The sequence below is a fragment of the Oncorhynchus mykiss genome, chromosome 3 (assembly GCF_057628025.1).
Source record: "Oncorhynchus mykiss isolate SJ-2025 chromosome 3, ASM5762802v1, whole genome shotgun sequence".
Classification (NCBI taxonomy): Eukaryota; Metazoa; Chordata; class Actinopteri; order Salmoniformes; family Salmonidae; genus Oncorhynchus; species Oncorhynchus mykiss.
This window is the reverse complement of record NC_143024.1, coordinates 56,898,398-57,035,872: the sequence shown is the minus strand read 5'-3', so window position 1 is coordinate 57,035,872 and position 137,475 is coordinate 56,898,398. Positions and strand designations below refer to the sequence as shown.

Here is a 137,475-nt window from a genome sequence, read left to right as displayed (position 1 = left end):
CACAAATTCCTTGTTAACAAACTATAGTTTTGGCAAGTTGGTTAGGACATCTACTTTGTGCATGACACAAGTCATTTTCCCAACAATTGTTTAGACACATTGAATTATAAGTGAAATAATATCACAATTCCAGTGGGTTACACTAAGTTGACTGTGCCTTTAAACATCTAGGAAAATGTCATGTCATGGCTTTAGAAGCTTCTGATAGGCTAATTGACATAATTTGAGTCAATTAGAGGTGTACCTGTGGATGTATTTCAAGGCCTACCTTCCAACTCAGTGCCTCTTTGCTTGACATGGGAAAATCAAAAGAAATCAGCCAAGACCTCAAACAAATTGTAGACCTCCAAGTCTGGTTCATCCTTGGTAGCAATTTCCAAACGCCTGAAGGTACCACATTCATCTGTACAAACAATAGTCCGCAAGTATAAACACCATGGGACCATGCAGCTGTCATAACGCTCAGGAAGTTCTGTCTCCTAGAGATGAACGTACTTTGGTGCAAAAAGTGCAAATCAATCCCAGAACAACAGCAAAGGACCTTGTGAAGATGCTGGAGGAAATGGGGTCAAAATATCTATCCACAGTAAAACGAGTCCTATATCGACATAACCTGAAAGGCCGCTCAGCAAGAAAGAAGCCACTGTTCCAAAACTGCCAGACTACAGTTTGCAACTGCACATGGGGACAAATTTCGTACTTTTTGGAGAAATGTCCTCTGGTCTGATGAAACAGAAATAGAACTGTTTGGCCATAATGACCATTATGTTTGAAGGAAAAAGGGGGAGGCTTGCAAGCCGAAGAACAGCATCCCAACCGTGAAGCACAGGGGTGGCAGCATCATGTTGTGGGGGGTGCTTTGCTGCAGGAGGGACTGGTGCGCTTAACAAAATAGATGGCATCATGAGTGAGGAAAATTATGTGGATATATTGAAGGAACATCTCAAAACATCAGTCAGGAAGTTAAAGCTTGGTCCCAAATGGGTCTTCCAAATGGACAATGACCCAAAGCATACTTCCAAAGTTGTGGCAAAATGGCTTAAGGACAACAAAGTAAATGTATTGGAGTGGCCATCACAAAGCCCTGACCTTAATCCTATAGAAAACATGTGGGCAGAACTGGAAAAAAATGTGCGAGCAAGGAGGCCTACAAACCTGACTCAGTTACACCAGCTCTGTCAGGAGGAATGGGCCAAAATTCACTTATTGTGGGACGCTTGTGAAAGGCTACCCGAAACGTTTGACCCAAGTTAAACAACTTAAAGGCAATGCTACCAAATACTAATTGAGTGTATGTAAACTTCTGATCCACTGGGAATGTGATGAAATAAATCATTCTCTCTACTATTATTCTGACATTTCACATTCTTAAAATAAGGTGGTGATCCTACCTGACCTAAGACAGGGAATTTTTACTTGGATTAAATGTCAGGAATTGTGAAACACTGAGTTTTAAATGTATTTGGCTAAGGTGTATGTGAACTTCCGACTTCAACTGAAACATTCATGGATGTACCCGTCATGGGTGGCTGTACATCGATGTAAATGTTATTGGGGGTTTGGTAGCCTAGCAGTGAAGAGCAGAAAGGTCGCTAGTTCCAATCCCCGAGCCGACTGTGAAAAATCTGTGCCCTAGAGCATGGCACTTAACCTAAATTGCTCCTATAAGTTGCTATGCATAAGTGTCTGCTAAATGACTGTAAATGTATGGTGACTTCAGAAAGTATTCATACCCCTTGACTTATTCTACATTTACAGCCTGAATTCAAAATGGATTAAATAGATATTTTTTCTCACCCATCTACACACAATACCCCATAATGACAGTGACAACTTTTATTTTTTGCAAATGTATTAAAATAAATCCAGAAATATCTAATTTACATATTGCATTCGGAAAGTATTCAAACCCCTTGATTTTTCCCCCCACATTTTGTCACATTACAGCCTTATTCTAAAATGTATATAAACATTTATTATGCAAAATCGGCAGTGTATCAAATACTTGTTCTCCCCACTGTGTGTGTGTGTGTGTGTGTGTGTGTGTGTGTGTGTGTGTGTGTGTGTGTGTGTGTGTGTGTGTGTGTGTGTGTGTGTGTATATATATATATATACACACACACACACACACACATATATGGTTTTCCTACTCACAAAGCATGTAGAGGTCTGTAATTTTTATCATAGGTACACTTCAACCGTGAGAGACGGAATCTAAAACAAAAATCCAGAAAATCACATTGTATGATTTTTAAGTAATTAATTTGCATTTTATTGCATGACATAAGTATTTGATCACCTACCAATCAGTAAGAATTCCAGCTCTCACAGACCTGTTCGTTTTTCTTTAAGAAGCCCTCCTGTTCTCCACTCGTTACCTGTATAAAAGACACCTGTCCACACACTCAATCAAACAGACTCCAACCTCTCCACAATGGCCAAGACCAGACAGGGTGTAAGGACATCAGGGATAAAATTGTAGACCTGCACCAGGCTGGGATGGGATACAGGACAATAGGCAAGCAGCTTGGTGAGAAGGCAAAAACTGTTGGTGCAATTATTTGAAAATGGAAGAAGTTCAAGATGACGGTCAATCATCCTCGGTCTGGGGCTCCATGCAAGATCTCACCTCGTGGGGCATCAATGATCATGAGGAAGGTGAGGGATCAGCCCAGAACTACACGGCAGGACCTGGTCAATGACCTGAAGAGAGCTGGGACCACAGCCTCAAAGAAACCATTAGTAACACACTACGCCGTCATGGATTGAAATCCTGCAGTGCACGCAAGGTCCCCATTCTCAAGCCAGCGCTTGTCCAGGCCCGTCGGAAGTTTGCCAATGACCATCTGGATGATCCAGAGGAGGAATTGGAAAAGGTCATGTGGTCTGATGATACAAAAATAGAGCCTTTTGGTCTAAACTCCACTCTCTGTGTTTGGAGGAAGAAGAAGAATGAGTACAACACCAAGAACCTCATCCCAACCGTGAAGCATGGAGGTGGAAACATCATTCTTTGGGGATGCTTTTCTGCAAAGGGGACAGGACGACTGCACTGTATTGAGGGGAGGATGGATGGGGATGGAGGATGGATGGGGCCATGTATTGCGAGATCTTGGCCAACATCCTCCTTCCCTCAGTAAGAGCATTGAAGATGGGTCCCTCGATTCGAGGGAAAGATGAACCGAGCAAAGTACAAAGAGATCCTTGATGAAAACCTACTCCGCACTTCCGACTGGGGTGAAGCTTCACCTTCTAACAGGACAAAGACCCTAGCACACAGCCAAGACAACGCAGGAGTTGCTTCGGGACAAGTCTCTGAATGTCCTTGAGTGGCCCAGCCAGAATCCGACCGTACATCTCTGGAGAGACCTGAAAATAGCTGTGCAGCGACGCTCCCCATCCACCCTGACAGAGCTTGAGAGGATCTGCAGAGAAGAATGGGAGAAATTCCCCCAAATACAGGTGTGCCAAGCTTCTAGCATCCTACCCAAAAAGACTCAAGGCTGTAATCGCTGCTAAAGGTGCTTCAACAAAGTACTGGTTAATGGGTCCAATTATGTATGTAAATGTGATATTTCCGTTTTTTTTAAACATTTGCAACAAAAAAAATAATCCAAAAAGCAGTTTTTGTTTTGTCATTATGTGTTATTTTGTGTAGACTGATGAGGAAAAAAACAATTGTAATACATTTTAGAATAAGGCTGTAACGTAATAAAACGTGGAAAAAGTCAAGAGGTCTGAATACTTTCCAAATGCACTAAGTATTCACACTCTGAGTGTTAGAATAACCTTTGGCAGCATTTACAGATGTGAGTCTTTCTGGGTAAGTCTCTGAGAGTTTTGCACACATGGGTAGTACAATATTTGCCCATTATTGTTTTCGACATTCTTCAAGCTCTGTCAAATTGGTTGTTGATCGTCGCTTGACAACCTTTTTCAAATCTTGCTTCAAGCCTGCAGTAACTCGGCCACTCAGGAACATTCTCTGTCATCTTGGTAAGCAACTCCGGTGTATATTTGGCCTAGGTTATTGTTCTGCTGAAAGGTACATTTGTCTGATAGAAAACAGACTAAACCAGGTTTTTCTCTATAATTTTGACTGTGCTTAGCTCCATTTAGTTTAGTTTATTTTTTTATCTTGAAAAACACCCCAGTCCTTAACGATTAAACACCCCAGTCCAATAACGTGATTCCATCACTATGCTTGAAAATATGTAGAGTGGTACTCAATGTGTTTTATTGGATTTGCCCCAAACATAATTTGTATGAAGCACAAAAAGTGTAATTGCTTTGCCAAATGATTTGCAGTATTTCTATAGAGCCCTGTTGCAAACAAAATGCATGTTTAGAAATATATTTTTTATTCTGTACAGGTTTCCTTCTCACTCTGTCAATTAGTTTAGTAGTGTGGAGTAACTACAATGTTGTTGATCCATCCTCAGTTTCCCAACACAGCCATGTAACTGTTTTAAAGTCACCATTGGCCTCATGGTGAAATCCCTGAGCGGTTTCCTTCCTCTCCGGCAACTGAGTTAGGAAGGACGCCTGTATCTTTGTTGTGACTGGGTGTGTTGATACGCCATCCAAAGTGTAATTAATAACTTCACCATACTCAAAGGGACATTTCATGTATTATTTATTTATTACCCATCTACCAATAGGTTCACTTCTTTGCAAGGTTTTGAAAAACCTCTGGTCTTTGAGGTTGAATCTGTGTTTGAAGTTCACTGCTCGACAGATGGGACCTTTATAGAAAATTGTATGTGTGGGGTAGAGAGATGAGGTTGTCATTTAAAAATAAGCACATTTTTACTCCTGAACTTATTTTTGGCACAACGAAGGGGTTGAATACTTATCGACTCAAGACATTTCAAGATGTTCATTTTTCATTAATTAGTCAATCATTCTAAAAACATAAACCCAGTTTGACATTATGGTGTGTTGTGTGTAGGCCAGTGACCAACAATCCCAATTTAATCCATTTTAAATTCAGGCTGTAACACAACAAAATGTGGAAAAAGTCAAGAGGGTGTGAATACTTTCTCAAAAGCACTGCGGTTCCTAGGTCAGTTCTTCAAGAGGAAGAATGCTCTAAAAGCCTTGACTAGGCACCGAAAGATGTCACATTTTTTCCTGTTCCTCCAGTTCAATTAGGCAAAGTGTGTCAATATTAGGCAAGTGTTCTTAATGGTTGGTATACTTGGTGTATAACAGGTCACAAAAATGACAAGTGTTCAGTTAGCAGGAAATATAAAGAAAATAAGAGGAGCTTTTGTATCTGTTGGGGGAGAGAGTGTCACTACAATGAACCAGGCTTCTTGGAGAGCTTGTGAGCATTTTTGGGGAAAGGCAGCGCTGACACAACTCCATGAAAGCCTGGCCACAGTCTATCACTCATGTTGTGTGAAACCAGGTCACTCTTTGTCTTTTGCCCCCGAGCACACAGGTCCAGATCATACAACTCAGTCAGTCTTCTGGGGCAAAACAATTGTGACTAACCCCTCTATGGAATGTGACCCTTAACAGTGGTGGCCTGGCTAGAGAAGGGGGGGGGGGGGGGTCTCCAAATCACTGCCATCTTCTTGTACAGTACAATGACTTGGGTTCCTGTGATTACATAAAAAAAACACTAATGAGACAGAATGTATAAACATTTTCTTTTTAATTCAGAGCTCATGCAAAACAAGCTGTATAAACGTCCTCCACTATAATGGAGTGTGAAGTGATTCTTGCATATTACATTTAAACAAAGATTATATCAAACAATGGTTTTAATGTATTTTTACAATGATGGGAGATTATGGACAGTATAGACCATTAGCATGTTGTATGATTTTCTTGGTTTATGCATGAGAGCATTGATTTCTACACACGAGGCAGAGAACAATTTCACAAGCAAATTGTTCAGAAAACTTCTCCATTAGCAACAACTGTTAACACTAGTATATAAAAACATTTTTAAAAGTTGTAAAAAAAAAAAAGACTTCCAACATTTAAAGACGACAACATAATCTGATGTCATAAACAAATTATTTTACATACAGTACAGTGTGAATATTGATTGACGGCCATTGTTACTTGTATGAAAAAGATATGGTATGAAATATTCCTGAATAAATGTTCTGAGAAAAAGGCTCTGTTCTGAAGAATGTGCTTAATTTACATTTTGGGGGGTAATCCATGCCAAACATTAACATTGAGCTCAGTTCCTGGCATTTCTCTATAGAACACCAGCTGCAGTTCCAAAAACCTGCAGACCTGTCTGACTCCACATCAGCCTTTAGTACAACCGCCCAGGGCTAAAGAAAGGCCTCACTGTTCTCTTCAAGTGCCGTGTCTATTCTCTCCAACCATAATATTTTCCTCACCAAATCACCTCCGTGGCGTGGCGTAGGTCAGCAATGGTTTTTCATGGGCAGAGGTAATAACCATGAAGTCTGTGCATATGACATCGAGTCGAAGCATGTTTTAAAAATAAAGCTTCTGCAAACCTTCACAGTGGTGTTGGAGAGCTCCAAGAGCTACAAACCGACAGTTTTGCCTGGCTACAGCACAGTTGGTGTAATTGCAGTTAGTGGCCAGCTAAGACAACCTGAACATGATGACTTTCTACTGTGGCAGAGGAACACTGGCGGGGAGGTCTGCTGGACTTAGGGGGGGAAGGAAATCTGAGGTAAGCTTGGCAGGATTTTGAAAGCCGCCCACAGGAAAAAGGGTGGTATGGTTTTCCATGCTCACACCTGGTGTCTGGGTTTAGGATTGTGCTGTGTGTGCATTTGTGTCAAAGATTAGCGTAATGATGGCCCTTTATCATGGGCCTGCCAGTAAATGCAAAGTCCTTCAGCTCGGCCTTGTGCAAAATGCAGTAGCAATGCCTGAAGGTGTTTTCGTTATTATGGACATAGTAGAATCAGTTAAAGTGCCTGTGTAACAATCACGATTAAAAATCACCTTTGAAGACAGATAAATCAATGATGACAAACAACTACAGGTATAACAATTGCAAGGGGGGTTAGACATCTGTACACGAGGTGTCTACAAAAGCGTTAATGAGCCTATGCGAGATTCATTTTCACTTCACACCAAAAAAATAATTGGAATGCTCATAGGGAAAACAACAGGTTTTCCCTCACTTCCTTTTAAGCTGTATAAGAATATCCACTTTGGTCATTGGGAGCATTGTTAATGGGAATGCATAGTTTCCTAGTTGTTCGCTATAACTAGCATATCAGCACCACCATGGCTGAGAGACAATACTGATGATACATTGAGAATAGTATATATATACAGTACCAGTCATAAGTTTTGACACACCTACTCGTTCCAGGGTTTCTTTATTTTTTACTATTTTCTACATTGTAGAATAATAGTGAAGACATCAAAACTATGAAATAACACATATGGAATCATGTCGTAACCAAAAAAGTGTCAAACAAATCTAAATATATTTTATATTTGAGATTCTTCAAAGTAGCCACCCTAACAGCTTTGCACACTTGGCATTCTGTCAACCAGCTTCATGAGGAATGCTTTTCCAACATTCTTGAAGGAGTTTGCACATATACTGAGCAATTGTTGTCTGCTTTTGGTTCACTCTGCGGTCCAACTCATCTCAAACTATCTAAATTGGGTTGAGTTTGGGTGATTGTGGAGACCATGTCATCAATTAACAGGTGTACCTTGTTAAAAGTTAATTTGTGTAATTTCTTTCCTTCTTAATGCATTATAGCCAATCAGCTGTGTTGTGACAAGGTAGGGGTGGTATTACAGAAGATAGCCCTTTTTGTTAAAGAACCAAGTCCATATTATGACAAGAACAGCTCAAATAGGCAAAAAGAAATGACTGTCCATCATTACTTTGAGCCATGAAGGTCAGTCAATCTGGAAAATGTCAAGAACTTTGAAAGTTTCTTCAAGAGCAGTCGCAAACACCATCAAGCGCTATGATGAAACTGGCTCTCATGAGGACCACCACAGGAAAGGAAGACCCAGAGTTACCTCTGCTGCAGAGGGTAAGTTCATTAGAGTTAATTGCACCTCATATTGGAGCCCAAATAAATGCTTCACAGAGTTCAAGTAACAAGCAATGGACATGATACCAGTTGAAATCTGTCCTTTGGTCTGATGAGTCCAAATTTGAGATTTTTGGTTCCAACCGCCATGTCTTTGTGAGACACAGAGTAGGTGAATGGATGATCTCTGTATGTGTGGTTCCCACTGTGAACCATGGAGGAGGTGTGATGGTGCTTAGCTGGTGACACTGTCTGTGATTTATTTAGAATTCAAGGCACACTTAACCTGCATGGCTACCACAGCACTCTGTAGCAATATGCCATGCCACCTGGTTTGCACTTAGTGGGACTATCATTGACCCAGAGCACACCTCCAGGCTGTGTAAGGGCTATTTGACCAAGAAGGAGAGTGATGGAGTGCTGCATCAGATGACTTGGCCCCCACAATCACCTGACCTCAACCCAATTGAGATGGTTTTGGATGAGTGAAGGAAGTGCTCATCATATGTGGGAACTCCTTCAAGACTGTTGGAAAAGCATTCCAGGTGAAGCTGGTTGAGAGAATGCCAAGAGTGTGCGAAGCTGTCATCAAGGCAAAGGGTGGCTACTTGAAGAGTCTCAAATATAAAATATATTTTGATTTGTTTGTCACTTTTTTGGTTACTACATGATTCCATATGTGTTATTTCATAGCTTTGATGTCTTCACTAATATTCTACAATGTAGAAAATAGTCAAAACCAAGAAAAACCCTTAAATGAGTAGCTGTGTCGAAACTTTTGACTGGTACTCTGTGTGTGTGTGTATACAGAACAAAAATAGAAATGCCACATGCAACAATTTCAAAGACTTTGCTGAGTTACAGTTCATATTAGGAAATCAGTCAATAAAAAAAATGATTAGGCCCTAATCTATTTATGTCACATAACTGAGCAGGGGCACAGCCATGAGTGGGCCTGGGAGGGCATAGGCCTGCATAGGCCCACCCACTTGGGAGCCAGGCCAACCTACTGGGGAGCCAGCCAATCAGAATTTGTTTTTCTACAAAAGGGCTTTATTACAGAGACATACTCATCCGCACCCCACCTGCCCCCTCGGACGATCCCACAAGTGAAGAAGTCGGATGTGGGGGCCCTGGGCTGGCGTGGTTACACGTGGTCTGTGGTTGTGGCGTACTGCCATAATCTCTAAAACAACGTTGGAGGTGCCTTATGGTAGAGAAATTAACATTAACACAGCTCTGGTGGACATTCCTGCAGTCAGCATGGCAATTGCACACTCCCTCCAAACTTGAGACATCTTTGGCATTGTGTTGTGACAAAACTGCACATTTTAGAGTGGACTTTTATTTTCCCAAGCACAAGGTGCACCTGTGTAATGATCATACTGTTAAATCAGCTTCTTGATATGCCACAACTGTCAGGTGGATGGATTATCTTAGCAAAAGAGAAAGGCTCACAAACAGGGATGAAAACAAATTTGTGCATTTTTGTGCATATGGAAAATGTCTGGGATATTTTTTTCAGGTCATGAAACATGGGACCAACACTTTACATGTTGCGTTTATATTTTTGTTCAGTCTATTTATCTATCTATCTATCAGTATCTGCACTCCTTGAATAAATAATTTGCATAGCCCTTATAACCATGTATTAAAGAGGCTCACCCCAGGCTCATTAAGCAAAATAAGTAAGAACCTGTTTCTCACTGGTAAAACTGGTCATTTAAATCATTGTCAATTACTAAAGCTTAAGTAACTGAGACGTTTGAAATGCTAACGTGAATGGCTATAGTAACAATGAACTACTGAGAAACAAAAGTGGAAATGAAAATCCCGCGAGGCTGATGCAGAGCTGTAATGAGATGCAAACACCACTAGAACCACAGAACATACTTAAGTAGTATGTGGCTGTAACCGTAGTAACTGCAAGCAATACCTGCATTTTTCCTCCCTCATTTTCTGTAGCTCTAGCTGCAGCCCCTTGAATAACAAGACAGCTAGATTGAAATATTGGAAGTAGGGAGAAGTGATGTTTATTTTTTGACACCTCTCTATAAGGCCTCTTTCAAGCTGAGCTTTTTGTCTGTGAGGGGCTGCTTCTCTGTGTCTGAGGCTGCACTACTCTTCCCCCTTCCGCAAAACAGCTAATGCTATATCACAATGGCAAAGGACAGCACATGCTAGGGTTAGGCGCTGTGGGGGCTAGACGCAAGCATGTTTAGGTTGATAGCTAGCGGGCAGGAGGAGGAGTGGACAATAGTGTGCACTGCAGGCTGCAGGTAGAGCTATTAGCAGGGACAGCGTCTCTTTAATGGGCTACACGGTGGTGGGAAGCGAGGAGGGAGAGTCCGGGAGGGCCTGGGCCTTCTGCTCTGGCGAGCAGCAGAGGAAGAGGCGCCGCCCGAGGCTCTTGAAGGCAAACCTGAAGTACATGATGTGGCCCATGGCCACGAAGGAGACGGAGAGGATGACGAGAAGGCCAAAGGCCTCAGGGTTGGGCGCCAGAATCACCATGATAAAGTGCAACAGGTCCAGGAGGTAGTTCATGGAGTTCTGGACACCATTAATCACCCCCCTCTCTGACTCGATCACATTCTCTTGGATGAGCTGGGTCACGGTTAAGTCAAAGGACCATAGACCTGCAGAGGGGAAAACAGCAGCACAGCAGTCATTTAGAATGGCATTTTTACGACCACATAAAAATGATATAGGAACAGGAAATCACCGCTACGACTGTAATTATCAGCTGATAGTGGAATCAAAGGTTGACAATATTGCTCTGTGGAGACATTAACACCGGATCTGGAGCCGACTTCCCTCCAAGTGGTGCCTGCCTTTTATACAACAAAGTTCATACGCCAACTGTTAACACATGACATAGCAGCACTCATCAAGCACTTTTCCCAGTGTGGACTTTTGAGTTACTCACCAATTCTAGCAGCAATAACCCCTGCAAACAGCAGGCTGACTGACAGGTAGGACTGCAGAGGCGGCAGTTCTTCAGCGGGCAGTGCAGTCGAACCGTTGACCAGCAGACCATCGATGTTCAGCATGCTAGCCGGATGGTCGGCCTCTGGTAAGTTGCCACTGTCTCCGATCAGGTGGCTGTAGATGTCCTGGAAGGGCGAAATGCTGAGGTCGAAGGGGCTGCCCGGTGCGAAGACGGACGCCACGCACAGAACTAGGCAGGAGAGTTGCACCACACCCGAGATGAAGCCTGTGCGGATTAGGCCACACTTCTTGCGAACCCAGGTGAAGGCCACCGTGCCACAGATGCCTGACACGGCTGAGGCACCCATCAGCAGGCTAAGCACAGAGCCGTTGAGGCCCTGGGTGTAGGCGTAGCCCGTGGTGATGCAGTCAAATCCCAGCACCGTCATGTAGAGGAAGGACAGCGACATGCCTGCGAAGAAGATGGACTGGTTGTAGTAGGCCACCCAGCCGTCGCGGATGGTGCGCAGGGGCTCTGTTATCTGGTAGCAGCAGCTCGTCTTCTTGGGAGAGTCGGCCTTGACGACAGCCATCTCGTTCATGAGCTGGGAGCCCTCTACTGTGCCCTTGCCGTTTTCTAGCTCTACAGACCACAGGAGGAAGAACAGACATACATGAGTGACTGTTTTGGGGCCACAAGACCGTACACAGATAGATCTCATAATTTAGTATTTCTCTAAGGGAGGGCCAGCCCAACTAACCACCTCAACAACAGATGTATATTTGACAAAAATGGTCTTACAACACTTATGTTCATTGACATTAAGACATGTCTGTTAGTGATGTTCATTGAGGGCCAGAACATACCTTTCGGGAAGTTAAGTTGTTTCAGTTCCTGGTCATCCTCTTTTTTGCCAGCCTTCAAGGCCAGTGCCGGGGTTTTCTGGTAGACCTTCCATAGCAGACCGTACTCAAGGCACATAGAGCACAGGTTCCAGCCCGCAATAAAGCCGCAACCAATGAAGTTTGAGCCAAAAGACATGATCTGACCCACCAGCATGGGCGCTAGGATGTTGGTCAGCTGGTCGATGATCCGCACTGTGGCGTTCATGTCTATTAAAGAAGAGCATAATTACATTATTGTCCACAGGAAACATAAATTAATATTTGACTTTACCCTGTCTAAGCTTGGGTGGTATACCGTATACCAGGGTATTTTTAAATATAGACGGTATGATTTTCAATACTGTGAAAAGTAATCATAACATTTTGGGGGGTTTGGGGCATCCCAAAGGTATGGTGCAGGAACAGTATCTGGATACCGCCCAACCCTAACCCTGTCTTAAGTTACACGTTCCCTTGAATTACAATATTTGCTGACAGGAGAAGTTCAAGGAGTCAAACATGGCTTCTAATTTGTATCGGCTTTCCTTACAACCTTTTCTGAAAGGACTTGATTGGCAGATTTAAGTAGAGAAGCTGCTTTAAGTGACTGTGACATGATAGGACACAGTCTTATTTGATGGTTTTTCCACTAATTCATGTCAGGGATTTTTATAGGTTTCCTGAAGGTTATATACTTCAGGTTAATTGACTTCATTGGTGCAGACAAGCAACATGTAGCACACAGCTCTGGTCATTCATGAACTGTTAGTCTTTATGGCGTGTATGGCCACATTCCTTTGAGATTATCTGTGCGGAAGTGTTGCATTTTTACTGTAAAAAAAATCTGATTCATAGCTTTAGTGAACCAAGGTGAAATGGACAGTTCTAAAAGAAAAATGAGTGATTTAGCTGTGATTGGAATCAAAGGTCACGCCACTGCAAGACGATAAAGGTCCGTTCACATGAGCTCTATTGATTTGGGCCAGTTTCCCATGGAGACTCACCTGCCAGCTTGCTGCTGTCCTGTCCAGCCACAACCACCACCCAGTCTCTCTGGATGGTAATTGCCATGGCAGTACTGGCCAAATTAGCAATGTTGGCTATGGAGATGACCAGGATATAGCAGCATGTCTGAAAACCAAGAAAACTATACATTTTTGTTTGCTTTGGTAAAAACAAAACATAAAAACATTTTTAACGTGTACAAATTTACTTTATACAATGAAAATGTTGGCCTCGACATATCATTTAATCTAGAAACCGCATACAACCATAATCCAGCGTGAGACTAAAATAAACAGGCCTGCTGTTTGTTTTGTTTTTTTGTTGTGTACATTATAATTGCAGCTGTTCTGACCAGGGGAATAGAGATGGACTGGCTCAACTGGCCAGGCAGCATTTCTCTCCCTCACATGACGGCCCTAGAATAACCTGCTGACTACACAGTCGTGAACAAGACACTCAATCTCCTGTTTCACCACCACCTCCAGAAAACTCACAGCCCCCACTCCCCCTTAAAATCCAAAGGCCCCTTCACAAATGCACGATTTGTCCCACAATACACTGACTACACCACGTGATAGACACTTTGTTCATGATCCTGATAGTGTAGCAGCCAGCAGATTGTAACATTCGCTATTGCAACAGTCTTCTTCTATCGACCATAAAAACAAGGCACAGTTTTTCTTCCGTGGGACAAAGTCTTGCTGTAGAATGTAAATGAAATCCGCTCATTTGGGTCTACATATTTCACCAAAAGAAAGAGCCTCTACAAGAAGCCAAACATGTTTCCGGGCAAATCCTTCCGTAATCTTAATAATCAAAAGATTTTTCCTTGATTTGATTTAGCAACTCGTGCAGGACACTAGCCTGCCTGTGTGGGTGGGGGGGGGGGACTATGGATCTGTCTCTATAGTTATCAACGGATATTCCTAACTTTGAACAAGCATATCTCCTGTCCCGTTTGAGCTACAGTCATGACATTCTGTGCACATATGCATCTCCTAATGAGCAACACATTTCCCATAAGGACCTATAAGCTGAGCCCATTACATTTCCCGCAAATGGAGTCTTTTTTGTCCCCCACCAAACTTTGAACAACTTCTGAAAAGTCTGCGTGCGTATTTTTTTTTAAATTGAGATTTACAAATTTGGCGCATGACATACGTACGGATGTTTCCCGTTATAAATCAGACAGGTCGTAAAACGGTGTGCGAATGAATGCTACAGCCCACACATCTATGCAAAAGACAAATTGTTGTTACATTTTTTATTTATCAATAGATTAGTGGGTTTCTTTGCTCTGCCTTGGTGTAGGCTCTGAGATTAAACAGTACAATGATGTCGCGCTCCTAATGCTCACCAACACTGTAGCCTACCTAAACTGTCAAATATTTTATATAAGCTACTGGTCTATTTACTCTGTTGGCAGAAAGTACCATTTTTTTTTATTTTTATAAAATGACTGTCAGTTTCTATAGAAGAAAACAATTTGTACATACATGCATCTCCTCATGAGAAACAAGTCTCCCATAAGGTTCTTTAAGCTCTGCCCATTCACAAAAAGGTGAACATTTTTAAAGGGTGTGTAGACTATATATATAGGCACTGTAATTCCATACAGATACAGTTGACAATTAAAAGAAAACTATTTTGGTATTTATTTCATTAGTCCATTGTTGATAGAGTCCCAAAATGCTTTGCATGTCAGCAATCAAGTTTTCAAGAGATATAACTTATACAGAAATACCAGAAATGCCAGTCTGATGTTGACCATGTTTTTTTTTCCCTCTTTCGCATTAATCCACGTAACGTAAATTTGAATAATATGACTAATTGGCCCAAGGAGGGGGCGCTGCATTATTCATGGGGGACGACATGTTTACTGTTACCTTGTTCAATGTGTAGGCTAGGCTACTGTCCAGAAGCTAAAATGATATGTAAAGGTTGTTGAAATGACACACTGGATTTCACATCATAGTAGACTTAGGATAGAACGTTGTACTTGTCAAACGGGTAAATGCTTTCGCTGCAAATGACCACTTAATGATCATGACCGTATGAAAAGTCTAGGAAATGCAATCTTACCAAAATCCATCCATTGTATAACTCTGCAATCTGTTCTTTGAACTGGAAAACCACCATCAAGAGGATCCCACATAGTATGACAGAAAAATTCTGGACAACCAGCGAAGTCTGGGCCACTATAAATGAGAGGATAAGCATTAGAGACATAGGGTTGGTGGTCACAAACTGTTTATTTATGTCTGAGTAAATCACTCAATTGGAGATTTCCCTCAAGACACAATGGGTTCTTCGAATGGTCTCGAATAGAGAATTATGCCAATTGCCATCTAAATGAACACATTCCCCCAAAATTCTAATCCCAAACATTGAAAATGAATGATCAAGTAATGTTTTGACTATGTATATTGTTCATTCCTGTTCAATGTATTCAGTTCTGTTCAGAAACACTCACTTTAGACTTGGTCTAATTATGGCTGCATACCTTTGAGTCTTGGGTTTTTGTCAACCCAGTCACCGATAATGGCTCCAAGGAGCAGCACTGACCCTGCCACCACCAGTCCGTACACAGCCGTGAGCAGGAGGCTGTTGCCATACAGCCCCACCAGAAATACGGCTACAGCGAAGTTCCACATACGATCGCCCTACAAAGACATGCATGTTAACTTTTGTTGTTTCAGCCAGCTGTTAAAATGCACTGCACACTAGGCTATAGCCGATGAATGATGCTTGCAGAAACATGATCCTTGTCTACTACTAAGCAGGGCCGACCCCAGAATGAATCAGTTGGATGGACATTTGATTTCAGTAGGGGGCGCATTTAAAACATTTATTTGTATTTTTATAGTAAATACATGTAATTTAATTGTAAAACGATATTACATTTTAAATGTGGCAAGAACACTTTTTTTTAAATGACTTCATAATTTCACAATCAGAGTTTGTATTGACAGGTGTAGCCTATTGAATATCATTGTAGAATAGGCCTATGCATAAAATGAATCCTCCAATTGCAACGTCTGCCTATGCCCACACATATTATCTCAAGAAAATGTTTATATTTTTAATACCCTCAAACACCAAGTTAGGCATAGCCTACCTAACTTTAAAATAGGCCGTCATCAGTCATCACTGTCAATTGCGAAGGGTAATTCTTCACGTTTTACCGGTGAAATGTCCAAACTGCATGCCAATCACTTGATCTCAATCAGTTTCATGGGAATATGCATTTAGATCTTCTTGAATGACTGTTTTGTGAGCGAATGAAAGCAGATGGTGTTAACAAAATGTTAGCCTCTCTTGTAGGCCTTCCTCTGTATCTGCTAAAGCCACTTTCTGTCACTCTAAATGTCAAGATTCTACCGCTAACCCTAGGAAACTCTTTTCCAACTTCTCCTCCCTCCTTAATCCTCCACCCCTCCCCCTCATTCCTTCCTCTCTGCGGACAACTTTATCAACCACTTTGAAAAGTAGGTTGACGACATCCAGTCCTCATTCACTCAGCCTATTGTTTCCACTGGTCCTACTGGCACAGAACTATCCCTTCTTTATTTTCTTTCCAAAACACTTGAGTGTGCTGTCTCTGATCAACTCTCTCGCTATCTCTCTCTCTCAGAACAATCTTCTTGACCCTAACCAGTTAGGCTTCGAGGCGGGTCACTCAGCCGAGACTGCTCTTCTCTGTGTCGCAGAGGCTCTCCGCACTGCCAAAGCTGACTCTCACTCCTCTGTTCTCATCCTCCTAGATCTAGCCGCTGCCTTCGACACTGTGAACCATTAGTTCCTCCTCTCCACTCTCTCAGGGCTGGGCGTCCTAGGCTCTGCACACTCTTGGATTGCATCCTACTTGGCAGGCCAGTCCTACCAGGTGACGTGTAGAGGATCTGTTTCTGTACTAGGCTTGGGCAGTATGCTGTACACTGGAGTATTTGTAAATAGCCACGGGATGGTTTTTCAATACCTGCAGATCGCATTCTTCATTTCACCTGTCACATTATTTTACATTATGAAGCTTACTGTAGTTCCCCAGAACAGTTGAGCCAGTCACGTGTTTGCACAGCGGGAGAAAGAAGGCAGCAGGTGAGTCCAGCGGTGTATTGACAGGGGTTGCGTTTTATAAGGAAAGTCAACAGTGTTATTTATCCTTCAATGGAGTGACGTGCAAGGACGTGCAACTATAGATTTCCTTTCACCGAAAATACATTGGTGCAACGCATTCGTCAGAAAATAGCTTCATTTTCAGAAGTGCAACGCTATTTGGATGGCAGCCACAGGTAAATTAGTTTACAAAGAATAAGCAAGGTTTTTTTGTGGCCATCATATTTCTAATGTTCATCATAGAAAGAATGTAGCCAGCTACATTTCCTAATGTTTTGCAGAAGGTTAATCTTGCATTTTATTGGAGAAAAGTTGTCTGGCTACACTGAGAAAAGAATGCTTGTTCATTAATTCTCATCCAAGTGGAGAAGTGCAACTGAAGCACAAAATGAGTCAGATGCCAAAATTACAATAGGAAGCATTTTACATCTGCATTTACAAAACGCAGCAAGCTATTTCTTATGTGTTTTCTATTTTTTCCTCCTTGAAAAACGTAGAATTCTTCGTTAACCCGATTCGTAAATTTAACTTCCTAGTTAATCTAAGTAAGTATCTGAATTAATAAGTTGACAGGGCATCATGTTGTGTTATCTTTCTGCCGTGTTTAAAAAGTCAAAGCCCTTTGAATTAGTTATTTGTACAGCTGCCACTCTCTTGATTTCCTTGGGTTTTTTCTCTGTTCTCGGCCTGTCTTCTCCTCCTCCCTGTTCTCCAAGCAGAGCAGGCAGGCCATTGCCCTAGTGACTCCAGCTCCACACAGACACAGCGTGTAACCTACACATGCTGCTCCCGAGCCAGGCCTGTTCTTCCTTCAGACAAGCATGTGTCAATACTTTGATCATTTACACAATGTCTATCATTCGCATTTGCTTGGAAATGTCCAAACTCACCAAAAATGACATTTGGCTGTATAAATGTAAAACTTTATGAGTTGGATTGCCTGTCTCTGCAATTTGTTAATTTTTGTTTGCGCTTGTTAGCATACTTCGCTAGCAGCCTCCATGGAAATGTGTCTTACTTGTGCTAATTTTGTAAGCATTTTGGCAATAGACGCCCAATGGGCTTTTTTTGGCGCCCCATTGTCTACTAAGCCGGTAATACCCTATATCCCGGTATGAGAGAAGGAAGGTATGACGATATGAACATCTAGATACCGCCCAACCCTAGCCTGCATCACGTGGTCTCACTACTGGTGTCCCCCTGGGCTCGGTTCTAGGCCCTCTCCTCTTCCCCTATACACCAAGTCACTCGGCTCCATCATATCCTCACATTGTCTCTGCTATCATTGCTATGCGGATGGCATTCAATTACTTTTCTCCTTCGACCCCTTCCGACACCCAGGTAGCGACACGCATCTCTGCGTGCCTGGCAGATATCTCAGCTTGGATGTCGGCCCACCACCTCAAGCTCAACCTCGACAAGGGAAAGGCCTGCCCGCTCCAAGAACAATCCATCAACTCGACAGTGTCCCCTCCCAGAGCGCAAAGAACCTTGGCGTGACACTGGACAACACCCTGTCATTCTCTGCAAACATCAAAGCAGTGACTCACTCCTGCAGGTCCATGCTCTACAACATCAGTAGAGTACGACCCTACCTCACACAGAAAGAGGCACAGATCCTAATCCAGACACTTGTCATCTCCCGTCTGGACTAGTGCACCTTGCCTGTGGCTGGGCTCCCTCTGCTTGTGCCATCAAACACCTGCAATTTATCAGAACGCTGCAGCCCGCCTGGTGTTCAACCTTCCCAAGTTCTCCCATGTCACCCCGCTCCTCCGCACACTCCAATGGCTTCCAGTCGAAGCTCGCATCCACTACAAGACCATGGTACTTGTCTACCGAGCAGCAAGAGCAACTGCTATGCTCAAACCCTACACCCCAACCTGAGTACTCAGTTCTGCCACTTCAGGTCTCTTGGCCCTCTCATCCCTACAGGAGGGAAGCTCCTGCTCAGCCCAGTCAAAGCTCTTCTCTGTCCTGGCACCCCAATGGTGGAACCAGCTTCCCCCTAAAGCTAGGCAAATCTTCTGAACCCATCTGAAACCCTACCTCTTCAATGAGTACATTAAATAATCCCACAGCACCCCCACCTCGCACCTCCCACCCCCTTTTGTGAACTATCACGTGCACTTGACTCTTTTCCCCCCTACTAGCACTGAATTTGTTGATAGCTACTTTATTGAGGAAAAATGTACTTCCTTTGACTGAGATATATGGTAGTCCCACGTAGCTATCTTAAGATAAATGCACTAACTCTAAGTCATTCTGGATAAGAGGGTCTGCTAAATGACTAAAATGTCAAATGTAGGATTATTTTGTTTCTATCAAAGCATATATTTAATGCCTAGAGAGGCGCGCTGATGAGTTTTGGTCGAATGAGGGGGAAAAAATGTACTATTCAGCTTCGGATAAGAAATGACGAGGGATGTGTCTTTGGTTGTAACATATTGGCCTACTAGGTTACAGTATATGCTATTATATTTAGTTCTGTTATGTAAAATACTAATTCATCATGTGATCTTGCGAGACATTGACTCAGCTTTGATCTAGCTTTACTAAGCACACACCAATGTGAGAAGTAAAAGTCTTCCATTTGTAATAATAATAATAATAATAATAATAATATGTGATGAGTTGGACTACTACTTATTTTAAGCAATTTGAGTGTGCGTCAAATCATGGTGCTGAAAGGACAGCACCATAACCAAGTGGTCCCATATCCTTTTGGGTCCCACTGCGCAAGAGTGGGTCCGTGGAGTTTTATGAACATCAAGGCAGGCGCTGTGAATTTGGATCCTAGATTTCGTCGGTGGATCAGTTTGTCTGCATATGCATTAGAGGTGGTACGTTTCTGTAAATTCTGCACACAGACAGCAGGGCGAGTTCAAGTGTGTCATACACGAGCCCAAACTGTTTTGAGGGCAGACGGTTTAGCAACCCCTGGTAGTTTTTTTTTGTCTGTGGCTGTTTTTGTTACAGCTCGAAGTGGTCAAGTTTTCGTGGAATTATTTTGGTAATTATACTGAACAGAACATGTAAAGTGTTGGTGCCATGTTTCATGAGCTGAAATAAAAGATCCCATAATTTTCCATACACAAAAATGTTTTATTTCTCTCAAATGTTGAGCACAAATTTGTTTACATCCCTGTTAGTGAACATTTCTCATTTGCCAAGATAATCCATCCACCTGACAGGTGTGGCATATCAAGAAACTGATTAAACAGCATGATCATTACACTGGTGCACCTTAAAAGGACACTAAAATGTGCAGTTTTGTTACACAACACAATGCCACAGATGTCCCAAGTTGAGGGAGCGTGCAATTGGCATGCTGACTGCAGGAATGTCCACCAGAGCTACTGCCAGAGAAATGTACGTTCATTTGCCGCCTCCAATATAATTTTAGAGAATTTAGTAGTACGTCCAACCGGCCTTGACCACAAACCACATGTAACCACGCCAGCTTAGGACCTCCACATCTGGCTTCTTCACCTGCGGGATCGTTTGAGATCAACCACCTAGACACCCAATGAAACTGAGGAGTATTTCTGTCTGTAATAAAGCCCTTTTGTGGGGGAAAAACACATTCTGAATGTCTGGGCCTGGCTCCCGAGTCATAAGAAATCCATAGAATATGGCCTAATGAATTTATTTCAATTGACTGATTTCATTATATGAACTATAACTCAGTAACACAATTTTAATTGTTGCGTTTATATTTTTGTTCAGTGTAAATGTAATTTATTTAGAATGTATCTGAATTAATTCTCCAGAAATATTTTTACCAGCTCCGTGTATTCTTTTTTTTAAATAAAAATTGAGGGAACACCGGCTGCCCTGCTCCCTGCGCAAAGGCAGCATTACATCCCTGTTCAATTCGCAAGTGGCTGAAACTGTCACCGAAGAAAGCATCCGAGCGAGTGAAACAGCTCCCCTCTGTGTAACCTATGTGTAGCCAATGTATCTGATGCTGTCTGGACAAAAATAAGTATGACATGCTGTTCTCAGAGCATTTCGTATGATTTTGTACGTAAATCCAAGACACTCCATTTAGTAAGATATGTTACGTTTCATATGGGATGTATTTACATGTACTATGTTGTGTCTAGTCTATCAGACCAGGCTGGGGTTACACATACTGAGACAGATGAGCCCTGTTTCGCTACGCTCAGATGCGTCTTTGTGTCGGCGCGCATCTTCTCAAATAAATTATGAATATTTCATTTTTTATCTAGATGGACAAGGAGGTACGGTAGGGCCCCCTAAGCGCATGCCGACCTTGCTACTGAGCATAAAGTGATCATACCCTTTATAAATTAATAACGGTCTACTGCCAAGGACTGTTACACAAAATAAGCATTACCTAAACAAACGCATGCACCTTATTTACAAATACCATAACAGAATAACTATTGTATACATAGAATATTACACACTATATCGAACCATCCATGGGTCCACCGATCAACCATTTTTTTATCAACAATGTTTGGCAAACCAGACTAAGCGCGCGCAAGATGCGCTCCACTGGATGGGAAATAGCCTATAGCGCCTTCAATTGTGTACCTATTCTTGAACATAAATAGGCTAAAACATTTTGTCAAATGGCCCTCCACCATGAGCAATAAGGTGATGGCCTACCTACTCATTATTTTACTTTAAATGGTTTCTCTTGGCTTCGTTTCACTTACCCATGTCGAGAGGCCATGTCCCAGGTAAATAAGGAACTTTGGTGATGTGAAGAACTCTTGGACCGATTCTGCAAGGAAAAGGATGTTTACGATTCGTTGTTATTGATATCATATGGCCACCTGTGTGGTCAATAGATCGGCAGCCATAATTTATTGATCAAATATGCAATTTAAATGAGTCCTTGTAAAATAACTGAAAACGTAAAATTGACCTACCACAGCAACGTTTCTTAGATCCAGCGTTATCCATTGTAATACTTTCCGGAAATAACTAACGTTTGCCCAATATTTATTTAACTTCGTAAAGCAAGGCTATCGATGGGAGACACTGTGCATTAAAATGTCGGTAAACGCACGCCAAAGCTCCCCTTTCTCCTTTCCAAACTTAGCTATCGCTGTAGCTGAAGTTGGAAACAAATATCTTAGCCGAAAATCCTTTTTTAGTTCAAATGCAAAACAATAAAATCTCCCGAACAGCTCCAGCAACCTTCTCTCGTCTTTTCTGCACTGCCAACAGCGTTTATGTCACTGGTCAATATACAGTAGCCCGAAGGAATACGTCACAGTCACATGACTCGAGCCTCACAGCCTATACAGATGCATTCAAAACAAACAAAACAAAGTTCTTGTGGCGAACTATTATTTACGATGCATTGTTGCAATAGATCTGACATTATCCATGGTTTTGGTGGTTGTTAGAATGTTATTCATTCTATAATAACTGCTTATATCGGGAGGGAGGGGGGGATAGGGGGGTAGTTAGTAACTATGTTCAGTACCAGTCAAAAGTATGGACACACCTACTCATATATATATATATATATATATATATATATATATATATATATATATATATATATATATATATATATATATATATGTGTGTGTGTGTGTGTATATATCACAGGAGGTTGGTGGCACGTTTATTGGGGAGGACTGGCTGTTGGTAATGAGTGGATACGTGGAAGTTTGGCAAATACATGAAACACATGGTGTCCATGAGTTTGATGCCATTCCATTTACTCAATTCCAGCCATAATTATGAGACGTCCTCCCCACAGCAGCCTCCACTGATAAATATATACATACACAGTACCAGTCAAAGGTTTGGACACAGCTACTCATTTAATTAGGTTTTTTTCTTTATTTGTACCATTTTCTACATTGTAGAATAATAGTGAAGACATTAAAACTCTGAAATAATACATATGGACTCATGTAGTAACCAAAAACGTGATAAACAAATCAAAATACATTTCAAAGTAGCCCCCCATTGTCTTGATGACAGCTTTGCAATCTCTCAACCAGCTTCAGGATAAATGTTTTCCCAACAGTCTTGAAGGAGCTCCCACATATGCTGAGCAATTGTTGGCTGCTTTTCCTTCCCTCTGCGGTCCAACTCATCCTAAACCATCTCAATTGGGTTGAGGTCGGGGGATTGTGGATGCCAGGTCATCTGATGCAGCACCATCACTCTCCTTCTTGGGTCATTGTCCTGTTTAAAAACAATTAATAGTCCCACTAAATGCAAACCAGATGGGATGGCGTATTGCTGCAGGATACTGTGGTAGCCATGCTGGTTAAGTGTGCCGTGAATTCTAAATAAATCACTGACAGTGTCACCAGCAAAGCACCACCACTACATCACACCTCCTCCTCCATGCTTCACGGTGGGAACCACACATGCGGAGATCATCTGTTCACCTACTCTGCATCTCACAAAGACACAGCAGTTGGAACCAAACATCTAAAATTTGGACTCGTCACACGAAAGGACAGATTTCCACTGGTCTAATGTCTAATTGCTTGTGTTTCTTGGCCCAAGCAAGTATTTTATTCTTATTGATGTCATTTAGTAGTGGTTTCTTTGTAGCAATTCGATCATGAAGGCCTGATTCATGCAGTCTCCTCTAAACAGTTGATGTTGAGATGTGTCTGTTACTTGAACTCTGTTAAGCATTTATTTAGGCTACAATCTGAGGTGCAGTTAACTCTAATGAACTTGTCTTCTGCAGCAGAGGTAACTCTGGGTCTTTCTTTCCTGTGGCAGTCCTCGTGAGAGCCAGTTTCATCATAGAGCTTTATGATTGTTGCGACTGCACTTAACATTTTCCAAATTGACTGCATACTACCCCTACCTTGTCCCAATACAACTGATTGGCTCAAACGCATTAAGAAGGACATAAATTCCACAAATTAACTTTTAACAAGGCACACCTGTTAATTGAAATGCATTCCAGGTTGGAAAAGCATTCCTCATGAAGCTGGTTGAGAGAAAGTGTGCAAAGCTGTCATCAAGGCAAAGGGTGCTTACTTTGAAGAATTCTCAAATATGATTATTATTAGTTTATTTGTTTAAAACTTTTTTGGTTACTACATGATTCCATGTGTGTTATTTCATAGTTTTGATTTTTTTCCCCCTTTTGCAGTGGCAAGTGTTACTGATGTGGACTACCCCTATCAGACAGTTCAAAATAACAAAAGTTTATTACATAAACAGGGGGCAGGCAAGGCAAATGACAGGTCAAGGGCAGGCAGAGGACAGTAATCCAGGGCAGAGTCCGTAAAGTAGAGAACGGCAAGCAGGCTCAGGATCAGGGCAGTAAAGAGGAGACCGAGGTTTAATTATTGATACATGAAATGTGGGATGTATATGGAGGGTGCAGGGCACAGAAGACGGACAGCAGAGGGGCTAAAGATCATGGAGATGGGGAAAGGGCCGATAAAACAGGGGGAAAGTTTGCGGGACTCTACCCAGAGGAGCAGATCCAGAGTGGACAGCCATACCCTCTGCCCAAGACGAAAGCGGGGAGCCGGGGTTCGGTGGCGGTCTGCTTGTCGAGGATACCTGGAGGTGGTCTTGAGAAGAGTGGACCGAGCTCTCTTTCAGGTACGCTGACAGTGGCGGATGAAAATCTGGGCCGAGGGTTTGTTGACCTCTTCCTCTTGCTCCAGGAAGAGCGGGGGCAGATAACTCACGGAGCACTCGAAGGGCAAGAGCCCAGTGGCCAAGCAGGGAAGGGTGTTCCGGACATACTCCACCCATACGAGTTGCTGGCTCCAGGTGGTGGGGTTGGCTGACACAAAGCACCAAAGCGTCGTCTCCAGGTCCTGATTGGCATGCTCCGACTGGCCATTGGATTGAGGATGAAACCCAGAGGACAGGCTGGCCAATGACCCAATGAGTGTGCAGAACGCCTTCCAGAACTGGGACGAGAACTGAGGACCACGATCAGAGACCATGTCCACCAGATGTCCATGGATCCAGAAGACGTGCTGCACCATCAGTTAGGCAGTCTCCTTGGCAGAAGGTAGTTTGGGGAGGGGATTGAAATGGGCGGTTTGGAAAACCTGTCCACCACCTTGAGGATAGTGGTGTTGCCATCAGACGAAGGGAGACCAGTGATGAAGTCCAGGGATATATGTGACCAGGGATGGTGAGGGACAGGAAGAGGTTGAATGAGGCCAGCCAGAGCTTGAAGAGGATTCTTGTTCTGAGTACTGACAGTTGTTGCAGCGATGAACGCATCAGGGACCACCGTGGGGCACCAAAAGTGTTGTAGCACAATGGCCAGGGTCCGATGGGAGCCAGGGTGGCAGGTAAGCCTGGAGGAATGAGCCCATTCCAGGACCGGGGAGCGGGCAGCCAGGCACGAGGTAGGATGGATGGTCTCAGGGTACAAGGGTGTAGAGGCGGGGCTAAAACGACGTGAAAGCGCATCCGGCTTAACATTCTTAGACCCCGGGCGGTAGGAGATGGGGAAGTTGAACCAGGTGAACAACAGGGCCCATTGAACTTGTCTGGAGTTGAGACGCTTGGCGGTGTGAAGATATTCCAGGTTCTTGTGGTCCGTCCACACTATGAATGGAAGTTCCATCCCCTCTAACCATTGTCTCCACTCCTCCAATGGTATCTTCACTGCGAGTAGTTCTCGATTCCCCACATCATAATTCCTCTCCGTGGCGTTAAGACGATGGGAGAAGAAGGCGCAAGGATGCCGCTTAAGGTCCAGGACAGAACGCTGGGACAGCATGGCCCCCATTCCGACATCCACCATGTCTACCTCCACAACGAACTGACGGGATGGATCCGGATGGATCAAAATGGGAGCTGTGGTGAAGCGGTGCTTAAGGTCCAGGAATGCTCAGTCAGCAGCTGGGGACCACGTGAACGGGAGCTTGGGAGAGGTGAGTGCTGACTGGGGGGGAAGCCAAGGTGCTGTAACCCCGGATAAAAGGGCAATAGAAATGGGCAAATCCTAAGAAGCGTTGCAGCTGCACTCTGGACGTGGGTTGAGGCCAATCCACCACCGCTCTCACCTTTCCGGGATCCATCGGCACATTCCCAGCAGCGATGATGTATCCAAGGAAGGAGATGGTGGAGCGATGGAATTCGCATTTTTCGGCTTTGACAAAAAGCTGGTTCTCCAGGAGATGCTGGAGGACCTGTCGGACGTGGAGAACGTGTTCTTGAGCCGAACGGGAAAAGACAATGATGTCGTGAAGGTAGACGAACATGAGCCAGTTCAACATGTTGCAGAGAATGTCAACCAAGGTCTGGAACACAGCAGGAGCATTGGTCAGACTGAATGGCATCACCAGGTACTCATAGTGTCCACTAGCAGTGTGGAAGGCTGTCTTCCACTCACCACCTTCCCGTATCCGAACCAGATGGTAGGCGTTCCTCAGGTCCAACTTAGAGAAGATAGTGGCCCCCTGGAGCGGCTCGAAAGCCGAGGCGATGAGTGGTAGCGGGTAGCGGTTCTTAACCGTGATGTCATTGAGGCCTCCGGTAATCGATGCAGGGTTTTGTCCTTTTTCCTCCACAAAGAAGGACCCTGCGCCGGCGGGGGAGGCAGAAGGACGGATACCCCCTGCAGCCAGAGAGTCCTCGATGTACGTCTCCATAGCCTTGGTCTCCGGACCCGACAGTGAATACAGAAGGTTGATCCCGCAGTCATAGGGTCAATGCGGAGGAAGCGAAGTGGTCTGGTTCATGCTGAAAACCACCCGGAGGTCCAGATACTCAGCGGGAATGACGGAGAGGTCCGAGGCTTCTTCTGAGCCCACAGGAAGACGTCCCGGGGCAGGACGCGCCAACTTCAGGCAATGGGCGTGGCAGAACGGGCTCCAGCCCATGATAGTCCAGTTGTTAAGGGGATTGTGGCGCTGGAGCCAAGAAAACCCCAATACCACAAGAACCTGAAGAGACTTGATGAACATAAACTGTATAGACTCACTGTGGTTCCAGGACACACACAGGTGGATAGGAGTAGTATTGTGGGTGATCCTGTATATAGAGTGTCCATCCAGTGCTCGAATGTCCATGGTAATGGAGAGGGGCTAAGTGAGGATGCCCCGCTCAGACACCAGGGTGGCATCCATGAAACTCGCGTCAGCCCCAGAGTCAATGAGAACCAGGAGAGATTTGGCCCACCTGAGTACATGTACCTACTGATGAGCCTGGTCTTTTAATGGACAGGTAGACACATAATGACCGGCAGTTCTGCAATACAGACAACTCTGAGTGTTACGTCTGCGTAAGCGTTCAGCTAGAGACAGCCTAGCTCTGCCGAGTTGTATCGGCTCCGGAAAAGGTGAGCCGATACAACTCGGCAGACCTTGGAGACTCTTGGGGGAACTCGGGTGAGCTCGGATTGTCTTGGGACGTAGACACCGGGGACTTCAGGGGTTCCTCGGAGGCAAGGTGGAATCCTTTGCTGAGAGATTAGGACCGGAATCAGATCTCCTCTCCCTCCTACGTTCCCATAGCCGCCCATCGATCCGGATGGTCAAGGTGATGAGCGAGTCGAGATCTGCGAGTCGAGATCCGTAGGTAGCTCCCGGGCTGTGAGTTTGTCCTTTACCTCCTTCTTTAACCCATTAAGGAGCAGGGATTCTCGGCAGCCAACGTGCGGAAATCAACCGCATAGTCCGCACACTGCAGGATCTTGGTGACGATGGAGTAACTTCCGGGCAGCCTTTCTCCCGAACAATGGAGAATCTAGAACCTTTTTTACCTCAGCCACGAGCTCCTCCAAGCTGAAACACACGGCAGATTGTTGTTCCCACACTGCCGTAACCCAGGCGGGAGCCCTCCCGGACGTTAGCGTTATGACATATGCTATCGTCGAGCGGTCCGAGGGGAAGGACGAGGGTTTCAGCTCGAAGATAAGGGAACACTGGGAGAGAAACGCCCGACAGGTTCCTGACCCTCCAGCGAAGCGTTCTGGAGGTAAACGGGGTTCTCGGGAAGCCGGGTGGCTTGGAGAGACGCACTGCTGACAGCGGTGTTACTGAGGGGCTTGGAGGTTACTGTTGTGGCCGGCTTCCTCACAGATAATCTGTGGAATTGCTCCAGCAATGCATTCAGGGCACAGTCATGGCATTTTGCCAAGGTCTAGAATCCTTCCTTAAGACCTCAAAGTAACTCAAAGTAACTCCTCGTGTCTCCCAATGGTGGCTCCTTGGGAGGAGACGGCATTGTGGAACTGGTCCGAGTCTGCTGGGTCAGTCATGGCCCGTTCGTACTGTCAGACCTCAGGATAAGACCCAGATGCAGACAGTTCGAAAACAGGGGGCAGGCAAACGACAAGTCAAGGGCAGGCAGAAGTCAGTAATCCAGAGCAGAGTCCGTAAGGTACAGAACGGCAGGCAGGCTCAGGGTCAGCACAGGTAGGGGTCAGTAATCCAGGGCAGTGTCAAGAGGTTCAGAATGGGTCAGGGCAGGCAGAATGGTTAAAAACTGGGAGAACTAGAAAACAAGAACTAACGAGAACCAGGAGTACGGAAAAAATGCTGGTACACTTGATGAGACAAGGAGAACTGGCAACAGACAAACAGAAAACACAGGTATAAATGCACATGGGATAATGGGGAAAATGGGTGACACCTGGAGGGGGGTGGAGACAAGCACAAGACAGGTGAAACAGATCAGGGTGTGACAACCCCAGATAAATTAATCAAGTTAAATGTGTTTACCTGTCAGGAAGTAAACAGACAAAAATACGATGAAAAATCAGTTGCTTGTGGTATGATTGCATCCTCATGACATTAGCCTACAGTGACAGTTGTCATGTTGTGTAGCATGTGTAAGTAGTCTATATGGAGTGTTAAAAACAGCCCTGCATGTTTCTGTTCTATGATCAGTATGTAAAAGCAGCAATAGTGGCCTAGACAGAACCCACATTCTTTCCAAGAACACTATCACATTTTGTCCAGGCAATCTCATTGTCATAAACTGATGATTTTAGTCAAGATGCCATATTCTGTGGGGTTATTCTGCAGGCTATGGTCATAAACTGATTATATTGTCAAGATTTCATGGAAACCACACTGCTGATAAGCACTAGAAAATCACAGGGATAGAGGGTGATCAATCCAGACCCTGTCATCTTTGAGAAGAGTTTAGAAATCCTCTGAGTGGCAGATCTGGCATCCCACAGTCTTCTGTTTTATGATTGATTTCCTACTTGGAAAGAAGTGGAGGGCTCTCAACCAACGTGTTGAGGTACAACCCAAAACATTTTTATTTCAATGATTTGATTGGGTGGGTCAGTGATTAGATGAATTGAAAAAAAATAAACATGTATGTAACAGTACATTGTATGTACTGTAAATTATTGATGAACTATTGTATGTGAAAATACTTCAAGAAGTTGAGTTTTGAGTTTTGGAAAATGTTGGGCTGGTCAGTATATACATACTCAGTATGCATAAATGTATACCTACTCAGGCTTTTTCTGTGACAATAGTTTATTGTACTGTATCTCTTTTTTTTTAACCTTTTTTAAAGTCTTTTACCTCGACCTGGGCAGGAGCTCACCGGAGCTGAGTAATATAGAATATTAGCTCAAATGTATTTTGGGGCTCCTGCACTCAAATACAAACAGTACTTGCATTCAAAATGAGTACCGGCACCTATTTCAGTCCAAGTCAAGCACTGTGTATTTGTGACAACCATAAAAAACAACGTGTGGCTGTCACCCAATACTCTGTACCTTTTGCAACACTGGCTATAAGTACGATGTGAACTTCATTCTATACGGTCCAAAAGTCCATATGCTTTGTTCATAAAGTTCCACAAAATATTTTTGGATTACCCTACATCATTTGAATTTATGGGTTTTATGTCGCTGTGCCTGCATAGGAATACATAGTAATTTGTGACACATTTCTGGGTGGACTGTTTCGGCATTCAACAACGCTTCACTCTTACTTTCCCAAACTCTTGGCAAGACAGCAACAACGGAGTTGGCAAAAGCTATATTGTAATATCACCGACATACAATCTCCAAAAGTTCTGAATAATCCTATAGTTTGGTCAAGACGTCACAGACACCGATGTCTTGCTTCTGGACAAGCTAAACACCTTCACCCATTTTGGGGATAAATCAGTGCCACCGACGTGGCCCACTACCAAAGACTGTGAGCTCTCCTTCTCCGTGGCCGACGTGAGTGAGACGTTTAAGCAGGTTAACCCTCGCAAGGCTGCCGGCCCAGACAGCATCCCTAGCCAAGTCCTCAAAGCTTGCGCAGACCAGCTGGCTGGAGTGTTTACAGACATATTCAATCTTTCCCTATCCCAGTCTGCTGCCCCTACTTGCTTCAAGATATCCACCATTGTTCCTGTACCCAAGAAGCATTCAACACCATAGTACCCTCCAAGCACATCATTCATCTTGGGGCCCTGGGTCTGAACCCCGCCCTGTGCAACTGGGTCCTGGACTTCCTGACAGGCCACCCCCAGGTGGTGAAGGTAGGAAACAACTCCTTCACTTTGCTGATCCTCAACACTGGGGCCCCACAAGGGTGCGTGCTCAGCACCCTCCTGTACTCCCTGTTCACCCATGACTGTGTGGCCACGCACGCCTCCATCGACAAGACCACAGTGGAGCAGGTGGAAAGCTAAGTTCCTCGGCATACACATCACTGACGATCTGAAATGGTCCACCCACACAGACCGTATGGTAAAGAAGGTGCAACAGCACCTCTTCAACCTCAGGAGGCCGAAGAAATTTGGCTTGGCACCTAAAACCCTCACAAACTTTAACAGATGCACAATTGAGAGCATCCTGTCGGGCTGTATCACCACCTGGTACGGCAACTGTACCGCCTGCAACCGCAGGGCTCTTCAGAGGGTGGTGCTGTCTGCCCAACGCATCACCGGGTACAAACCACCTGCCCTCCAGGACACCTACAGCACCCGATGTCACAGGAAGGCCAAAAAGATCATCAAGGACAACAACCACCCGAGCCACCACCTGTTCACCCCACTATCATCCAGAAGGCGAGGTCAGTACAGGTGCATCAAAGCTGGGACAAAGAAACTGGAAAACTATTTCTATCTCAAGGCCATCAGACTGTTCAATAGCCATCACTAGGCGGCTTCCACCCGGTTACGTAACCCTGCACCTTAGAGGATGCTGCCCTATGTACATAAACTTTAAATCACTCGCTACTTTAATAATGGAACACAAGTCACTTTAATAATGTTTACATATTTTTGCTGTACTCATCTAATATGTATATACTGTATTCTAGTATACTGTATTTTAGTCTATGCCACTTCGACATTGCTCATTGTAATATTTATATATTCCTTAATTACGTTATTTTACTTTTAGGTTTGTGTGTATTGTTGTGAATTGTTATATTTTACTGCACTGATGGAGCTATAAACACAAGCGTTTCGCTACACCCGCATAACATCTACTAAACATTTGTATGTGATCAATACAATTTGATTTGATTTGTATTGTTGTTTTTGTGTGACAATGTATTGCCACAAAGTTATTTGGAAAAATAGCTGCTATTTTATTGTCCCTAATAAGATCCCGATATATTGTCAATGATAAAGACCTGAGTGGAAAATTTGCTGTGTGAGTTTTTATAGGAGGAGTTGAAGTGGTCGAAGGAATAAAGGACTATGCTATTGTTTGCGCTTCACATTGTTTATCCTCTTAGTGTTCCTGCCATAAATCAGCATATTTCTCTGTGCAAATGTTTCTAATCAGCGACCTACTTTCTGAAAACAGCCCATTTCTCCATGATGTTTTATTGTGTAACTCTAATAGTATTCTTTGTAATGAATAACATCATGATGTTGAAACTCAGCCTGTCATTGCTCCAATGGGAGACATTTTGATTGAGGGCCAAGACCTAGATTCTATGCAAATGCTGATCCGATGAAACTATTAAGGCAGTTCAGTCCTCTTATTTTCTTCAGTAGTTACAGTATACAACGAATCAAAACATTAGAGTCAGTTTATCAGTGATATCTTCCTTTCAACTTTCCTTAAAATGATGGCCTCCCTATCTCTTTTGCCATACTATGTACAATAACATACTTGGTTTTATCAAAATTAGTAGCATGAGTAACATAACATTGTTTTTTCAGAAAGCTTCAAGTTTTCAATAGAAGGTATTTATGGTCAAACACTTGGTTACATCTTCGACCACCAGTAACAAGTACGCTGCTTAGTCTCATTGTGTGGGGTATATAGGACTCCAACCTCACACTGTGTTTACAAGCAATTACTTTTGTGCTGTGCGGTCACAGAAGGAATCCCTCACATAGATTGATCTATTCATGGTTAAGTCAGAGGGGGGAGAGATTTTACCTGGCCCTATTGAAGCGGTAAAAACATCTGACCTATCCTTATTAGTGGCCTGTTATTGTCAGCTGGCTGAGGTGTATATGATCAGTGGTCAGGCTTTTGCTGTGTCATTTTGTGGTCACATGACTTGGAGGTACGCCTCACTGAGATCTTCTCCCAGGCTAACAGTGGAACAACATCTCTGTTTACATCTAAATTCACACCCCTGGTAGGAACACAAAGAAACTATGACTTGCGAGTGTCTTCAATCGTTCTGCTTCACACTTCACAATCGACTCAGAGCAGGTTATTGTGACAAGTAAGAGTGTCCCTTATATTTGAAACATGTTTGCACAGTTTATTCAATTTTCCCTCCCTCTCTTCATGCCTGAATGTTTGTAGTTGGTGACCTGGGTACTGCATGTCTTACTCATTACAGCTCTCTCTGTATAATTCTATCCTTCCCTCTTTTTTGAGTTGCTGAAGTTACATCTTTACACACCTATTCCACCATTTATGTTGGTTGGGTGATCAGACAGGACTTGGAGTTAAACAGACAAGTCATCCTAACCTCTAACAAAGGATATATCCAAGGAAATACAAAAACGAACAAAAATATCAGAGTTCAGCAGACACGTGAAGCCAAACTGTTTGCCTGTCACATTACTGGCAGCTGAGAGTGTGGGTTGTGTGCAGGGGCGGATTGGCAAATGCCAGATGTGCTGTTACATTTTTAGCCCAGTGGGCCTATCTAAATTGTATTTGTTTTTATGCACCAAATTATCTGGCTAATAATGGGGGCTTCGAGGGGGAAAAAAATGCCAGTGTGGGGGCATCGAGGACCAAAATGGGCCGGTATAGGGGCCTCAAAGAAAATAATGGGCTGGTGTATTAGAAATGCAAGGGACGATTTTTGGTCCCAGTCCACCCCTGGTTGCTTGCCTGGCCTCTCATGCTTTTACATGTGGATCAAAATTAACATTTGTCTGTAACTAATGACAGAGCAAACAATCACAATCAGACATTTTTGAGTAAGCAGCACAGCAAAAGCAGACCACCTATTGCTGTTTGCACATGATTTGACTTTGAACTAAGGGGTGATTTACATTAGTAATATATGTCTAGTGAGATCTACAACTGTGAAAATAAAGGAAACACTTGAGTAAATGAGGGATACAAAGTATATCGAAAGCAGGTGCTTCAACACAGGTGTAGTTCCTGAGTTAATTAATATCCCATCATGCTTAGGGTCATTTATTAAAAATGCCCAGTTGCTCATTATTTTGGCTACCATGACTAAAATAGGAGATCTCAGTGATTTTGAAAGAGGGGTCTCAAGGAGCCTAGGGGATTTAAAGGGTGTGTGTGCATTAGTGGTGCACGGGTCAACTGCTTGTTCACCCGCACCTGCCCGCAATTGCTAATAACACCTAATGACCTATCCACAACAGCCTGACTATATGTGATTAAATGAAAATCTAAGGCCCGTACCTAACCAACTAATATAGAAAATGGCTTAAGGCTACAGTCAGTGATGACGGAACAATTTTTTTGTTGACAAGGGGTGCAGGATTTTCCCCCACGATTTAGATGTCTCTGCTTATAATTTCCTACATTTTGGTATTCTATTTGTTAGTCAACTTGTCTAATTAGATACATGCAGCTTCTCTTCTGTCATCATATGTTGCCCTAGAAGACTAAATAAACCCTTGATAACCAGGATGTGCTTTATCTTGGCCAGGTTGCAGTTGTAAATGAGAACTTGTTCTCAACTAGCCTACCTGGTTAAATAAAGATTAAATAAAAAAATACACAAAAATAAAATAAAAGGATAATGCTATTAATCGATAGAATGGAGGCTTGAATCTAGTTGATGCTGGTAAAGTTTTTTTCTGTCATCTCTGTTTTTTTCGCAGAGGAAAGACGTTTAGGGACCAGGGAGAAAATGCAATAACAAAAAAAAAAAAAACGGGAACTAATTTCTGTGCAAAATGTAAAAATTGTAAGGAAATAGAATGCTGTGAAAGTGACCCAACATGCTTTTGGATTTCAGTCCGGCTTAATACTTTCTGAAGGCACTGTATTTCAACCACATAAAATTTTCAATTTTTTGTGGTTGAAATACAGTGCCTTCAGAAAGTATTTACATCCCTTTACTTTTTCCACATTTTGTTATAGCCTGAATATAAAATGTATTACATTTATATTTTTTTGTCACTGGCCTACACACAATACTCCATATTGTCAAAGTGGAATTACGTTTTTCAATTTCTTTTAAAAATGTATAAAAAAAATCAAAAGCTCAACTGTCTTCAGTCAATAAGTACTCAACCCCTTTGTTATGGCAAGCCTAATAAGTTTAGGAGTAAAAATTAGCTTAACAAGCCACATAATAAGTTACTCAATAAGGACTCACTCTGCGTCCAATAATAGTGTTTAAAATAATTTTTTAATGACTACCTAATCTCTTTACCACATACATACAATTATCTGTATGCTACTAATGTAATACTGCAAAAATGTGGCAAAGCAATTCACTTTTTGTCCTGAATACAAAGTGTTATGTTTAGGGCAAATACAATACAATACATTACGGAGTACCACTCTCCATATTTTCAAGCATAGTGGTGGCTGCATCATGTTATGGGTATGCATGTCATTGTTAAGGACTGGGGAGTTTTTCAGTATAAAAAATAAACGGAATGAAGCTAAGCACAGGCAAAATCCTAGAGGAAAACCTGGTTCAGTCTGCTATCCACCAGACACTGGAAGATGAATTCACCTTTCAGCAGGACAATAACCTAAAACACAAGGCCAAATCTACGCTGGAGTTACTTACCAAGATGACAGGGAATATTCCTGGCAGAGTTACAGTTTTAACTTAATTCTTATTGAAAATCGATGGCAAGACCTGAAAATGGTTGTCTAGCAATGATCAACAACCAATTTTACAGAGCTTGAAGAATTTTGAAAAGGTGAAATGTTGGTCAATAATGATGGTCAAATAATGGTCAAATGTTGCACAATCCAGGTGTGCAAAGCTCTTAGAGACTTACCCATAAAGACTCACAGCTGTAATCACTGCGAAAGGTGCTTCTACAAAGTATTGACTCACGGGTGTGAATATTTATGTAAATGAGATATTTCTGTACTTCATTTTCAATACATTTGCAAAAATGTTTCATTTTCAATCATTTAAAAAACATGTTTTCACTTTATCATTATGGGGTATTGTGTGTAGATTTAAAAACAGTGAGAAAGAAAATCAATATATTTTGAATTCAGGCTGTAACACAAAACACAATGTGGAATAAGTCAAGGGGTATGAATACTTTCTGAAGGCACTGTGTACTTTCAGCTTTTATGATGCTAAAAAAGATTGCACCTCTACAGGCAGTATCTAACTGCACATTTGCATTCTCTCAAGATGCTGAAGGAAAGTGTAGTAGATTGGCAGATTATCTGGTTAATTGACACCACCTTGTGGTACCACTGTGTAGTGTCATCTGTGACCAGATATTCCTTGTTTGCAGTGGATGGAATTTGCTCTTGACATTTGATCTCTGTGCGATGGGAGGCATTGGTGTGTCTGGACTGGACGTGCTAGAGATAAGGAAAATGGCGTCCCTTCAGAGGGCAAGAATAAGATGTATGTTAGGAGAAGTGCAGTATTATCATAAGGAGACGTATACTTGGAATACGGAGGAGGAATGGAGGTAAAAAGAGAGGCAGAGGATGTTGAAGAAAGAGGGGGAGGAAGAGGGTGAGCTTGAATCCGTTAAAAACGGTGGAAAAAAGGGAGATGGTTTGTTAAAGAAGAATGGTAGAAAGTCTAATCAGAGGGAGCTGTACTCCGGATTGAAGACAGGAGGAGAAATGGAAATGAGTCAGAGGGAAGTATTGGAGGGGGTAGGTATGGTGAAGTTCTCAGAGCCCGAGGCTTGCACTGAGGGTCAGGATAAAGATGACTCGTTGACGGCATGAGTGACATTTTTGGAAAAGGTGGACCCTTGCCTGTTGGCTGATTCATTTGTGGTTTCAAGGTGGGTGAAAACAGAGTTGGTTGCTGTGGAATCTGTGAAGGTAACGAGAAGTGGTCTGGTGATAACTATTTGTGTTTCTGCTGGTCAGAGGGAGCAGGTGCTCCACGTTAAATTAATGGGGACAAGAGATGTGAATTGTTTTGGACTCAAGAAAAGGGCACAATTGAAAGGAGTGATTACTGTGGTAGCAGTAAATGTGAAAGTTGACCAACTGAAGGGGAAGATTCCCAGTGTTTGTGAGGCGTTTGGTGGCATGAGTGGTAAAACAGAAGAGTAGTTGTCTGTTTTGAGTTTTGATGTGGAGTCTTTGCCCGACAACGTGATGGGCTCTGGCAATGGAGGACTAAGTACCCCGTATGTAACAAAATGTGGGGGCACTGTCTTCCCAGCAATGTTTTTTGTGGAGTCGCGAAGCTACACAAGGGGCTACTTCCTCATCGCAGAAGCATGCAAGTCCCGCTCTCTCTACTCCCTCCAACTTCATCAATTTAAAATAGAAATTGGGGTTGTCATAGCCCTGGGGGCACGCTAGTAAGCTTCATTCATCAGAAGTTATGCGTGTCATCCGTCGTTAGCCAGGAGGCTCCTTAGTCTAAACTAGGCTAGCTAGCCTCTGACCACAGCACCGTGGGGAGGCAGGAATAGATTGTCTCGACGATTTGGCTAACCTGGTCAGAAACACCAAGTGACCTAAAGAATGTTACACAAATGTCAAGAGAACCTGCGCCGCGGACTAGTAGGGGAATAGTGCTAGCCATCCCCTAGTCTCGCACACAAACTAATTTGAGCAAGGGCAGCCTGAGCATGCACCGTGAGTATCTTTTCATTAATTGGGCATGGTCGCGAACCCGAACCTGGCTTGTTAGGTCATGCTAGAAGGTATCAATCTTTTGTCAAATTAATGTAAAAAGTTTAAATGATTTGCATTTTAGCTAACCCTAACCCTTTTCCTAACCTTGACCTAATTTGCCTAACCTGCTACGTTAATAAACTAAGCTGCTGTGGAAATTCTCCTAACCTGCTATGAAATGTCAAATCTGACGTTAATTTGACAAAATCTGTATCCCTTCTAACCATGAACGGCTTGTTACCCTTCGTCGTTTTGATGGCATAAGCCATCTTACTTATTGTTATAACTAGCCCAAGCAATTTGAGGAATATCTCATGATTTGCGATTAGGAAATGTATGTGAACCATACAAACTTCAGCATACAACGTCCAAGAGGAGAGTACGCTCTACTACTAAGAGAGAGTTTAGTTGGCTCAAATAAGTCTCATGTTTCTGTTGTTTGTTTTAGTAGCGTGAATTGTTCTGGTTCACACTTAGATGAAAAGCGGAACAATTGAAGGAATCTTCTTCAATGGCGTTTAACGGCGGTTTTATTCATTTCATTCACCTTCCCAAGTTACCCTTAGGCAAGGAGACGGCCCAGTTCATGATGCAGCACGTCTTCCGGATCCATAGACTTCCGGTGGACATGGTCTCCGATTGCGGTCCTCAGTTCTCGTCCCAGTTCTGGAAGGCGTTCTGCACCCTCATTGGGTCGTCTGCCAGCCTGTCCTCCAGTTTCCCCCCCAGTCCAACCGCCAGTCAGAGCGAGCCAATCAGCACCTGCAGGCGGATCTTCGTTGCCTCGTCTCAACCACCAAACCAACCACCTGGAGCCAGCAACTCGTATGGGTGGAATACACCTGCAATACCCTTCCCTGCTCGGCCACTGGTCTCTCGCCTTTCAAGTGTTCCATGGGATATCAGCCCCCACTCTTCCCTGTACAAGAGGAAGACGTCAGCATATCCTCGGCCCAGATGTTCGTCCGAATCTGTCACCATTCCTGGAAGAGAGCCCTCAAGACCACCTCCAGGTATCGGCGACAGGTGGACCGCCACCGGACTCCTGCTTCCCGCTATCGTCTCAGGCAGAAGGTGGAGTCCCGTAAACCTTCCCCCCGTTTTATGGGCTCTTTCCCCATCTCTAAGATTCTCAGCTCCTCTGCTGTTCGTCTTCTGTTGCCCCGCACCCTCCGTATACACTCTTAATCCTCTCAAAAATGTTTTTTTTTGCCTGACATTATTATTTGGAAACGGTACATTGATTCTATTTTTGTTCTATGGAGAGGGGATGCAAAACGTTCCATGCTTTTCTTAACTCTTGTTCTGAGCATCTGAGATTTACTATGTAATCTGACACACGTCAAATCAGTTTCCTTGATCTTTTGATTTTGTGTGAGGATAATGATCTATACACTGATCTTTATAGGAAACCTACTGATCATAACAGTTTGTAGAGCGCTGATAGCTGTCACCCGTTTCCCTTGACAAACAGTTTGCCCTACAGCCAATTCTGTTGAATCAAAAGAATTAGCAAAAAACAATCAGATTGTGACAGAAACATGGCTGAGATGCAAAGTAAATTCAATGAGAGGGGTTACAAAAATGATCAGATTGATATTGCCATTGAGAAAATCCAAAACAAATTGAGACATGATCTCTTTCAAGGACAGTCTCGCAAAAAGAAGCGGTTCTTACTACACGCTATTCAAGGTGCCCAGAACTTGCAGTGCTAGCTGTGCCACTAGAGATCCTGGTTCGAGTCCAGGCTGTCACAGCCGGCTGCGACCGGGAGATCCTTGGGGCAGCGCACAATTGGCCCAGCGTCGTCCGGGTTAGGGGAGGGTTTGGCCGGCAGGTATATCCTTGTCCCATCACGCTCATGCGACTCCTGTGGCAGGCCAGGTGCATGCACGCTGATACGGACGCCAGGTGTACGGTGTTTCCTCCGACACATTGGTGTGGCTGGCTTCCGGGTTAAGCGGGCATTGTGTCAAGAAGCAGTGCGGCTTGGTTGGGTTGTGTTTCGGAGGATGCACAGCTCTTGACCTTCGCCTCTCCCGAGTCTGTACGGTAGTTGCAGCGATGAGACAAGACTGTAACTACCAATTGGATACCACGAAATTGGGGAGAAAAAGGGCTAAAAAAATATATAATTAAGGGAATCTTTCACAAATATTGGCACATTTTAAGACCCGATGACAGTATCAGTAATATGCTTTCAGACCCTCCCTTGGTTGTATTCTCTGCCAGAGGTCGTCACACTGGATGGAGATGGTGATGGAGGCTTTGGTGGTCCACACAACGAAGAAGCAGGTGTCCCTTCCAGTGATGTGGAGCTGACCTTGGACCTGGTGCCAGTAAGGATGGTATTTACGGAGGCTGTAAGACTCTCTCTCCTTGATATAGAAATCTTCGACTTCACTGCCTCTTGAATGGTCAGGTCCCTTGCACCATAATGACACTTGACCTCCACCACTGCTGTGGTGCCCACCAGACCATCCGGTGAGGCTCCCAGGATCCAAGACCCTGTGACCCAAAGCCCTGACTCCTGCACATTCATCCCTGTAGCCATTTTGAATGACTTCATGTCCTCCTCTTCGTTGTCTGTGCCCTACTTACACACACCCAACGACACTGAACACCTTGAAATGCATTCATCGTAAGCTATGTGCTATATAAATGAAGTTTGATTTGATTGATGACATTAAAGCTGTACAATATTTAATGATCTGTAATTTTTACATGAGGACAAGTTCAGTTTTTCCATGAACATTTAATTTATAACTTGGGATTTTATCAGTTGACAAATCAATCATATAGTGGGAAGGATCCTTTAAGTCTCTGTGAATGCATGTACCACTCCAAATAAATACATATTGTGCCTTTGAAGATTTGTCTCTGCTCATGAAACTACAATACAGGCTGGATGTCTAAACAAAGTCAATTTTGAATGTCAATGGACCTTTTGATTAATTCTCATCAATGACAACATTCTAGAACTGAGTTATCACTCATCGAAGTATGGTATCCGGGGTGATCTTGTACTCTGAAGTATCCATTCTAACCACATACAACCACAAAAGACATTCTGTTAAAAGGTCCCCAAAGCACACATATCTCTGGGTTGCTCCTCTTTTCTGTTCGCTGCAGCTGGCGAATAGAACGAAAAACACTCAAACTGGACTGTTTTATCTCCATCTCTACATTCAAAGACTCAATCATGGTCACTCTTACTGACACGTGGCTGCTTTGCTTGATGTGTTGTCTCTACCTTCTTGCTGTTGTCTGTGCCCAATAATGTTTGTATCATGTTGTGTCGCTGCCATGTCATGTTGTGTTGCTGCCATGCTGTGTTGTCTTAGGTCTCTCTTTATGTAGTGTTGTGGTGTCTCTTGTCGTCATGTGCATTTTGTCCTACATTTGTATTTTTCATCCCAGCCTCCGTCCACAGAGGAGGCCTTTTGGTATGCAATAAATAAGAGTTTGTTCTAAACTGACTTGCCTAGTTAAATAAAGGTTAAATTACAATGTCTTAATAAAACCAGCTCAAGCATGCCCTTGGTGGAGCCGCCACACCTTCAGCAGGCTTGAAAAAATGGGAATTTTCTGTTTGTCTTTGTTGGATCCATGTTTGTTTCTGTCGTTAAATCTTTTGACGTGTTGATTTAAAAAACATCAACAAAAATGCACTGGATTGTTTGAAATGTGGTAAACTTACTGAGTCTACAAAACATTAAGAACACCTTCCTAATATTGAGTTGCACTACCTTTTGCCCTCAGAACAGCCTCAATTCATCAGAGCATGGACTCGACAAGGTGTCAAACGCATTCCACAGGGCTGCACATGTTGACTCCAATGCTTTCCACAGTTGTGTCAAATTGGCTGGATGTCCTTTGGGTGATGGACCATTTTTGATACTGTGGCAAACCAAGGGGTTTGGTCAAGACGTTTACACAGATCAAACATGGACTAAGTAGGATTAGCTCGGTTTCAAGGGTGTTTATTTAAATAATAAATAAAAAAGAAGGATAGGTCTCCCCATGAGACCCTCCCCGGGATACTTGCTGTATCCTGTCGGGGTCAAAACTGCACTCACTCCTGTTACCTCTGTAACCGTCCCAATGAACCGTCCCAACTATACAGGAGTCCTTTCCCCACTCACACTCACTCTGTGTGTGCTGCCCTTCTGGCAGCTTTATGGGCCTTGCACAGCTGGTGAGCAATCAGCCCTTGATTACTCACCAACTCCCAATCAGCCCTAATTAGTCCTGGCCGGAGAGCCCGTCGAGACCTGGCACATCCAGCTGATGGAGCCATCGCTTCGTGATGTATACACCGTCTGTCACCAGGCCTCGAAGAGTCTCCCCCTGGTGGCTGACCTGCTGACCCCCCCCCACCCCCCCCTCCCTCCCTTAGCTCTGTTGGGGCGGGGACTGTCATCAGTATGTCTCCCTTCTCGATAGGGCATCCGCGTTTCCATGCTTCGCCCCTGACCTGTGCACAACAGAAAAAGAGAACCGTTTAAGGGACAAGAACCACCTGGTGACCCGATCGTTTGTGTCCTTTCCCCTGGCCATCCAGACCAGGGGAGCATGGTCCATGACCAGGGTGAACTGGATACCTAGCAGGTAATACTTGAGAGTGTCTAGCACCCACTTCACCGCTAGACACTCTTTCTCAACAATAGAATACTTTTTTCTCTATGTATCAGCTTTCGGCTGATGTACATGATGGGGTGCTCCTCCCCATTGTGTATCTGGGACTGAACGGCCCCTAGTCCCGTATCGCATGCATCCGTCTGGACCACCATCGGTACCTGGAAATTGGGTGTTACGAGAATCGGATGGGAGCACAGCGCTTCCGTCAGACGGCTGAACGCCGCTTCTGTCTCTGGGGCGTGACGTTCCCCTGTTCGATCAAATAACCCAGGTACTCCAACTCCTCGAAACCTAGTTTGCATTTCTTGGGGTTCGCGGTCAACCCGACATGTACAAATTACCTCAACTAACCTGTACCCACGCACATTGACTCGGTACTGGTACCCCCTGTATATAGCCTCGTTATTGTTATTTTATTGGGTTTACTTTTTATATATTTTTTTACATTTTGTTTATTTGGTAAATATTTTCTGAACTCTTACTTAAACTGCATTGTTGATTAAGGGCTTGTAAGTATGCATTTCACTGTAAGGTTTTGAATATTCAATGAGGGTTGTTGACGTCAACCGCCTGCATTCAATGGAGAGAGATGCTATGCTACTAGATCATGCCACGAATATGCATAGCGATCTCGAGACAACTCCAATATAAAGTGTTTTTTCTCAAAGTTGCCGGGATGTCAGTACACGTAAAACCTGCTTATGTCAGTACACGTAAAACCTTTAGCGTTACAAAACTATTCGATAAAATAAACCTCACCTAGCAAAAATGGCATAACAATTTTTGTTGACAAAATTCTGCATTCTCTAATTAATCTCCATACAAAAACTCCTTTCTTGGTGGGCGAGAAAACGCCACCTGCTGGAGGGAGACAGTTTTTATGCCGAGTTGGGCCTCTCTTCTTCTCCAATTATATTCACCAGATACTCTAGTGGCTGCTCTAACAATGAAAATAAATGTCTTCAAACATGGAAGGCAGTCGGTAAGAGGTAGGAACAGTCTCTGTTCATATTTTTTTTAAATGTTTTTTGTTGTTGAATTTTTCACTCCTTTTTTCTCCCCAATTTCGTGGTGTCCAATTGGTAGTAGTTACAGTCTTGTCTCATCGCTGCAACTCAGATACGCGTGTGAACAATAGGAACAACGGTTTCCACTAGTTACCACAACCACAAAGTCAAAATGGCCTGTATCAAATCAAATTTTATTGGCCACATACACATGGTTAGCAGATATTAATGCGAGTGTAGTGAAATGCTTGTGCTTCTAGTTCCGACAGTACAGTAATATCTAACAAGTAATCTAACAATTCCCCAACAACTACCTAATACACACAAATCTAAAGGGGTGAATGGGAATATGTACATATAAATATATGGATGAGTGATGGCCGAGAGGGGTAGGCAAGGTGCAATAGATGGTATAAAATACAGTATATCCATGTGATATGAGTAATGTAAGATATGTCAACATTAAAGTGACATGATTTACTCCTGGGGTTCTGACCTGTTGCACCCTCGACAATCACTGATTATTATTATTTGACCCTGCTGGTCATCTATGAACATTTGAACATCTTGGCCATGTTCTGTTATAATCTCCACCCGGCACAGCCAGAAGAGGACTGGCACCCCTCATAGCCTGATTCCTCTCTAGGTTTCTTCCTAGGTTCTGGCCTTTCTAGGGAGTTTTTCCTAGTCACTGTGCTTCTACACCTGCATTGCTTGCTGTTTGGAGTTTTAGGCGGGTTTTCTGTACAGCACTTTGTAACATCAGCTGATGTAAGAAGGGCTTTATAAATACATTTGATTGATTGATTATTTAAAATGGCATTGTTTTAAAGTGACTAGTGATCCATTTATTAAAGTGGCCAGTGATTGGGTCTCATTGTAGGCAGCAGCCTCTCTGAGTTAGTGATTGCTGTTTAGCAGTCTAATGGCCTTGAGATAGAAGCTGTTTTTCAGTCTCTCGGTCCCAGCGTTGATGCACCTGTACTTACATCACCTTCTGGATGCTAGCGGTGTGAACAGACAGTGGCTCGGGGGGTTGTTATCCTTGATGATCTTTTTGGCCTTCCTGTGACATCGGATGCTGTAGGTGTCATGGAGGGCAGGTAGTTTGCCCCCCGGTGTTGCGTTGTGCAGACTGAACCACCCTCTGGAGAGCCTTGCGGTTGAGGGTGGTGCAGTTCTCATACCCAACAGGATGCTCTTGATTGTGCATCTGTAAAGGTTTGTCAGGGTTTTGAGTGACAAGCCAAATTTCTTCAGCTTCCGAGGTTGAAGAGGGGCTGTTGCGCATTCTTCACCACACTATCTTTGTGGGTGGACCATTTCAGTTTGTCTGTGATGTGTACGCCGAGGAACTTAAAACTTTCCACCTTCTCCACTGCTGTCCCTTCGATGTGGATAGGGGGGGTACTCCCTCTGCTGTGTTCTGAAGTCCACAATCATCTTCTTTGTTTTGTTGACGTTGAGTGAGAGGTTGTTTTCCTGACACCACACTCCGAGTGCCCTCACCTCCTCCCTGTAGGTTGTCTTGTTGTTGTTGGTAATCAAGCCCACTACTGTTGTGTCGTCTGCAAACTTGATGATTTGAGTTGGAGGCGTGCATGGCCACACAGTCGTGGGTGAATAGGGAGTACTGGAGGGGGATGAGCATGCACCCTTGTGGGGCCCCAGTGTTGAGGGTCAGCGAAGTGGAGATGTTGTTTCCTAACTTCACCACCTGGGGGCGGCCCGTCAGAAAGTTCAGGACCCAATTGCACAGGGCGGGGTTGAGACCCAGGGCCTCCAGCTTGATGATGAGCTTGGAGGGTACTATGGTGTTGAATGCTGAGCTGTAGTCATTGAACAGCATTCTTACATACAGTTGAAGTCAAAAGTTTACATACACTTAGGTTGGAGTCATTAAAACTCATTTTTCAACCACTCCACAAATGTATTGTTAACAAACTATAGTTTTGGCAAGTCGGTTAGGACATGTACTTTGTGCATGAGACAAGTATTTTTTTCCAACAATTGATAACATATTATTTCACTTATAATTCACTGTGTCACAATTCCAGTGGGTCAGAAGTTTACATACACTAAGTTGACTGTGCCTTTTAAACAGAAAATTATGTAATGGCTTTAGAAGCTTCTGATAGGCTAATTGACATAATTTGAGTCAATTGGAGGTGTACCTGTGGATGTATTTCAAGGCCTACCTTCAAACTCAGTGCCTCTCATCATTGGAAAATCAAAAGGAATCAGCCAAGACCTCAGAAAATAATCGTAGACCTCCACAAGTCTGGTTCATCATTGAGAGAAATTTTCAAACCCCCGAAGGTACCATGTTCATCTGTACAAACAATAGTACTCAAGTATAAACACCATGGGGCTATTACAAGCTGCACACCCAGGGCCCACTGTACAGTCATGGCCAAAAGTTTTGAGAATGACACAAATATACATTTCTACAAAGTTTGCTGCTTTTAGTGTCAGATGTTACTATGGAATACTGAAGTATAATTACAAGCATTTCATAAGTGTCAAAGGCTTTTATTGACAATTACATGAAGTTGATGCAAAGAGTCAATATTTGCAGTGTTGACCCTTCTTTTTCAAGACCTCTGCAATCCACCCTGGCATCCTGTCAATTAACTTCTGGGCCACATCCTGACTGATGGCAGCCCATTCTTGCATAATCAATGCTTGGAGTTTGTCAGAATTTGTGGGTTTTTGTTGGTGCACCTGCCTCTTGAGGATTGACCACAAGTTCTCAGTGGGATTAAGGTCTGGGGAGTTTCCTGGCCATGGACCCAAAATATTGATGTTTTGTTCCCCGAGCCACTTAGTTGTCCATCATGCTGAAAAAGGCATTGTTCGTCACCAAACTGTTCCTGGATGGTTGGGAAAAGTTGCTCTCGGAGGATGTGTTTGTACCATTCTTTATTCGTGACTGTGTTCTTAGGCAAAATTGTGAGTGAGCCCACTCCCTTGGCTGAGAAGCAACCCCACACATGAATGGTCTCAGGATGCTTTACTGTTGGCATGACACAGGACTGATGGGAGTGCTCACCTTGTCTTCTCCGGACAAGCTTTTTTCCGGATGCCCCAAACAATCGGAAAGGGGATTCATCAGAGAAAATGAATTTACACCAGTCCTCAGCAGTCCAATCCCTGTACCTTTTGCAGAATATCAGTCTGTCCCTGATGTTTTTCCTGAAGAGAAGGGCCTTCTTTGCTGCCCTTCTTGACACCAGGCCATCCTCCAAAAGTCTTCGCCTCACTGTGCGTGCAGATGCACTCACACCTGCCTGCTGCCATTCCTGAGCAAGCTCTGTATTGCTGGTGCCCCGATCCCACAGCTGAATCAACTTTAGGAGACGGTCCTGGCGCTTGCTGGACTTTCTTGGGCGCCCTGAAGCCTTATTCACAACAATTGAACCGCTCTCCTTGAAGTTCTTGATGATCCGATAAATGGTTGATTTAGGTGGATTCTTACTGGCAGTAATATCCGTTCCTGTGAAGCCCTTTTAGTGCAAGGCAATGATGACGGCACGTGTTTCCTTGCAGGTAACCATGGTTGACAGAGGAAGAACAATGATTCCAAGCACCACCCTCCATTTGAAGATTCCAGTCTGTTATTCGAACTCAATCAGCATGACAGAGTGATCTCCAGCCTTGTCCTCGTCAACACTCACACCTGTGTTAACGAGAGAATCACTGACATGATGTCAGCTGGTCCTTTTGTGGCAGGGTAGAAATGCAGTGGAAATGTTTTTTGGGGATTCAGTTCATTTGCATGGCAAAGAGGGACTTTTCAATTAATTGCAATTCATCTGATCACGCTTCATAACATTCTGGAGTACATGCAAATTGCCATCATACAAACTGAGGCAGCAGACTTTATGAAAATTAATATTTGTCATTCTCAAAACTTTTGGCCACGACTGTACTTGACAGGGGACGGCAGCAAGCAGACTGCTGTCCTCGCACTCCATCTCCCAGATCTCCATCCACAAGGGGGCGGTGTTCATGTGCCAGGTTTCCTATGTGGGGAAAGACAAGGTGGTGATGGAGAGGATGTCAGACAAGTTCACTATATTAGGTAAGGGACAGCTCTCGCACCTGGAATGGGGTCAATTTCAATTTAATTTTGGATGTTTAATTTAAATGAAATTGAAAACAACCATGTCTTTCTTACAGAAACCCTCTCTTTCTTTGTGCTTTTCCTCTTCCTTTTGACTCAGTGTATTTGTAATAATTGTATTCAAATTACTTGTCCTGTCCTCCCTTACTTTTCTTCAGCTCCCCCTTAGGTCTCAGAGATTCAGCTCACATAGGTAGGTGATGACTCCGGTAATATTAACTCAAGTTTAAGTTCTTGTTTTTCTTAAATGCAATACACATGGCAGTACATTGCATATCAGGATTGCAGTCCATCCCATTTCAACTCCACAAATTGCCCTTTTAACAGTCATGACAATACAGCAGCCATTTATATACAAAGCAACTTAAAACGGTGAGTGGTAAAACATGTTTTGTGTGTGTATGATCCCTGCGGAAATTGAACACACAACCTCGTCGTTGCCAGCGACACACTGCTACAAACTGCCCAATGGGCACATAACGTCATTATGACATCTGATAATTGTCTTTTTTGAGACGTCTTTATTTATGACCAAAATATGACCAGAAATCAGCAGGGATGGAAATTAAGCTAGCCCGAGGCTAGTACTTTTCAGACTGGGCTAGGAGACAACGTGCCAAACTAGCCTGACACAGCAGTGAAATGTTGACTTTACAAACATTGCATGACGCATATTTAAGAGCTGAATGTAGAAATCGTGGTCTGCTAACCAGTGCCCAAAATCCTGATGTTACCTCCCTGCATATCATTCCCTTTAAGATCATCCACCTATCACTGTTGGTCCTCCTCAGTGACCTTACGGCTAAGGGTTTTAACTTTCCTCTTGAGATTTAGAATCAGAAGTACAGCCATATAGCTCATCGCAATACTATACCTCTTCTGGGCAAATAGTACTCTTGACTGTCCCGATCACCTGGTTGAGCGTTCCAGATATTTCCTCCATCCCAGCAGAAATGTCCCATCTACCAATTAGGATTTTAGATGTGCAGATAGACCAAAGCCCAGTCTATTTTACCGTTACTAGAGTCAAGTCTGTGGGTTATTGTATTTTAATATAGATGTTACCATTTTAGTAATCAACTTAGCTAGCTAGTAAAAGTAACTTTATCTGTGTGTCTTTCAGATGGGCGGACCAGAAACCCGGTGACAACACTGGGGCTGCAGCTGCCATTTTCCGGTGGGAAAGAGAAATAGCCCTGCATTTACCAGAAAAGGTAGCTCATCCATCATGGCAGAAGAGGAAGATCCAGACGGTTGATTGGGAAACAAGAACAAACAATGAGGCATGAGGATTGGGTGTTAAGTATGATAAACAATGCGTTTTCTGTCCAGATAAAGATGGTGTTACACCAAGACCTCCCACTGACCAACCAACCAGATGTCTTATCCATATTTTTTTTAAACTGCACTGTTGGTTAGGGGCTCGTCAGTAAGCATTTCACTGTAAGGTCTACTATACCTGTTGTACTCGGCGCATGTGACTAATAACATTTGATTTGAAATGTCTCTTTGTTTCCCAGTCCATCCGGTGCATGGACACCCTGTGCCAGTGTGTTCCGGTTGTGGAGACTACAGCAAATCAAGCCTGTGGACAAACAGGTCAGTAACTCATCAAATATGATACAATATAGAGTAAAACATTGAATTTGTAGAGGCATTAAAATAGACTTTGAGTCGTGACATGCAGAATATCAGGCTCACCCCATGAGAAGCAGCTCATGATCAACGCCAACCTCAGCAAGGAGATCTCCTAGAATGTGATGTACTCTCTCACTCTGGGGGTAAGACATCATTTCAACATCACAGATATAAATTCCACTGTGCCCATGATAAAATGCAATGTGAATTGTGTTATACTACTGAATGAAACTGAGGAGATGCACTCAGACCAGCCTTTGTGATTGAATTGACTTTTAACTACATTATTTTAGTTGGCAAAACTGGAATGTAATACACTATAGCCTATTGTTTGTGTATGATCTTTATTCATTGTTCACTTGTTTTTCAACAATGGCAAGTACAGGCAGGGATGACTGGGGTCTCCAGCAAGGAAGACACAGGGACTAGGAAAGAATTTGAAGATCACAGATTTAAATTCCCACTGTGCCCATGATAAAGTTAACTACATTTCTTTAGTTGGCTGCTTTGAGCAAAACTTGTCTGTAATATAACCAGTGGTGATTTTAGCATGTAAATCTTGGTGGGGCAAACCCCAAAAAATGTGGGATGCATGCCAGCAAAGCAACAACACAACACTAAAAAACACATGAATTGCACTATAACGGTAACAAACTGTGCCCACAAACTGTTAGGGCCTACATAAAGCTGTCCCAACAGCAGAGTCCCAACAGCAGTCCCAACACCTTACTACCGCTACAGTTCATTCAACCTCATTTACTGCCTTTCAAAAAAACATAGCAGATATGACTGCCTTGCTTAAACTGTGGTTTCTACGGACAATTGAGATGTAACACAAACTATGGCATAAGGGGACGACAAGCGGACAAGAGGCCATCTATAATTTCGATCAAGACATCAATGAGCGAGAGACGACGGAGGTAGTCAATATAACTCTTTGTTCAGCACTTTTGAAATGTACAGCGACAGAATTCAGAACATGGTCCGTTCTTACATATAAACAGACAATGAAAGCTCTAACAATATACGATGATTACATTTCTCTAAAACAGGTTATAGGCAAACGAGTACACACCGGCCACTAACGATGTGTTCACAATACCACCTTGGTGAAAATAGACCAAATTATTAGGGTGAGGCACATGGACTACTAATAGCTTACTACACAATAGAGGTCGACCGATTATGATTTTTCAACACCGATACCGATCATCGGAGGACCATGTGTCATTAATCGGCCGATGTGTATATGTATGTATATATGTGTGTATAATGTGTATATGTATGTGTATATATATGTGTGTATATATATATATATATATATATGTAATGACAATTACAACAATACTGAATGGACAATGAACACTTATTTTAACTTACTATAATATATAAATTCTATTTAGTCTCAAAAAAATTATGAAACATGCTCAATTTGGTTTAAACAATGCAAAAACACAGTATTGGAGAAGAAAGTAAAAGTGCAATATGTGCCATGTAAAAAAGCTAACGTTTAAGTTCCTTGCTCAGAACATATGAAAGCTGGTGGTTCAATATTCCCAGTTCTTCAATATTCCTACTTAAGAAGTTTTAGGTTGTAGTTCTTATATGAATTATGACGCGTCAACTATTTCTCTCTATACCATTTGTATTTCAATAAACCTTTGACTACTGGATGTTCTAATAGGCATTTCAGTATTGCCAGCCTAATCTCAGGAGTTGATAGGCTTGAAGTCATAAACAGAGCTGTGCCTCAAGCATTGCGAAGAGCTGCTGGAAACGCAGTTAAGTTTGAATGAATGCTTACGAGCCTGCTGCTGCCTACTACCGCTCAGTCAGACTGCTCTATCAAATATCAAATCATAGACTTAATTATAATATAATAAACACAGAACTACAAGTCTTTGGTCATTAATATGGTCAAATACGGAAACTATCATTTCAAAAACAAAATGTTTATTCTTTCAGTGAAATACGGAACCGTTCCGTAATCGGCATCCAAAAATGCTGATTACCGATTGGTATGAAAACTTGAAATCGGCCCTAATTAAATCGGCCATGACGATTAAATCGGTCAACCTCTACTACACAACATACACTTAGATATGTATACTGTAGCTAAAGTAATACTATCTGGCATCCTATATAATGTATGAAGCAGCATAAGACATTTTTGGACTCACGTTGTGATGTGCTTGAACAGAAAAGTGGTGCGGCGGTTCTTCGTGGGCAAATTTTGTCATCAAAGAGAAAGATGCCGGATTTACAATACAGGTTTGAATGACCATTCAAAACGTATTTTCCCAGTAGTAGCTTGTTTTTCTCAGAGTTCCCTGTTCTCTTGAACTCGCAGTTAGCCACTGATTCCTTCCCAAACCACTCATTGTTGAATTTGCGATTTCCAACTTGTTGTGTAATGTTTATGTGCAATGGCCAATGAGAATCAAGACATGTTATCTCTAATTTCTCTTCATATGACAAGGATTGAAAAGGATTTGATTGTCGACTTGATTCATGGCGACAACTGCTAGCTTGCTAGCTAAGATTTTAAAAGTATGATGTTGACATGGTGGTTTCTTTGCAACACTTGCAGTTAGCCACTGATTCCTTCCAAACGACTCATCGTTGAATTTGCGATTTCCAACTTGTTGTGTAATCTTTATGTACAATGGACGATGTCCACCGATACGTTTCATCTATAATTTCTCTTCATTATTTATCTTCATATGACAAGGATTAAAAATGATTGTGGACTTGATGACAACTGATGATGACTGCTAACTAAGACTTTGAAAGTAAGATGTTGACATGAGTCCAATCAAAGCTACTGTAGATAGAATGACATCAAATCACGTTATATCTGTGGCCAATGATCTTGATCCTTCTTGGATGGGCACTTCTAATATAATTCTATGGCAGCACACAAGGGGCTACATTTTTTTTTTAGCTCTAACCTTATAATTGGGGATGATGTACTGTCCCATGAGTGACAGAAAATTGATTCAATCATGACAGAAAACTGAGCCAATCAGGCACAACATTCTGTATTTTCTGCTGGCTAGCCCCACCACCACAGAAAGCACTGAGCTAGGCTGAAACACCTGCATTTTAGACCTGCTTACTCAAGAAAGCAAAAAAGCTTGTTTGTATGGGGCTTTATTAACTGAATGACACATATTAATGCCAAAATAACAAGCAAAACAGGCAATATTTAAAAAAAAATACTTGAAAGTGTGGGACTTAAAATAGGTGGGTAGTGTTAGGGTTGCGTCAATCAAATCTGGTATCAGGATAAGTATGACACTGAGTCACCGATTTTATGCTATGTATTTTTTATTAGCTAAGCAATAAGTGGTAAATGCAATTTTCGTATATACGGGCTCTCTGTCCCACCTCGCAGGGCAAACAGAGAACTGACTTGTTCCTGACAAAGATATTATAATATACTCTTGACAGAAGTAGTTCCTGCTTCCGAGCCGTCCTGTCAGAGTAGAGACTGGGCGTGGTTTAAACTCACTCAGCCTATCGTTGATTGTTGCCGCCCGAGCTGGTCCCAGCCCCCTAAGCGCTTCAGGGGTCAGACGTTGAAGTTGTGTAGAATATCTATACGTTCGCACACTCAATACAGTTATCTCACACCTTGCTCCTGTTATCTAACAAAATACTGTTTGTTCTCGCAACACTACGTTCTGAATGTGCCCCCACAACTCATTGCACAGTTCCTGTCTTCATGTTATTCTGTATTTTTCCATCACGAGAAAGGCCCATGGCCCTGAAACTGTTAACAATGTCTCAAGTCAGCTATGTTGCATAACACATATACCCACACAAGCCAACAGCAAATAATATTCCATCACATATGACATGGTAAGGGCTATAGTGCATAACACAGAATCCTCACAGTAGCGACCCTGAATGACGGGTCGCCACTGAATATAACATATATTCTGGGAGCCTATTGTGTGTGTGTGTGTGTGTGTATGAACAATGTGTAATATTGTTGTACCATTGGCTTCCTTGAAAATAGGCACTGACAGGAGGAGCAATATGAGTCTAAGAGGTCGTCATGCTAATGGTGATGGTGATGGAGGCTTTGGTGGTCCACACAACAAAGAAGCATGTATTTCCTTCCAGTGATGTGGAGCTGTCCTTGGACCTGGTGCCAGTAAGGATGGTCTTCACGGAAGTGGTAAGACCCTCCCTCCTTGATATAGAAATCCTTCGACTTCACTGCCTCTTCAATGATAAGTGTTACGGAGTCTAGTTGATAGGTAATCGACTAGCTGGACTGTTCCCCGGACTCCGCGTGTAGGGATTTGTACAATGCATGAACAAGGCTATTGAACTTGACATTGGTGTCGGTCTTTATTCCTTTATCCAACATATTATACTGAAACATGGTATCAGAGGTGGCTCGAAAACCACACGTTTGTTATTTTTGTAGTTAAGTACAGTATAGGCTCAGTTACGCGAACACACGCCATTTCCTACTCCTAGTCACAACACTGATCAACACGTTGTTAGCTGGCTAGCTAGAATCACTACCTACCTAGATGGTTGAAGGCAAAGAAATCTCCTATTCCATCGCTATGGCAGCGAACATTCCGCCACCAAATCCCATGGTTCTCACAGGGGACTGGAATACTAATTGGGACAACTTCAGGGATGAATTCAAGGACTAGGCGCTGGCGACCTGTCTACATGAGAAACCCAACGAGGTCCAAGCCGCAACTCTGAGGAGTGTAATGGGCAGCGATTGCAGGCATATCTACCGGCACAATCTCACCCTCACAGCACGGCAACAATGTGATGCAAAGGCTATATTGGTGAATTACTTCAAACCCGCCAGGAACGTAATTTCGAGTGGTTCGTTTTTGGAAGCTGCAAACAGGAAGAGGGTGAGTCCGTACACAACTTTGTAAGCAGAGATTGAGATTTTTTTTAAACATCCCCTACTTGTGAATACGGGAGATTGAAAGATTAATTGATTTGTGACAAAATAGTACTGGGAATTGCAAATGAGGATACACGCCGGCGTCTACTAAGAGAGAGGCTTAACATTAGTAATTTCCAATGAAATGTGCCGCACTGCTGAAGTCACTGACATGAGAATGAAAGCAATGGAAATCAAAACCCCACGCACTGACGTTGATACTGTTCACGCTGTTGCCAGGCAGGCATTCACACAAAACTAACCGAGGCAGAGTAATTCACCACGAACGGTGAACACAGAGAGCCCCATAGAATGTAAATACACACGCACGAGGCAAAGAGCACTGCCCTGCCTACGGAAAACCATGCAGAGCTTGTGGAACTAATAATCACTTTGCAAAAGTGTGTCTCAAAGGCAAAAGAAGAGTGAGTGAGGGCAAGATTCACTGTGTTGATGATGTCACTCAATGTTCAGAGCAGATCAGTGAACGTGACATTTACATGCATGAATCCATTGGGGCTGTACACTCGAGGGAAGAAATGGTTTGTGAAACTACGATTACACAACAATGTCAACTGGATTCCGGTGCTACATGCAACGTAATGAGCTACGAAGACAAAATCAATATGGCACCTGACGCACATCTATTGCCCAGCGATACTAGACTAAAGCTGTACTCAGGAGAGCTAATGAGCTCTATGGGCATCTTTGAGACCAAATGTGTAATTCGGGGATGCAAACACAAGCTGTAGTTTGAGATTGTGGAAACAAGTCAACATCCTCTCCTCTCAGGCTCTACATGCGAACACCTGGGACTGATGCAGTTCACCGTACCAAATGACCTGCACATTATGGAGCATGTCCAGCATGGACCCCTGTCCAAAGAACAACTACTCAGCAGATATGACAATGTTTTCAACAGGCCTGTTGAATCAGTGCCTGGGGAGATACACGTTGAATTGGATGAGAGCGTCATTCCAGTCCCGTGTGCTCCTCGCAATGTGCCCATTGCAATGAAAGTGGCTGTGAAGGCCCAGCTGGACAAGTATGAGGCCGATGGCCACATGACATCTGTGACTGAACCAACTGACTGAACCAACGGCCATATGGTCATTGTGAATAAAACAGAGAAGCTGAGGGTCTTCATCGACCCAAAGCATCTGAACCAAGCACTGAAACGATCCCACTACATCATGCCGACACTAGAGGATGTCCTCTACAAGCTTCCCAAGGCCAGGATTTTCACCTTGGTGGATGCCCGAGATGCATTCTTTCAATGCAAGCTGGACGAAGAAAGCTACTTCATGACTACCTTCTGGACCCCCTGGGGTCGGAAACGCTCGCTCAAGCTCCCGTTTGGTGTCTCAGTGGCGCCTGAGGTATACCAACGTAAGCAGTACGGGTTACTGGCTGGGCTCAAGGGCATTGAACCCATCGCCGATGATGTCCTGATCATAGGCTGTGGTGACACAGACGAAGAAGCGGAACGCGACCATGATGTGAAGCTCCTGGCACTGATGGAGCACTGCCGATCAGTTAAGCTTCATCTTGGCCTGATGAGGCTACAGTTCAAGGTGAAAGACGTCCACTTCCATGGCCACATTCTCTCGGCAAAAGGCCTGAAGCCAGACCCAGACAAAGTCAGAGCGATCCACGACATGCCAAACCCGTCTGATGCAAAAGAAGTACAGTGTCTCATCAGATTTGCAAACTATCTTGCAAAGTTCATGCCACACTTCTCAGCAGTCTGTGAGCCTCTACGCCGGTTGCTGGACAAAGACACATCATGGCACTGGCTACCCAAACATGAGGCCGCAGTAAATGAGATGAAATCTCTGGCTTCATCTATGCCAGTGTTGCGCTACTACGAAGTCACAAATCCTGTCACAACCCAGAGTGACTCCAGCCAAAGGGGACTTGGGTGCTGCCTTATGCAGGCCAGCCTGTTGCGTTTGCCTCGAGAGCGCTCACCCCCACCGAACAAAACTATGCACATATTGAGAAAGAGTGCCTCAGCATCGTCTTCTCCTGCCAGCGCTTCCATCACTACTTGTATGGTCGAGAGCTGGTCACTGCTGAAACTGACCATAGACCACTCATTGCCATATTCAGTAAACCTCTCCTCAACGCGCCCAAGAGGCTTCAAAGCATGCTCCTGACTCTGCAAAACTACAGCCTGAAGGTCATCTACAAGCCAGGACCAGAGATGTACATCAGCGACACACTGAGCAGGGCAACAGCACAATGTACAGGCAGAGGCACTGCCTATCAGCAGCATGCCATCTGTTCGCTACAGCAGGAACAAGAAGATGTTCAACAGATCAATAAAGGCAAACTACTTAAACGTCACAGATCACCGCCTAGCCCAGATCAGGCAGCACACTGACAAGAACGAACACCTTTTTAAAAATGTTTTAACCTTTTTAACTGCTCCCTGACTTGTCTGCAGAGACGGTCATAAAGCGCTGCAAGGCATAGTTTGCAAGGCAAGGTCAGCCTGACAAGGTCATCACGGACAATGGCCCACAAGTCACTGCACAGTTCAAGAGTTTCGCCTCAGAATGGGAGTTTGACCACGTGACCTCCTCTCCAAGACACCCAAAAGCAAATGGCAAGGCAGAGTCAGCTGCCAAGATTGCAAAAAAACTGTTAAGCAGGGCCTTGCATGACAGCAACGACCCATGGAAAGTGATCTTACGGTGGAGGAACACACCCACCGAAAACATGAACAGCAGCCCAGCACAACACCTTCTGTCCAGATGTCTGAAGACTACTATCCCCGCAGCTAACAAGCTACTTGAGCCCTGCGTCATGGTTGGCGTCACGGACAACTGCGTCACAGAAAGCAGCCCGCTAAGTGCTTCTACGACCGGACTGTGCGAGACCTACAAGAGCTGGAGGTGGGTGAAACGATAAGGATGAAACCACTGACGGGAGACCACACAGGACTTTGGAGGCTGGGCACGTGCCTACAGAGTTGCACCACGTTCTTACCTGGTGGATGTTGGTGGCTCCCTCTATTGTCGCAATCGGGTGGATCTGCGCGTAGCAGAGCAGACAAACCAGAACACACCATACACTCACCTAGATGAGCTGGATCAGAGTCCAGGCCTAAGGGCAATGGGCACAGAATTGAAACATGAGCCAACTGAAGGTGAGGGATCTACCCCACCATGCTCTCCAGCTCGTGGCCCTAATCTTACCCCTGTCAGAGCAAATACTTACTCATGGGAGGGTTGGCTGTGCAAGCCATAGGACAGGCTTACTCTGTAAGCAAGAGACTGTGTTAACTTGTCCTCTGTTTTATAAAAATAAATAAAAATAAACTTAAATTAAAAAAGAGATGATAACTGAAGTAAAAAGAAAATGTCATGCTTTTTCAATTGTTATGACTTGACTGTTAATAACTGAATGTTATGCCGTTATGTTTGCACTTTCTATTGAAAAGGATGATTTTACGGAGTCTAGTTGATAGGTAATCGACTAGCCGGACTATTCCCCGGACTCCGCGTGTAGGAATTTGTACAATGCTTGAACAAGGCTATTGAACATGACATTGGTGTCTGTCTTTATTCATTTATCCAACATATCATACTGAAACAGTAAGGTCCCTTGCTTGCACCATAGGGGCACTTGACCTTCACCACTGCTGTGACCATCCGGTGAGGCTCCCAGGATCCCAGACTCCGTGACCCAAAGCCATGACTCCAGCACATCCATCCCTGTAGACATTTTGAATGCCTTTATAGACAACACCGCATCCAACGACTGAACACCTTGAAATGCATTTATTGTAAGAAATGTGCTATATAAATATGTTTGATTTGATTGATGACATTACAGCTGTAGATTATGAGGACAAGTACAGTTTTTCCATAAACTTTTAAGTAAGAACTTGGGATTTTATGACATATCAATCATATATTGGGAAGGATCCCATAAATCAAGACTGTGTGAATGCATGTACCACTCCGAATAAATAAATACTGTGCCGATGAAGATTTGTCTCTGGTTATAAAACTATAATACAGGCTGAATGTCTAAACAAAGTCTATTTTGAATGTCAATAGGTTTTTAGATTAATTCTAAAACTGAGTTATCACTCATCAAATTCTGGTATCCGGGGTAATCTGGTTAATGATTATACCAATGATTAATTGGCTCTTTCCTTGTAGAACGTTGACAGCTGTATAGAAGACATTGTATTGCTAAGATGCTCAAACTTAACTTAATAGCTACACTCACTGACACAGGATAAACTGTATCTCTCATGCTGGCCCACACCAAACCAGTAAATTGCCTTTCACTATAGCTGCACTTCTCAACATGGCAGACTTACCCTTTTAATGCTCTTATGCCATAAGGTATGAAATAGACACCAAAGTCAACAAACAATTATTGAGGCTAAGTAAAACAAAAATATTTTTTAAATATTCTGCTAACTAGAGTGTAGTCAGTGGCTAGCTAGACAGAAAAAGGGGACAAATTCATGGCTTGGGCACAGATCGCGCTGGTGAAGTGTAGCTGACAGTGTGCTAGAGATGAGGTTCAGGAGCTTCCTGCAGGAATGTGTTGTCTTGCTGAGGTCTTCTCTGTTGCTAATTTCCAGTTAGAATATGGAGAGTAAATTGAGGCGAATATATTGCGAACTCACCTTGTCTGAGCGAGAATTACATGGTCAAAACAATCGGAACCATTATCAGGTTTTACCGCTAACGTTAGGTTGTATGTGTATTATGAGGAAACCACAGTGCCTGACTATTGCGCTTCCTGCAATGATGAGGGTGCGACGTGACTAAACCAGAGAGGAGAGGAGAGAGGGTTTACTCCATATACAAATTCTTATTTTTGGGCGGAGGTCAATGACAGCGGCAAATTTGGTTAAGAATAAATGTAATTGCTAATATTCTACATGATGCTTATTTGATCAAATATAAGGTTCGTAATGGTTAGGTTGTTTAAAATGCACTGATATAAATGGACGCACGTGGCATTTCGACAACTTTGAAAAAAACTACCTTGTATCGGAGTTGTGCCAGTCTTCACACGCCTATCTGCCCTCTCATTGGCTATAATGGTCCCACCTGATCGCGCCTGTCTTCCATATTTGAATACATATATTTCCATTGTTAGAGAAGTCACTCGACCATCTTGTCAATATAATAGATCATCTTTGCTTAAATTTGTCATACGAGTTTCCAAGTTTAGAGTAGCATTTGAACGCGACGTTATCATCTTCCTGCTGTATACCCGTATCACATTAGTTGAAACCAAGAATTGTTCTCATGGCAGTTTAGGATAATTCTAACGTGACAGGTTAGGATAATTAAGTTAAGGATAGGAAAAGGTGTAGGGTTAGCTAAAATTGTCCCTGGTGTGACTGGAACATATCTAACTGCAACCAGGCCTGCCCTGAGAACAGTCTTGGTTTCCACTAACGCAATGACGCGTAACCGGACATCTCAGCGTCAGGAACTACATAAGAGCTGTTACCAAAATTCTCATTTACATTTGCTCGCGTTTAGACCTCTGGAAAAGTTAATAGGTCTATTTGACAATTTACTAATGGGATTTTTTTTTTTTGTCCTCGTTTGACAAAATAATTAATAGGCCTATCAAGAAGAAGTAGGCTACCTCAGGTTGCAGTTACTTTGTTGTAGTCTACTCTGAAGAGAAGTGTATTATCTTATCGAAAAAAGCCACTGAAACACCAAAAGATGGACTCACCAGCAAGCCCCCTCACTCGTGCTGGGAGGACTTTCTGGACAGTTTGGGTGAGTTTCTGCGCTGAAATAATTTACTACAGGACACTATTTTTATAGCCTACCGTGATTGGTTCATTATTTCCTATTGTTACAATTACAATATATATATTTTAGACTACTTAATAATTTGTTGATGAACAATTAGTTTGAATTGAGAACTTCCCTAAGGAGGAGAAAAACATAATGATTGCATTAACTCTATTTCACTGTATCTGGATTGATGTAATGTTATGTTATATGTTATCATATATGGACAAGGAAGTAAATGACATTAACATAGAGTAATTCTCTCTCTCTCTCTCTCTCTCTCTCTCTCTCTCTCTTTCACACACACACACACACACACACACACACACACACACACACACACACATGCGCGCACGCACACACACACTCACACTCACACTCACACATACAAACAGAACTACTTTACGGAAGTTGTGGGGAGGTATCTAAGCCCAGAGTCCATTAACAATGACACAAGCTCAAGACAGGAAGCCACTGCTGCACAACAAACAGACGACCATGGAGATGGTGCGAAAAATGAGATAAAGGAAACTGAGGTCACTTTTGAAACAGGCTCTGAGGTTAAGAAACCAAGATCTGTTGTTGCCTGGGAACAGTGCAATGTCATCATTGGTCCAGGCCTCGGCAGAGACAATGTGCAATACACTGGACAATCCAACAGAGGGAGTGATAGCAAATCATCCCCGGAGGGGCATGATATAAAACAAGAGCAGGTGGACCGAACAGAAAATAAAGGCACAATCCAGCATGTTACTAAAGAAGAATTACATATGGGGAAAGGGGTCCAATCAGTGGTAGTCACTGGGATCCCTATATTATTTAGAGAGCCGACATCTGAAAGGTCAGAGGGCCAGGGAGCACAAGGACACACTGACAGTTACAACTGTGTTGAAGCAAATAGATTAAGAGGTGCAGTGGCAGAAAGAAAAGCGGAGGAAGAAGAAATCCCTGAAGAAGTTACTGAAGAATTCCCCTGTGGTGAAGAAGGAACCAAAACAGAAGAACATGAAAACAATAGAGATGGAGAAATACATTTTGATATAGAGTCCCCAAACCTTACATCAGCCTGTGCTGAACCTGCCACACTTTTGGATAAGAATGGAGACAAGGAAAATAAGGACAGATTAATGAAACACGATGTGCAAAGTACAGAGGATGAAACCATGGTAAAATTAAATGAAAAATATGGAGAGAAAGAAACGGAAGTACTCTTCATGGAGACAGGCAAAGAAGGGTGGAAAGTAGCAGAAATAGTAGAATTCTCAGCGGGAGGTGAGAATAGCGATGATCTGTGTGTAATCAAAGACAAACTGAGTCGAGATGGTAATGAAGTGAAGAATGGCATGGACATGGAAGAACTTGGGAGGAAGGAGGAGAGAGAGGAAGAGAATAGAGCAATAGAAGAGATGGGCAGAAGAGAACAGGAAGAGATATTGGACAGGGGCTTTGGACCATACAATGATTTCCAAGTCTCAGAAAACAATAACAAACATGAATATGGTGACAATCGTTTGAAGTTTGATGAAGGAACTATAGAGAGGTTTGATCAAGAAAATGACCCCAACCCACGACCACTTTGTGGAGGATTATCAGACGAAGACAGAACATTGGGAAGAGGCCAGGACATCTTTGTTTCAGAGGCAGAGTTGGAATTGCCAATGGCCTATGACAAAAGAGTCTTTGTGTCAAATGATGAGATAACTATTGTTAGAGACGAGCAGAGAATGGAGGGCAACACTGAAAGAATTGACAGCACAGTGTTAGAGGAAAGAAAAGAAGAGGTATCAGAGGATGGATCCAAAGTGTTTGAGGACGGGGGCAGTAACAAGATAGAAGACGTTGCAATCGGTATTGGGACGAAGACGGATACAGAGGCAGAGGATGTGAAAGATAAAGTGACTGGGCTGGACACTTTCTCTTATCAGGAGAGAAATGTTGTAGTGGAGAAAAATAAACTACAGGAAGACAAGATTTCAAAGGAAGACGAAGACCCCCTTAATGAAGTGGAGGGAAAACGTATTTCAGTGGTTGACAATAGAGTGGAAATCAGAGGCGTGGCAAAATACATTTCCCCTGGGCTATGTGAGGACCTTGTTGTGGCTCAGGAGCCAAAATGTGTAGCGTGTGAAGAAACTCGAGAGGAAATTCCTGAAATCAACAATGGCAAAGAGTTAGACGAGAATACGGCACCGAAGATCCTGGAAGTTGGCGGCGATGAAGTCAACACCACCCGTTTACAAGAAGCACACACCGAAAGTGATACCAAAGGGTTAGAAGGTGTAGAGAACACTGGAACTAGTTTTAAATCGGACAATTCACCAGTGAGTGAACTCATGGAAGGGAAAGAAGACCCGAAAACTGTTGAAGGATTATTTGAAAGTGAGGATATTGAGAAAGCCTCTGATACAGTGGTAGACGAGCACACAGTCGCGAAAGCAGCGAAATCACTGGGGGAAACGGAGAGAACAGATTCTGTATCACTGAATGAAACAGATACTCAAATACTAGAGGACCTAGCGAAAACAAAGGCTGAATCACACGAACCAATGAAGATTGAGTTAGGACTGTCAGAGGAAGCCGCAGAGACATATGTTTGTTTATCAGATGAGACACTGAGAACAGAGGCTGGATTATACAAAGAGACAGAGGAGATAAAGGCAGAGTTTAGAGAGGGATGGATGGAGTCAAAGGCAGGGGAGACAGTGGGGGCAGAATTTGAATCAGTGAAGGAGACACAGGCAGAAATACCAGAAGTGAGGAGTGGGGTTGTGCCATCAGAGGACAAAGATGAGACAGAGTCTGGATCAATGCAGGAATCAGCCGATACCAATTTTGGATTACTAAGGGAAACTGTGGCGGAAGGGTTACAAAAGGGGGCAGAGGTAGACACACCAGAGGTGAGGACAGTGACTGTGCTGTCAATGGAGACAAACACAGAGGAATTAGTGGAATCTGAGGCTCGGGACATGTTGGAAACAGAATCTGGATTAGTGAAAAAACAGGAGGCAGAAATACCAGATGTGAGAACTGAAACTGCATCATCAGAAAGAACTGTGACGACAGAGGCAGGATTATCAATGAACACGACATTGTACCCATCATCAATTCACACAGGGGCTGTGTTTCTCACAGAGACAAAGGCTGTGTCATCTAATGAGTCACTGGAAACAGACAATGGATTATCAGACAAATCATCTGAGGCTGGGACTAAATCACAGGGAATGGTAGAGGCTGGATTACCAGATTCGACAGAAATAGAGGCCGAATTATTTGAGGAAATGGTTTGTGGAGAAGTTGTACTATCACAGGACACAGAAGATGAATTATCAGAGGAAAAATATAATATAAAAGCTACATTAATGAAAGAATTAGTGGAGCCTGTGGCTGGGGAAACATTGGAGCCCGAAAAGGGAATCATGAATGAGACAGAAGCAGCAATACTTGATATGAAGATTGAGGAATCGCCATCAGAGGAAACAGAGTCTGGAATAGTTGACAGAGAAGCCATCATTTTTCTGGAAACGACAGCGATTGAGTCTGAATTATTGGAGGAATTATCTGAGACTGAGTCTGGATCACAGAAGGACAAACAGACAAAAAGACAGAGTATTGAGACAGAGCCATCGGTGGAGACAGACGTAGAGGAATTAGTGGAATCTGAGGCTGGGGATACGGTGGAGACAGAAATTGGATTAGTGAGGACCGAAGCCGAATTACCAGAGGAAGTTAGGCCAAAGATAGAGCTATTGGAAAAAATGAATAGAACAGGTGCTGATTCATCAGAGGACACAGATGTGACAGAGGTCAGATTTTCAGAGGAGATAGAGACTGATTTAGTAGAGACCAAGTATGGGTTACAGAAGAACATAGAAGAAGACATAGTACATGTGAGAACAGAGACTGTGCTGTCGGTGGAAATAGTAGAGATGGATACGGACTCATCAGACAAGTCTCTGGAGTCCAGATCACTTGAAATATCAGAGGCTGGATTATCTGAAGAATCAGTGGACAGTGAGGCTGGATTAAAGGATATTTACACAGAAATACCAGATGTGGAGAAAGAGTCTGGATTATCAGAGGAGACCGTAGATGCTGGATTATCAGAGGAAACAGATGTGTCAGACACAGAATTAGTGAAAAATACAACGGCTCTGATAATGCTAGAGGCTGAACTTTCAGAGGCGACAGAGGCTGTGTTAAAAGAGAAGGCAGGAGATAACACGGCAAACAAATCACTGGAAATTGAGGTAGGATTATTTTGGGGAAACGATGAGATTGAGGCTTTGGTAACAGAGGAAGTTGTGAAGACAGGGCCTGTTTTATCAAAGCAGACAGATTTTGGATCACAGGGTCAACTACCGGAGATCGACGATGGAATAATAGAGAAATCCCAGGTTGGGCAGTCTGGGGAAACTGTGGAAACAGATGCAGGATTACCAGAGGAAAACAGAGGGGAGGGTGCAAAAGCAGGATTCAGTTCCCCGTCCGGAACAAAAAATGTAGACCAAAGTCTTGAGCTTCAGGTAATGATAATACTTTCCCTATTAAAGGGATACTTCAGGATTTTTGGCAATGAGGCCAAAATCCACAACTTCCTCATTTTAAAAAATGGTATCCACAAGTTCATCTGACTCTGGGGAAGTAGATGAAGGGCCTCATTGCCAAAATCCTGAAGTATCCCTTTAAAAGAATGCAATCAAATACATCATGATTGTGTTATCTAATCGTAAGAGATAAAGCAAACGTTAGTCTATTTCATATATTTTATTGGATTTGTTTCGCTTATTTTTATGTTATCGAAATTAAGCTTGAACTTGTTAGTAAATCAGTTGTTTATCATACCATTGCAGTTTGACGCCTCCGCTTTGGACTTCACTGCTCAAAAGTCTCGCATTGCCCTCAAGAATCCACATGCCCGTCCAACCAGGGATCCCCGTACTCTTCTACAGATGCCATCTTTGACCCCCTCCCCTTCAAAACCCACCGTACACATTCCAGTCAGAGGCCCAACAGGGATACCAATGAGGGGCATGGGCGGCATCGGAATCAAACTACCTGGTAAGTTTAACAGAGAAAAGAGGAATTTAATGTATATGTGTTCTTTCATTCTGTTATCGTTGGTGACACAATGTGCTATGACAGATAATGGATGATGCCCAGATTTAAGTGTGAATGGATATCTTTCTTTGTTGTTTGTGTTGCTATGATGTTGTTCAGGACTCGGTGCAGGGCCCCCCATCTTAAGAAAGACCGGAAAGGGGGTGATAGGTGAAAATAACACCGAAAATATCCCTCAGGTACCAATCAGATACTTGCACTTTTTGAGCTCAACCTTTGAATAGGTCTAGTAGTATGTTTATTATTCTGACTCTTAATTTGATTTGGCAATGTCATCTATTCAACAGAAATCTGAGCTCGAGCCAGATGTAAGGGATGAATCTCCCAAGAAAGAAGAGACGCAAGAGGAGCGCAAAACTAAATGGACACCGCCTAGGCACCCAGGGTAGGGAATCAATTGAACTATTTTCTACAAGATTCTCTTAATTTCTTGTTTGAAATCACTTTTATATGGAGATATCTCCTACATGAATGTCGCTCTCTTTTTATTATAACACCTTTTGTTTAATATATTTATCCACCAGATTTGGAAATCCCCTGATGATGAATGAGCTGAAGAACAAGCTGAAGAAGACTCCAAAAGAGAGCGGAGATGATTGACAGGACCTTTTTTCTCATTGGCGAACCATGGTCCATGAACAATGGGTTTTAATTTATCATAAGTATCTCTCCATTTTATTTCAAACTTTTATTTGTCTATTTCTTTTGAATATCTTTGTATGAACATTTTCAAAAAAAATTAATATATTTTTGTTTTGGACAGTGTTTACTTGTTCCAGAGGGTTTTTAAAAACTGGTGTGATAAAAAAAAAGTTGACTGCTCAAGGCATTAAATTGGTTCAAGAAGGCTATTTGTGACATTTGTTTATTTCTTCATCAGTGGGTTTGTTCCAGCAAAAATACATCTCTTATGCATTATTTCCGTGCTAATTATTGCTGTTGCTACTGTAGTTACCTGCAGGGAAACCAGCTATAGCGTCTTGATATTTGGGCTAGACTATAATTGTCTATACTGATTGGTCTTATGAAGCTGTTATATAAACCTTAAGATTCATTATATTTAAAAAAAAACAGTTTATTTTTGGGGGGCTTGCCTGTTCGCTTGTTATTTTGGCATTAATATGTCACATATAAGTTTGGAAACAATGTAAAATAAAAATAAAAAATGTAATTTAGTTAATAAAACTGCATACAAACATGGTATTGTTTTTGCTTTCTTCAGTAAGGCAGCTCCAGCTCCCTCCTGTCATCAAATCGACAATCATTTTTAATTCATGTCATATGAAGAGAAATAATGAAGAGAAATTATATATAAAAACGTATCGGTGCTCATCGGCCGTTATACATAAAGATTACACAAGTTGGAAATCGCAAATTCAGCAATGAGTTGTTTGGAAGGAATCAGTGGCTAACTGCAAGCATTGCAAAGAAACCACCAACGTTAGCCTGCTATTCAATGGAGTGGCTGTTTTTTTTCTCTTCCAAGTTCCCGCCATTAATCCAGAGAATGCCAGACTTTGATGACAAAATTTGCCTACAAAGGCCCGTTGCGCCACCTGCACAAGGTGAGTCCAAAAATGTATTGAATGCTTCTGCATAAATGTCATATGCAAGGGAGAAATGTGTACTGTAGCTAAGAAAGTAATACTAAGTGTATGTTGTGTAGTAAACTGTTAGTAGCTCATGTACCTCACCCTAATAATTTGGTCTATTTTCACCAACGCGGTATTGTAAACATAACGTTAGTAGTTGTGGTGCTTGGTTTGCACGTGCAAATTCAGCACACACAACATTCTTGAATAGAATGTTGTTATTTCACGTGTCAAATTAAAGGCATAATTTAATGCGAGAAATAGTGTTATATGACGTATATTTTTTGGCACGCGAAGACCCAAACGGCATTCAATGTGCTTTACCCTAATAATGTAGTCTATTTTCACCTCTAAATTTCACCGACTGTTCTAACTTGGTGGTGCACAAATAGCCTATAACCTGTTTTAGAGAAATGTAATAATTGAATATTGTAAGAGCTTTCATTGTCTGTTTATATGCCCCCTTTATTTATCCTACGGTTCTGACTGGTACAGTGCGTACACTTTAAGAACGGCCCATGTTCTGAATTATGATGCTGTACATTTCAAAAGTGCTTAACAAACAGTTATATTGACCACGTCCGTCGTCGCTCGCTCAAAGTCTTAATCGAAATTACGGATTGCATTTTATCCGCTTGTCGGACGTATTTGTACATCTCAATTGTCAGTAGATACCACATTTGTTTAAGCAAGTCTGAATGAACTGTAAATTAGTCTGAATGAACTGTAGCAGTGGTAAGGTGTTGGGACTCTGCTGTTGGGACAGCTTTATGTAGGCCCTAACAGTTTGTGGGCACTGTTTGTCACCGTTATAATGCAATTCATATATTGTTTAGTGTTGTGTAGTGGCTTTGCTGGCATGCATCCCACATGTTTGTAAAAAATGTTTTTGCCCCACAAAGATGTACATGATAAAATCGCCATTGGTAACAACCAACTCATTAAGAAAATTATATTAGTTCAAATAAGACATTACATGTTTTGTTAACCAAATTCGACACTCTCATTGACCTTGATACAAAAACAACTCGCATGGTGAGCGAAAAGAAAATTACACCTGCTGGCAAAGACAGATTGTGGCACCAGTTATCCCTCTCACTTCGCCTCTTCCTCTCTGGTGCTATCCAGAATCGTCGGGACGTCCCAAGCAAAGGGTCCCGAAAGGCAGCAACTCGCACCTCTCTAGTTTCAGAGGGGCTGTTTTCATGAATTTTTATGAAATAGACTATTTTGACTTTGTGGCTGTAACTAGTAACTAGTGACAACCATTTTTTTTGTCTCTGCTAGCTAGCTAATAAATAATAAATTTAGCTACTATATTCGCTACTATCTTCGTATGTTAGCTACCTCATCAAAATGTCTGCAATGAACCGGAAAGAGAACGAAAACTTTGCTGAGGGAGAGTCTACGCTGAAGAAGGAAATAAACTACAAGGTAGGGTAAAACAGGATTAGCTAATTTAATTAGTTTAAAACCTACTGATTGCTCTAACGAATATGGTATTGTCAGACCATAATTTACGGACATCTGCTAATCTTCATCCATATTTATTTCCGAGCGTCTATGTCCAACAGCCCAACAGTAACCTATTCTTCTTGGCAGACAGAGTGCAGACTCTTGGTTCATGCAAAAGTAGGCCAAAGTGCATACAAGTTTCATATTATTATACAAGTTTAGTTTTCTCTTAGCCATAGATAGACTAACCTGTGAACTTTTCTTCCCTCAGAAGAACTGGTCAACATGAAGAAGGTCCAGGATATGTCGAAATCTATACAATCTGGGAGGGAAATACAAATGAAGCCTTACTAGCTATAAATATGTGTGATATCTGTTGTATGCTGGAGAAGAGTATGCAGGAACACCTAAGGAATAGAGGGCCTAACTCCAGTCGTATCACCAAAAAAGCTTCAAATCCCCACTACCAGTGTCTGTTCTCTGCTCGTGTACTTCACGAGATTGACTTTCACCTCAGCCAGCACAAGACAGTAACAGGAATGTATTGATGTGGAACGAAGAGGTTTTTGGTGGACTGTCATTGAGACCAGAAGAGAAAGACACTGATGTTATTGGCCACCATCTCTCAGCATGTGACAGCCCTACAGAGATCCTGTCTGTCCTGGCCAAACTTTGTGGACCCTGGGCTTTTAACATTTTTTTTAATTTTAATTTTTTACATATTACCAACAGTCCGGACACTATCTCTGGTTTAGGAGAGACGTCTTTGGCCGGCGAAGCTTGCTTTGGCAATATGCCGCTGAGGAGAAGTCTTTCATTCTGACGTCTGTGGCTGCCCATCTCCCTGGCTCTGACAGACCACCATAGTGGCAAGAGGTTCCAGCAGTAGTTGTTTACAGAATTATTGCACAACTATTATTGCACAACCTTCAATGTTATGTCATAATTACGTTAAATTCTGGCAAATTAGTTCGCAACGAGCCAGGCGGCCCAAACTGTTGCATATACCCTGACTCTGCGTGCAATGAACGCAAGAGAAGTGACACAATTTCCCAAGTTTAATATTGCCTGCTAACCTGAATTTCTTTTAACTAAATATGCAGGTTTAAAAAAAACACACTTCTGTGTATTGATTTTAAGAAAGGCATTGATGTTTATAGTTAGTTACATTCGTGCAACGATTGTGCTTTTTTCGCAAATGCGCTTTTGTTAAATCCTCCCCCGTTTGGCGAAGTTTTCGGTCTTTGTTAGGAAGAAATAGTCTTCACACAGTTCGCAACGAGCCAGGCGGCCCAAACTGCTGCATATACCCTGACTCTGTTGCACAGAACGCAAGAGAAGTGACACAATTTCCCTAGTTAAAAGAAATTCATGTTAGCAGGCAATATTAACTAAACATGCAGGTTTAAAAATATATACTTGTGTATTGATTTTAAAGAAAGGCGTTGATGTTTATGGTTAGGTACACATTGGTGCAACAACAGTGCTTTTTTTGCGAATGCGCTTGTTAAATCACCCGTTTGGCGATGATAAATGAACAGGCACCGCATCGATTATATGCAACGCAGGACAAGCTAGATAAACTTGTAATATCATCAACCATGTGTAGTTTACTAGTGATTATGTTAAGATTGATTGTTTTTTATAAGATACGTTTAATGCTAGCTAGCACCTTACCGTGACTCCTTGCTGTACGCACATAACAGGTAGTCAGTGTGCCACGCAGTCTCCTCGTGGAGTGCAATGTAATCGGCCATGATCGGTGTCCAAAAATGCCGATTACCGATTGTTATGAAAACTTGAAATCGGTCGACCTCTAGTACGGAGGCATGTGCAGTGTCTTCTCTTTGATACACTGGTGACATCACCACCGACCAATGACGAAGCGGCAATTGCCATCATTTCCTTGATTCCATGATTCTGGCTGCTCTGGCTGACCGCCACATCCCAACCCACCAACCAATTGACCTTCTGAATGTGGCATTCAAACTGCAAGAACCAAAGGTGCTGAAGGAGTCTACCAAGAAAAGCAAAAAGCACAAATCAAAGCCCATGGATTCTAAAACTGACGTTGCTGATTCCCATGTGTATAGCCCCTTTGACATTCCAGACAGGATCACTGGCAGAGCAGGCCTGCAAGAGCTTCAGCACTTGAGAGGTTGGATACTGTGCTTGATGACAGCATTGGATGTGCTGTGTGGTTTGCAGCGAAAGGAACCGGCTTCCTCACAGAAGGCAACAAACCGAGGGGGGTTCACTTCATCTGCCAAGGTACAGTATCACCGATGTGTTTGTCTTGTCCTTTTTATTTATTTTTTATTCTACCTTTATTTAACTAGGCAAGTCAGTTAAGAACAAATTCTTATGACGACCTAGGAACAGTGGGTTAACTGCCTTGTTCAGGGGCAGAACGACAGATTTTTACCTTGTCAGCTCGGGGATTCTTGCAACCTTCCGGTTACTAGTCCAACACTCTAACCACTAGGCTACCTGCCGCCCCTTTGTAGATCACATGGGTAAAGTAATAAGGAACATGCCATTTAGATGTGAATAAAGTCTTTTCCTTTTTTGAGGAAAATTATGCTAGCTTGGGCGTGGTGTAAATTCGATCAACAGTATGTAGGCCTAATCGAACCACTGCTCTGTCTGCAAGTGGTTTTGACAGGTTTTGGAGCCAATGAGCAGAAGGCAGGGTACTCCAGACACAGAGTCCGCTTCAAGACCTCTGGGCATGAGGGTCTGGTCCAAGAGCTGGTCATGGAGCTGGGCAGAATTTCTACAAGGAATCTCATTTCGAGATGACAGAATCATAGCGGACCATGGGAAGGAGGCTAGGCAAGTACTGAATAGGACACGTAAGCAATAACATTTGTTTTCGTTTTAGTGAATAATGCCCATTTATTACCACCAATTTAAATGTTGATTTGAGTCACACCAGTCTGTCGTCACAGTTTCTGTCCTTCTTCAGTGACAAGCAGATCTTCCATTATTAAAAAAATAGGAACACAGAGAGGCCATGAGTAACTTGATCAAAAAGAAAGGCACAGATTCACCTATAGGGTTAGGGTTAAAAAAAGGTTTTGTTTAACCCTTTACACTTGTGGAAATTGGCCTATATGGATGGGGCTGCATTTAAATGTTTCTTACAGAAGAAATATGAAAAACATATGCATAACCATCGTAGCAATTGAAAGGGAACAGTTTAGAGATAATGGGAAAATTATTAGACCAAAGGTGAGTACACAACCGTTCACCTGACAAGTCTGAATCCAAACACTACACTGTTGATTTTATGTGCATTTTTAATTTACTGTGCTTTTCGCGGCATTTGTTGATGACGAAATCGGAAATTACTCTGGCTACATTCAGTAACTTTAAGACTATTACTGGAAAATGTGGGATAGCTGCAACACAAGACAAAACATTTACAAGGGTTTGAGTGAGAGGACTAACTCGTGTCTCCAAGTGGCCACACACCTCTCCAAAGTGGGCACAGTTCCTAAGTCATTTCAATGCACTTGATTTACTCAAGGAAAGAGTTCAACTAAAAGGTACTTTTTTGTTGTTGCTCTATTAGCATTGCCATTGAGGAACTGAAGCAATCGCACATGCTATATTTATTTGTTGGTTTTGTATAGGCTTCCCTATTTGGACGAGGATGTGGTGTGTTTCCTGAATGCCCTGCCAGTGTCCGAGAAGGCAGATTTGTCGGGAGGAACTACTACTGAGGCTGGCTGCCAAGGAGCTGGGCCTTGGGACCTTTGCTCTACTCCCTAAGAGAGCCATGCAGTTTGGTTCCCGCATCGCAAAGAGGAAAAACAGCCATGGGAAGGCGTCAGACAAGTGCAAGAGACTCCTCACAACTTAGGTCAGCAGAACATTTAATTTATTTATTTTATTTATTTATTTTACCTTTATTTAACCAGGCAAGTCAGTTAAGAACAAATTCTTATTTTCAATGACGGCCTGGGAACAGTGGGTTAACTGCCTGTTCAGGGGCAGAACGACAGATTTGTACCTCGTCAGCTCGGGGGTTTGAACTCGCAACCTTCCGGTTACTAGTCCAACGCTCTAACCACTAGGCTACCCTAGTGGTTATCTTTGTTCACTGTATTGACATAAGCCAACTAAGTCATGCTTGTAATTCGGGTCACAGTGAGCCACAGTATCAACAGACATGTTTTAATTCATTTGAATACATTTACTCTTGATATGTTTTTGTAATAGTCAAAGTTGCTGTTTTCTTCACATTGTCAATCTCACACATGCACCTGAGTAAGCTATATTGTGTAAGACTTCACATCTGGAAGGTCTTCTCTGAAGTACCAGTCACATTAAACATAGGAAGGAAGGTTTCCCACACCTTGAAGATCTTCTCTGAAGTACCAGTCACGTTAAAGATAGGAAGCAAGGTTTCCCACATCAAAACGGCCAGAAATCTGATGAATATACACAGGCTTTCTGTAGAGGGAAAAGGAAATGTGTGCTTAGAGAATGCATTGTTTTTACAGCCATGAATGTTGACCATCAATCTTAAATAGTACCTTGAAATGAGCCTTGACAAAAAAGTTTCAAATCCATCAAGTTATGGATTGATTACCAGCACAAATTAAGGAAATTACAAACTGTTTACCTTCTTTCCATCAAGAAAAACATCCTCCAATAAAGGCTTTTCTTGGAAAACATGTAGAAACAAGGACACTGCAAAAAAGAAAGAAAAGGCCTAACTTAATAATGAGGGCGGCCACATTCCATACAGATGAATATGTACACACTGTAGAAAATTAGGAGGGTTATTTATCAAGTAGAATGCGGTTTGCTCTTATCAGCAAAAAGATTACTCGATCCCAGTTTGATCCCTTATAACATTAGCCAAAGTGTCACGCCCTGACCTGAGTATTCTTTGTTTTCTTTATATATTTTGGTTAGGTCAGGGTGTGACATGGATGATGTATGTGTTTGGTACTGTCTAGGGGTTTTGTAGGTTTATGGGGTTGTTTACCATCTAGGTGTTTATGTATGTCTATGGCTGCCTAGATTGGTTCTCAATTAGAGGCAGCTGTTTATCGTTCTCTCTGATTGGGAACCATATTTAGGCAGGCATCTTCTTTGGGTATTTCGTGGGTTATTGTCTATGTGATGTTGCATGTTTGCACTCAGTTTTGATAGCGTTCACGGTCGTCTTGTTATTTTGCTTGTTTAGTGTACTTCGTGGTTTTTCGTCTTTCATTAAAAATATGTTTTCACATCACCCTGTGCTTTGGTCTCCTCACTACGACGATCGTGACACAACATGTACTTTTAATAATGGCTTAATTCGGGCTGAAACAACCACATTTGGAAAAAGTCAAGCGGTGTGAATACTTTCTGAAGGCACTGTATTCGTACCTTAACCATGGGGTGTTTTAGCCACAATGGAGCACGTAATGAGTGTTAAAGGTAAACTTATTCTGCAATAGAATCTAAATATCGACAGACCCTAAAGTAGCTTTCCTATACTTCAGGAGTAGAGTTGCAAGGGTATAATATTGGAAATTCCAAGTAAACTACCAGAATATATCACAAGACATCTAGTGGCCCTTTTAGGTACTTCAGATTATCACAGGTGTCTGTAATTATCTCTGGCCCTCTGTCAGGTGTAACGTCAAATAATGAAATGATAAAATGACAAAGCTGTAAAACATTATCCTAAATATAAACGTATGTTTGTTCCTTGTATAATGACATACTGGGGCGTAGGTTTAACTACATGTACTTCAGCTAGAAAACTCCATGTTTAGCCATGCAAGGCATTCTTTAACCATCCGCCTCCCGCATAGCCTGCTGGGTAAAGTATTCTAAATGTTATTAACACATAACAACACATAAACCATCTACGTTGTGAATACCATTGGTGTTTAATATGATTATCCTTTTTTCTTCAACATTTTTCTATGTCAATATGTTATTGTTCATGTTTTGGCGTCAAACTGGTGGCAGTTGTGAAAAAAGTCAATAGTTGGACGAGTTGCAGAGGTAATTGAAAATAGTGCCATTGTTGCTTTTTTTCATTAATTAGGCTATTTCTCTTGAACCATATGGTTTATCTACTAGAAACTCATGGACAATATGGACACAGATATATAAAAAAGTAAAGTTATTCAAGTATATATTACCAAAATTACTATAGATTCCGGTGACTTTGGTAAATTATTGGTAGCTTTGCAACCCTATTCAGGAGGAATCCTGGCCCTGCTGGAGCTGATGCGTAGCGCAAGGCCAGCACTGCAGTGTATGGTTGCTACCTTGGTGGTGTCACATTTGAAAAGACGCTTGTGTTTGAGGCCCTGGGACCTCGTTTATCAAAGGTGCATGTGCACAAAAAATACTCTAAACCTTGATAAATGAGGCCCCTGATACGCTACAGTGCCATGCCGGTGCTGGTCAATCTCCTTGGCAGCCAGCAGGCCATGCTCCACTTCCGCTGTGCCTGGTCAGGAACAGTGACCAGGACCAGTCCCTCATAGCCCAGCAGGTTAGTACTGTTTAACCAATGTCTTGTGTGTGCGTGTGTGTGTTTGCATGTTTGACCATTCCTGTGTGCTTGTTTGTGTGTGTGACGGTCCATGTGTGCATCTAGGGTGGGTGAACTCCATTGGTGAGGCTCCTGGCAGCGAAACAGTTAATTCAGCCTCATTTACTTCCTTTAAAAAAAAACATAGCTGATATGGCTGACTTGCTTAAACAAATGTGGTTTCTATTGACAATTGAGATGTACAAACTATTGCATAAGGGGACGACGAGCGGCTAAGAGGCAATCTGTAATTTTGATGAAGACATTAATGAGCGAGTTAGGACGGATGTAGCTAATATAACTATTTGTTCAGCATTTTTTAAATGTACAGCGACAGAATTCAGAGCATTCAGAGTATGAATTCAGAGCATTCTGTGACAGAAAAATGATGTATTCACCTTATTTGTTGAATATGTAACAATTATTCACCTACACAGTGAGATATTTCTGTCCTGCTAGTGCTGACTTTTATGTTGTCCACTCTAGTTTCCTGGTGATAAAACCTACAGCTATCATTCCAGTGACAGGATGTGGGGTGGTTGTAACTCTGATAGAGAGGAGTAGAACAAAGGCCTCAATGGTTCTTAGACATCCTGGCCTGGGAAAATAGGCCAGGGTCGGGATTAAGATAACGCCAGGGGCAGATAAAGACAGGATGAGGCCAAAGTTGCTTATGGTGCCCCCCAATCTATATGGGAGGGGGTGGAACCAAGCATTCTGGATATTAGCTATATGAACTGTGCATTGTCTGTATGACTCAGCCTAACAGTCAGTCAAGACTGGTGGACTGACGGTCTCATTATTGCAATAATTAGTTGATATTTAATAAAGATGATTGTTTGACGAAATGACCAAGTCTCTCAGTACTTAATTTCCACAACAGTTCTTACACTATTCTCCCTGTACACCAAGTCAGAACCATAGGATAAATAAAAGGGGCATATGAGCAGAGAAGGAAAGCTCTTACAATATTCAATGATTACATTTCTCTAAAACAGCCTATAGGCTGCATGTGCACCACCAAGTCAGAACGGTAGTTGAAATTAAGAGGGAGGGAAAAGGGACCAAATTACTAGGGTGAGGCACATGGGCTACAATCAGCTTACTACACAACATACACTTAGTATTAGCTACTGTATACATATCTCCCTGGTATATTACATAATTCATGAAGCATCATACAATACAGTTTTGGACTCACCTTGCTGTGTTCACTTGAACAGGTCCTTCGTGAGCAAATTTTGTCATCAAAGTCTGGCATTCTATGGATTGATGGTGCATCCAAGATGACTGGGAACTCTGGGGGAAAAAACAAGGTCAAATTACGATGACGTTGGAGCTCTAGAAAGAGGCCTGAGTTCCCGACTTGCAATAGCAAGTTGGATGACCGTTCAATTCCGAGTTCCCAGCTGTCTTGAACTCACTGAAGTCAGATTTCAAGGTTCTGAGTTTCCAGTTGTTTTGATGGCAGAAGTCATGCTGAATTGACAGCATGGCCAACATTGAATGTTTATCCTTTTAAGTTTGGAAAAGAGACCCTTAAACCCAGACTTGGAACTACAAACCCACTCCACTGAATAGCAGGCTAGGGATTGCTTTGCAATGCTGCCAGTTAGCCACTAGTTCCTTCCAAACCACTCATTGTTGAATTTGCGATTTCCTACTTGTTGTGTAATGTTTATGTCCAATGGCCCATGAGTACCGATACGTTTGATCTATAATTTCTCTTTATATGACACGGATTAAAAAGCATTTGCCTGTAGATTGTAAACTTGATTCATGATGATGACTGCTAGCTAAGATTTTGAAAGTATGATGTTGACATGATCAGTCCAATCAAAGCTAGTGTAGAAATAACGTGATTTTACAATTTTATCTGTGGCCAATGACCTTGAGGCTTCTTGGATGGGCACTTCTAATGTAACTCTAATGCAGCACCCAAGGGGCTTGAATTTTCGAGCTCTACCCTTAGATTTAGCGGTGATGTAGTGTCCCCATGAGTGACAGAACACTGAGCCAATCCCGGCACAACTAGAAAACATTACCCAATCACGGCGCAACTAGAGAACATTACCAATGCTCTGTATTTTCCACTGGCTGCTCAACCACCACAGAAAGCACTGAACTGGGCTGAAACAGCTGCATTTTGGAGCTGCCTTACTCAAGAAAGCAAAAAAAGAGACCATGGCTTTATTAACTCAATGATTATTATTATTTTTTTAAATATTGTTTAGAAACTGATATGTGACACATATTAATGTCAAAATAACATGCAAAACACCTGCCCTGAATGATGGGTAATGGGATGTTTCTCAATATGCATACTACTGTGCTTCACACTCTCTCTAGGGATCGATGAAACGAAACACAGAGCGTCGTAAAACAATGCTACTTCCATGTGCCATTGACAGGCAATGCAGATTAATGATTGACTGTACTGTGGACATGCACCCTGAGATTTGTGCTGGAGCGAGGCCTGCCTCTGTCACCGCAAGTCAAGCCACCTCCTGCCCCCAGACGGCTTTCCTCTGCTAGACTCATCACCCCCAGCCAGAGCACAGGAAGGCATGTAGCCAGGAATGTCTACCTTGAAAAGAAGAGGAACACAATCCTAAACATTACTGACTGTTCCAAATGTTTCAATATCCTAAAGTTGATTAGGAAGAACTGGGGTATCAATTGAAATGGGATGGGTGTTCACTGTTTTGTTGTGTTTCCGAATGCTTACTTCTGACTCCCTGAATAGATGTGTTCCTGTTTTCTTTTTCCTGTAACATGGCAACAGCCTCTAGTCTTCCCTCAGGTCCCCTGTCTGTCACACACGTCTACAGAGAATCTGTACAGCAGCATCTGAAATAGTAACTGTCCAGACAAGACAACAGATGGTTCTTTCATTCCAGCCTTCTTTTTCACAATAAATGTCTGTTGTTCTCTTAATTAGAGAGACAAAATGAGGTTAACGAAGTGGAAATGGTAACTTACATTTCTACGTGAATTTAGTCAGGTTGTCCAAAAAGTGACATATTACACTTTTTAATGTACAGCTTGAATTATATGTAACACTTTACTTGAACCCTCTTACACAAGTTCTACATAACGCCATCCTAGTAATGACAGAACAGTCACGGCAGGTGATGTCATCTTATTGGCCTATTGACTAACTTTACACTATGCTAACCCATTGTTATTAGGGTCAGGTAATTGGCAAGGCATTACACTAGTGAACTAGCTTACCCTGGTCATATTTTCCTTGACAGTTTCATGAGGTGACAGCTGGCATCAACTTATGCCCTCATCCTGTCATCTTCTCACGGATGGTCACCACTGCTGGCCGATATGCAATAAAGGCATCACTCACATCCCGCAACTGCCAATTGTCAAATGTTGTGTGGTGGTGTTAGATATAGTCAGGCCAGAGATGGCCCTTATGTAGCCCTTGTGAAATAATTCAAGTCAAGATTTACCTACGATTCATGTTGGTAAAGTGTAACCAAATAGTATTGTGTTTCAAGCTGCCAGGCAGTTATAGCGCAATCTGAGCCACCTGGACGGGATGTGTAAAGAGAACAGAGTTCCACCACGGGTTCATCTACTACGGGTGTCCCAGACAACTAAGAGAACCCTCCTCAGTGTTATACGAGCCCTGGGCATCCTGTGTGTTGGTATGTACAGTTGAAGTCGGAAGTTTACACTTAGGTTGGAGTCATTAAAACTCGTTTTTCAACTACTCCACAAATTTCTTGTAAACAAACTATAGTTTTGGCAAGTCATTTAGGACATCTACTTGTGCATGACAAGTCATTTTTGCAACAATTATTTACAGACTCACAAATAATTCACTATCACAATTCCAGTGGGTCAGAAGTTTACATGCACTAAGTTGACTGTGCCTTTAAACAGCTTAGAGAATTCCAGAAAATTATGTCATGGCTTTAGAAGCTTCTGTTAGGCTAATTGACATCATTTGAGTCAATTGGAGGTGTACCTGTGGATGTATTTCAAGGCCTACCTTCAAACTCAGTGCCTCTTTGCTTGACATCATGGGAAAATCTAAAGAAATCAGCCAAGACCTCAGAAAATAAAATTGTAGACCTCCACAATCTGGTTCATCCTTGGGAGAAATTTCCAAACGCCTGAAGGTACCACAGTCATCTGTACAAACAATAGTACGCAAGTATAAACACCATGGGACCACGTAGCCATCATACTGCTCAGGAAGGAGACGCTTTCTGTCTCCTAGAGATGAACGTACTTTAGTGCGAAAAGTGCAAATCAATCCCAGAACAACAGCAAAGGACCTTGTGGATACAAAAGTATCTATATCCACAGTAAAACGAGTCCTATATCGACAGCAAGGAAGAAGCCACTGCTCCAAAACCGCCGTAAAAAGCAGGACTACAATTTGCAACTGCACATGGGGACAAAGATCGTACTTTTTGAAGAAATGTCCTCTGGTCTGATGAAACAAAAATAGAACTGTTTGGCCATAATGACCATCGATATGTTTGGAGGAAAAAGGGGAAGGCTTGCAAGCCAAAGAACCCCAGTCCAACCGTGAAGCACGGGGGTGGCAGCATGTTTTGGGGGTGCTTTGCTGCAGGAGGGACTGGTGCACTTCACAAAATAGTTGGCATCATGAGGTATGAAAATTATGTGCACATATTGAAGCAACATCTCAAAACATCAGTCAGGAAGTTAAAGCTTGGTCACAAATGGATCTTCCAAATGACAATGACCCCAAGCATACTTCCAAAGTTGTGGCAAAATGGCTTAAGGACAACAAAGTCAAGGTATTGGAGTGGCCATCACAAAACCCTGCTCCTCAATCCTATAGAGAATTTGTGGGCAAAACTGAAAAAGCATGTGCGAGCAAGAAGGCCTACAAACGTGACTCAGTTACACCAGCTCTGTCAGGAGGAATGGGCCAAAATTCACCCAACTTATTGTGGGAAGCTTGTGGAAGGCTACCCGAAACGTTTGACCCAAGTTAAACAATTTAAAGGCAATGCTACCAAATACTAATTGAGTGTATGTAAACTTCTGACCCACTGGGAATGTGATGAAGAAATACAAGCTGAAATAAATCATTTTCTCTACTATTATTCTGACATTTCACATTCTTAAAATAAAGTGTTGATACTAACTGACCCAAGACAAGGAATTTTTACTTGGATTAAATGTCAGGAATTGTGAAAAACTGAGTTTAAATGTATTTGGCTAAGGTGTATGTAAACTTCCGACTTCAAATGTACATCCTCAGCAAGGCTCAATCTTTTTTGGAGAAACAGTACATTCACTCAAAGGTTTGCAGAAGTCATGCATTGGTATCAATGGGAGATTTGAGCAACCGTTTGTCATGTTATTACTTGACTGTTTTGCCCATTACGGTTGTAACAGTGTTAGAGTAGTAACATGGCTTTCAGAGTTGACTTGGAAACAGGTCACAGTTTACAATCTAATAATATACCATGACTTCTGGTTTATACTTCACATCACAGGAGGTTGGTTCCAACTTCATTGGGGAGGACAGGCTTGTGGTAATGACTGGAGCAGAATCAGTGGAATGGCATCAAATACAGTGCCTTGCGAAAGTATTCGGCCCCCTTGAACTTTGCGACCTTTTGCCACATTTCAGGCTTCAAACATAAAGATATAAAACTGTATTTTTTTGTGAAGAATCAACAACAAGTAGGACACAATCATGAAGTGGAACGACATTTATTGGATATTTCAAACTTCTTTAACAAATCAAAAACTGAAAAATTGGGCGTGCAAAATTATCCAGCCCCTTTACTTTCAGTGCAGCACAGGCTGAAGTCAAGACCTATCCCCAGACTCAGGGCCCGGCTTCAGTGGTGGCTACAGCAGACCGCTCCATGGCCTCCTGTACAACATGGCCTACAATATGTTCTCTCTGTGGAGCCGCTGCGCAACAGTGGGAATAATCCGTCTAGTCCTACAATGAAATACAAAATCAGACCATCACTTCTGCTGGATGAACATGAACAAATTAACAAAATTATACCCACCTCTTTGTGTGAATGAAGAGATTCTCCAAGGATTAAGCCTTTTTTTTATCCACTACAACCGCACCTGTCACATGCCATGAACAAGCCTGGAACTCATTGCTACTCTAAAAGCACATTTCCACAAATGCTTGAGTATAAACATAGGTGGACCCTGTGGAGATGAATTTTTAAATGCAAACATTTTTCACTAAAACAGTAGTTCCTGCATTAGCCAAAATACATACCCATAGCAAATCCCCTAAATCTAAGATTATGGATAATACTGACAAGATACTCGTCTCTACGCCGAGACAAAGGGAGACGTTGTCCACAGTGGCACGTGGACTGTCAAACTCCTGCCTATTCCTCTCTATTTTAATTTTACATTTTTATTTCACTTTTATTTAACCAGGTAGGCTAGTTGAGAACAAGTTCTCATTTGCAACTGCGACCTGGCCAAGATAAAGAAAAGCCGTTCGACACATACAACGACACAGAGTTACACATGGAGTAAAACAAACATGCCATCAATAATACAGTAGAAAAATGTATATACAGCATGTGCAAATGAGGTAGGATGAGAGAGGCAAGGCAATAAATAGGCCATGGTGGCAAAGTAATTACAAAGTAGCAATTAAACACTCTTTGGATTGTAGCACATAGCCAAAAAATGTATGGGTTGACCAAATTCGACACTCATTGACCTCCATAGAAAAACTCAACTCCACACCACCTGCTGGAGAAGACAGATTTTTGGCTGAATTGAGCCTCTCGCTTCGCCTCTTCCTCTCAGCAGAAATGGAAGCAGTGTAGCTACCCACTGGACACACACACACTAGTTGAATCAATATTGTTTCCACGTCATTTCAATTCAATTACGTTGAACCAACGTGGAATAGACGTTGAATTGATCTGTGCCCAGTGGGTACCAGCTACCATGACTATTTTTGAAAGGTACTGTATTAAAAACTTGATTGTTGAAGTCTGACAACAATACCGTTGTACCAAAAGCTGAAGTTGCAATGCTGAGAAATGTTTTTTGCATGGAGCTCCACGACTTTTAAGATAGTGAACTCAGGCCGTTTACCATTGAGGGAAAAAGAGGGTCAGTTTCTGTGGCTCCCATAGACACCAATGCAATCGCAGTTGGGTCTGGTCTACTTTGGCTGCGTTTAGACAGGCAGCCCAATTCCGATATTTAATTTTTATCCCCCAATCAGATCAGCTCTGAAAAAGATCTGATGTGATTGGTCAAAAGACCAATTAGTGGAAAAAAAATATCCAAATTGGGATGCCTGTCTAAACGCATACTTAGTTAATTTGCCTTTTCTCAAAAAGATTTGCTTAACTCCTGCATCCTCTCTGGCCTCCTTTTGAAATAGGTCAAAGGTAATTGAGGGGAGGCTGCAAGGAGAGGGAGTAGACAAAAATGCACTTGAATGAAATGAGACTATTCTCCAATCGTGCATCATCAGTAAATTACAGTTATAAAGACAAATATAGATAGTTGTGCATTACATTTTATATATAAAAGGACACGTTTTTAAATGTTAGCATGCTTTTCTCCTTCGAGAAAACAGTGGTAGATTTCAAAACTCTTCCATGAATGACTCTGGTAGGATACACTTGTGCTTCCTCGCCAAAAGGAGGCTATCGAGGAGGGGATGAGCATCTTCCGTTTGCCTACTAACGGATTGACACTCCGGGACCACATACCGGTTTCTGGGTCACGGAGGAGAGGTTTTTGGAGGAGGGCGGAGGACGGACTTTGGCCCAAATGAGAAAAGGCCATTGGCCTTTTATCAATTAGATTTCCTCGACTCCTGGGTCTTCTCTCCGTCCTCTCTCTCCCCCTTTTGAAAAAGGTCAAAGGTAATCAAGGAGAGTGAACGTGGAAGGAAATGTGCTTGTTTGAAATTAGATGGTCCTTCTCCACTCACGCATCATTAGGCAAAGGACGTTTACAGGGGTGGATTTCAAAACAAATGTGTAAAGTGATTAAAACAAATTAAGTTAGTTGTGCAATACATTTTATAGATAAAAGCAAAATGCTACTTATTGTTTTAAACATGTGCATGTTTTTCTCCTCTGACAAAACAAAAGCTGATTCAAAATGGGTGTGACAGATTTAACTCTTCCGCAGTATGATACACAAGTATCCTCGATCAAACGTGGATATGGAGGAGGGGAGAACACTCTTCCGTTTGCCTACTAATGAAATTAAACAATCCAGCTTACTGGATTCCGGGTCATGGAGGAGAGAGGACGGAATACGGTCTTTTGCCCAAATGAGAATTTCCCATAGATACAGAAAAAAACAAGGGAGTGGTACAGTATGTCTCGCTTCCTCTTCTGTCTCTTGACACTTGTACTGGTTTCCACTAGCTTCTATAGCCACATTGTGGTCGTAATGTAAGGTTAGGTATAAGGTTAAGGTTAAAATCCAATTTTAACAATATAAAATTGTAGAAATGGCTGGGGTATATGACTTAGTGGCTATAGAAGCCATTGAGGTATAATAAGAACTGGAGATTACTTCCAAGATGTCCGTGTATTTTTTTAAAGGTAATTTACTCACGTTCGTTCGCGTCTGTCAATTCATGGACTGTCTATATCGGGTTGCATCCGGTTTATATGGATTTATATGGACCGACATCACATCCACACTAGCATTCAGTGCGCACAGGAAGCAACAACGTCATCATGTCATCCAAAAACATCAGACATTGGATGAATATAAAATGTTAATGAACGTAGAACATGTATATTTAGCCAAAGTTTATGATGTCTATTTACGTTATCTTGCCGAGCTACCTAGGTTTCCTGCGGGCATTTTTGAGTAATTTCTGAACAAGAGTACACTGTAAATGGACATTTATGGATATATATGGCATATTATTGAAAAAAAAAAAATGTACTGTGTAACATGTCCTATCACTGTCATCTGATGAAGATTTTCAAAAGGTTAGTGAGCGATTTATTTTTTAATCCTGCTTTTATAATTTTATATTTTCTGGGACAAAATGGCTGCCGCTTGTCTTTGTTTCGGTGGTGGTCTAATATAAATGTGTGGTGTGTTTTCGCCGTAAAACATTTTAAAAATCTGACATGCTGGGTAGATGAACAAGGTGTTTATCTTTCATTTGAGCTATTGGACTTAATAATGTGTGGAGGTTAAATATTTTTAAGAATATTTTTGCGTTCCATGCGCCACCGTTTGAGCTGAACGGGGGGGAGGGTGTTCCTACAGAGGAACTCCTGGCATCAACAGGCTAAAGGATCAAAACCACAATGTACATTGGGTCAATTGTGACTGACTGGTCAACAAATAATAAATTAGTAGTTATTTATGATGTAAGGTGATTTGTATCCGTCTGCAGTCGCATTCAGTCGTTTTGGTTCTCTCGGACACTGCCATTGGCTTCAGCTGTGAGTGATAAAATAAATGGCCTCAGCAACAGTTATTTGAATAATTCAATGGATGTTTTGTGCGCAAAAGGTGATGACTAAAGTGTCTTATTAGGATTTTTCAAATCTGACTTCGCTATGTGGCGGTGTATGGAAATGTTCTTTCTGGGTCAGGCTCCAGTTAAACTGTAGAACCAAAGCATAACTATCGGAGCAGTGGAAAACATGCTTCTAGACTGGATTTTACATTTATTAACAACAAATCAATACAGAAAGTACATGAGGGAACACAAGTATATATAGATTAAATACAATGGACAATCGAGCTAGGGGGTACAATATCACATTACAATTACACAAGGACCTTAAGGGACATGCATACACTTAGAATTCTAACAGCTTTTTTGTTAGTAGAGTATTTAATTGTCTTAAAATACAGTTCAATTTCTTTTTGTAGGGTAAGAAAATGTGTGTTTTTTTTGTTTGTAAATTTACATTTGTGTACATGAAACTTGGCCAAAATAATAATTAAATTAATTACATAAAAATGTTTCAGGTTATTTCTATCGTAGGTAAAGAATCCAAGCAGTACATCTCACCACAATAGTGTAAAATCTTCATAAATGTGTTCAATTATAAATATACAGATGGATGTCTTGCCACAGTTTCCTTACATGAATACAATGCCAAAAAAGATGCAACACTTGGGTGGTCATTACAAAAGGAGCAATTTGAGTTGATTGTTTTCTTTAAACTTCTTCATATAGTGGTTGGCAGGATAATATTTATGAATAATTTTAAAGGAAACTTCCTTAATTTTGTTAACAAGTAGGTATATGTGTGGCAACATCCAAACTTTTTCCCAACAGATATTATCAATAAATCCATTCCAATAAGGAATGACATAAGGTACAACATCCTGCTGAAACAAGGTTCGTATCGCTCTGTTGTTGAATGGACCAAAAGAGAAACAAATCTTCCCTACTGATGAGTCAACAGGGTCAATAGAAGGTAGGCTCTGAGGGTCAGGTCTTGACACGTTCCTGAATAACAGAGCAACACCTGAGGGAATGGGATCTAAAACAATTGCAAAATCTTTAGGTGTTACAGGGACCTTGTAAAGTGATAAGAATTCTTTATAACTGAGTAAAAGACCCTCTGCATTTACCAGTTGGCTCACCAATAGGATATTATTTTGGAACCAATATTCTAAAAACACAGAAGTATTTTTATACAATATATTGCGATTTTTCCATATATAATATCTGTGTGGAGAAAAATTGTGTTTATAAATTAAGGACCATGACAAGAAAACTTTCTGCTTTTCATCGGCAGGTTTCACTGGAACTTTGTCAATATTATAATTGCAAAACAACATGAAGTTAAGGCCACCAAAAGTAAAGAAGACATGATGAGGAATAAAATTCCAGATAGAAGTGGGTCTTCTTTTTTAAATTTTACCTTTACCTTTACCTTTATTTATTCTTTGGAATTGTTTTATCCAATTAATCTTAAAAGTATTATTTAAAGTAGGTCTCAGTACTCAGTAGTTATTAGGTCTCAGTAGTCAAGTATGGCTAATACTAGTCTGACATTGTTAGAAATATGTCTGTTCCTCATGAAGCCAGACTGTGTTTCACCAATGATTGCATCCAGGACTTCTTTAATTATTTTTGCAAGTAGTAAGGTTAATATCTTATAGTCATTATTAAGAAGACTAATTGGACGCCAGTTATCGATGAGCAGCACTTCTTTTTTAGGCTTAGGTATCAGTGTTATTAACCCCTGACTCGTTGTAGGAGGGAGAACATTGTTTTTAATACTCTCTCTAGGATGGGAGATACTTGTTCAGAAAATAATTTGTAAAATTGTGATGTAATTCCATCAACACCTGGTGACTTATTGTTCTTTAGATGTTTGATAAGACTCTAATCTCTTCAACTTTGATGGGTTCATCACACTGTTTAGATTCTATCACTGATAGAGTGAACATTATTCAGTGAGTTAAAAAACATATGTGGATTCCTGACAGTATGTAGAGCTATACAATTTTCTGTAAAAATTGATACAGTATTTAGCGATTCATTTTTGGTAATCTGTAATAACACCATCAATGTTTAATAGTGTTAGATAGTGTTATTTTTAGAGTGAAATGTCTCAAGTCTAAAGAAATAGGATGAATTCTGTTCTCCCTCCTCAATCCATTTTTTCCTATATCTAATAAAGGCTTCTTCTGCTTTTAATCTATATATATTATCCAGTTTATTTTGTAACTCAATTAGTTCCATCTTCTCCTCCCCCGAAAGGCTGGCTGGGGACCTATGAGAAAGGGAAGTTACCTTAATGATCACCTTGTCCTCCTCAGCAAAGGCTCCTTCTGCTTTTAATCTATATACAGTGCCTTGCGAAAGTATTCGGCCCCCTTGAACTTTGCGACCTTTTGCCACATTTCAGGCTTCAAACATAAAGATATAAAACTGTATTTTTTGTGAAGAATCAACAACAAGTGGGACACAATCATGAAGTGGAACGACATTTATTGGATATTTCAAACTTTTTTAACAAATCAAAAACTGAAAAACTGGGCATGCAAAATTATTCAGCCCCCTTAAGTTAATACTTTGTAGCGCCACCTTTTGCTGCGATTACAGCTGTAAGTCGCTTGGGGTATGTCTCTATCAGTTTTGCACATCGAGAGACTGACATTTTTTCCCATTCCTCCTTGCAAAACAGCTCGAGCTCAGTGAGGTTGGATGGAGAGCATTTGTGAACAGCAGTTTTCAGTTCTTTCCACAGATTCTCGATTGGATTCAGGTCTGGACTTTGACTTGGCCATTCTAACACCTGGAAATGTTTATTTTTGAACCATTCCATTGCAGATTTTGCTTTATGTTTTGGATCATTGTCTTGTTGGAAGACAAATCTCCGTCCCAGTCTCAGGTCTTTTGCAGACTCCATCAGGTTTTCTTCCAGAATGGTCCTGTATTTGGCTCCATCCATCTTCCCATCAATTTTAACCATCTTCCCTGTCCCTGCTGAAGAAAATCAGGCCCAAACCATGATGCTGCCACCACCATGTTTGACAGTGGGGATGGTGTGTTCAGCTGTGTTGCTTTTACGCCAAACATAACGTTTTGCATTGTTGCCAAAAAGTTCACTTTTGGTTTCATCTGACCAGAGCACCTTCTTCCACATGTTTGGTGTGTCTCCCAGGTGGCTTGTGGCAAACTTTAAACGACACTTTTTATGGATATCTTTAAGAAATGGCTTTCTTCTTGCCACTCTTCCATAAAGGCCAGATTTGTGCAATATACGACTGATTGTTGTCCTATGGACAGAGTCTCCCACCTCAGCTGTAGATCTCTGCAGTTCATCCAGAGTGATCATGGGCCTCTTGGCTGCATCTCTGATCAGTCTTCTCCTTGTATGAGCTGAAAGTTTAGAGGGACGGCCAGGTCTTGGTAGATTTGCAGTGGTCTCATACTCCTTCCATTTCAATATTATCGCTTGCACAGTGCTCCTTGGGATGTTTAAAGCTTGGGAAATCTTTTTGTATCCAAATCTGGCTTTAAACTTCTTCACAACAGTATCTTGGACCTGCCTGGTGTGTTCCTTGTTCTTCATGATGCTCTCTGCGCTTTTGACGGACCTCTGAGACTATCACAGTGCAGGTGCATTTATACGGAGACTTGATTACACACAGGTGGATTGTATTTATCATCATTAGTCATTTAGGTCAACATTGGATCATTCAGAGATCCTCACTGAACTTCTGGAGAGAGTTTGCTGCACTAAAAGTAAAGGGGCTGAATAATTTTGCACGCCCAATTTTTCAGTTTTTGATTTGTTAAAAAAGTTTGAAATATCCAATAAATGTCGTTCCACTTCATGATTGTGTCCCACTTGTTGTTGATTCTTCACAAAAAAATACAGTTTTATATCTTTATGTTTGAAGCCTGAAATGTGGCAAAAGGTCGCAAAGTTCAAGGGGGCCGAATACTTTCGCAAGGCACTGTATATTATCCAGTTTATTTTGTAACTCAATTAGTTCCATCTTCTCCTCCCCCGAAAGGCTGGCTGGGGACCTATGAGAAAGGGAAGTTACCTTAATGATCACCTTTTCCTCCTCAGCTCTTCTGGTCTTAGCAAGAATACTACCATATTTTATAAGCTATTTGGAGACCTCAAATTTAAAGAGCACCCAATTCTTGCAATAAGATTTTTCTTCACAAGCCCTTTCCCAAAAGTGTGAGAGCAGATCTTTAACCTCAAATTCAACTATATCATTATTTAATAATGAGCTATTTAGCTTCCAGTAGGATGCTCTACCAAGGTTAGTATCAGGGGTAAATATTTTGATATCAATGTAAATGGTCCTATGGTCTGTGAGGGAGGTAGTACAAATATTTGTAGTAACACACTCACTATCAATACATTTGGATATAAGCCAAAAATCTATTCTGGATTGTCTGGAACCTGTTTTGTTACTCCAAGTGAATGATCTGTCAGCCAGAAACCTCTCCATGTATCAGGAAGATCAAACTTTTCCATAAAAAGTATTAAACCCTAATTATGATTGGTTGGCCTACCTGGGGGCCATCTATCATTTCAATTATCTATAGTAATATTAAAGTCCCCTCCTATCAATAATAACGAATTGGGAAATTTAGATAGCCAATGAAGTATATGTTTCTCTATAGATTCAAGTAACTCATCATTCTCATGTTTGGTGTTGTACCCGTAGAAGTTTACAGTAATGAGCATAATGTCATTGTAACTGATCACAAGATAAATAAAGTGACCAAAGGGGTCACATTCCGAGTGTAGAATATTACCACCAAAGGTATTTTTCATTGTAGTGACACCAGCAGAGCGTTCAGATCCACGGGAAAGCCAAATATCGTTGCCCCACTGTGACCTCCAGAAGTTGGCATCAGCCAAAATTGAGTGAGACTCTTGAAAAAAGCAAAAATCTGTTCGAAATTGTTTAGCAAATAAAAATAAGGCCTTGCGCTTCACATTGTTTCGTAACCCCCTAGCATTAAGAGAAACTATAGACAAAGACAAAGCAACAAAGATTATATAAAGTATAAACTGTAGTAGGATGAGTCAAAGACGTAGGAGCAGTGAACGTAAATGATAAGGAACCGAGATCTGCACCATTTAAGTCCATTTAAAGTGAAAATAGCTTATTCCATAAACTTTGAGCTGGACGTTATCCGGCTTTGAAATTCAACTCAACTGAAAACTATGTTCAAGACCAGACCTAGGGTTCTTGTGGTAAGATAGACTAAAAACCCTCTTTAGCGTAATCAGGAACTACTCTGATCAATAAAATACAAATTAATAATTAAAAAAAAGGGTACCTACTATTTTAAGTGCATATGAAAACTGATCATAAAATATGTTTTACATATACACGTTCCTAAGACCTTTTTTTGGAAATTAGTATTAATAACTAAATAAAACAATAACCGTGTAAAGTCAGAGCAGACCTGTATGCCCTTTAAAACAGTATCTTAGTTACTGTATACATCAAAAATAAATACAACTTTCAATCTTCTTCGTAAGTTTGTAAACAAAATAGGTCTTCTGGTCATACAAGAACAAACTAATAAATTGAAGTACCTGAGTATTCCTGAAAAATAGTCACCTGATGCTTGTTAGGTAAACAACATAAGGAAAATGAGAATACCATGGCTGAAACCATCAACCTGTTCCTTCTGGTGAGATTTTAGGGAGGAATATGGATTTCTGAACCGTTGATGAAGCCTCGTCCTCCGACGAAGTAAGCAGCCTTTCCCTTGATCGTTGGCCACAACTTGTTCCTTCTTTCTATGTCCTCCGGGCTGAGATGCTCGGCGAAACGCATACCATACCAGCTTTCCAGACAGCATCCCTGTAGAATCTGGCAGTGAAGAGGATGATGATACCCATTGTTCTTGAATCGTTTTGCTGTTGCTTCTTGCCGAGGCGATGCAGCCGAGGCGATGCACAACGTCGATGGTATCACCAACTTTGTTCTTCTCTGCAGGCATAACGTCTTGGCAGATGCGGATAGCCTCTCCTCGCACATCTTCATTCTCCACCTCTGACAAGCCGTAGAGTCTCAGGTTCCATCTTCTTGTGTATTGTTCCAGATCAGTGAGACGTCTATGGTACATTGTTATTCTTTTCCACTTTAGCCACTCTCGTTTTCACATCCTTGATTTCACCGCATGCAAACCCCACAGTCTTTTTCAAGCCTTCGATAACCATGGTGTTCGCGCCTACCATTTTCTCAATGGCGTCAGACCTGGAGTTGAGGAGTAAGGAGAGGGTAGCTACGATGTCAGAGTTCATGTTGGGTTTTTCGGAGGGTGGAGGTTTGCACGGAGTAACCTGTAAAGAGGGGAATTCGTCATCTTCAACAGCATTCGAAAGCATGATATTATCCATAGGCCAAGCGTAGTTATGGCAGTTGTCTATAAGCATGTTTCTCTCTTGTTGATTAGCAATAGAACGGCTAACTTCTTCCTTTCTATTTTTGTCACGACTTTGCATTGACATGCCGAAATAAATTATCCTATTATTATTCCAGTAACAGGAAAGGTCACCCTTTTCGCTTCTAGACCGGACGCCGACCCCTTCATAGAAGCTAGTGACGTCCCGTGTACTTTGGTCATGGCTAGACGGTATCCAGCTTTTGTCAAATCAATGTATTTAAGCTAACCCTAACCCTTTTTATTAACCTTAACCCACTTCTCCTAACCTGCTACGATCGTGTACTTTTTATACTTAAGAGGAGCTTTGTGTCACATGAAAACAATTCCTCCATGAAACCACACATAACACTAATCTAACGTTAGGTGGTTTCATTTTTATGATTTGAGAAATATTAAGAAAATGTTAAAAGGTTTTTCCGATATCAAAGGGATTGTTTTAATTTAAAATCAGTGCATTTTATGAATCTAGGAATCAAATCTATGGGTGTCTATGAAGAGTGATAGCCTTTGTTTCAGGGGGATATTATATGCAGTCGGACATCAACAAGCATGGATGGAAACGGAGAGCTAGCTCCACGTATCTGAAATCTGTCACGTTTCACACTTCTAATCAAAGCTGGTCAACAAGGTCATTTTAATTAATCAATCGGTAATGTTAAGTATACACTGACAGTATTTTTTTTCGCATGCTCTGAAACAACATTACATCTCTGCGCCACTACATCCAATGTTTATCTTCTTGTAAACATTTGGTCTGTATCCGAGTTGTGTTTCATCCTGATTTTTAACAGAGGTGCTTTGAAATGGAGCCACAACCCAAACGCAGAAAAGAATATGAGTGTGACATCGACTCCTGGGTTGCTTACCCTGTGCTGTCCAACGAGCAGTCACAAGACATTGAGCTAATCGAGGCCTTTGCAGTTCCCATCATCAACAGGAAAGAAACCTCTCGTTTGATCAAGGAGTTGGCCAAAGTATACCCATTACCTGGACTTCAGCACATCAAGAGAGTACGGTCATGCAAGGATAAGGGCAGCCCTCACCCTCTGGAGGTCATTGTATGCCTTGCCAGTGATGCACCAGTCATTGACCGCAGTAAGGAGCTGCACATATCTGATCTGTCATCATCCGGTAGATTAAACTGTGAAGGTCTAGGATACCCTTTCCTGGTCAAGATACCAGCATGCCCTCCTTTGACCAGACCGCAGTTTGAGCAGGCCAGCAAACACTGGCCCACCTCCTTTCATGAGGACAAACAGGTGACTGTGGCCCTGAGGGGCCAGCTGTTTACCTCCTCTCAGAAATCAAAGATGCAGGAGTACATGATGGCTGCTGTGGCTGCAGCCAGAGCGGGACAGGAGAGTGGCATGAAGGCTGTGGGGGCTGCAGTCGTTGACCCAGAGGCAGAGAGGATCCTCGCTGTGGGACATGACTGCCAGCAAGGCGGTCACCCACTTCATCACGCCATCATGGTCTGCATTGACCTTGTGGCACGTGGGCAGGGGGGTGGGGCCTACACCTATGACAAGTACCCCGCCTGCCAGTCTGTTTTGCCCTATTCCTCACCCTCTCAAAAACAGGGTGCCACCAACATGACTACCTGTGGGGTCGTGCAGGAAGGGGACAGTGCAGAGAAGAGAGTTGAGCCATACATCTGCACCGGGTACGACCTGTATGTTACTCGAGAGCCTTGTGTTATGTGTGCCATGGCGCTAGTCCATTCTAGGATAGGCAGAGTCTTCTATGGGACAGCCTCTACCGATGGGGCATTTGGGACTAAATATAAAATCCACGCTCAAAAAGATCTGAATCACCGCTTTGAAGTTTTCAAAGGAGTCTTGGACCAACAGTGTGAAGACCTTAACAGGCCTATACACTATATCAAAATGAATTCTTAAAGGTTCACATAATTGTTACAGGAACGCTAGACCATTATAAATGGATTAATCTCGTGTCAGACTACTAGGCACACACGGTTGATGAACGAGACTAGATCAACGTGTGAATTACATAAGTAACATTTTACTTCTGGAAGATTTTGAATTACATAAACACATTTTAATATTTTACTTTGTTACTGTGTAAAATTCAATGCAATAAAGTTTTGGCCACTGTGACATCAAGCATTCACAACCTGTTTTATTGCTTATCGTCAATATGGTTCCCATCCATTTCCCATGAGATTTCATCCAGTTAAGACATACATGCTGCTTTCGGGGCATAAATGTTTTAATGATGTTAGGTACAAGGGCTGACAAAGCTCCAAGAATACCGTGGATAAGACATAGGTAGTCCTGTTTTTGTTTGGTTGTCTTAATAGTAGCCTCCAGGAGATATTCATATCCTAAACAAGTACATCTACATGAATATACAGGCAACTGACAAAATAAAAGGAAACACCAACATAAAGTGTCTTAAAAGGGCGTTGTGCCACCATGCCGCTCTTTCCACAGTTATGGTTCCGGAACTGACACACCCACTTGTTTTTAGCATGCAAATTTCAACAAAATGCTTGTCAAATGGAATAGGTACAAAAATCTCCAGGGTGAACCATTCATCCAAAAGACTAGAAATTGTAACAAAGTGATATGAAAGAAAAGTTAAGGGTACAAGACTACATACCAGTTAGGGGGCAAACAAACTACTCATCCCATACGGCAGTGCGGCCTGTTTCATCCAATCGGAGCAGATGAAATTCACATGACCACTGGAATCTTTCCTTGGAAATTTGAAAAACATGCTGGTTGTTTGGCGAAGTGTTTCGTTTAACAATTTCTGTTAGCTACCGGAGTTGCCATACACAGTACTAAAATAAACTGAGATCTGTTAGTAAAATCACAGGAACTGAATTTGTTGTGTTATACTCTCCCGTGTGACGATCAGTTGCCCAAACTATATGATGTTTTACCTCTGGGTTAACCGAGATTAGACACATTAGAACAGACCCAGGGTCTGTTTCTGTGGCAGCAGAATCGCCAAAACTCATGTTTAGTGTTGTTTTTGGTGCCCTTTGAAGCCAGGAACTGACATAAAAGCACAACTTCAACACAGGTTGAAACATTCATAACCGATGGACACTACATCAACATACAAGTCGTTATGCAATCTCAGGTGAAAACAAAACATCTACATTGCACAGTAATATCGTCATCACTAATATTTAACATCACCATGAGGATTGAGACGCGGCACCATTCTTCCTGAGATATTCCACCATTTGGTGTTTTGATGGTGGAAAATGCTGTCTCAGGCACCACTCCAGACTCTCCCAGAAGTGTTCAATTGAGTTGAGAGCTGGTGACACACACTTTAAACCACCTATGCTCCTTTGAGACCCCTCTTTAAAGTCACCGATCTCTTCTAGCCATGGTAGCTGAAATAATGGGAAACTGGGCATTTTATATGACCCTAATCATGATGAGATTTTAATTGCTTAATTAACTCCGGAACCACAGCTGCACAGAAGCACCCACTTTCAATATACTTTACATCCCTCATTTATTATTTTGGCAGTCATGTGTAGGTACATAGCCATACCATAGACCTGTCTCAGTAAACAATTATCTGACAACACTTAACATCTTATGACAAATCATCTGATCTTCACATAAGACATGAACCTATACAGACAAGCTATATACACTGCAAAAATGCCTGCCCTATATGATTGAGTAACAAGGATAAATTATTAATGTACAAAGGAAATCATGCTAAATTAGTATTTCATATTGTTCAGGGGCCTCAAATGTCACATACACACAAAATATGCCCAAAACATGCATGTGCCAGTATTCACACAAGTTGGCGTTAATAAAAATGTAACTTGATGTGCTTATCCTCCCGCAAACTTTAGACCAGGGGTGTCAAACATACAGCCCACAAAGGTGGTCCCAGTAAAAACAACTCAATATACTTTAAAATTTAAATTATAATGAACCTATATTTATATAGTTTGACTGTCCAGCTCAAGACAGTCAGGGAGCATTGAAAATGCCAAAAACAATGAATATAGGACTTTTTGTGTGCTAATTTTGATGGCAAGGATCAATATAACATTTTTCAGTGTGGCCCTCTGGAACTCGTTGAAAACCGAATGCTGACCCCGGGGCACAATTAGTTCACCACTGCTGCTTTAGACCATGCGTACGCACAGTTTCTAGTGGTTTCAGTATTGCATTGTAAGAAGGCAGAAGTAGCCTAGTAGTGGGCACTCATAACAAAAAAGGTTGTGTTTTTTAAACACAAAAAAACAGGTAGTCCTAGCTAAATATAATAAGATGCAATCATTTACCATTAGTGAGAAGAGCAAAAATCCCTTTATTTGATCTAAAAATAATTATAGAAATAGATTTATTCTTTACCTCAATTACATGACCATTGTAGAATAAATTCCTCACCTTTTCTGACTGATGGTTTCATACAAGTTAGGATAGGCTACCATTCATCCCATCTCTCATTTAATTGGACCCACTTCACAGTAGTAAATAGATAAGCTACTCTAAGTATTTTGCTCTGTGATCTGCTCTTAAGTGCAGGTTAACGGAAGAGCAGAGGGTTCACCTCTTCCCGTTGACGTTTGTGAGACACGTTTGAACACTAATGTCAAATTCCGAGACAAACATTGCATTTATACACAACTATTGCAAATTAAATTGCTCACCTTTTCTGGCCATGAGTTCATTTTCCTGAAGTAGCCATACAACAAATTACCAACGCGCATCTCATTTAATTGGGCCTATTAATATAGGCAAGTATAATTTCAAGTTTTTTGCTCTATTCATCCAAAAGGGAGCGTGGTTTATAACATACAGCTGAATTTAAACAGGTGAGCAGACAGGTTGATATTTTGCATTGAAGTGTGTGTCAGCTACCACTAATTAGGCCTACTAGCTTATTTCTATTTCAAGGAGTCGGTTTCAGAACTCGGGGGCAGTGCACCATATTTAGATTAGGGGAAAAAGTAAAATGCCAAACATGATTGAATTAATTCAAATCTGTTTACAGGTCCACCACAATTAGCAAATATTTGTCTTCCAGAAACGGTCAGATAGTTGCGGTAGCCTGTCACTGCAAAATAAAACATTCTGCCATCACCTCCAAAAACATTTGATCACATTCGCCATTTCCAGATATGGTCTTGGCCTAATTCCAATACTTCCAAAGTAAGTAAGGGCACTATTGTCACCATAAAAGGTGAACGATGGGGCGTTTTTCAGGCGAAGTTATAATGCTTGTTCACGCACGCAGTTTTACGACAGGTCTGATTTCTAAGGGGAAACATGCGTATGATTGGCGCGTGCCAAGTTTATAAATCTCAATATTTGTGCGTGCACAGACTTTAGAAATGGCGCATGCAGATTTAGTGTAAAATTTACGCAACGGTTCTAAGGCCCCATTTTTTTTCTTCCAGTAATCATTTTTAGAAGTGTGTCAATCTTAAGTGTGTGTCAAACAATGAACCATAGGCCCCTACTTTTATGAAGAAATCATCTTTAAAAATACATCTGGTATTTTTAAGGTTTCCGGTTAAGAACAGAAAAATACATTGTGACAAGGAACGCAGTCCGTGCCACTGTGTGAAGTGAGGGCAAATAACAAAAAAACAGAACAGAACAAAAAAAAGGCCCACGTTTGAACCCTGGGCCAGCCCAGGTCTATGCAGATCAAAAAAATACAACATTAAATATTTACTTAAGTTAGTAATGCACATGGCATTCTCTCTCATTCTCCCACTACAGTTTAACCTGACGTATCTAAACAATGAGTGATAATTGCACGTACTGTACAAAACTGCTTAGTACACACTCCAGTGGTACAGAGTACATAGGGTTAACTATTCTTCTTGCTATGAGGCAAGAGCTCCTTTGAGAGTTGGTCACACACACCACTGACCCTCTTAACACTCAGATTAATACTTGTTGATGCCAAAGATTCGGACTCCATGTAGTTGTGGCAATTTGGGGATCAGCACGCTCAAAAGGGACGCAGTGTTTATGACAAAGTGTGTTGTGTCGTACTTTGTGTAGAAGCTTGCAAGAAAATATCTAGGGGGATAAAAAAAAAAAAAAGTTAGCAAATGTGTCAATTAAAAGATATCTGCAACATGGTCAACAATGAGCATTTATAGGGCCGTTTTCCCAGTCACAAATGAAGCCTAGTCCGGGACTAAAACACAATCTCAATGGAAGACCTCCATTTAAGTGCTTTGCAGTCCAATACTTGGGCTTAATCTGTGTTCAGGAAACCGCCCCATACAGTTTACAATTACTTTTGCACTGGATGCTAAGTGGGTATCTAAAGCTAAATGTACAAAAATGTAACCTCTTGTTCTAAATGACGGAAGGCTACGTACAAAATGATTGGGGAGATAGTGAAGAATTTTCTGGATGATGTGAACTGCACGCCGTAGTCCAACTGTTCCCAATGTGTCAGGAGCCGGGCTTTGCCTTGGTCTGGGGTCTCAAACGGAGTGCCTTTCACTGCATGCATGAAGACATACATCCCCTGGAAGACACAGACATACAGGGAATGAGTCCAAGTCTCAATGGTGAGTGACAGTCCACTAAGACAAGACAAACACATTTTAAAGTAGCAAATGGTGTGCCAGGGACTGAGGGTAGCTGTTGCAGCACAGCTATGTGTCTTTTCGGTTACGTGTCTTTTTCTTTCAAGAAAAGAGAATTCATCCTTCCATGGTCCCGTGTGGCTCAGTTGGTAGAGCAAGGCACTTGCAGCGCCAGGGTTATGGGGGACCAGTACGGAGAAGAAGGGAAAAAAGTATGAAAAGTATGCACTAACGACTAAATCGTTCTGGATAAGAGCATCTGCTAAATGACTTAAATGTACACATTTAAAAGACAGAGCTGCGATAGAACCTGAACTGTATCTATGATAAGAAGCTGAGCGCGTGTGAAAACTGCTGACCAAAGCATGTCATAATTACCACAACACAGGACTGATACTTAAACTACTTTCTCACAAGTGGGACAATGGGAGTTAGTATGTTCTGGGTATTCACTTAGTTTCTTTACAACACCTGGCACTGTGGACATGAGGTCATTCCTTAGATTTTGCAGGACCCCAGGAAGGCAGCAACTAATGGGGATCCATTATAAATACATTAGAATAATTAGGGCTGGGACAATACCGCAACACTCGTTAGTTAGTATTGTGGCAAGGAAACAAAACAGATTGAACTTCTTTAGGAAAACAGCCCTAATGTTGGAAACAAACAGTGTCATCCAGAGTCACATTTCATTTATTTTCCAAGCCATAGCACACAATATTTTACATACATTTTTAAAAAGGACCAAAATTTGGTATTTTTCATGTTTTAATTGCAATACCGATATTGTCCCAAGTATTAATAGGTGATAAAAGCACTCAAAATGGGGTCAACACAAATGTATTCATGAGAAGAAAAATTACTTACAAAATTGTGTATAACATTTGTGAGAGTCCACACCACAGGTACACCGAAGAAGGGTATGCTCAAGAGCACAATGTGAAGCATTCCAACACCGAGGGCATAGGTCAGCCAGATCCCTCGACTGTTCATGACCCGAGTGTTGGGGTTCACCTCACTGTGGGCTACACCAACATTCATTTTGTTTCTGTGAACAAGTGGATTATGTTATTGATGAACATGCATTAGTCCTTTGAAAAACATAACACAACAACGAGTCATTCAAAATTAACCCCAACAGGGAGACATTTGCTTCAGGACTATAAAATAATTACTTGCTGCATTGCAATACACAAAACGGTCATAGCCTGGAGGTACAAGAAATTATTATTCAAATATTATGAACATGATCTGCTTATGTAGTACACTTTCACCTTTCTTGCACAACAATACCTACCGCTGTTTACAGGCAAATCAAAGAAAGCTTTTCACAACATGACATGGGTAACCGATTTGGACTTCACTTGTCTTACGAGTTGCTTTTCAGACCAATTGCTTGGCATGAGATTGAAAGTTCGAGGTTGCGTCATACAGTCTAAGATTTCTCAAGCTCTTGATAATGCTGGGAAAATAAATACGCCTGTGGGCAAGTAATGCATGTTTATGTAACTCCTTTGCTGGTTAGCTTGTATCTCAGCCGTTTCGTGAAAGCGTGTGGCATGTTCGTTTTCAAGCCTATAATGGGAAACCAAGCTATTCACGTGCAACTGTCCTAAGAAGGGAATGCATTCATAAGTAGCTGCACGGAGGCTCAGAAAAGTGCAGCAGCAATATTAGGCAACACTTGCGAACTTCGTTTGAGACAGAAAAGATCAAGGCACGAAAAGCAACTCACTAACCTCAGGTAGCAGACAGCAGCGTCAACATTAAAACAACTTTCCCGAGCCAAGCCTGTGTGATCAGAAGTTAACTACAACTTTCCATAGACAAGTGTGATTCTTAAAAAAAGGTGAATTCAACATGAACCCTGCTCTTAAAATTGGGCTTGCTAGTTACCTATGCTAAGTGAGATGCCTTGTAATTCATTGACATTCATTTATCATATTTCTAGCTAGCTAGTTAGTTAGCTTACTTTGCATTATGTTCACATTTGTATAAGTCCCAGCTATTAATGATTCAGCCAAACTCCAGCTAATGTTAGTAAGTCAAGTATGCTTGAAACACTAGTTGAATAGCTAACTTGCTAGCTAGCCATTTGTGACAATCTAGGAATATCTAGTTACTGTAACGTTAGATAGTTAGGTGACAACATTTGCATACCAATAGCTAGTGTTATCAAATGCTTGAACAGTCAACACATAGATATGGCAATATACTTACTGGAGTACCTTGTTATGAATCTGTTTTTAAACGTGGCAGTGCAGAAGGCCAGTCTCCCCTAATCAAACGTGCTGTTGTTGACTGAACCTGTCCGCTAGCGACTAGTGAGCTATCTAGCTAACTTTGGCGCAGTTCTTCTTCTATGGTATTATGGCGGTCCACCAAAATTCGTTAGAGGTGCATGTCGCCACCTACTGTATGGGTGGTAAACTATAGGAAAACATCTATTGTTGAAAAAAATCTATTGTAGAAAATAAAAAAATAAAAACATCACACTCCTTCAGTCACATTCCAATTCAAGTCACATCCCTACAAAGGCTCAGAGGCATGTGAGGGCGGATCCTCCTTTGACAGGATTTATTGCAATACCTCTGCTGTAAACTCACTGAGTCCCAAAAAGCGTTCAGCTGCGCTCACAATTATTAATTTTTTTCCTGATATCTTTGTTTGCGCTATGCAGTTCATGACAATTGCAATGAATGCTACAAAGTCCACCTTTTTCCACATGTAATATATCAGGATCCCTTGATTGCAGATAAACTTTCACTGGTGCAGCCCCAATTACCACTGCATCTTCAACGCCACTTGCTCCTTCAACTCTTCTCACATCCTTCAGATAGGAGACACACTGGACAGCCCTTATTCTTGCCACCTCTGTCTCCTAAACCCAACAGAGCAATCCAGAAATCCGAGCGCATGTTCGCCACCACAATTCAATACTCTTCCCATATGCATACGCTTGACACATGACCAAATCTTTTGCATTTATGACACCGAAGGGGTTTGTGCACAAAGTCTCTTACAGGGTATCTCACATAGCCCAACTTGACATGAGAAGGGAGAGACTCTTCATCAAAGAAAACAAGTATGGATGAACAGAATTTCTTCACTTCATCTACCATACGGGTCAGTCAACCACGTGCGCCCACCACTATTTCCACAGGTTTTACATCTGCACAAATAGTTCAATCTGGTTTCACCAGACCAGATAATCTGGTTTCTCATGGTCTGAGAGTCTTCAAGCGGGCTGTTATGTGCCTTTTACTGAGGAGTGGCTTCCCTCTGGCCACTCTACCATAAAAGCGTAATTGGTGGAGTGCTGCAGAGATGGTTGTCCTTCTGGAAGGTTCTCCCATCACCACAGAGGAACTCTGGACCTCTATCAGAGTGACCACTGGGTTCTTGGTCACCTCCCTGACCAAGGCCCTTCTCCCCCGATTGCTCCATTTGACCGGGAAGCCAGCTCGAGGAAGAGTCTTGGTGATTCCATACTTCTTCCATTTAAGAATGATGGAGGCCACTGTTCTTGGGGACCTGATCTCAAATATATATATTAATATATTAATATATACCTTAATTTAACTAGGCAAGTCAGTTAAGAACAAATTCTTATTTACAATGACGGCACTGGGCCAAATGTGCGCCGCCCTATGGGACTCCCAATCACGGCTGGTTGTGATACAGTCTGGAATCAAACCTGGGTCTGTAGTGATTCCTCAAGCACTGAGATGCAGTGCCTTAGACCACTGTTTTCGCTTTGTCATTATGGGGTATTGTGTGGAGATTGATGAGGGCACTGTTTTATTTAATCCATTTTAGAACAAGGCTGTAACGTAACAAAATGTGGAAAAAGTCAAGGGGTCTGAATACTTTTTGAAGGCACTGTATGTATACTGAACAAAAATATAAACGCAACACACAAGAATTTTACTGAGTTACAGTTCATATAAGGAAATCAGTCAATTTAAATAAATTCCTTAGGCTCTAAACTATGGATGTCACATGACTGGGAATACAATACAGATATGCATCTGTTGGTCACAGATACCTTAAAAAGAAAAAAGGTAGGGCCGGGATCATAAAAACCAGTCAGTATCTGGTGTGACCACCATTTTCCTCATGCAGCGCGACACATTTCCTTCGCATAGAGTTGATCAGGCTGTTGATTGTGACCTGTGGAACGTTGTCCCACTCCTCTTCAATGGCTGTGCGAAGTTGCTGGATATTGGTGGGAACTGAAACAGGCTGTCGTACATGTCGATCCAGAGAATCCCAAACATGCTCAATGGGTGACATGTCTGGTGAGTATGCAGTTGTGTTCATTGTCTGTAGCTTATGCCTGCCCATACCATAACCCTACAACCACCACGAGGCACTCTGTTCACAACATTGACATCAGCAAACCACTCACCCACATGAGGCCATACACGTGGTCTTTGGTTATGAGGTTGGTTGGACGTACTGCTAAATTCTCTAAAACGACATTGGAGGCAGCTTAAGGTAGATAAATGCACATTACATTCTCTGGCAACAGCTCTGGTAGACATTCCTGCAGTCAGTATGCAAATTGCACGCTCCATCAAAACTTGAGACATACATGTCATTGAGTTGTGTGACAAAACTGCATATTTTAGAGTGGCCTTAGTCCCCAGCACAAGGTACACCTGTGTAATGATCATGCTGTTTAATCAGCTTCTTGATATGCCACACCTGCCAGGTGGATGGATTATCTTGGCAAAGGAGAAATGCTTACTATCAGGGATGGAAACAAATTTGTGGACAAAATATGAGAGCAAATAATATTTTTGTGCGTAAGGACAATTTCCGGAATATTTTATTTCAGCTCATAAAATATATGTAAAGTGTTGGTCCTAAGGCGCCTTACTCTGACACCACCTTGTATAGAGGTCCTTGATGGCAGGGAGCTTTGCTCCAGTGATGTACAGGGCCGTATGCACTACCTTCTGTAGCTCCTTGCGGTAAGATGCCAAGCAGTTGCCATACCAAGCGATGATGCAGCCAGTCAAGATGCTCTCAATGGTGCAGCTGTATAATGTTTTGAGGATCTGAGGGCCCGTGCCAAATCTTTTCAGCCTCCTGAGGGGGAAAAGGCGTTGTCGTACCATCTTCACGACTGTGTTGGTGTGTGTGAACCATGTTTATTCCTTAGTTATGTGGACGCTGAGGAACTTGAATCTCTCAATCCGCTCCACTATAGCCCCGTCAATGTCGATGGGGGCATGGTTGTTGTCCTGGCATCACACTGCCAGGTCACTAACTTTTCCCCTATAGGCTGTCTTATCGTCATCGGTAATCAGGCCTACCATTGTCGTGTTGTCAGCAAACTTAATAATGGGGTTGGAGTCATGCACGGCCATGCAGTCATGGGTGGACAGGGAGTACAGGAGGGGACTAAGCACGCACCCTTGAAGGGCCCCCGTGTTGAGGATCGGCATGGGGGATGTGTTGTTGCCTATCCTCACCACCCGGGGGCAGCCCGTCAGGAAGTCTAGGATCCAGTTGAAGAGGGAAGTGTTCAGTCCCAGGCGTTACCAAGGCGTTCTTGGGCACAGGGGTTATGGTGGTCTACTTGAAACATGTAGGTATTACAGACGGGGTCAGGGAGAGGTTGAAAATGGTGGTCAGCGTATGATCTGAGTACGCGTCCTGGTATTCCATCTGGTTATGCGGCCTTGTGAATGTGAACCTGTTTAAAGGTTGTGGAGGAAAAGTGTTTAGTCTGAAGGGACAGCCTTGAATTGTACATATTGTTTCATACAATCATTGGTTCCTGTAGGTACTGGGTAGAAATATGAGAGGGAGACGGTCATGACCCCTCCTCCCTTTTGGCAGAATGCCCAGAATATGTTCTAAGTTAAGATAGGAGACTGTGCCAGACACATGCAGGAACCAAACCTATGAACCATGCTGTCATGACTGTCCTGTGAGGATCCAGATGTGTCGGATCAGCTTTGCAGTGGATGATTTCAACCAGACCCTCTCTCACCCACAGAAGCGATTACAGCCTTGAGTCTTCTTGTGTATGACGCTACAAGCTTGGCACAAATATATTTGGCGAGCTTCTTTCATTCTTCTTTGCAGATCCTCTCAAGCTCTGTCAGGTTGGGGAGCGTCACTGCACAGCTATTTTCAGGTCTCTCCAGAGATGTTAGATTGGGTTCAAGTCCGGGTTCTAGCTGGGTTCTCAAGGACATTCAGAGACTTGTCCAGAAGCCATTCCTGCGTTGTCTTGGCTGTCTACTTAGGGTCGTTGTACTGTTGGAAGGTGAACCTTCACCCCAGTCGGAGGTCCTGAGTGCTCTGGAGCAGGTTTTCATCAAGGATCTCTCTGTACTTTGCTCCATTCATCTTTCCCTCGATCCTAACTCGTCTCCCATGCTTTTCTCAAGACCTCCTGCCCAAGATGCAGAAAACTCGATTAAGATGAAGAATTTTAGGAATGATTCAAATGTAACATAGTGAAAACTAAGTACATATTTATTTTCTTTCTTCCAGGACTGATGGAATGTCCACTACAAAGTTTTTTTTGACAAGTTTACCAATGATTCTCTATCTCTCCCTTTGAAAGGCTTCCTGAGGCAGAGAGAGAGGCGGACAATTCTACAAAATAAATTCACTTTTCACCAGCGATCAAGATGACACACTGAGCGTAAATATATATATTGATTGCAATTGTTGAGTGAGCGTTCATGTGTTAGGATTAGCATTTCAATTGTTATAGTTATCACTTTGTAGTAACTTCTTAGTCGACCCCCACTCCTCCTCGTCTAATAAGCCGCCATGCCGGTTCAGCCCACTAGGGCACATTTTACTATCATTTCATGTAACCACATTTACCATGTTTGTTTGTTTGTTTATGCATTTCTGTGAATTACTTAGTTAGTAGTAAATAAATGATTTAAGACAATTGATGTATGGATGACTCATAGTGTAGACTGGGTTCGTGCAGATAACCAACAATTTACGACGTTTGGAATGAGACTAACGTGAGGTAAAATAAATAAATCATTAAATCAGAAGACTATTGATCAGATATGAAAAGATCTGAAAGGTTATATTGGGAAATTATAACTTTGTAATCTGAATACTTTCCTTGGTGCCCCGACTTCCTAGTTAATTACAGTTACATGATTATTCAGTTTAATCACGTAATACTAATTACAGGAATCTTTGATAAAAACTAAGTCTTCAATTTAATGATGGTAAAGACACGACAGTGTACTATACGTAACTATAGTACCCTGATCGGGCTGTTAAGTGAGCTCCCACGCTAAGTAAGGCCTGGCCATTTTGTTACCCCATGTTTTACCTCACATGCCAGCACCCACACAACCCACCTGTTATGAATATCTGTTTGTGGTGTTAACACTGTTTGATTTTTTGTGTGAGGTCTATTTATTTTGGTTTTAGTGGGTTTTTCACAGGTTAGAAAGGATGCACATTAAATGGCACACAACTGACATTTTCTACCTATTTTCCAAGTTTTAGGTACACACATGTACATTCTCTTGATAATAAATGTACTGAAAAATTCAATGTAAACCTGGTACACAAAATGTTTGGAATGTTTGAAATGTATTTAAATAATGAGTCTGAGGTACAGTAAAGGGAAAGAAAAGCTCACTTAAATGGGGTGGAATGACTTCTGACCTCTGTTCTGACTTTGTGGTGAGGCCTGATCTCCCTCACTAGAAAAGGTTAGAGACACTGTGTGAGATTTAAATGCAATATGTAAATAATTAGGACACTTTATAATTTAGCAATAATCCTGTGTGTGATTCAGACCACAAGAAGGAGAGCGAGCTGCCCCTGAATGAGGGATACCTGTCTCTAATTTATTTGACTATTCCTTGAATTACCCTATGGGACACAATTATTTTTAAGACGGAGATAAAGGGTTGTAATTCTAATTTGCTATTTTGATTTACCCAGCAGTGTTTTTTTTGGACGCATGAATCATGAAGTGATTCGTATCAAAAGGGAAGAAGTGTATTGTTGTTGTCGTTTTATTTGTTTTGTGTGTATTGTTGTAATTGTTTTGTTTTTTTGTCTTGTTTCGATACACATCTCACCTGATTGGGTCTGCTGGATGTTCGGGATTTCTCCCTAAGGATTGGCCCTCTGACTCCCTGACCCTGTAACTCTCGCCAAGATCTGTGTGTTGTTTTTTTCTTTGACATTTGTCTCAGAGATCTATATTAAGAATATTGGTAGTAGTAATCATTTGTCATACGGTAAACAGTTTGTATGGATTTCCTGAATCAGAAATGGCCTAACCTAAACTGTTCTCTCTCTCTCTCTCTCTCTCTCTCTCTGCAAAGGGGACCACAGATGGTATCCAGATGCATGGAAGCGATAATTCGACCGAGAACAGTGAACCAAACCCCCTCTAACCGGCTGAAGTAATGGCAACAATGGCCTTCACTATGGCCCTGTCCACCACTTCTACATGAGTCCTGAGACTTTCCATGTGGAGTGAGCATAGAGAGAGAATGATTCCAAACTTCTCTCATGCTGCTGGTGTACTGGTCTGAAAATGTACAAGACATAATGAACCGTAAAGGATGGTAGCGGCTCAGGTGAGATTCGTCTGCTTGGAAAAATCTGATTATTCCCCAGATATTGAAATCCGGACATTATCAAGGGCCATCCACATTGAACATATTTTTGGGAGGACGAACTGTAAAAGCTATCTGAAGAAGAAAATTAAGAAACACTAGAAGAATGAGTGCCGTGAAGGAGGGGGCTGGTCAACCATGCCCGAAATTGATTTAGGCTTGTCCAAAATTCTTTATTTGGGGTATCAGATTGATTGTGGAGGTCTGCACACTGTGAAATGTATAGTAATTTAGACTAAGAATGCATTGAGATACCAATCTGTCATTACCACAACTGGGGGCAGTGATGAAAAAAGTTCATGCTAGAAATATAAGAAGATGAACATACTGTATGTCAATATAAATGTACATTCTGCCAGTGTCGGTGTGTTCTAAGTTGAGGGTCTTAAATGGAACCAACGTGAAGCACTAAGTACTGTCATTCTAAATTTGGGTTGGATAAATTATCAATAGTTCTAATTATGATTTGGAAAGGTGAGGCTTCTAGAGACAGAGCGATGCCCCTAAAATGTGAGTGTCACATTCTGAAATTAGTTATTTTGTTATGTCTTAGTTTTAGTATGGTCAGGGCGTGAGTTGGGTGGGTTGTCTATGTTCGTTTTTCTATGTTGTGTTTTGAGTTTGGCCTGTTATGGTTCTCAATCCGAGGCAGGTGTCGTTAGTTGTCTCTGATTGAGAATCATACTTAGGTAGCCTTTTTCCACCTGTGTTTTGTGGGTGTTTATTTTCTGTTCTATGTTTGTATTTCACCGTTCAGGACTGTTTTCGTTGCGTTCTCGTGTTTTGTTGTTTTTGTTCGAGTATTCGTTTTCATTAAAAGAGAATATGAATACTTACCACGCTGAACCTTGGTCCTCCTCTCTATCTCCCAATGACGAGCATTACAGAAACACCCACCACCAAAGGACCAAGCAGCGTGGTAACAGGCAGCAGCAGCAGGAGCAGCGCTATAAGGAGGAGTGGACATGGGAGGACATTCTGGACGGCAAGGGTTGCTACACATGGGAGGAGATCCTGGCTGGAAGGGATCGTCTCCCATGGGAACAGGTGGAGGCAGCCAGGAGAGCAGAGGCAGTAGGTAAAGGGAGCCAGAGCTGAGGGAACACGGCTGGCAAGTCAGGTAGGAGACCTGAGCCAACTCCCCGTGCTTACCGTGGAGAGAGAGGGACCGGGCAGGCTGCCAGAGCCGTCCGTCAGTCAGGAGCTGCCAGAGCCGCCCGTCTGTCCTGAGCTGCCAGAGCCGCCCGTCTGTCCTGAGCTGCCAGAGCCGCCCGTCTGTCCTGAGCTGCCAGAGCCGCCCGTCTGTCCTGAGCTGCCAGAGCCGCCCGTCTGTCCTGAGCTGCCAGAGCCGCCCGTCTGTCCTGAGCTGCCAGAGCCGCCCGTCTGTCCTGAGCTGCCAGAGCCGCCCGTCTGTCCTGAGCTGCCAGAGCCGCCCGTCTGTCCTGAGCTGCCAGAGCCGCCCGTCTGTCCTGAGCTGCCAGAGCCGCCCGTCTGTCCTGAGCTGCCAGAGCCGCCCGTCTGTTCTGAGCTGCCCGTCTGTCCTGAGCTGCCAGTGCCGCCCGTCTGTCCTGAGCTGCCAGAGCCGCCCGTCTGTCCTGAGCTGCCAGAGCCGCCCGTCTGTCCTGAGCTGCCAGAGCCGCCCGTCTGTCCTGAGCTGCCAGAGCCGCCCGTCTGTCCTGAGCTGCCAGAGTCTCCCGTCTGTCCTGAGCTGCCAGAGTCTCCCGTCTGTCCTGAGCTGCCAGAGTCTCCCGTCTGTCCTGAGCTGCCAGAGTCGCCCGTCTGTCCTGAGCTGCCAGAGCCGCCCGTCTGTCCTGAGCTGCCAGAGCCGCCCGTCTGTCCTGAGCTGCCAGAGCCGCCCGTCTGTCCTGAGCTGCCAGAGCCGCCCGTCTGTCCTGAGCTGCCAGAGCCGCCCGTCTGTCCTGAGCTGCCAGAGCCGCCCGTCTGTCCTGAGCTGCCAGAGCCGCCCGTCTGTCCTGAGCTGCCAGAGCCGCCCGTCTGTCCTGAGCTGCCAGAGCCGCCCGTCTGTCCTGAGCTGCCAGAGCCGCCCGTCTGTCCTGAGCTGCCAGAGCCGTCCGTCTGTCCTGAGCTGCCAGAGCCGCCCGTCTGTTCTGAGCTGCCCGTCTGTCCTGAGCTGCCAGAGCCGCCCGTCTGTCCTGAGCTGCCAGAGCCGCCCGTCTGTCCTGAGCTGCCAGAGCCGCCCGTCTGTCCTGAGCTGCCAGAGCCGCCCGTCTGTCCTGAGCTGCCAGAGCCGCCCGTCTGTCCTGAGCTGCCAGAGCCGCCCGTCTGTCCTGAGCTGCCAGAGCCGCCCGTCTGGACAGATACCTACCCATATAGGTTCAGGTTTTGCGGCCGGAGTCCGCACCTTTGGGGGGCGGGTACTGTCACGTTCTGACCTTAGTTATTTTGTTACGTCTTTGTTTTAGTATGGTCAGGGCGTGAGTTGGGTGGGTTGTCTATGTTCGTTTTACTATGTTGTGTTTTGAGTTTGGCCTGGTATGGTTCTTAATCAGAGGCAGGTGTCGTTAGTTGTCTCTGATTGAGAATCATACTTAGGTAGCCTTTTCCACCTGTGTTTCGTGGGTGTTTATTTTCTGTTCTGTGTTTGTATTTCACCGTTCAGGACTGTTTTCGTTGCGTTCTCGTGTTTGTTGTTTTTGTTTGAGTATTCGTTTTCATTAAAAGAGAATATGAATACTTACCACGCTGAACCTTGGTCCTCCTCTCTATCTCCCAACGACAAGCGTTACAGTGAGGAGAGACACCAGTTTGTAGCTTGGGCTAAAATGACTCAATCCTTAATCTCATTCTTATCAAGGTTAGTGTGAAACTGTTATAACGTGTTCTCTCTCTTCCCTGTGAAAGTCAATATGGTTTCTAGGTGGTGTCAAACATGTGAGTGATCATTGTTCCAGATGAGGGATTGCTGGAAAATGACACATTTTTTGTAACTGACTAATTGACTTGAGCAAGTTATCCGTATGTTTATAACTATATAAGTGGAGCAATTAATGTGTTATGAGATGGTGAGATGGAATGATTTATGTGCAAATGTATTTGTGGCCTGAGGCATAGTTTGTTTCTATAATGGTGAGGTAAGTCCCAAGCCAAAGGGACCAACGCAGGCCTGGAGTGGCCCAGAAGTCATTGTGGAAGGACCATGAGGACAATTTGTTCTTATCTAGAGCAGAAATGGTTGCCGACCTGATATCCAAAGAAAAGGACTGTTGGATGTGTGGGTTGTGTCTGGTTAAGGAGGTGAACTTTACTATAGCATTTGCAGGAAAAATGCCTTTTAAGACTTGAACAACAATGTACTATGAATCTTAATGGATCAATTGCCTGCACTGTTGGGTTTGTGGTGACAGCTATGAGAACCATACCAAACAAGAGAGACAAACCTCCTGGACAAACCTGCAGAGATCTACAGCTGAGGTGAGAGACTCTGTCCATAGGACAACAATCTGTCGTATATTGCACAAATCTGGCCTTTATGGAAGAGTGGCAAGAAGAAAGCCATTTCTTAAAGATATCCATAAAAAGTGTTGTTTAAAGTTTGCCACAAGCCACCTGGGAGACACACCAAACATGTGGAAGAAGGTGCTCTGGTCAGATGAAACCAAAATGGAACTTTTTGGCAACAATGCAAAACGTTATGTTTGGCGTAAAAGCAACACAGCTCATCACACTGAACACACCATCCCCACTGTCAAACATGGTGGTGGCAGCATCATGGTTTGGGCCTGATTTTCTTCAGCAGGGACAGGGAAGATGGTTAAAATTGATGGGAAGATGGATGGAGCCAAATACAGGACCATTTTGGAAGAAAACCTGATGGAGTCTGCAAAAGACCTGAGACTGGGACGGAGATTTGTCTTCCAACAAGACAATGATCCAAAACATAAAGCAAAATCTACAATGGAATGGTTCAAAAATAAACATATCCAGGTGTTAGAATGGCCAAGTCAAAGTCCAGACCTGAATCCAATCGAGAATCTGTGGAAAGAACTGAAAACTGCTGTTCACAAATGCTCTCCATCCAACCTCACTGAGCTTGAGCTGTTTTGCAAGGAGGAATGGGAAAACATTTCAGTCTCTCGATGTGCAAAACTGATAGACATACCCCAAGCGACTTACAGCTGTAATCGCAGCAAAAGGTGGCGCTACAAAGTTTTAACTTAAGGGGGCTGAATAATTTTGCACGCCCAATTTTTCAGTTTTTGATTTGTTAAAAAAGTTTGAAATATCCAATAAATGTCGTTCCTCTTCATAATTGTGTCCCACTTGTTGTTGATTCTTCACAAAAAATTACAGTTTTATATCTTTATGTTTGAAGCCTGAAATGTGCCAAAGGTCGCAAAGTTCAAGGGGCCGAATACTTTCGCAAGGCACTGTATATATATATATATATGAGTTATGCTGTTAGAGCTTTTGTGCTGAATACACTGTTATTGGTGTCATGTTTATGGGAATGTCACAGCAGTGTGTAGGATGGAGATTCCAAAATGTGGGAAGTGTGCAGGAGGACATGGGACAGAAGAATGTGTAGTTTTGGTGGAAAAAGTTGTCAACTGTAGGGGTGCCCATTTTGCTGGGCATCGGACGTGTCCTTTGCAAGAGAGGCATATTGAGGTGGCCAGGGTCAGAGTAGTGCAGAAGATGTCGTATGCTGAGGCAGTGAAGAAAGTAGGAGGGTGGATTAAGGGTGAGGGATTCTGAGAGGATCTCTGTGAAGAGTAGATCTGTGCCAGAACAGAGGAATAAGCCAATAAGTGATACAGTGTATGTTTCAGTAAGGTTGTCTTCTTAGCGTTCATAGCAACGGTTATCTGTATCACAGAAAGGAAACGTACTTCACAGAAAATAGATGTTGTGGCAGCTTGCAGAGAAGTATTTGGGGGTACGAGATTTGACTTCAGTAGAGTTACAGGGTGTGTTGAGTGGTAGTGTGATCCTCTCAGATTATGGCCTGGTGTAGGATCAGATCGGGTTAAAGTAGTGGAATATTGTGGTGGGTTTTAATGTGTGTATTGTTAGTTGGTAGGGTAATTAAAAATATTTAATTTTCCATTTCCCCTTTGGTATCACAAAGTGTAATTAATTTAAACCATAGTTCAGTTGGGGGCGGTAATGCACCATATTGGATGCCAACCGCCATCAAACTCAACCGAAGAAGAAGTGCAGAGGAGACAGCTATCATGCAAAATGCAATAACCTTATTAAACAATATTTATTTGAATTGACAACTACACAGCCCACCAGTGAGTCACTATTCATAATGTATTGTAAATGTGTTCTTCGTTTCAAGAGTTAATGATTGGCAGGTAAGGTTATAACTAACGTTAGCTGTGACGTTAGTTAACTAATTAAACCCTACTCAGCCTAGGCATGTTTTGGAGATTTCTGGTATATCATACAAGTCAATTCATCGTAGCAGTTTTTGGACTCCTTCGGCCGTTTTTCCCTGATTAAATACCATTAGAAATGTTCAATTGGAAATTAAGTTCAATTCATATTCCTAAAACTTAAGTTAAATGTTGTTGTTTTTTAACAGCAATTATTTTTTCGTCGCTGCTTCCTGTTGACTAGACATTTTGATAAATAGCCCAATGACAAAACACAGTTGTAACGTATCCAAATCAATATCCAGTATGCAGAAACAAATCCTGATATGTTGAAAGCTTAAACATACAATTTGCTATCCATCTACACATACATGTGTAACAATACTAATAATTTTAAACAAGCACCAAAAACCCTGTTTTGACAAGTGGTAATAAAACATCGATTAGAGGGGAAATCGGGTAATGCGCTGTTGAAACTAGCCCAACAATGTAAGGTTTTCAGCGGTTACATCCACCCATTAACGTTTAGAAAAGTAAACAATCATCACTTTCAACCCGGTTTTCGAAATATGCCCTTTATCTCTCGTATCAACAAGGACTCTTAAAAAATAAAAATAAACTTACTGTCGCAGTTTTTCACAGATCCACAAGCTGACAAGCTAGACATCCTCCCATGTTACGCTTACACAGATGTTCGTTGCTCGCAAGATAGCCGCCAATGTCTTCAGTAAACAAGCGATGTTGGCGGTGTGGGAACACTAACACAATAAAGGTGTGTAGTAATTTAACCATTCGTTTTTTGAAAATTATTCCTCGCTGATATGAAAGATGCGTTTATGTTTTCAAAAAAACGTAACCTACCGCAAGCGATGCGTGTTAATGTTTAGAGCAAGTATCGCGACTCCTAACAAAACTGGTCAGAAGATTCTACCGTCAATAGACGCAAAACCAGTCTATGAATGGGGAACAACCTGCAGACAATTAGTTAATGTATTTTGAGTGGGGGTTTGCCAAAATGGGAAGAGAAACGCAACATTTATTTGTCAATCACACATCGATATCACGTTGAAATCAATTGCGGGAGAGGGGGAGATGAGGTTTCACGGTCTGTTAACTAACACAGCTGGAAAAAAATACATGGAATCTGGGAATAAAGTGTATATTACCGCAATCAATCACCCCAACTACCTCGTACCCCAGTACACTGATTCGTACCGGTACTCCTTGTATATAGATATTGTTATTTTTTAAATGTTTATCTATTTGTTAATGTTAGTACTTTTTAACTGCATTATTGGGAAAGGGCTCGTAATTAAGCATTTCACGGTAAAGTCTACACTTGTATTCGGCACAAGTGACAAATACAATTTGATTTGACGTCACTGGTTAGAGGACAATTTGTATCGAACAGTTTAGCTACCTTTTGATTCAAGTGGGTCGCCAAAGCTGTACGTTTAAACGCAACACTTTAATAACTTCAATGGCTATCACGCTGAATTCAGTAGAATACAGGGTAAAACGTTTGGGGTGTAGCGCTGTTTAAACTAACACTAGTCAAAGACCACACGGAAACTTGGAATAATCTATACATGGTTCGTTAAGTAAGTAAATAACCTATACATGGTAGAAATTACCTATAGATGGTTGGTATTTCACCCTTTAGTGTGGCCAGTGAAGCACATTCACGTCACTCATGACCTGTAGAAGGCTTATATCTATATTTTGCAATGTCGGATGTTGATTTCGGGAGACTGCCACCATGGAAAAGAGAACAAAACACTTTTTCTGTTGGATAATTTGAGTGAAAGATTGACTGTCAAATCCATGTATTGGTGTGTGGCCAGCGACTTTTATAGAGACCCCACCCCCCAACATTCTGTGCCATTTCCTGGCAATTTTATTAACTCCCCGTTCTAAATCCTGCACATCCCAGCGCGCGTGACTTACAAAACCAAAGATATTGAACCGATTGAAGCAATCAGTCTTATGTCATCGTAATGACTAAACTTTTATACTAAAACCACCAATCTGAGATAAAAAGGATGTGTAATTCCACTCAATTTTATGGGTGAAAATGCAAGCTTGTGTAAGGTAGTATCACAAACTGTCCACATTAGGTAAATAAGCACAATGTACTTTATTTTAATATGGCAAAATAATGAAACATGCCCATTTAAGATGATAGTATATGTTGCCCACTCACAAACTATTGCAACAATGACATCTATTTCTCACTCATTGAACCATTTTAGAGTTAAAAAATGCCCTCAACCACAATTTAACTGGACACTCCAGACTAGAACCTCCAGTTGTGAATGACAGCTCATTGCACAACAATGTCACATCAACGTTTTCTTTCTCCATATTACAGGTGTCCATAAACAGTAGCTAATCATGAAACCGCTGCCTGCAGAAACTGTTCGCATTCTGTCCAACTGTGAGGTCATCACCTCTTTGGTAAACGTGGTGAAGGAACTGCTGGTGCTGGTGCCTTGAGAATTTACATTAAAATGGTAAAAAAAAAAAGAAGTGTGTTCACCCTTTTGTGTTGCCAGTGAAGCACATGCAAATCACTCATGGCATGTTGAAATTGTCACATTGTAAAGCACATAGCTATTGTACTTGTTTTCCCTGGTTGGAATTAGGCCTACTTAAAGGTATCCTGTTAAACATGTCCTGATAAAATGTATGTAACTATACACACACCCTCTCCAACTCCCAATGCTGTCAGAAATGGTTATAGTGTACTCATATGGTTATGTCATCTGAATTCCTCAGATATTTTCCCATTTCGAGTGGGCTCGGCTCACCTGCTCTCTCTGTGAATTTGTTTTTCTTGGCATGGGGGAATACTTGAGTTCTCTCTCATGAGTGCACTCTTTGCCCACTTCAGAGCCATTTCTTAATGAGCTGTCAGCGGTAATCCTTTCAGGCAGCACAGCCAGCCTCTGAGGACATAGTGAAGCCTTTTGATTGGACTAATATTTCCAACACTTCTCCTATATTGCCAAGAGGAAAGCAAATCCACTTATCAAGAGGAAAACATTTTCCCGGAACTGAACACCACATGATCAATATCAAACGACTACCAAGTATCTCTAGCACATAAACCTGCCTGTATGGAAGGAAGCAAATGTTTTTTATTTTGTATTTATTTAACCTTCATTTAACTAGGCAATGACGGCCTACCCCTCCACTAACACGCACAATTCTGGGCCAATGGTGCGCCACCCTATGGGACTCCCGATCACGGCTGGTTGTGATACAGCCTGGGATCAAACCACGGTCTGTAGTGATGCCTCTAGCACTGAGATGCAGTGCCTTAGACCGCTGTGCCACTGGGGAGCCCAATTTGTTTGAAGCACAATTTATAATTTCTTGTACTTACACCTCATTGAATTGGAAACGGAGCTGGAGTGGACACTAACATACACTGAGTATACCAAACATTAGGAACACCTTCCTAATAGGAACACCCCCCACATACTCAACCCATGCATCAATTGTCTCAAGGCTTAAAAATCCTTCTTTAACCTATCTCCTCCCCTTCATCTACACTGAAGTGGATTTAACAAGTGACATCAATAAGGGATTATAGCATTCACCTGGTCAGTCTTTCATGGAAAGAGCAGGTGCTCCTAATGTTTTGTACACACAGTGTATATAATAATCAGATCAATCCACAAAAGAGGCTTTAAGAACTTAGAACACATAGCTGTTAATATGACACAAAGAAAAAATCTAATCTGCTTTCAAGGCTCTTTGAAGGGACAATACTGAACATTCTCTATTTTATGTATTTCATGTGTCTTAGGGGAATTATGGTCTGGATCGAATAGAAATCATAGACAATGGCTCAGGCATAAAAGCTGCTGATACTGCTGTGATGGCTGTGAAATACTACCCCTCTAAAATCTGCAGCCACGATGGCCTGGAGCGCCTGGAGACATATGGCTTCAGAGGACAGGCCCAGGGCTCCATATGCGCTGTGGCAGAGGTCAGAAGCAGCTCTCTTTTACACTAAATTCTGCTTGAAAAAGTCCAAAGTGGTAATAAGCAGCTGTGATAGATTTGCCCCGTGGTCTCCCACCAGGTAGCTGTCACGACAAAGACTGCCGAGGACGACGTCGGCACCCAGTACACGCTTGACCTCACGGGCAGGGTCGTTTCCCAGAAGCCCTCACCCAGGGCAAGGTTTGGCATTTCCCTTTTTACTGAAATTGGAGTCAGTTTCTGATGGTATTTATTATGTATACGTCACAGAGAAACATTTTATAGGTAGACATGGGCTTTAATGTCTTTTCAGGTACCACAGTCTGTGCACTGAAGCTTTTTTTAAGAATCTCCCAGTGAGGAAGCAGTATTGCGCCAACATGAATAAGTGCAAGGAGGAGCAGAAGAAGGTGCAGGACCTTCTCATGGCGTATGCCACTGTAAAACCAGAGCCGAGACTCACACTCACTCACAGTAAGGTACAACTTCGTTCTCACTGTTTATTCATCTTTTTGCACACAATAACACTTCTTACCACAAGGTGTCCTCATCTGTCTGCATTTCCGTGGGTGAAACCCAATCCCCGCATTCCAACTCCATTAATCACTGCTTAAGCGTCATTAATGCCATCAATGATTTGATACTTTAGTGTTGTCGTTGATAGGGCTTAAACGTGAAGCAAACATTTTTCTTTAGTCATACGCCTCTTTCATTCTCTCGAACACTGTCACTGCTCTCTGCTATTAGTTAGAGCTTCATCAATGGGCCATGTCTTTTAAAAGTTCCTGGCATTGGAGTAGTTCCAGTGTATTTAACACGCCACACAACTCATATCTATGTCAAAAAGCCTTCCTCCAACATTTCTTGGGCGTTTACCTTCTTTTCACCAAAAATGTCCATATATTGAGCACAGGTGGGTTTATTTTGTGAATGAGATTGATTTTGTTGGAAAATGCGTGATTTAGCCTAGGTTTCTGCTTGTCAACGTAAAGTCTCATTAGATATGGCATCGATGTAAAGATGTCGTTTTTCCATCATTTATCACAACTTTCCAGGAGATAAAACGGGAGACAAAGTATTGCAGAGAAATAAGGAATTATCGTTTAAAAAAAAACTAGTAACACATTGCTTATGCTGTCACTGCAGTATCTTGAGAATTCAAGTTCTTTTTACACAGGTTCTCACTTAATAGCACACCAATTAGTGTACCACATTTGTGTGGGAATTTGACATGTTTATGCTGTGCAGGAATCCATTCAGTTCTTGCAGGGCACGCTGTCCCGACGACAAAGATTATTTTGTGGTGCCAGTGAAAAGATGCGCAATTTCCCATGACCTGAACCCACTCCCTCCCGTAGTCATATTTAGTGAACTGTGGATGCCTTTGGAGCTGAGTTATGGAAGAAAGGGAGACCGTCAGAGAAAAAGCTGTAGAACACTGGGCTGCAGACTTAACCCCAGATTCAGTTTCAGCCAGTGGCCACTTGGAGTGAAACATTAAGGGAAGGGGTCAGAGGTATAACACCACTGTATACTTTTCACTGAAATCACTCTGACATCATCAAGGGAGGAGCGTGCCCCCATTTCATGGCATCAGCACATGGGAGGCATATCTGTATCCCGAACTTTGCACTTCGGCCTGTGTTGGGTTTCATGGCTTCTCCAAGTGCTGTTTACGGGTGTGATCCGTTTACAGTCACCAAATTGCATATTTCATAGCGGAGACGTGTGCTGCTGCGGACAGCATACTTTCAGAAATCAACACCCAGGAGATATACTCGCTGGTGGACACGTCAACGACAAGCCCACCCGTGGGTGTGAAAATATGTGTTCTCATTTAGTGTTGGACTAATTTTCTCTCACATATATCGGACATGAAGGAAAAGTAGAGGATTCCAAGGCTCGGTGGAGGTTGCACAGAGATGAGGAAGATTGTGTAACCTTGTGGTCACTGTGTATCTGCTTTCATTATGTAGTGTACATTGATCCAGTGGGTTGAATAATATGTTCAGACAACATGCTGATTTGGGAATGGTGTGAAGTACGGTCCGTTTATTCAGTCGAACTGCTCTCACAGTTTGTGACCTGACATAGGCATCAGCACACAGTAGCTTGTTCTCTAGTCATCCCCAAACCCCTCTGGTCTGGTTTAGGCCTTTTTAGAACAGATGAGCCCTGTTCGGACAGGATTAGTTTTACTGGGGGAGGTCGGGTAATGTAATCATGTGCACAGCACAAACACCACACCCGTGCGAATATGCCATGTCAATCATTTTCACGTGATGGGAGAGTGATAATTCCAGCCAGAATAACCTACTGTTTTTTTTGGCATGCAGACTCCAAGGTCCTCTGATAATACTTAGGGGTATTACTGTGTTTAGCAGGTGCTGCTTGCAGTTTGGGTTAGAACATGGGAACAAATGGATGCTTAAAATGTAATGCTATGCACGTACCCTACAGATGAATGATCTGTTTTGTCTCATCAGCTTTTTACTCTTTTTAAAGATGAAGCGGATGATATTGTGCCAATGAATTGATAAATTGCCAAAAACGTCAGTTAATTAAATGTCTGCACGCAGTTAGTTCACGGTTCTTATTGATGTTATTTTGACATTCTCCCAACTGAAAGCCATTATTAGGCTATCCTTAGACAAGTTGAAATATCCTAGAACAGCCTCCAGGCTTCTGTCATAATGGGGGAAAAAATAATTACAGGGGGCGGTTTGGTGAAAAGGAATCCCGTCCGAATCATCCTCTGGGGAAAAACAGACATACTGGGGGTTAATAATTACATAACCTACGTTCTATAGTAATGCAAGTCCCGTGCAAGTAGGACTATTGTTGAACCTCTCTCCGAGCGATCCACACAGGTACGGGAAGTGCTAGAGAAGAGGCTTTGATTGGTCATCAGGGTCTGCTGCGAGATCCGGCAGGTGGTCTTTTTTTAGGCGGACTGAAAATAAGCTGCTGCGTGTTGTTGCAGGTGGTGGTGTGGCAGAAGGCCAAGGTGTCCGATCACAGGATTGCTCTCATGGCTACGCTGGGGCCCAACGCTGTGGCCCACCTGCTTTTCAGTCCACCATCAACAAGAACAACCAGAGGTCAGTCGAACACCAGCATCACTCAGCCATTGCCCCGGTCCATCCAAACCAGTCATCAGAGATAAAACAACACTCTTATACCGCATAAATGTCACGTAACAATGCTAAATAAGTGAAGGACAAAGATTTGTATTTTATTGCAGGTTTTGCCTGCGAAGAGACAAACGTTAGATCATTTGTTTTGATACTGTCCACATGTAGCTTGTTTTTGGTCGCAGGTTCAGGAATGGCTGAAGAATTGCAACACTTATCTGGAGCTAACTCTGCGAATAGCACAGCTGGGTGATTTTAAAATAAAATATGAGAAAAGAAAGGTTCAGAACTTTTGTGAAACAGCACAGTTGAAAAACATATGTTAAATAGAAATCGAAACTGGATGGTGTTCAGAGATAGATGGGAGAGGTTGAGTGGAGCTGAAGGGTGGAACTAGAAAGAACATAAATCATTTAAAATATACTGTCTGTAAAATGTATGGAGGTCCAGAACTTTTGTGAAACAGTACAGTTTAAATATATATAGCAAATAGAAATCAAAACTGGATGGTCTTCAGAGATAGATGGGAGAGGTTGAGGGTAGCTGAAGGATGAGACTAAATACAAACGAAAGATAACCATTGTAAACTATACTGTGTCTATAAAGTGTATATAGTATGTATAAGCTGCAAGTAGAAGCCTAGGTGCAGATGTCCATTCGTTTACTCCAGTCAGGGGAGGGGTAGTAGGGTTAAGGTAAAATAATAAAGGAAAATATATAAAAATATATATGTTGACATAATCTTTTTTTATGGCGATTGGAAATGATGTAGATGCAGACAGTTATATTGATGGCAGCTGTTCTTGGAGGTGTCCACACGAAGCTTGACTTAAATATTGCTGCTCTTGCAGTTCTGTCCTTTCCTGCAGTGCTCAATGACACCAATTTCTATTTCACTGATTCAATTCAGACTTCCATATCTCCCAAAAGTACATGTCACATTGTTTTGCTTTACAATAAGTGCCCTGAGATTGACATTTTCTCCTAACCAGGAGTACAATGAGTGATGCAAAACTGGGCACCATTAAAGATAGGGTGTGTCTAATTTGTGGCCCGTGGTGCATGTGGATGGCCTAGCGTCATAGAGAGACATAGCACGGCTGCACTGGCACCCAGCCACTCGTCCTCCCACTGCCCTCCAGTCTTGGCCAACACCAGGGGTCCCAGAGACCCTCTCCCCATACCCTGGGTGTGTTCCACAGTCTGCATGAACCTTTCTCTGGAAGGTTGGTGGTTGTGCTGCAAAACAAACAGGTCCACCACAGTCTGTGACTGACTGCAAAGTGAAAAACCCAAGAGAAATACTAGACAGCAAGCTTGTAAAATGGCTGCATCAAGAACTCTTGATTTCAAGCCAGTATGTGATGTTGGCTGGCTGTTGGGCAGCTATGTCCATGCCCTTTTCTCCTTCTGTGCGAGAGAGATTTGCTTTGCTGCTGGTAATTGAGTTGGCTGTGGAGCGTTAAGTTTCTGCTTGGTCACGGTAGGCGTTGTGTGGCTGCTACCTGCCGTGCATCTCCCGGCTAATGTGGCCTGACAGATATGGAGCGCAAGTCCCTTTTCCCCCGTTTCCTTTGTTGTTATTTTGCAGCAGGACTCTGGAGCCCAGTTATGACAAGGACCTTTGGCCTTTGTCCTCTACTCCCTGTAGCAATGAAAGAACACTTATTGCCTCCCCCTTCTCTGGCCGAAGCTTAGCGATCACGGAATCCAGTTCAAAGATTCCACACACAACTCTGGCAAGTTGATGGAGGAGCCATGCCCCTTGTGGAACAAAATGTTACACTTATTTTGGCAACGTGTCAACCCACAACCATGCCCTTTTGAGCAAAGGTGCCATTGGTTCTCTCATAACCTGACCTAATGAGTAGATAATGAGCTGAACGAGAGGAAACCACATGTACCCGCAAAACCTCAAACAGTGTTGCATCAATGAACTGGCTTTCCATTTACTATGTGTTTTAAAAGTTATGAGAAGTTTTGTATTGCTCATTAAAATGATCAGTGTGCCAATCTAAAACAAAGCTATGTGTCCCTGGAACTACTTCTTCCATGTGTGAGGATAGTGCTTGGTTTTGTGGTACAGCACTATATATAGCCCAGCCACAGTGATTGCTTTGCAATTTGTTCCCCTCTTGCCTGTTATATAATATTAGCCATAGGTCTGGCTCATGAACATCATTTGCCAGATAAGGAAATGTTTTTGTGTACCAATTTATTGTACTTTTCTCTCAACAATTCTTAGAATTTAATTTATGCGGTGAGAGATCTGCTTGAATAATCAGTCATTAGCCAGGAAAAGATGATCAGTCATCAGGTAGGACGCCAAGCCGAGATGTGTTCCAGTTCCGGGCTCATGGGTGTGACACGTGAAGACGTGTGCAGACGGACTGGGGAACACAGCCCCGGCCTATTGCTCATGTCACCTGAGAAACGTTTGCATCAATCTTAGGACTTTGTGTCAAACCTAGGACCTCTGTTTTGCAGATTTAGGTAGATCTTCTTTCAGATTTCACAAGCCTCAGAGTTCTGACTTGGTTTGTTTTATTATTTCCCTTTTCTTCTCGTGCCTATTATCTTTCTGAAGTATTTTATCACTTTAGGCAAGATAGAATTGTTTAAAAAAAAAATTGTATAAAAAATATTATTGGGGGGAAAAAGTCCATACTCGTAATCACTCCTTGATTGAGTGGACAAATCGAGAGTTTAAGAGACTTAGCTTTAAATTTATCGACAGTGAACCTTGGTCAGTTTTTCTGTGCTGCTTTTCTAATTACCAGAGCAGGGTCCTGTGGCAGTGAACACTGCTGCCAATGAGGCCCAGATGCCTCTACACGACTCAGAATGGAATAATAAGGCTCCTTCATGGCCAGGCCGTCAGCAGGCAGGATCAACTGTATCACAGTAATTGACAAATGTTGTAATGGCAAAGTATATGTAATGTACACAGCTATTATCAAGGTCTCAATGGCAGTAATTAGAGAGTTTAAAACTCCAGTTGTATGACCCTGATACTCGTCAACTGCGAAGCTTGTTTATTTTAGAATTGTTTGCCCGAGTCATGCAGTGAGAGATTAGCTAATTAAGTCATTTGGAGCAGTTTCTCTTTTCACCAACACTTGTCAACATAAACTGTTTTCTTCGAGTTTAGAAGGCAACAGCATTTAGATGTCATTGGTTGTTCAAACTTTTTCAAAGTGTCTACAGCATGTGATGTGTTTGTGTTGGGGAGAAAAAAAAAACGTGAATCCTTTTAAGATTTAAAAACCTTGAGGATCCGACATGAATCGATTTTAAAATCTCAAAGTCCATGAGATTGTATTTTTCAATAACTTGGTTTGAAGTTAACATGGTTCGGCTGTGAAATTTTAAACATGTTAATATTGGGTGTCTTGTTTTTGGTAAGAAAACATTATTGTAAGCGGTTGGTGACAGTGCAGTGCCTAGGTAAACAATGAAAGCATAGAGAATTGTCTCTCCTTGTCCATAGAAGGAAACAAATAAGTAATTTTGAAATTTGGGTGAACTATCCCTTTAGCATTCTGTATTTTTACATGGTGTTTAAATGACAGATGCCTTGTAAGTACAGTGTGGATAGCTACATATTGTTACAAATTATGCAAAAAGCATGTTTGTAACTACAGTAGCTATGTAAAAATGTATACATAACATTCTACCTGCCTGTGTACTATGGATGTAAATAGGCAGAGCCACTTGGAATGAAGTGGGACCGAAATACAAATATAGAAAATATAATTTTGTTTTTCACTGAAATGGTTCCCCAGTTATTATGTTGATTTGATTTCTTTTAACAGATTGTGATAGATCAATTCTTTCCCAAACCTGGTATGGATGGCTCTTTATCGAGCTCCAGTAACCCCAGCAAAACATCTATCTTTGAATGATCGACCTGTCCACCAGAAAAAAATATCATGAAGTTAAAAACATGCTTTTTGTGTTCATGAAATGTACATGCGTCTCAGATGTTTGTTGTGGTTTGGGTAAAGAAAAATATGCAGCCAAATATGATAGAGGTGTTCAACAAACAATAGCTTCTCAAATTGCTTGGACAAAGTATTTTAGATGTGGATATTTGTTCTCTTAGTTTGTCCAGTGAGAATTCACGTGTTACATTCACTCTTCGTTTACCCTACGTTCACACAAGTCGTCCAAGGAAGACATTTATAATTATACATAAAATTTTTAAAAAAAACAGTGTTTTATTTACCTGAAGATTAAAAATACATATGTGATGCCGCTCCAGCTGAAGACAGCAACGAAGGCTTATTTCCATTGTGGTCCTCTCAAGTATCACTTTGTCCTCACATAGGCCTGTCTGTTATCCCAAATGTAGCTCTCTCTGTCATTGATGAAAGTCACTTTGTTATGTAAATGCTACAACACTGTCACTGTGAAGCATGGCCCATAGGATCACCGCTGCAGTTCTGTTACGTTCTCTCTGCTTGACCATCAGGTGGTCCGGCAGCACTACCTGGCTCAGTACCCGGCAGACTCTGCCTGCAGCCGTTATTCCACTATGATGCTCAACATCGCTGTTCCCGCATCCACTGTAGGCGTCAACCTGACCCCCCCCCCAAGAAGACCCAGATTCTGCACCAGAACAAGGTTTCCGTTTTCTCTTTTTTTTCTTCTCAATTTCCTTGCGGACAGATTCATGTTCCACTCTACCACTATCTTTCTATGATCTTTGGTTGAAAGAATACTAAACTTAGGGGAAAGTAAATACGATTGAGGATGTTCAAAAGATGTATAAAAACGGACAGTAGCTGCAGAACCAGTTTCCAGTCAATTTATCCTTCTCAGCTTTTGGACCGATTCAGCTGCATATATGCGATGCAAGATCCAGTTAGCAAATGTATGATTTCCCTACATGTAGCTTCTACGGTACAGCAAGGAATCCATTCACTTGCTTTGGCTAGCTAACGTTACTGTCCCTCTACCCTTTGTCCAACTATCTCGTTTCTCTCCTCAAAAGAACTTGATGGATTTTCTGTGATAAAAAATAGAAAGCGCTGACAGTAAACAATAAGTTGCCAATCAGTTCCTTAGCCACCACCATTTGAAATAGGAGGAGCTGACCAGTGCTGTAATTAACCACATTAACTAAATGTGCAGTTACCTGGGTGCACAGCCACTGCCTGTAAAGAAGGGAAAGTGAACAGCATGGGCATTACTGTGTTATGTTATTTCTCACAGAGACTGTGACTGTTAGGAGGCTGTGCTGGCAGCATTGGAGACGCTGTTGGTTTCCTTGTAAGGCCCTGGTTCGGGGTCTCCTGCTGAGGCTCCACCAGTCACTGGAGAAGATGCCTACAGTTGCCCATTATCACTGGGCAACTGTAGGGGAAACGCTGACGTAGAGGACAGTCTTATGGAGCACAGTGTCACGGTGGACAAAGCGCCATTTGGCTGCAGTGATGGCTCTCCATCCAGGGTAGTGGCTGGTGACCAGACAGTAAAAACTAGCACCTCCTCTTCCTCTGAAGACTGGATAGTCAACCAAATCCCAGGGGTCTTTGACTTTTCCACTATTGGAAGATGAAATTGCTTTGACCTGCAGCGAGATAACAAATCCAGGCCCAGCCAAAGGCCTGGAGAGGCTCAACCGCCATGACCAAGATCCTGACAAAGACGTTGAGCAGTTATCAGCAGTGAGGTGGAGCCGAGGCACGGCAGTCTGTCAAGGTCCACCTGCCCACCGGATGCAGCAGTGACCTGGGCCTGGTCCAGGCCAAGGATCAGAGCAGCCCTGGCAAAAAGGTGTCCAACGCTATAACGGAGAAACGTGCGTCACTGAAGGCCTACAACCTGATCAGTAGCCGTACCATGAGGACCCCCCCCCCCCTGTCCCCCGCTGCCTGTTTGAGAGGGAGACCCGGGCAGAGGTTCTCCAGGAGAAGCCCGCAGCAAGCCTCCAGGACATCACCTCTGCCGTGCAGGAGAGATGGAAAAACCTGGGGGAGGAGGACCGAAAGAAGTGAGTTTCCAGACTTTACCTTCGAAGCAGTTTCCATTTGTTATTATTAGCAAGGCAAAAAAAAGAAAGATTGACCTGTCACTTGCATGTGTAAAATATGGCCCTGGAAATTTTGCTTGGCTTATTCATGTTGCTACCCAGACAGAATTGTTAATATGAGCTATGTTTATATTTTCCAGACTGCATCTGATTACTAGGTTACATGGTCAATATTTTCCACTGTAAAACAGGTATTCTGCATGAAATATCTCCTTTTTCCAAAGTATGCCATGCATCTTGAGCACTCAAAGGTATTTTGCTGGTCAGACGGTTAATAAATTTAATATTCTGTATGTGGACACACACTAACCCTCTCCTTTGTCTTGCCCGTCTGGTGCGGCTTGTTCGTAATCAAGATGTTGTAAGGAAAATCAGCAAGTGCATAAGATGGGCCACATTTCTTGAATTGTACTGAACAAATATATAAACGCAACAATTTCAACGATTTGAAATAAATTCATTAGGCTCTAATCTATGGATCTCACATGATTGGGCAAGGCCCACCCACTTGGTTGCCAGGCCCAGCCAATCAGAATGGGTTTTCCCCACAAAAGGGCTTTATTAAAGACAGAAATACTCCTCAGTGTCATCAGCTGTCCGGGTGGCTGGTCTCAGACGATCCCGCAGGTGAAGAAGCTGGATGTGGAGGTCCTGGACTGGTGTGGTTACACATCGTCTGTGTTTGTGAGGTTAAACGTACTGACAAATTCTTTAAAATTATGTTGGAGGCGGCTTATGGTAGAGAAATTAATATTAAATTCTCTGGCAACAGCTCGTGGACATTCCTGCATTTAGCTTGCCAATTGCACCTTCTGTGGCATTGGATTGTGTGACAAAACTGCACATTTTAGAGTCTCCTTTTATTGCCCCCAGTACAAGGCACACCTGTTTAATGATCATGCTGTTTAATCAGCTTCTTGATATGCCACACCTGTCAGGTGGATGGATTGGCAAAGGAGAAATGCTCAGTAACAGGGATGTAAACAAATTTGTGCACAACATATGAGAGAAATCTTTTATTTCAGCTCATAAAACATGGGACCAACACATTTATATTTTTGCTCAGTATATAAATTATGAACAAGTTCGAGTATTTCGCTTAATAAAAATAAGATATAGGAGAACGAAACTAATATGAATAAAATTCAGAAAATGCAATTGAACATTTTATAAGAAAATGTGAAACTTTAGGAAGTTACACAAACCTTACATTTTGTGACCCTTAATTGCCTTTCCACAGCTTTCCACAACCATGATTTTCAGTGGTATCTGTATAGTACAGCACACTGTAATAGGGTCTGCGTGACTCATGATTCAGCACGAGAGAGGTCACTCACCTTTGTGCTTCCCTACTAGTGAAGAATTGTTTTAAATTGGACGTTTTTTAATTTTTAATTGTACCTTTATTTAACTAGGCAAGTCAGTTAAGAACAAATTCTTATTTTCAATGACGGACTAGGAACAGTGGGTTAACTGCCTTGTTCAGAGGCAGAACGACAGATTTTTACCTTGTAAGCTCTGGGATTCAATCTTGCAACCTTTCGGTTACTAATCCAACGCTCTAACCACTAGGCTACCTGCCGCCCCATATCAAAGATACGCAATGCACGTCGTACTGCCATTAGGGACCTTCGGAAAAAATCGAATCCCAGAGCTGACAAGGTAAAAATCTATTGCTCTGCCCCCGAGCAAGTCAGTTAACCCACTGTTCCCCGGGCGCCGAAGACGTGAATGTCGATTAAGTCAGCCCCCCGCACCTCTCTGATTCAGAGGGGTTGGGTTAAAAGCGGAAGACACAATTCAGTTGAATGCCTTCAGTTGTACAACGGACTGACTAGGTATCCCCCTTTCCTTTTTCTTTTCTAACAACATCCAGATGTACATTCACATGCCAGTAAAACAAATCATAAATGGCATTATCTTCTGATCTACATCCACTGAGACTGAACAACTCAACCAGCATCATGGAATAGCATCATTACCCTCTACCGAAAGCACTCCACCCAATTATCGTGGATCACTGCATACCAGTTTAAAGTCATTGAAAGGACGGAAAATGTGTCTCAGCGCTAGCCTACGTGTGGAACTTATGTAAGGTATGGACGAGTGTATGGAAAAAGACATCTGTTTAGAATCCCACCTTGTGTTACCGCTGTCTTAAACGTGAAATAAGACGAGGCAAATATTTGGCTCCTTTTTCGACCCCACAGTTAAGGGGCACGCCACTTCTAGGAATCGTTAAACCTAGTAACACAGGTCAGTTGCATGTGTGGATGCCGTGCCATAATATCAAAATAATCATTTACATTGAAGCGTATGGGAGTGCAAGTTAGCAGATTCAATTGCCTTTACCCCCTTACACCAAAACAGGCTTTTTATGAGTGTAATTTAGTTGACCTTACCTCTAGGACATAGCAGCAGTGGCACACCTGGGATTTCGTCTCATTGCCCTCTGATGAAAGGTCCAGAGGCATTAGCAGCAATATTATGTCATTGTAGTATTACAACCTTTTGGGCTTAATTGATTGACAATCTACATTATACTTATTTACTCCTTCTTCCCCTATGGGGACATAAGGCTACAATGAGTTCCTTCAGCCACTCTCTGTCCTTGGCCACGTGTTGTGCCTCGCCCCCACGAGAGGTTCATCTTGGCCAGCTCGTCCGTCATAGTTCTGCGCCAAGTAGTTTTAGGTCTTCCAGGTTCTCTTTTCCCTGGCGGTCCACCTTAGGGCAAATTTGGGATGCTATCCTGCTCCATCCGGAAAACATGGCCAAGCGAACGCATTCTTCTTATCTTGATTTTGGTATGTGATGCTCTGGCTTTTGGTCTTCCTGTAGAGTTCGTCTTTGGTGGGTTTTTATTTTGCCAGAAAATTCTGCAGATTCTTCTGAGGCATCCATTATGGAATGCCTCAATATTCTAGGTGGTGGGCAGAAAGCCGAAAAACGTGAAGTTGATTGATCTCCTTCGAGGGAGCGGATTTTTTTTTGTATATCAGTGAAACATTGTTATAAAGACTATAACATTTGTTGGCACCTTCAAGTCTTGCACATTTTCATAAAAAGTACTTTTCAACACTGTCTGCATAGGCACATTTGCAAAAATTGGAACCAATCAGAACTCCTGTACATACCCCTCGTGATGAAGGCAGCCAATGGCCGGCTTCTATCTAAGATGGAAATGCAGATATACAGTCATTGAAACACAGCCTCGCATGAAAACTCGAGCTGCTGTCTGTGTGTAATGACTGAAATAAGATCCATATCTGTTTGAGTGCACTTGAAAAATACAGCTTGCAATGAACATTGTCTTGATCAAATGAAGCACTAACTTCATTGACCACTTAGCCAATTTATTGAGGCTGGCTAATGTTAGTTTGATTAGCCTAGCAAGCTACTGTAAATGTAAAATTGCCTGCTGACGAAGCCAGTGTTTCATTAGTTCCCTCTCCCTCTTTTAAGTAACTAGCTTAAAGAAACATTTAAGTTATATAATTAGCATAGAAACCCAAATAAAAGCATCTCGATTGAAAAATGTGTGTGTCGTGTATGCTAGAATGGAGGTTTAAAAACTAACATAGCTACCTTACAATTACAATCTTCTCTAAAAACAGCTGGGCAAAAAATGTATACAATGTGCTCTGCAATAACATGACCAGAGTTTGATTTCTAAACTAGATGAGTTCTCAAATGTCAGCAGCTACCCAACACCATGGTGGGCATGTGTAACTTTTTATTTTTTGTATTTTATTTTACCTTTATTTAACTTGGCAAGTCAGTTGAGAACAGATTCTTATTTTCAATGATGGCCTAGGAACAGAGGCAGAACGACAGATTTTTACCTTGTCAGCTCGGGGATTCGATCTTGCAACCTAACCACTAGGCTACCTGCCACCCTTAATGTTTGATGCATTGGAATATAAGGTATGGAGAATGATACAGATTCTGCAGCATTATAGAAAAAGCAGATGGGAATTAATGTTTGAGTTTCAAATACTAAATGTAAAGGAAATATATTTAGGTGGTTTAAATGCTTAGGCTAACTTTCCCAACAAGATCTCACAGTCTCACGTCACAATTAGACGTTCATCCATGTTTCTCAAACGTCAAATTGCCAAGTTGTTCCAAACGTCAAATTTCGAAGTGAGTAAGGTGAAATGAATCCCTGTTGCCCCTAGTGTCCGGTTTCCCCGTCATCTCCCGACGTCCTTAGACACGGATGGGCGTCGAATACTGACTTGCGTCTGGCTGAACTTTCTTAGTAACCTTCTTAAAGTTGACGGTGCCAAATTCTTGCCAATACATTATTCTACTACTAACTATGACTTAGTGTGAGGCCTGTTTTCCATAATGTTCGTTTCATGCATGTACAGTTGAACAAAGAACATCACATTTAGTGTTTCACCATTTGAGTAAGGAAGGTTTTATTTATTCGTAGGTTTTATTTATTCGCACTAAAGACAAGTCAAATACAAAAACGAACGGATATAAAACTGGTAAAAATGGTGTGCAGTTGAGGTTGGAAGTGCAAAAGGGCTTATGAAAACCACACCACAAATATATGTACAAACAAAAAAGTTTGTTCAGACATACTCAGATATACTCAGTATACATAATCAAATGGGGTAGTTTGGTTCATCAGGCTGACCCCCAGTTTAAGCTTGTAGTTATTGAGGGATGATGGTGATTTGACAATGTGAAGATAAGAATTCCAGAGTATGGTACCTCAGTCAATTCTCTATCAGATACAATGTGAGGTGCGGCAGTGGGGAAGGTGAAGGTTATCACAGTGTCTGGTGGTCAATAGATGGATTTCAGAATTAACCTGGAATAGTCCATTGAATGGTTTATGTAAACAGTCTGGGAGGAAGGAGTATTTGTAGATGAAAGTACATAATTGTTGTACATTAACGTCGTAAATAGACAAGATATTGAGTTTCTTAAACAAAGGTGCAGATGGAGCCAGGTAATTTGTAGATGGAGCCTGTGGTTTCTCAGGTAATATTTTAAGTATCTAAATAATGTTACAATAGTCAAACAATCAGTTTTTTCACCTCGTCAGTCTGATGCTATATGGTTTTCATTGGTGGCTCTTCAAAGGAGGAAGGGGAGTGCCATCCTCAGTGAATTTCATATATTTTTTTAACACATTTAAAATATTATTTTTAGATAAATCTATACTAAATATATTCACATCTCCCAAATAATTTATTAAAACACTGTTTTGCAATGAAGGTCTACAGTAGCCTCAACAGCACTCTGTAGAGTAGAACCATTGTGTAGCCGGAGGATAGCTACAGTGCCTTGCGAAAGTATTCGGCCCCCTTGAACTTTGCGACCTTTTGCCACATTTCAGGCTTCAAACATAAAGATATAAAACTGTATTTTTTGTGAAGAATCAACAACAAGTGGGACACAATCATGAAGTGGAACGACATTTATTGGATATTTCAAACTTTTTTAACAAATCAAAAACTGAAAAATTGGGCGTGCAAAATTATTCAGCCCCTTTACTTTCAGTGCAGCAAACTCTCTCCAGAAGTTCAGTGAGGATCTCTGAATGATCCAATGTTGACCTAAATGACTAATGATGATAAATACAATCCACCTGTGTGTAATCAAGTCTCCGTATAAATGCACCTGCACTGTGATAGTCTCAGAGGTCCGTTAAAAGCGCAGAGAGCATCATGAAGAACAAGGAACACACCAGGCAGGTCCGAGATACTGTTGTGAAGAAGTTTAAAGCCGGATTTGGATACAAAAGATTTCCCAAGCTTTAAACATCCCAAGGAGCACTGTGCAAGCGATAATATTGAAATGGAAGGAGTATCAGACCACTGCAAATCTACCAAGACCTGGCCGTCCCTCTAAACTTTCAGCTCATACAAGGAGAAGACTGATCAGAGATGCAGCCAAGAGGCCCGTGATCACTCTGGATGAACTGCAGAGATCTACAGCTGAGGTGGGAGACTCTGTCCATAGGACAACAATCAGTCGTATATTGCACAAATCTGGCCTTTATGGAAGAGTGGCAAGAAGAAAGCCATTTCTTATAGATATCCATAAAAAGTGTTGTTTAAAGTTTGCCACAAGCCACCTGGGAGACTCACCAAACGTGGAAGAAGGTGCTCTGGTCAGATGAAACCAAAATTGAACATTTGGTAACAATGCAAAACGTTATGTTCGGCGTAAAAGCAACACAGCTGAACACACCATCCCCACTGTCAAACATGGTGGTGGCAGCATCATGGTTTGGGCCTCCTTTTCTTCAGCAGGGACAGGGAAGATGGTTAAAATTGATGGGAAGATGGATGGAGCCAAATACAGGACCATTCTGGAAGAAAACCTGATGGAGTCTGCAAAAGACCTGAGACTGGGACGGAGATTTGTCTTCCAACAATGATCCAAAACATAAAGCAAAATCTACAATGGAATGGTTAAAAAATAAACATATCCAGGTGTTAGAATGGCGAAGTCAAAGTCCAGACCTGAATCCAATCGAGATTCTGTGGAAAGAACTGAAAACTGCTGTTCACAAATGCTCTCCATCCAACCTCACTGAGCTCGAGCTGTTTTGCAAGGAGGAATGGGAAAAAATGTCAGTCTCTCGATGTGCAAAACTGATAGAGACATACCCCAAGCGACTTACAGCTGTAATCGCTGCAAAAGGTGGCGCTACAAAGTATTAACTTAAGGGGGCTGAATAATTTTGCACGCCCAATTTTTCAGTTTTTGATTTGTTAAAAAAGTTTGAAATATCCAATAAATGTCGTTCCACTTCATGATTGTGTCCCACTTGTTGTTGCTTCTTCACAAAAAATACAATTTTATATCTTTATGTTTGAAGCCTGAAATGTGGCAAAAGGTCGCAAAGTTCAAGGGGGCCGAATACTTTCGCAAGGCACTGTAGCTTCTGTCCTCCTCTGGGGGCATTGACTTCAATACAAAACCTAGGAGGATCATGGTTCTCACCCCCTTCCATAGACTTAGAAACAACAGTGGTTCAAACTTTAGAACCCAGTTCCTACATTTGAATATAAAAATGTTTTTTTATTGTATTTTTTATTTCACCTTTATTTAACCAGGTAGGCTAGTTGAGAACAAGTTCTCATTTGCAACTGTGACCTGGCCAAGATAAAGCATAGCAGTGTGAACAGACAACACAGAGTTACACATGGAGTAAACAATTAACAAGTCAATAACAAAACTATGCTACATTTTATCTCTGGGACCCTCAGGATGACAAATCAGTGCAAGATTACTGAATGGAAGTACATTATTTACCTTCGAGGTGAATGTACAGTATCAAACCAGTTGCCGTGATAAAAGTTTTTTTGTGCACTCTCCTCAAACAATAGCATGGTATTTTTCACTGTAATAGCTACTGTAAATTCAACAGTGCAGTTTGATTAAGTTAACAATAATTTATGCTTTCTGCCCATATAAGAAATGTCGATGTCCTGGGAAATATTCTTGTTAAGAAAATGTTCTTGTTAAGATTTTCTTGTTAAAAATAAAACATACCCTTTCCCCACATTGTTACATTACAGCACTATTCTACAATGAATTAAATAAAAAAAATGTACTTATAAAAATAATAAAATAGTAATACCTTATTTACAAAAGTATTCAGACCCTTTGCTATGAGACTCGAAATTGAGCTCAGGTGCATCCTGTTTCCATTGATCATCCTTGATGTTTGATGTTTCTACAACTTGATTGGTCTCCATCTGTGGTAAATTCAATTGATTGGACTTGATATGGAAAGGCGCACTCCTGTCTATATAAGGTCTCACAGTTGATAGTGCATATCAGAGCAAAAACCAAGCCATGAGGTTGAAGGAATTGTCTGTATAGCTCAAAGACAGGCTTGTGTTGAGGCACAGATCTGGGGAAGCTTACCAAAATATTTCTGTTGCATTGAAGGTCCCTAAGAACACAGATTCCTCCATCCTTCTTAAATGAAAGAAGTTTGGAACCACCAAGACTCTTCCTAGAGCTTGCCACCCGGCCAAACTCAGCAATCGGGGGAGAAGGCCTTTGGGAGGTGACCAAGAACCCAATGCTCACTCTGACAGAGTACCTCTGTGGAGATGGGAGAACCTTCCAGAAGGACAACCATCTCAGCCAGCACTCCACCAATCGGGCCTTTATGGTAGTGGCCAGATGGAGGCCACTCCACATTTAAAGGCACATGAAAGCCCGCTTGAAATTTGCCTAAAGGCTCTCAGACCATGAGAAACAACATTTTCTGGTCTGATAAAACCAAGATTGAACTCTTTGGCCTGAATGCCAAGTGTCAATTCTGGAGGAAACCTGGCACCATCCCTATGGTGACGCATGGTGGTGGAGATGTTTTTCAGCAGCAGGGACTGGGAGACTAGTCAGGATCGAGGGAAAGATGAACGGAGCAAAGTATAGAGAAATCCTTGATGAAAACCTGCTCCAGAGCGCTCAGGACCTTCACCTGTGGAGAAGGTTCACCTTCTCACAGAACAATGACCCTAAGCACACAGCAAAGACAATGCAGGAGTGGCTTCGGGACAAGTCTCTAAATGTCCTTGAGTGGCCCAGCCAGAGCCTGGACTTGAACCCGAACGAACATCTCTGGAGAGATGTAAAAATAGCTGTGCAGCAACGCTCCCCATCCAACCTGACAGAGCTTGAGAGGATCTGCAGAGAGGAATGGGAGAAGCTCCCCAAATACAGGTGTGCCAGGCTTGTATTGTCATACCCAAGAAGACTCAAAGCTGTAATCGCTGCCAAAGGTGCTTCAACAAAGTATTGAAAGCCAGCATCCCGGAGTCGCCTCTTCACTGTTGACATTGAGACTGGTGTTTTGCCAGTACTATTTAATGAAGCTGCCAGTTCAGGACTTGTGAGGCGTCTGTTTCTCAAACTAGACACTAATGTACTTGTCCTCTTGCTCAGTTGTGCACCGGGGCCTCCCACTCCTATTCTGGTTAGAGCCAGATTGCTCTGTTCTGTGAAAGGAGTAGTACAACGTGTTTTACAAGATCTTCAGTTTCTGGCATGGAATAGCCTTCATTTCTCAGAACAAGAATAGACTGACGAGTATCAGAAGAAAGTTCTTTGTTTCTGGCCATTTTGAGCCTGTAATCGAACCCCCAACTGCTGATGCTCCAGATACTCAACTAGCTTCTTTAAATCAGAACAACAGTTTTCAGCTAACATAATTGCAAGGGTTTTCTAATGATCAATTAGCCTTTTAAAATGATAAACCTGGATTAGCTAACACAACGTGCCTTTGGAACACAGGAGTGATGGTTGCTGATAATGTGCCTCTGTACGCCTATGTAGATATTCCATTAAAAATCGGTCGTTTCCAGCTACAATAGTCATTTACAACATTAACAATGTCTATACTGCATTTCTGAATAATTTCATGTTGTTTTAATGCACAAATAAATGTGATTTTTTTCAAAAACAAGGACATTTCTAAGTGTCCCCAAACTTTTGAATGGTATTGTATATACTAGGTGGGGTTAGTCACCTAAGTCATAGACTGTTTTCTCTGCTACGACACGGCAAGCAGTACTGGAGCACCAAGTTTACAGTAGGACCAAAAGGCTCCTTAACAGCTTCTACCCCCAAGCCGTAAGACTGCTGAACAATTAATCAAATGGCCACCGGACTATTTCCATTGAGCCCCCCTCCCCTCCATTTGTTTTATACACTGCTGCTACTCACTATTTTATCTATGCATCGTCACTTCACCCCTACCTACATGTACAAATTACCTCAACAAACCTGTACCCCTCCACATAGACTCGGTACCCGTACCCCCTGTATATAGCCTCATTATTGTTATTTTTGTTTTAGTTTATTTGGTAAATATTTTCTTAACTCTTTCTTGAACTGCACTGTTGGTTAAGGACTTGTAAGTAAGCACTTCACGGTAAGGTCTACTACACTTGTTGTATTCGGCACATGGGACAAATAAAGTTTGATTTGATCTTGAAGACTAAATTCAATCAATGGCGGTCTGTGCCATTTCAGATGAGGGAGGACAATTGTATTTTTTAATGAGCATGACCTTATTTCTATTACAGCATATTGGATGACTGTCATTCATATTCCCTTCACCCAGTTCAATGTAACATTGATAGGTTTAGGCTACTACATGATACTCTAATTTTCCCTGTACCCATCATGAGGTTGCGACAACCTAGTCTATGAACGAAAGATTACAACGTAGGTGCACAGGTCGAGAGAACATTAAGTGGACAGACAGCGACACTTTCAATACCGCCTTGCCTGCATCTAACTGATCTAGGCTATAATAATTAGTCCAACAGTTGCAAACGAGAGTTTCTATTGCTTCCACTTAAATGTTTTTCAACATAATCGGCAAAATGAACCCCTGGTCACACGTAAACACAGTTCACATTCATAACAGCCACGTTGTATTCTTTGTCACATCCGCGCTCTCCTCCTCTCATCTTTTCCCTTTGTTTGTGGACTTTAATGCACAACACATCAGCTGTATGTGACCAGGCGAAAAACCCCTTCTAAGCCAAACAATAACTGCTATACACAGTCTACATTGTTGTCACCATATTAGCTAAAGTAACGTCATAGTCAAAATAGCTAAGAGATCTAACGCGTTAGTAAACCCGCTACAATCATTTAGTAACTTTACAGCGTATTCGGGAAGTATTCAGAACTCTAGACTGTTTCCACCTTTTGTTACATTACAGGCTTATTCTAAAATTGATGAGAAAACAAACAATTTAATCCATCTACACACAATACCCCATAATAAGCTACTCTGAAGCTGGTTCAGAAGCTAGTTAGCTTATTTACTGGCTAATCGTTAGTACTCAGCTAACCACGGTTTGTGGTCATCGGCTGTCCTTTGGCTTGAGAATCTATCGCCAGTTTTGTGCGGTGCAGCGCGGCTCGGAACGGAACATACCGGATTTCGGCCGCTGGCTCTGGACATCCATACCTGGATCTCACAGCTAGCTAGCTGCTATCCGTGTGACTATCGGCTTTCGTCGATTCCGGAGCTAACATCAATTGTTCCGGAGCTAGCCAGCTGAAGAGTTCCATCAATCACTCCTGGGCTGCAGTCACCTATCCGGACCCGTTTTGCTGCCTACGCGGAGCCCCACCGGGCCTTCACAGTTGGACTGCCGACGTTGTCTACCCGAGGGAATTGTCCGGCTGGCTCCTCCGGCACAACGTTGCCTGTGCGCCCATCTGCGGCCTGCTAGCCGTTGGCTATCTTATCGGCTGCTATCTGAATAGACAATCGGACAATTTTTATTTTATTTTTAATTATTTATTTATTTTTCTTCTTGGGCCTCTATAACTATATCTATTGTTTTTATTTTTGTTGTTGTTGTGTGATTTGGATTAATCCCCTCTACCACACGGAAACCCACTAATCTACTGATGGAACGCAAGAGTTGGCTAATAACAGACCTCCATTCTATGCTAGCTTGCTCCTATGCTAACTTGCTACCGATTTAGCTGTCTAAATCGCCGTGACCCCCAACCAACCTCTCCACTCACTGGACCCTTTTGATCACTCGACTGAGCATGCCTCTCCTTAATGTCAATATGCCTTGTCCATTGCTGTTCTGGTTAGTGTTTATTGGCTTATTTCACTGTAGAGCCTCTAGTCCTGCTCATTATACCTTATCCAACCTATTAGTTCCACCACCCACACATGCAATGACATCTCCTGGTTTCAATGATGTTTCTAGAGACAATATCTCTCTCTTCATCACTCAATACCTAGGTTTACCTCCACTGTATTCACATCCTACCTTACCTTTGTCTGTACATTATACCTTGATGCTATTTTATCGCCCCCAGAAACCTCCTTTTACTCTCTGTTCCAGACGTTCTAAACGACCAATTCTTATTGCTTTTAGCCGCACCCTTATTCTACTCCTACTCTGTTCCTCTGGCGATGTAGAGGTGAATCCAGGCCCTGCAGTGCCTAGCTCCACTCCTATTCCCCAGGCGCTCTCTTTTGACGACTTCTGTAACCGTAATAGCCTTGGTTTCATGCATGTTAACATTAGAAGCCTCCTCCCTAAGTTTGTTCTATTCACTGCTTTAGCACACTCTGCCAACCCGGATGTTTTAGCTGTGTCTGAATCCTGGCTTAGGAAGACCACCAAAAATTCAGACATTTTAATTCCAAACTACAACATTTTCAGACAAGATAGAACTGCCAAAGGGGGCGGTGTTGCAATCTACTGCAAAGATAGCCTGCAGAGTTCTGTCCTACTATCCAGGTCTGTACCCAAACAATTTGAACTTCTACTTTTAAAAATCCACCTCTCTAAAAACAAGTCTCTCACCGTTGCCGCCTGCTATAGACCACCCTCTGCCCCCAGCTGTGCTCTGGACACCATATGTGAACTGATTGCCCCCCATCTATCTTCAGAGCTTGTGCTGCTAGGCGACCTAAATTGGAACATGCTTAACACCCCAGCCATCCTACAATCTAAACTTGATGCCCTCAACCTCACACAAATTATCAATTAACCTACCAGGTACCTCCCCAAAGCCTTAAACACGGGCACCCTCAGAGATATCATCCTAACCAACTTGCCCTCTAAATACACCTCTGCTGTTTTCAACCAAGATCTCAGCGATCACTGCCTCATTGCCTGCATCCGTAATGGGTCAGCGGTCAAACGACCTCCACTCATCACTGTAAAACGCTCCCTGAAACACTTCAGCGAGCAGGCCTTTCTAATCGACCTGGCCGGGGTATCCTGGAAGGATATTGATCTCATCCCGTCAGTAGAGGATGCCTGGATATTTTTTTTAAATGCCTTCCTAACCATCTTAAATAAACATGCCCCATTCAAGAAATTTAGAACCAGGAACAGATATAGCCCTTGGTTCTCCCCAGACCTGACTGCCCTTAACCAACACAAAAACATCCTATGGCGTTCTGCATTAGCATCGAACAGCCCCCGTGATATGCAGCTGTTCAGGGAAGCTAGAAACCATTATACACAGGCAGTTAGAAAAGCCAAGGCTAGCTTTTTCAAGCAGAAATTTGCTTCCTGCAACACTAACTCAAAAAAGTTCTGGGACACTGTAAAGTCCATGGAGAATAAGAACACCTCCTCCCAGCTGCCCACTGCACTGAAGATAGGATACACTGTCACCACTGATAAATCCAGCATAATTGAGAATTTCAATAAGCATTTTTCTACGGCTGACCATGCTTTCCACCTGGCTACTCCTACCCTGGTCAACAGCACTGCACCCCCCACAACAACTCGCCCAAGCCTTCCCCATTTCTCCTTCTCCCAAATCTGCTCAGCTGATGTTCTGAATGAGCTGCAAAATCTGGACCCCTACAAATCAGCCGGGCTAGACAATCTGGACCCTTTCTTTCTAAAATGATCTGCCAAAATTGTTGCCACCCCTATTACTAGCCTGTTCAACCTCTCTTTCGTGTCGTCTGAGATTCCCAAAGATTGGAAAGCAGCTGCGGTCATCCCCCTCTTCAAAGGGGGTGACACTCTTGACCCAAACTGCTACAGACCTATATCTATCCTACCATGCCTTTCTAAGGTCTTCGAAAGCCAAGTCAACAAACAGATTACCGACCATTTCGAATCTCACCATACCTTCTCTGCTATGCAATCTGGTTTCAGAGCTGGTCATGGATGCACCTCAGCCACGCTCAAGGTCCTAAATGATATCTTAACCGCCATCAATAAGAAACATTACTGTGCAGCCGTATTCATTGATCTGGCCAAGGCTTTCGACTCTGTCAATCACCACATCCTCATCGGCAGACTCGACAGCCTTGGTTTCTCAAATGATTGCCTCGCCTGGTTCACCAACTACTTCTCTGATAGAGTTCAGTGTGTC

The 137,475-nt window shown here is 42.3% G+C and overlaps 4 protein-coding genes, 4 long non-coding RNA genes and 2 pseudogenes across 15 annotated transcripts; 6 read left to right on the top strand and 4 right to left on the bottom strand.

Moving 5' to 3' along the window:
* Positions 1–5,643: 5,643 nt before the first annotated feature.
* Positions 5,644–22,424, bottom strand: LOC110520018 (solute carrier family 40 member 1). The gene is made up of 8 exons (XM_021596975.3): positions 21,857–22,424; positions 21,641–21,708; positions 15,337–15,496; positions 14,916–15,031; positions 12,833–12,959; positions 11,811–12,056; positions 10,942–11,586; positions 5,644–10,651 (listed from the first exon to the last, which is right to left on the bottom strand). Exons 1-8 carry the CDS (start codon positions 21,888–21,890, stop codon positions 10,329–10,331), a joined length of 1,719 nt encoding a protein of 572 aa, XP_021452650.1. The 5' UTR covers positions 21,891–22,424; the 3' UTR covers positions 5,644–10,328.
* A 29,996-nt stretch (positions 22,425–52,420) lies between these two features.
* LOC149984619 (uncharacterized) lies at positions 52,421–57,472 on the top strand. Of its 2 annotated transcripts, none has more exons than XR_016494721.1 (2): positions 52,421–52,729; positions 57,101–57,472. It is a non-coding gene; the product is annotated as an uncharacterized LOC149984619 (long non-coding RNA). The 2 variants fall into 2 exon arrangements; XR_016494722.1 differs by lacking the exon at positions 52,421–52,729 and adding an exon at positions 52,787–53,438.
* A 1,135-nt stretch (positions 57,473–58,607) lies between these two features.
* si:ch211-136m16.8 (uncharacterized) lies at positions 58,608–65,583 on the top strand. The gene is made up of 6 exons (XM_021596974.3): positions 58,608–59,247; positions 59,661–63,788; positions 64,116–64,323; positions 64,483–64,562; positions 64,671–64,768; positions 64,908–65,583. The coding sequence occupies exons 1-6, from the start codon at positions 59,191–59,193 to the stop codon at positions 64,981–64,983; spliced, it is 4,647 nt and encodes a 1,548-aa protein (XP_021452649.3). The 5' UTR covers positions 58,608–59,190; the 3' UTR covers positions 64,984–65,583.
* A 1,692-nt stretch (positions 65,584–67,275) lies between these two features.
* LOC110520016 (asparagine synthetase domain-containing protein 1-like) lies at positions 67,276–68,616 on the top strand (annotated as a pseudogene). Its single transcript, XR_016494717.1, has 2 exons — positions 67,276–67,409; positions 67,702–68,616. The product of XR_016494717.1 is annotated as an asparagine synthetase domain-containing protein 1-like (transcript).
* Positions 68,617–71,596: 2,980 nt separating this feature from the next.
* On the bottom strand, positions 71,597–79,773 carry LOC149984618 (uncharacterized). Of its 2 annotated transcripts, XR_016494719.1 has the most exons (5): positions 76,712–79,773; positions 76,435–76,570; positions 75,185–75,282; positions 72,064–72,131; positions 71,597–71,891 (listed from the first exon to the last, which is right to left on the bottom strand). It is a non-coding gene; the product is annotated as an uncharacterized LOC149984618 (long non-coding RNA). The 2 variants fall into 2 exon arrangements; XR_016494718.1 differs by lacking the exons at positions 76,435–76,570; positions 76,712–79,773 and having other exon boundaries at positions 75,185–76,426.
* Positions 79,774–79,786: 13 nt separating this feature from the next.
* LOC149984617 (uncharacterized) lies at positions 79,787–82,610 on the bottom strand. Its single transcript, XR_016494720.1, has 2 exons — positions 82,570–82,610; positions 79,787–79,939 (listed from the first exon to the last, which is right to left on the bottom strand). It is a non-coding gene; the product is annotated as an uncharacterized LOC149984617 (long non-coding RNA).
* A 6,589-nt stretch (positions 82,611–89,199) lies between these two features.
* On the top strand, positions 89,200–92,007 carry LOC110520013 (adenosine deaminase tRNA specific 3). The gene has a single exon (XM_036974223.2). It carries the CDS (start codon positions 90,688–90,690, stop codon positions 91,780–91,782), a length of 1,095 nt encoding a protein of 364 aa, XP_036830118.2. The 5' UTR covers positions 89,200–90,687; the 3' UTR covers positions 91,783–92,007.
* Positions 92,008–92,095: 88 nt separating this feature from the next.
* LOC110520014 (ORM1-like protein 1) lies at positions 92,096–112,198 on the bottom strand. 4 transcript variants are annotated; one of them, XM_090229597.1, is made up of 4 exons: positions 111,055–112,198; positions 97,317–97,497; positions 96,237–96,388; positions 92,096–95,928 (listed from the first exon to the last, which is right to left on the bottom strand). In XM_090229597.1, exons 2-4 carry the CDS (start codon positions 97,488–97,490, stop codon positions 95,793–95,795), a joined length of 462 nt encoding a protein of 153 aa, XP_090085723.1. In that variant the 5' UTR covers positions 97,491–97,497; positions 111,055–112,198; the 3' UTR covers positions 92,096–95,792. The 4 variants fall into 4 exon arrangements, with proteins under 4 accessions (XP_090085723.1, XP_021452646.1, XP_021452647.1 ...); XM_021596971.3 differs by lacking the exon at positions 111,055–112,198 and adding an exon at positions 98,670–98,820; XM_021596972.3 differs by lacking the exon at positions 111,055–112,198 and adding an exon at positions 98,678–98,813.
* On the top strand, positions 102,377–105,931 carry LOC118956634 (uncharacterized). Its single transcript, XR_016494716.1, has 2 exons — positions 102,377–104,626; positions 104,792–105,931. It is a non-coding gene; the product is annotated as an uncharacterized LOC118956634 (long non-coding RNA).
* On the top strand, positions 111,070–123,559 carry LOC110504133 (PMS1 protein homolog 1-like; annotated as a pseudogene). The gene is made up of 9 exons (XR_016494939.1): positions 111,070–111,202; positions 112,802–112,943; positions 114,245–114,427; positions 114,524–114,614; positions 114,725–114,902; positions 117,407–117,524; positions 121,373–121,488; positions 122,027–122,183; positions 122,791–123,559. The product of XR_016494939.1 is annotated as a PMS1 protein homolog 1-like (transcript).
* The last annotated feature ends 13,916 nt before the right edge of the window (positions 123,560–137,475 follow it).

Excerpts from the sequence above, each read along its gene's own strand:
- LOC110520018 (XM_021596975.3), bottom strand. The coding sequence starts at position 21,890 with ATGGATAACGCTGGATCTAAGAAACGTTGCTGTG. Across the intron at positions 15,497-21,640 it reads GACATGGCCTCTCGACATGG|GGCGATCGTATGTGGAACTT; the intron begins GTAAGTGAAACG and ends ATGTCTTTGTAG. Across the intron at positions 11,587-11,810 it reads ACAACTTAACTTCCCGAAAG|AGCTAGAAAACGGCAAGGGC; the intron begins GTATGTTCTGGC and ends TGTGGTCTGTAG.
- LOC110520013 (XM_036974223.2), top strand. The coding sequence starts at position 90,688 with ATGGAGCCACAACCCAAACGCAGAAAAGAATATGAGTGTGACATCGAC.
- si:ch211-136m16.8 (XM_021596974.3), top strand. The coding sequence starts at position 59,191 with ATGGACTCACCAGCAAGCCCCCTCACTCGTGCTGGGAGGACTTTCTGG. Across the intron at positions 59,248-59,660 it reads GGACTTTCTGGACAGTTTGG|AACTACTTTACGGAAGTTGT; the intron begins GTGAGTTTCTGC and ends ACATACAAACAG. Across the intron at positions 63,789-64,115 it reads ACCAAAGTCTTGAGCTTCAG|TTTGACGCCTCCGCTTTGGA; the intron begins GTAATGATAATA and ends ATACCATTGCAG.
- LOC110520014 (XM_090229597.1), bottom strand. The coding sequence starts at position 97,490 with ATGAATGTTGGTGTAGCCCACAGTGAGGTGAACCCCAACACTCGGGTC. Across the intron at positions 96,389-97,316 it reads CAAATGTTATACACAATTTT|GGGATGTATGTCTTCATGCA; the intron begins GTAAGTAATTTT and ends TGTGTCTTCCAG. Across the intron at positions 95,929-96,236 it reads ACTATCTCCCCAATCATTTT|ATATTTTCTTGCAAGCTTCT; the intron begins GTACGTAGCCTT and ends TTATCCCCCTAG.